A 125,594-nucleotide genomic window follows, 5' to 3' on the forward strand; every position below is an offset into this window, starting at 1 on the left:
TTATGAAAATATACTCAATTCTCAACTAGAACATATCACATTTTTAATAATTGATATTTTTCAAGCGTTTTGATGACTAAATATAACTCTAAATTATGTAATTTGAGAGTCTACTATTTCTTTAAAATTATAGAGGATGATCGGGATCCTTTACAAAAAATTATAGATTCTCAAATTACATATGTTAGGCCATTTTTAAACATCAAAATGCTTGAAAAATGCTACCTATTAAAAATGTGGCATGTCCTCTTCACTATTGTAGAAACCTTTCTTCTTCATAAAATTAAAAGACAATTTTTGGGTCAAAACTTTTTTATAATGTAGAAATAAAGAATCTTACGAAAGTATACTCAATTTTCAATTGGAACATATCACATTTTTAATAATTGATCTTTTTCAAGCGTTTCGATGCTTAAAAACATCTAAAATTGCACAATTTGAGAATCTATTATTTCTTTAAAATTGTAGAGATTGATCAGGATTCCTTATAAAAAATTGTAGATTTTCAAATTACATAATTTATGCCATTTTTAAGCATCAAAATGCTACCTATTAAAAACGTGGCATGTTATTGAGGTTATAATAAAAAAATTTCCCCTCAAATGGGTTTGTCTTGAAAAATTGATTTCTTTCTTTCTTTTGTCTTGAATCAGAATGTATTGCAGACTGTGCAAAGGGGCATTGTGGAAGTTTCTATACTTTTGTAAAAGTTAGGGGAAACTTCAGTAAGGCCACCCGAACTTCCAGCCAATTTGACAAATACCCCCTAAACTACCAAAACTTTCACTTAGTCCCACAAACTTTGGTTTGCTCTCACTTTGGACAATTCTGTTAGTTTTCAACGTTAAAGTCAAATGGTTTGACTTGTTATGCCTATTATACCCTCACCCCAAAACTACATTGTTTTGTGCCCTAAAACTACAACACCCACCCAGTCCAAAACGACATCATTTTAGGCATTAAAATTATTATTATTATTTTTTTAAAAAAAAGTAAAATATTTAGAAAAAAAAAAAAAAAAGACCAAATCGAGGTGGCTCCAACCACCCCCTAGCTGGTCTGGGGGTCGTTCAACCACCCCCATGGCCAAGGGGGTGGTTTGGCCTGAGCCAAAAAAAAAAAAGATGGGGATTGTTTTGGGTGGCAGGGAATTGCTTGGGGGTAATGGGCGTTTCACACCAAGCCTCGGTGGTCCTTACCCCATCCCAGTCAAAAAAATCTTGCCCGGGAGAATGGGTTTGAGTTTTGAGGGGCTTGGGGTGGTTTTAAGCCACCCATTAGCTGGGTGGCTAAAACCACCCCTAACCCTGAGGTGGTCAACCACCCCAAAACACCGATCCCTTTTTTTTTTTTTTTTTTGGCCTTTTGGGGGTGGCCGGGCCACCCCCTTGGCCGTGAGGGTGGTTCGACCACCCCCAGATCGGCCAAGAGGTGGCTCTATTTTGGCCAGACACCCCGATTTGGTCCTTTTTTTTTTTTTTTAATATTTTGCTTATTTTATTTTATTTTTTTATCAATATAATGCTCAAAACGACGTCGTTTTGGGTTGGCTGGTGATGTAGTTTTGAAGCCCGACACGGTGTAATTTTGGAGCTCAAAACGACGTAGTTTTGGTTGAGGGTATAATGGGCACAAAATGTCAGTTTAACGGTGAAAACTAACAGAGGAGGAAAAATGATAGAAATTGAAAGTTCAGGGGGTAAAGTGAGAGAGTTTGAAGTTCATGGGATGTTTGTCAAATCAACTAGAAGTTCAGGGGAGCTTACTAAAGTTTCCCCTAAAAGTAAGTTAGTTACTCCTTTTTGTAGTTATAGTGAGCTGTCTGCCTTGCATTTACATTTTTGGATAAACTTGGTATTGGTTCTCCAAGTTTAAGAAATATTGTCTTCTTCACTTTTGTATAAACGTTTAGTCTTCATAAAATTAAAAGACAGTTTTTGGGTCAAAACTTTTTTACAACGTAGATAGTAAGAATCTTATGAAAATATACTCAATTTTCAACTAGAGCATATCACATTCTTAATAATTGATATTTTTCAAGCATTTCGATTCCTAAAAACAATTAAAATTGCGCAATTTGAGAGTCTACTATTTCTTTAAAATTGTAGAGGATGATCAGGATCCCTTACAACAAATTATAGATTCTCAAATTATGTAAGTTAGACCATTTTTAAGCATTAAAACTCTTGAAAAAATGCTACCTATTAAAAACGTGGCATATTATTGAGGTAACCAAAAAAAAATTCCTCTCAAAAGGGTTCCTCTTCACTTTTGTAAAAAAGTTTATTCTTTATAAAATTGACAATTTTTTGGTCAAAACTTTTTTAATACGTAGAGAGCAATAATCTTATGAAAATATACTCAATTCTCAACTGGAATATATCATATTTTTAATAATTGATACTTTTCAAGCATTTCGATTCCTAAAAACAACTAAAATTGCGCAATTTGAGAATCTACTATTTCTCTAAAATTGTAGAAGATGATTATGATCCCTTACAAAAATTGTAGATTTTCAAATTATGAAATTTAGGCCATTTTTAAGCATCAAAACGTTTGAAAAGTATTATTTATTAAAAACGTGGCATGTTATTAAGGTAACCAAAAAAAATTTCCTCCCAAAATGGTTCTTATTTACTTTTGTAGAAATGCTTCTTTTTTATAAAATGAATATTATGAAGAAAACATGTAGGTCACGACTTTGAAAGTGAAAAGAAAAGATGAATTGATATTAGCTCTCTAGGTTTTCAATTTTATCAAGTAGATTCAACTGCGTAGATCGCCCAACCCAAAAACACATTGTTTAGATGTAACTAATTAATTAGCACGCTTTGGTATCATAGTGAACGATGCATAGAAATGTGGTAGTGAACCATTGGAACTAATTAAGGAACTAAGGAAAGAAACTGATATCATTATCAAACATTTCCATAGTTTGAAACTACATTTTTGAATCGGTACCATGTCCATCCATCCATCCAACAAGCCTCAGACCAGACGAGCATACCAGTATGCATATATACACAACACTTCATATTTAAACGACCTCCCATTGGCTTCATATGGTCTTCTCGTTAAAACTTGGAACATCAGCAAATGGATAAACATCCAATACACCAAGCTTTGACAATCCATGATTGCTGCCTGTTTCACAGTAATTGCCATTTAAACAGAGGAAAAATAAAAGAATTAATAGAGATAAGTATTCAACAAAATATAGCACTTACAACCAACAATGCACGCCAATATTAATAATATATGCTTAAACTTTTATCAAAATTGAAGTACACGAGAAAAAACTTTTCACTTTTACAATTTCTTATATATTTTTTTTCTTAACCAATGAAATATGGATTAAGAAAATGAGCCTATGGGCCTAGGGAAAGACCTTTATAGCAAAGGAAGCATGACCGAGGGGCTTATAATCCATTGAAGGTATTGTATTACTTGATAGGGCAAGGAGCTATACATTGTAACACATGTTTCCATTAGATTGATAGAGACCGTAATTCCTTTTTGATGTTGGTACACGCTTTAAATCCTCATTGAACAAAACAAATACATAAACTTCAAGCCTCATATTATGCCTCAAAGGTGTCCCTTCATTTTCCAATTGCCGTCTCACTAAGTTCCTATTGTAAGTGGCAGCATTTTCTAAGGTTGCATCAATTTCATCGAGGTCCCTTTTTGATGGCCAATCGGTCTCAAAAACCTAAAACTCTATTCCACCAAAGCCCATTCTAGCAATAACATATATGACTGCATCAACTTGAGCATACAACATGTTATCATATTGTAGCTTGTTGTACGGGTCTATTATTCTTACTGTAGGATGAAACAAAACATAATCCAAAGAAATCTTAGTTGGACCGCCCTTATACACAAAAATTGAAATGCATAAATCCAAAAGGGAGATTTGATGTCCGATAAGAACTTTAAAAGTTCTATCATAGTGCTATAAATGTTGGTTGTGAAACTTCCAACTGAAGGTGGATATGTATGACGTCCCACATCACCTGGGTATGAAGATGAGAGATGTGCTTATATGTACACATTTACCCTTCATGACAACAACGCGTTTTAAAGCCATGATGGTCATGATCCCATCAGAACTCTGCAGTTAAGTGGGCTTATGCGAGAGTAGTACCAAGATGTGTGACCTCCTATGAAGTCTGATTTAAGAAAGCGAAAAACGGACAATATTGTGTGTCAATGGTGTGGAGTGTTACAAATGGGAAGTTTGGTTTGAGAGAGCCAAAATTAGACAATATTATGTGTCAGTGGGGGTGAGGTGTTACAAAGGTTATATGGCATATGCTTAATTAAATACATCTATGAATAACAACATTATTCAATATAAACTACAATGTCGTACAAAAATATTTTAGTTTATTACACTATTCCCAGCATGTTAGGGTTTATACTTTAAAGTCCAATTCAATTTGCATGACATTTTAGTTTATTTAATAAAGTTGTTTATTTGCTTAATTATTTCAAGAACATTGGGCATATTACTATTTACATGTATGCATTAATTGAATATATATATATATATATAAGTCATTGAGTTGTATTGAATACCACTTGAGGTGTGTCAATGACAAGGAGATTATCACACATACAATTTTAGACCATCAACCATGTAACTTATAGGCTATTGTTTGTAGTCAATAATGAAATTGAGCATTCAATTTGATAAAACTAAAACATATCAATCATGATGAACTATCTTGATCTTGTGAAGTTGAGACTTCCAATTGATATGTTGGTGACTAAACGGAATAAGTGAGTTATTATTCTATCACAATGATTGTTGATATGAATAATTTGAACTCACTACTATTTCTAACATTGGCACTTAATCCTGAGAGGATTGTGCACTCAAATGTGAAGTATATGTTACTTTGATATATTTTGGAGTAAGATCTTCATAGTCAAAATCTTAGTGTTTTGGGGTGATCATATGCAGCACTGTGAGAACGCTACTCCTTAATAAGGAGTCCATAATCTTTGATTTATCCATGCGACATGAAATATTTCCTTGAAAGGAATTGATTATTCTAAATATCTGGTCAAAGTATTTTACTAGTTACTAAAATTAGATGTACACGTTGAAATATTATTTAAAGAGTACAAAAATAATCAAGATATTAAATTTGGTACTCAATGATCAAGTGATAGTTAATTTATGATTTTGATTTGAATACCGATTATTTCATAAATGATTCAGATACAATTATAAGAAGTCATTGGGAGTTTGATTAAATAAAAATAAAAGTTATAGTTTAATTACAATTATTTAGTGAAATTAATTGTAATTAATAATAACCTAAGACAAGTCATGAGATGACAAGTGTCCTAAGCCTATTGGAGCTAGTTTTATTTTCTAGGGAAAAATATAAAAAAGCCCCCCAAACTACCAGCCGTTTTCGATTTAGCCCCCTAATGTTCCAAAAGTGATAAAGTAGCCCCCTAAACTACCAAACTATTGCATTTTGGCCACTCCGTTAGTCAAAACCGTCAGTTTGGACGGAAACTGCAAAACGACGTCGTTTGTTACAGGTAAGTTACTACAATGCCCTTTTGGGAAAAATATAAAAAAGCCCCCAAACTACCAGCCGTTTTCATTTTAGCCCCCTAATATTCAGAAAGTGATAAAGTAGCCCCCAAACTACCAAACAATTGCAATTTGGCCACTCCGTTATTCATTACCGTCAAATATGATGAAAAATTTAAAACTACATCGTTTTGGCAATGGTAAGTTACCAAAATGCCATTTTTGGAAAAAAAAATATCATATTAAAACAAGCAAGCAAAACGGCGCCATTTTGCTTGAAATTAGGGTTTCCTTACACTTACCAAAATGATGCCACTTTGGTAAGTGTTAGGAATTAAAAGAAAAAACCCTAGACCCCACGCAGGTGACCCACGAAAAAACCCCCAACCCCAGTTTATCTTTCTCCCCAAAACCGCCGGCCACCACGTCGTCTATCTCCGACAGCCTGTAAATCTTACCCATAACTCAATCTTTTTATTGTATTTCATGGTATAGCTGTCGGATCGGTGTTGTTTATCTACGAACGTGATTTTTTTGTTTGATTTCTACAATGGGTAAGAATTTTTCGGTGGCGCTTCGTAGCTAGTGGATGGTGTGGCCGGCGGTGATGGATGGTGGTGGCAGGGGCAGTCGTTTTGAGAGAAAGAGAGAGAGGGGCGTTGCGTTTTTTTCACTTGAGGGAGAAGGTTGCCGGAGATAGAACGATGTGGTGGTCGGCGGTTTGGGGGAGAGAGATAAACTGGGGTTGGGGGTTTTTTCTGCGTGGTGTCTAAGGTTTTTTCTTTTTATTTCTAACACTTATCAAAACGGCGTCGTTTTGGTAAGTGTAAGGAAACCCTAATTTCAAGCAAAACGGCGCCATTTAGCGTGCTTGTTTTAATATGATTTTTTTTTTCTAAAAGGGCATTTTAGTAACTTACCATTGTCAAAACGACGTAGTTTTGAATTTTCCATCATATTTGACAGTAATGACTAACGGAGTAGCCAAATTGCAACTGTTTGGTAGTTAGGGGGCTACTTTATCACTTTCTGAACATTAGGGGGCTAAAATGAAAACGGCTGGTAGTTTGGGGGGCTTTTTTATATTTTTCTCAAAAGGGCATTGTAGTAACTTACCCGTAACAAACGACGTCGTTTTGCAGTTTCCGTCCAAACTGACGGTTTTGACTAACGGAGTGGCCAAAATGCAATAATTTGGTAGTTTGGGGGGCTACTTTATCACTTTTGGAACATTAGGGGGCTAAATCGAAAACGGCTGGTAGTTTGTGGGGCTTTTTTATATTTTTCCCTATTTTCTATTTATGTCCTTCCTCAAGCTAATTATTACCCTTATTGGGCTTGGCCTAATTTCACACGCATTCTCACCCTAATGGTTCTATATGTCCTACTTTAACTTGGAAATCTAATACTACTTTTACTAGGAGATATAGTTATTTAAATGAAGGTTGTGTAGGCACTAGAGCACACACTTTTGGTCTCTTAATCAAAATTGAGGAGAAGGTTTAGAGATCTCGAGAGTGATTTGTAATTTAAGCCAACAACAATGACTAATTTTACATTTATCCCTTCAAATTAATCATATTCAAATTATTTGGTCCTTTCATAACATCTTCAGTTAATGGGTTAGAATTCAAAGGCCCACAGCCCGTGGGCCCACGATTTCAGGATGGACAGATGACTAATTCCATTCGGCCGCCCGTTTGATCTGCAGAATAGATCCCTGGAATAGAATGATTATTCTTATGGAATAATCATTTTTTTTGTTTGGTAAGGTCCTATTCTTAGGAATAATTATTTTCATAGGAATAACTAATCCCTTACACAGAGGAATAATTATTCCTCTAAAAAAATGAGAGGAATAACTATTCCTTAGGGAATGGACAAACTTTCCTAAAAAACCTTTTTTTTTTTTTTTTTTTTTAAATTTTTTAAATTTTTTAAATCATGTCGTTGGCTGCACCAACCCCAGTGCCATTAGAGGTGGTCAAGACCACCCCCGATGAGAGTCTAGGCTGGCCTAGCTACCCCCGATGGCACTTGGGAGTGGCCGTGACCACCCTCGAAACCCTCCGAGGGTGGTTGCGGCCACCCCTGATGGCATCGAGGGTGGCCACACCACCCTAGAGGGCCACATCGAGGTCGTTTGGTGCTACCCTCGGTGCCTACTCTTGGTGGCCGACCACCGCACCTTCAACCAATTTTTGTTTTTGTTTTTTTTTTATTATTATTATTATTATTATTTTTTGTGTTTTTTGTTTTTATTTAAGTTTTGAAAAAATTAGAAATTATTTTTAGTAAATTTGATTCAACTCCAATTATAAAATATGTGTTACAAAGTAAAAAATTGGAATAATTATTCTCACTAATACCTATTCAATTACCCGTTCGCAAACTAATGGCGACTAATCTCCGCCCGTAGCTTCTGCAGTGTTTCTCTCGGCCTTGCGTATTCGAAGCCGTCAGCCGTCACACTGCAATTATCAGCGATATTCGTATCGGCGGGGAGGACAAGCCCCTGCGAATCCAGAGAGAGATCCTTCGGCGAAGCAGCTCTCTCCAGAGAAGGATCCTTGGGCCAAATGACCTCCGCCGCCAATGAGAGGGATTGAATCGCCGAACCGTGGCCGCTCGTTTCTGCTTTACTGAGAATCACCGAAATCTTCTTTCCGGCGGTCCGTCCCAACAGCCACAGGGGCACCTTTGCAATAGGCTCCACAAGAGGCTTAAAAGGATCCTCTGGCGCTCTCACCGTGGTTCGTAGCACCTCCGTGAAGCTCCTTCTGTTTTTTACAGCTACGTACTCTGAATCAGATAACAAAGGCTTTTTCGATTCCTGCCTTCCGGTACCAGAACTGACCCACACTTGTCTCTTCCATTATACTCTTCAGTCACCAAAAATTGCCCATGCCTGTTAGAACCTTTCTGGGCTAACACGCGGAGATAAGCCGGCGTAGTATGGTCCCAGAATACCCTAGAATCCTCCGCTGCCACCAGCTCAGCGAAGCAGATTCTTTGCATCCCAGCCTAACAAGTGACAATAGTTGATACGTAGAGTAGAAAGGGAAGCAGGTACCCTGTCTTCTGGCATGCACTCGAGCTTAGGGCAGTTATCGATCTGCAATTTTTGAAGAGAGGTGAGGTGTTGAAGCCCCTTGTTGTCCAATGGGGGTTTACTGGTGTAATCTTTATACTGATGTTATTAATATTAGTTGTGTTATTTGATACATGATGGTCTCCTTTCTCCATTTTCTTTTTGGTTGGCCTGTTTGCTGCACTCTGCATAGTATCTGAGTGAAATAAATTGAATTGGTTTATATGCTTACACATTTGATTCATTTATCAGGTACTGATTTCAAGGATTGCTTTTCTTCTCAATTTGATCCGAATAAGAGATGGAAGAAAAGCCAGAGGAAGTGGAAGATGCTGAGAGCACTTCTGGTGAATCTTTTATTGATGGCTCAGAAGACGAGGGACCATCAACATCGGGACAAGATGATGAAGAATTGCATCTTGAGGTAAGTGAATTTGTAGAAGATAATTTGCTTCACACCTTGCAAGAGTTTGTCTTTCATAGTAATTGTTCTTGTTTCCAAGTTTTTAAGTGAAAGTTACACTTCTAATGCTCCAACTTTTATTATTCTTTTTGTTTAGCCCCTAGTCTTCTAATTGCAGCAATGTTGTCCCCCAATTTTCAGAATTATTCATTTAATTCTTTCGTCCAACATTGGTTTAAATTAAGCCTTTTTTCATGGAAGAGTATTTGTAGAGCTAAATCTCCTCTGAGATTACCGTTCTTTGTGTGGACGTCGGCATTAGGGAAAATCTTGATTTTGGATAATTTGAGGAAGAGGAATGTAATAGTGGTGGTTTGTGTTGTATGTGCAAGAAGAGTAGTTCATTGATCACATTCTTCTTCATTGTGAAGTGGCTCGAGAATTATGGAGTTCGCTTTTCCATCTTTTTGGTTTTAATTGGGTTATGCCTAATATGTTTCAAAGCTCCCTTGCCAAATGTTCCTATTACCTCCTTAGAGCACCATCCCCCATACTATCATAATTGGTCCCTATCACCACTCTCCATAATGCCTCTCTTTCCATAGCATATTGCCACAACCACTTCCACAAAAGAGCTCGATTGTATTGAATCAAATTTCTAACTCCTAACACACCTGATTTTATCAGAGTGCAAATCCGTGCCCAATTCACTAATTGAAATTTGAACTCACCCCCAATACCACCCCATAAAAAATCCATCTGTAGTCTCTCAAGCCTATTGGCCACTCCCACTAGAATAGGAAAAAGAGACAAAATACGTAGGTAGATTGGATAGAGTACTCTTAGCTAGAGTCAATCTACCAGCCTTAGATAAATAAAGTTTCTTCCATCTCCAACCAACCAACCTTCCATTTTTTCATGAATGCCATTCCAAATAGAAGTGCCCTTATAAGAAGCACCCAACGGCAAACCCAAAATTTTCATTGGGAACAAAGAGACTCTACACCCAAGAATGCTGGCCTATAGGAACAATTTCTGATTTTTTTAAATTGAGTCTTAACCTTGAAACAGCTTCAAAACATAAGAAAATACACTGCAAATGTTGAATTTGTTCGGAGTTTGCATCACAAAAAATTAGTGTATCATCAGCAAACAGTAAATGAAACACTACCAACTCTTCATTATTCCTTGACCCCATTGAGAAACCCGTCGGAAGACCCCCTATCCATTGTCGCAATCATCATTTGACTGAATGCCTCCATAACAACCACGAACAATAATGGCAATAATGGGTTCCCCTATCTTAACCTGTGTGAGCTAGTGAAAAATTTGGACGGTGTTCCATTCACAAGGATGGGAAATCTCGCCATGGATATACAATGCGCTATCCAATCCCTCTAGTGCTCCCCAAATCCGCATCTCTTTAACAAATACAGGAAGAAATCCCAATTTAAATTATTGCACGCCTTCTCCAAATCCAACTTGCACAACACCCTAGATTCCCCTAGTGATTTTTTATTTTTTATTTATTTATAAGTAATGTGGATTAAAAAACGTGCCGAGGGGCATAACCCATGTACACAGGAGGTATACAAAAGAACCCCTTCTAAGTAGAGAAAGAAGCACATAACACTAAAAATTCAAAAAAAGTAGAAACAAAAGAACTATGCCATGTCACTCTCCATGAAAATAGAGTGTGTAATACCAACTTCTTCAAATTGAGCAAGCCATTCTCACGATCATTAAAGCTTCGCGTATTCTGCTCTCGCCCAAGACACCACTTCACACTGAATCACACACAATGGAATCATCCTCCATATGTGCAAAGCAAGATGATTACCCAATTGTCCCCTCCCAACTTCCCAAGCAGTCATTCGGCATAAGTGCATAACCCAATCAACACCAAAGAGCTGAAGAAACACGCTCCATATCTCGGTTGCAACCTCACAATGCAGGAATAAATGGTCGATTGATTCTCCACAATGCTTACACATGCAACACCAGTCCATCACCATAATATTCATTTTTCGTAAATTGTCCAAGGTCATGATTTTTCCTAGAGCTGCTGTCCACACTAAGAAAGCCACTCTCGGAGGAGTCTTGTCTTTCTAAATACTCTTCCAATGACACATTTCCTAGTGATTAACACTAAGTCCAATATTTGTCTACCTCCAATGAAAGCATTATGTGAATTAGAGGTAATCTTTCCCAAAACTGACTTTAGTCGGTTTGCTAAGACCTGGGAAAGAATCTTATACACCCCACCTACTAAGCTAATTGGCCGGAAATCCTTAACATCCACTGCTCCTACCTTCTTTGGAATAAGAGAAACAAAAGTTGCATTATAACTCTTATCAAACTTCCGTTGACTATGAAAATCCATAAAAACTGCCATTATATCCTCTAAAAAAAGCCACTGTGAAACCATCCGGCCCCGATGCCTTATCTCCATTCAAATCCCTCACCACCTCACACACTTCTTGCTCCTCAAAATCTCTTTCCAACCAATTACTCTCATCCGCATCAATGGATAGGAATGAAAGACCATCCACCTTTGGTCGCCAAGTAATCTGCTGAGTGTACAAATTTTTATCCCCCTTCCTCAACCACAAAGCGCTAGATTTCTATCTCCAACTCACTTCCTCTTGAAGAATAGTTTTATCCAATTCCTTAGACATATCTTCCTTCCTCATCCTTTCCTCCGCCGCTAAACTACGACCTTCTGCAATTACATCCAAATCCCGAATACCTTGCAACAGCTCCTTCCAGTCATACCTCCTTATAAAAAATCTCTCTGAAGTTTCCCAATGCTAACTATGTCATATTAGTTTAAAGGATTTAGAGGGAATGGTCAAATTGAATCAATGTTAGAAATTAGGAGACAACATCGAGACAATTTGAAGAACATGGATCAAATAGAAACATTAATAATAGTTAGTGGACCGAAAATGTATTTTACCCAAATTTTCATTTCAATGTCTAACTGCTATTGTTTATACTCTCTCATTTCATTTCAGCTTTCATTGTACTTAGATTAGGTTTCATCTTCATTGTGCAGGAACCTTTGAATGAGAAAGAAATAGAAGAGTTAATTGCTGAGTTTTTGGAAGTTGAGAGTAAGGTATGCATTTCCTTGAATGAGTTTAACCTTTCAGTTATCTTTGTGTCTTTGTGTGTGTGTGTGTGTCTTGTGTCTGCATGTATACATGTGATTGAATGCACACAAACACAAAGACACAAAGATATGTTTTTGGAAGTTGAGTAAGGAATGCATTTCCTTGATTGAGTTTAACCTTTCAGTTATCTTTGTGTCTTTGTGTGTGTGTGTGTGTGTGTCTTGTGTCTGCATGTATACATGTGATTGAATGCACACACACACACACACACACACACACATGTATTGTATGCTCGAAGCCCATCTCCTCAGGAGGGGCCCAACTTTCTCAAGAGCTAAATCCAGCAGTCTTGGGCCAAGTGAAGAAGGTTATAAAAGGAAAATATCCATTTTTCATGATTGGCCACGAATTTTCGGCCTAGCTTAAATCCCAAGCTTCAGTGGTTGGCAAAAACATGAAACGGGCCTCCATTTGTCTTCTGTAATGGTTAGGGTGCAAGTTAGGCCTTTGCGGGAGTTTGCATGTGTTCGGGTGAAGCAACTCCTTTGGTAGCCTCGCCGCAAAGCCATGTCGACAAGGACACCTTTCAGAGAGGGAGTCGAGATGCTGCGAGCAGTGGAGTAGTTGTGACCTTTCCCCGCCGGTGTCTCTTTGTCATTGTTGCCTTATTGGGTCTTCCAATTGTGGCGCATGCCTCAACCTTTTGGCCAGATTTTCACGGGCGACGAGGTCTAGAGGGTTGTCCTTAAGCCTGGTCCCCTTTTCTAGAGGGAGAAATGCCCAGTTTCATACAAGTGCAGTTCGTCTCAAGTAAAGAGGTCCCCATTGCAGACATTGAGCTCTTGGGTCAGGGGGTTTGGTGGCTGAAGCAAACATCTTTGTTCTGGGTGTGAGGGATTCCAAGCTCTCGGGTGTGGGTCAACCTATAGGTAATGGAATTTTTTCTTTTTTGGATTCTCGGGTGGGTGGTGCAAGTGATGGGGCTCTTACTAAGAACATGGGTTGGTCTATTGTTTTGAAGGAAGGGAAGAGGGTTTTCGTCCTTTAGAACCTGAGGCCTTTGTCCCCCTATTGCATGGAGAAAAGGGTGAGGGGTCTATAGTGTGGGCCAGAAGCAAGTGGAGGAGGGATTTGCCCAGCTGAAGGTTGGTGAGGCTAATTCAGGTCCAATCTTGGGCACGACCAAGGCTACTCCAACCAAGACTCTTTTGTTGGGAAAGGAGCAACAAGGTGGAGAACTTGGGTTTTGTTGTGATTCCTTCTTTGGTTGAGCAACTAAGAGAGATTAGCAGTCCTAGAAAGGAACAACCTCCTGCAATGCTTTTCAGGGTTACAAATGGTTGTGGGCTTGATTGTGAGAAGGAATTACCGATCTTGGATATCTCTCTTTGGGGTGAGCTTATTTTTTCTGAGCCAATTAATGTATGTCCCCCTGCAGTTTCAGAGGAGATGAGCTTTTTTGAAAAAGAAACGTCAGGGTGGGTAAGAAAGAAGATCAAAGGTTTTTAGAAATATTTGGGCATGCCATGTGATAAATTTGAAAAGGATCATGGCCCTTTTCCTTTCACTTGATGCCAACCACAACAAGGATGTTCTAAGATAGGAATCTTCTTCTAGATCTTATCAGTTGACTCCTAAAGGCAGCAGAGAGTTGAGAATTTCACCTAGTAAACCAGGATTCTCCTGCATGGTCTAGAATCAATAGGTTCCTCATCTCTCCCAAGTGGGAGGAACATTTCTCAATTGTTTTCTAGAGCAAATTACTCAAAGTTCTCTTAGATCACTTTTCTATTCTCATTGATTGTGGCGTTCTTCGGAGGGGCAAGAGTTATTTCAAATTTGAAAACGTGTGGTTGAAAACAAATGGCTTTGTTGAGAAGATGAGGCACTGGTGGTCTTCTTATTGCTTTCATGGCTGTTCTAGCTTCGTTTTGGCTCAGAAATTGAAAGCCTTGAAAGTTGACCTAAAGTTGTGGAATGATTCGGAGCTTGGTAATGTGGAGAAGAAAAAAGGGCTCTTCTTGATGATCCAAAAGGGCTGGATAGAATCTAAGAATAGAGACCACTTTCTAGCGAGGAGGTATTGAGGAAGGAAGTGGCTACAGTTGAACTAGAGAAGATTGTTCTCTTGGAGGAGGTGAGTTAGAGGCAAAAGTCAAGGGCATTGTGGTTAAAGGAGGGCGATAATAATACCTAGTTCTTTCATCGATTGGCTAATTCTAATAGAAAGTGCAACACTATAGAGAATTTGGTTATCAATGCTGAAATCTCTCTAATCCCATAAAGTCAAGAATCATATAGTCCAATTTTTCATTTAGCTATACACCGAGAACAAAAATTGGCGGCCAGACTTAAATGGTATTCCGTTCCACTCTATTAGTGAGGAAGAGGTAGTTTGGGTGGAACGAGGCTTCGTGGAAAGGGAGGTTTTCAAAGTGGTGAAAGAGTTGAACAGGGATAAGGCTCCAGGTTTAGATGGTTTCTCTATGGCTTTTTTCTAGTCTTGTTGGGAAGTTATCAAAGAAGTTATGAAGCTCTTTCTTGAGTTCTATTTGCATGGCAAGAAAGTTAAAAGTTTGAATGTGACCTTCATTTACCATATTCATAAGAAAGTGGGGGTAGTTGGGTTAAATATTTTCATCCTATCGGTCTAGTAAGTGGCGTTTATAAGCTTATTGTGAAGGTTTTGGCTAATAGATTGAAAATTGTCTTGGAGAATATCATTTCAAAGACTCAAAACGCTTTTTTGAGAGGTCATCAGATTTTAGACTAAAAAATGCTTTTATGAGAATATCACTAATGAATGCTTAGATAACTGTCTCAAATCAGGTGAGCCGAGACTACTTAGTTGGGATTTCTGGTTATTTTGATATGTGGCTTTGGGGAGAGATGGCAAAGTTGGATTGTCCACTGCATATCCACTGTTCATTCTCTATTCTTTTTAATGGTACTCCTAGTGGTTTCCTTAGTAGCTCTCGTGGTTTGAGACAGAGTGATGCTCTTCCCCCTCCTTTTTGTGATTGTTACCTAATGATATCTGCCATAGTGACCTAGGGCTTTATCTTTGGCTTTTTCGTGGGGGCAAGGAATGATGATACTCTTTCTATCTCTCATCATCTTTTCGCAGATGATACCCGTATTTTTTGTGGGATTGCTCCTGATAATCCTCGGCATTTCCATATGTTCTTCTTTGTTTTGAGGCTGTTTTAGGGTTGAAGATTAATTTGGCCAAATCTGACTTGGTTCCGGTGGGTGATGTGCCGAATGTGAATGCTTCAGTTCGTATTCTAGGTTGTACGGTTTCATTCCTACCTTTGAAATATTTGTTGCGTCTCCTTTCAAGGCAAATTTATTTGGGATACAATTATTGAGAAAATGGAAAAAAGGTTAGTGGGGTGGTAAAGCCTATCTATCCAAGGGTGGTTGCGGAACGTTGATCAAGAGCACGCTTTCCAACTTGCCTATTTATTACCTTTCTCTCTTCCCTATCCTAGTCAGTGTTGCTAAGCAGCTAAAAAAGCTGCAAAGGGATTTCTTATGGAGTGGTTTGGATAACAAGTCTAAGTTTCATCTTGTTAATTGGATGAAGGTTTGTTCTCTCCTTAGTCTTCGAGGTTTGGGGATTAGGAGTTGGCTCACCTTCAATCAGGCTTTGTTGGGAAAGTGGTTATGGAGGTATGCCGTGAAAAGAGAGGCTTTTTGGTGACATGCTGTGAATAAAGAATATTGGTGGCCAAATGGTGCTCTAAAGTTGTCGCATGGCCTTATGGGTGAGTCTATGGAAATATATTAGGAGGGGCTAATATGCCTTCTTTTTGTTTCGTTTCTATCGAGGTGGGTGATGGCTCTCGAACCAGGTTTTGACATAGCATTTGGTGTGAGGATCGTCCTTCAAAGGACTCCTTTCCGAAGTTATTTTGCATTTGCAAGGAACATGGATGCTTTGATTTGCTGAGCATATGTTTGCTCACAATGATGAGATGCATTGGCATATGAATTTTATCTTATTGGTTCATGATTAAGAGGTGGATTTTGTTTCGTCTTTTTTCAATGTCCTATATTCTGTTAGGAGGAGTTAGGGAGTTGAAGCTGCGTTGTTTGGTTCCCTTCAAAAGATGATTTTTTGAGGTCAAAACTTTTTACAAAGCTCTCCTTTTCAATGTTGTTAACTATTTTCCTTGGAAGAACATTTGGAGGTCTAAGGCTCCCTTGAGGGTGGCATTTTTCATATGGACAATTTCGTAAGGAAAAAAATCTTACTATGGATAATCTTCGCAAGCATCACATCATAGTGATAGATTGGTGTTGTATGTGCAAAAAGACTGGATAAACTCTTGATCACCTCCTTCTTCACTATGACATCATGAGAGGCTTGTGGGTTTTGGTTTTAAGATATTTGGTGTGGAGTGGGTTATGCCTAGTCGGGTGGTGGAGGTCGTAGCATTTTGGAAAGGAAGGTTTAGTCGAAAGGAGTTGGATTTTATTTGGAATGTAATCCCTTCTTGTCTAATGTAGTGCATTGGGTGAGAAATAATTGCTCGAAGTTTCAATGATTGTGAGAAGATGAGCTCAGATCTATAGCTTGGTCTCCTTAAATCCCTTTATGAGTAGATCTCTATTAACACCTTTATTGATGTCTCTAGCTTTGTATATTTTTGTGCTCTCTTTCCTTGTGCTTGAACTTGTTGGATGTTTTTCTCTTGTACACGTCCTGCGTACTTGAGTTACACCCCTTGCAGTTTTTAATAGATTGCTTTACTTATCAATATATAGATTTAGTGAGTTTCTATGCATTTATTTATTTGTGCGTATGTATGGATGGTGCACTTGTAATGTATCCATAGTATAAATGTCATGTGTTATTTAATTTGTTTTAGGAAGGTTCTCTAATCCTCATATTAGGCTGCAGAGGCTCAAGAAGCACTTGAGAAGGAATCTCTTGCCAAACTGGAGAGTGAAGTTAGAGAGGAGTTGACACAGACTCTCCTTGGGGAAGAGGTTAGTTTCTCTTATTCTCCCCCTCTTTTTCGATTTTGTTGTTTTTATGTAACTTATGTGTTTGTACTTGTCAATAGTTGGAAACAGCTGTTGCAGATGAAATGGCTACGTTTACGGAAGAGTGGGAAGTTGTGCTTGATGAGCTTGAGACTGAGAGTGCTCATTTGCTGGTTTGCTTCTTTCTATGACTTCCAATAAATCTTTTTATTTTGGATTATATATTTTGATGCTTGCATGTATCTTGAGGGTGACTCTTCCTATTCATATTTTGAAAGAAATAGTTTGCCTCTTCTTGTTACACAAATTGAAGATTATCTTGGCTAGCCTTTGACCTATTTTTCATCCCATTGCTTACTGAGTTTTACATTGTTCGTATTTTATTTTATTTTTATAAATTATCATGCATTTTTCTTGTTCAATATCTAACTTTAGGCAACTTGTCCTCTGGACATTGGAAGTCGTTGCAAATGGGTAGTGGCTGCATAAGACTATGGTTCAATCTGCAATTTTACCTTGTTGGCATGGCTGTTAAACTTACGGAAGTTCCAAGTTTGTGGAATATATGCTATACAATCCTTATCTAAACCTTGATGCGATGCATAGCCCCATACCCTTTTTGTTTCAATTTTTTTGATGCATTTGAGGCCCATACAGCCTTCCCTCTCCCATCCCCGGTGACTGTAGAATTTAATTGTAGTCCTCTAGGGTATCGGCCTAGGGAAAAGCGCTAGCCATATCTGCACTATCATCCCAAAAAAGACTAGTCAATTTGGAGCTTCCCAAGAATTCATTATAAAGCTCAGTTTCACCTAGTAACTAGACAATGTGGGATATAACATTTATGACTATCTTTATAAACCACTTACTCTATGTGGGCTATTATTCATCTTCCTAATATGGGATCGAGGTGTTACAAACTCCCCTTAAACTCCTGGTGTCCTTGTTAGGGTAACGTCATGCAATGCTCTAGTACAACATTGTCTAACGTTACTAGGTGACTCTGATATCATTTGTAACGACCCAGAAAAAACGCTAGCTACACATCTGTACTATCACCCCAAAAGGACCGGTCAATTTGAAGCTTCTTTAGAATTCCTTATAAAGTCTAGTTTTACCTAGTAACTAGACAATGTGAGACTTAGCACTCATAATTATCTTTAAAAACCACCCCTCTATGTGGGCTATACCTCATCTTCTCATTATGAGACTAGGGTGGTACATCTAGTACTATGCTAAAAGATTTTGCCAAGCTGGTTTCATCTTATGCATATATGTGTATACTTTCATAAATTTTTCTTTCCTCAACGTTAACATGTCAACTCATTAATCTTAATATAGATTGCTAAGAAATGCCATAAACTCTTTTTGAATATGTGGAGCAGTTAATTATTTGTTATCTCTTTTTCTCATTCCCTCGAGTGTGGCAAAGAGGTTAGAGAAGTTGCAAAGGAATTTTTTATGGGGCGGTACCAATGAGGAGACTAAGTTTCATTTAGTTAAATGGTCTTTAGTTTGCTATCCTGTGAAGGATGGTGGCTTGGGGATTAGAAATTTGCGTCGTTTCAATCAAGCTTTATTGGGAAAATGGTTATGGCGTTATGCTACGGAGAGGGAAGCTTATTGGAGGAAGGTCGTAGAGGTAATATATGGAAGCATGGAGGGAGATTGGTGTGCCAAACAGGTTGAGAGGCCATTTGGTGTAGGGGTTTGGAAGCATATAAGAAGAGGGTGGGAGTTTTTTTCGAAGTTCATCAGATTTGAAGTTGGTGATGGCACCCAAATTAGGTTTTGGCATGATATATGGTGTGGTAATCAACCTTTGAAGGAGTCTTTCCCTGAATTGTTTCGTATTGCAAGAAACAAAGAGGCTTGGGTGAGTGATAATCTGCAGATTATGAATGAGGAAGCACATTGGAATGTTCTTTTTTGTTGAGCGGCTTAGGATTGGGAAGTGGAGGTGGTGGTGACTTTCTATGCGAAATTGTATGAGACTCGGTGTCATGATTGGGTGGGTGGATCACATTTGGTGGACCCCTTCAAAGAGGAAGCTTTTTGAGGTACGTTCTTTCTTCGGTGTGCTTCCTTCTTTTGAGGAGAGGCACGAGGTGGGGAGCTATTCTTTCCCGTGGAAGAGTATTTGGAAGGTTAAAGTCCCGCTCAAAGTTAGTTTCTTTGTGTGGAAGGCTGCCCTTGGAAGGATTCTCACATTGGATAATCTTCGGAAGAGAGGTTTGACCGTGGTGGATTAGTATAGTATGTGTAAGAGGAGTGGTGAGTCCATTGATCATCTCCTCCTCCACTATGACGTGGCTCGTGCTCTCTGGAGTGTTCTCTTTTCCATTTTTGATGTGAAGTGGGTAATGAATGGCAATGTTATTGATCTCCTAGCTTGCTAGAAAGGCCAAAGAGGTAATAAAATGGTGATGGAGGTTTGGAGAATGGCCCCTTTGTGCCTTATGTGGACTATTTGGAGGGAGAGGAATGCTCGATGTTATGAAGATAAGGAATTGACAATGGCGGAGCTCAGCAATAGGTTTCTCAATTTGTTTTTCCATTTGGCGGGTGTTTTGAACATTCCTCAAGCTTCTTTGATGCATCAATTTGTAGATTTATGCTCTTCATTTTTTCTTTAAAGGGGTGTCTTTATATACTTCCTGTGTACTTGGGTTGCACCCCTCTGCGTTTTGCAATGATATTCTTACTTATTTATCAAAAAAAAAAAAATTATCAAATGCATTAAGCTTATAAGAATTATGTTAAATGGCCATAAATTAGACTCAATTGTCACCATAGGAACAATGACGTTGATAGATGGTTGCTATTCTTTGGTCACATGGGATCTTTGCTTTTTATTGTTTGTCATTGTTAACTCCCCCTCCTCCTTTTTCTTTTTGGTTTTGTTTTAGAATAGAGGTGCTATTTGAGAACTCATTGGCTAAAGTATCATATATTAAACTTGACGTAGAGATTCCGATCTAATCATTCATAATTTAGGGATGGTATTAGGACTTAGTCGGATTTCCATACATGGGTTTCATTTAAACCGGAATCAGCCTCTCAATTTTGATTTTGAACATGCTGTATTTACTTTGAGGTTAGCGTTTGTACAACCTCCATCTTTTACAAAATAGTTTTTTGACATGAAATATGGCTTATTGCTTTCTGCTATATTATCATTATTCTTTATGTAGTTATATGACCATGTTGTTGCAAATATTACTTGGTCTATTTTTTAGCTTGTTGTCTGTCGAATGACGGTTCTTCCCCCTCTCTGCGCATTTGTTTTATATCAACATTACTTATCAAAAAAAAAAAAAAAAGTGTAGTTATATCATTCTTCTTCTGTCTACTTTGAGCAGGAACAACTTGATGGGGCTGGCATTGAGCTACCAAGCCTTTATAAGTGGATTGAAAGTCAGGCTCCTAATGGTTGCTGCACTGAAGCTTGGAAAAAGAGGGTACACTGGGTAGGATCTCAGATGACTAGTGAAATTACTGAGTCAATAGCTGATACTGAGAAGTTTCTTAAAATCCACCAACCTGTAAGAAGGTATTGTTTTGCCCTTTTGGCATTATAAATTCTGCAAGGTTTATCGTTTAACTTATATGGATATTTTTTGTGGGATCAGACGACATGGTAAATTATTGGAGGAGGGTGCAAGCGGATTTCTGCAGAAAAAACTTACTGGTGATAGAAGCAAGGATGCTGTAACTGAAGATCCAGCGGTTGATTGGTGCTCTCTCAACAAAATATTTTCTGATGGCATATCTGATGATGATTCTTCATTTGGCAGTAAGCATTGGGCCTCTGTTTACTTGGCCAGCACTCCACAGCAAGCTGCAGTGATGGGACTTAAATTTCCTGGAGTCAATGAGGTGACAGATTGAGTTCCACTTTTTATTTTATTTTTGATAAGTAAACGGATTTCACTAAAACACAATTGGGTGCGACTCAAGTGCAGTAGAAGTATAGAGAGACACTTATCAAGAAAAAGTTGATAAAAAAAATCATGAACACTAGAAATATGAAAACAATCATATGCAGCCATTAGTGGTAAAGGGTTTTGAAGAAAAAAGGCATTTAATTCCGCCACCGTCCACTCATGATCTTCAAAATTTTGATCATTGCCTTCTCTCTAAATACAGCACATTAAGCAAGACAAAATCATATCTCACATTGCTATGCTATGATGTCTACCAAACTGCCCTCTCCAACAAGCAAAGAGATCCACCAATTGTTGAGGCATTACCTACTCTATTCTGAAAAAAGAAGCAAAAATAGAGTTCCATACGACACTATCTATTACACAATGGAGCAATAGATGAGCAACGGTTTCCCCGTTCTTTTGTTTTTTTTGATAAATAATGTTGCATATCAAAAGCGCAAAGGGGTGCAACCCTAGTATACAAGAAGTATACAGGAGAACGCTGGAAAAAAGAGACCCCCAAGAAAGAACCCTAAAACCGCAGAACAAGCCCTACACTCCAAAGAAGCCTAAGCCCGCAAAGCAGTCTTGCCTTTACGCTGATTAGAGCTACTGCTTCAAGCATCAAAATTAAAGGAGCATTCCAAAACCCTTATCTTAGAACCATCAACGAACTCAAATCTAGTAAATCTAGAAAATGATCCCTCTTTGTCTTTTGTGGTTTATATGGATTGAAAGAAATGCTAGATGTTTTGAGAATTCCACTAGGACTGTAGAGGAACTTACTCATCTTTTCTTCTTTACTCTTTACTCTTGGACGGCCGTTTGGCTTGCTCTTTTAGTGATTAGTTTTTCTGATTTCCTCTTTCATTTCTCTCCCTCTTAGGCGCTCTCTTTTTATACTTCCTGTATATGTGGGTTGCGCCCCTCTGCGCTTTTGCTTTATATCATTATTACTTATCAAAAAAAAAGAAAAAGAAAACTCCCCACAACCTCTCCTAATATTTTTTAAAAGACAAACCCAACATGACCTGTTAACCTCTCATCCGACGAACCCAGTGATAGTATCAAGACTTCGGTGTGTATGGACCTTGAGGAAGCTGCACCGATGGAGGCTTTTGTAGCTCCAGCGGTGGAGGAAGCTCCCGTTAAGGTTGATCGGAAATCATCTCTGGTGAAGGGTTTGCTCCGGCGTGGATTTTTGAGGTCGAGCACCGGTTTTGCTTCTTCTCTTTCTTCGTTGACCCTGGCCGTGAAGGAAGACTCTACATTAAGGAACCCTCCGTCAATAGTTACTGTCTTTCAGCTCTTGTCTACTAAGGGATCTTGTAATGGTAGTTTACAGTTCACTCACACCGCCTCGACGGCAGGTTCAAAGTTTGTTAGTGGTTCTTGTTCAGGGGCGGCTGAGTTGGGTGTAAGACTTCATCTCTCTCGTCTAGTAATGTCGGAGGGGGGAGCACCTATTTACCCTTCTGATTCCACGTCTCAGCAGAAGTATTATCGGAGAGTGAAGCAAAATATAGGAGCGCAACTGAAAAATAAGATGAATAAGAAGTTGTTGGCTAAGGATGTGGCGGCCACTCTGTTGGTGGGGAGGGAGGGCTATTTCAAGGTGGTGCTTAATGCGATGGGAGACGCTTCCACTTTGGGGTTGTCATTTGAGGGTGATGAGAAAAGACTTAAGGATCTTTTTTCAGCTATTGAAGATGATTGATTCTGTGAAGATGGGATTCCTGCTTCAAATTGTAAGGGGAAGATGGAGCTTAAAAATTTGGAATGCTCCATTAACTTTGAGGCTTTAGGAAGTGGCTCTAGTCGGGGCAAAGGCAGGACAGCTTTGCAAGTGTAGGAATGCCTTGTTTTTAGGGATTAGTTGGGGTTATAGTGGTTGGTATTGCGGGATTAGGTTTTTGTGGGTGTTTAGGCTTTTTGTATGGGGGTCTTTTGTGGGCTTGTGTTGGTTTTCCTGTGTATATGTCCTGTGTACTTTGGGGTGCTTTTACGCTTTTTGATATATACAACATTACTTATATAAAAAAAAAATCATTAAAACATCACCCACCCCACGAACTGACATATTTATTATCCACTACCAATCTCCTAAGAGTATCTCTCTCACAAGCGTAGTGCCATACACCCCCCCCGAGATATTGGAGTATATACCTTAAATCAATTTGGTGAAATTTGACCTCTTCACCAATTCCACCCCCACAAGAAAGCCTGCTGTAACTTCTCTATATGATTAGCAAGGCCAGTAGGGAAGGGAAAAAGGGACATGGAATATGTAGGTAAATTAGGCAAGGTGCTCTTAATCAAAGTAATTCTACCACCCTTAGACAAGTACAACCACTTCCAACCAGCCAAATGACACTTTATCTTCTCAATAATGCCATCCCAATTAGATTTGGCCTTAAAAAGAAGTTTTAGTGGACCCAAATACTTTATAGGCAAAGAAGATACTTTGCATCCAAGAATAGGAGCCAGACTTTCCATATTATCGACATTGCCTACATGGACCAATTCTTATTTAGCCAAATTAATCTTCGACAACTTTGCTTTGGATTGTCTTGGGTTATGCTTAGATGAGTAGTTGACTTGTACGCGTGTTGGTGGACTGCTGGTTGCGTTTAGAGTGTTGTTGTGTGGAAGATGGTGCCTTCGTATCTGTTGTGGTGTTTATAGAAGGAAATAAATTATAGAAGTTTAGAAGACCGTGACAACACTTTAGAGGAGATTAAGGCTTTATTTTTCTTTACTTTGTATCTTTGGAAAGCTACTTTTGTTTCAACTATGGTGATTACTTCTGTCATCATGGTGGCTGTGATAAGTGCTCCGCCAGTCAATTATTTGGGCTTAGTGTCAGGCAATCTACCTAAGATCTGCTTTGATACCATATCAAACAATATGTTAAAAAAATCTGGAAAAGAAGGCTCAAAAAACAAGAAAGAATAAATTAATTGAAAGGCAATCTACCGAAGATCTGCTTTGATACCATATCAAACTACAGTTAGCAATAAAGGGGGAGGCTCAGAATGTAATGTGACGCTCTCATTATTTTATTTTATATATAAGGGAAAATATAATAAATTGACTGAATTGCCCTTTTTTCCTTTATTAAAATAATACTCTTTCTAACAATATGTTACTATTGCTCGATCTTTTTTGTTTTTGTTTGCATTTGTTTATGTATGTCTTCTACTTCTGGTATGATTGGTGATGATTTGGATTGATTATTCTGTGCAACCTTATATTAGAATGAATTTATTTAGATGAGGTGGGTGAGTAAAAAGCATCCATTGAAGGACTAAGTTTGAAGAATAGCATAGAAGGAAAATCCCTTTTTAATAATTTGAATGAAGATTAATGACAGCTATGATGTATGAGTTTCTCTATCTAATTGAAAAGGGCTTCTCTGGCAATGTTTTTCCCTTTTCTGCCCCCTATTTTGTGTTAATTTGCTGTCTTTGTTTGCCTTGTATAGCAGTTTAATTTATTGTATTCCCTTATTTTAGAAACTAGATGGAAGTTATCCTCATTTTCTATTTTAACTCTGTTTCTCTTTTAACAAGTTATTTAAAAAATCTTTCAGGTGGAAGAGATTGATGACATTGATGGCAATTCTAATGATCCATTTGTTGCAGCTGCTATTGCAAATGAAAAAGAACTAGATCTTTCTGAAGAACAAAAGAAAAATTTTAGAAAGGTCTGCCAACATTGTTCTGCTCCTTTATATATCACTGTTTCTTTCCCTCCCCTACCAGCCTTCTTTCTGTTGGTTCACTAACTTTATGCTGGATATTTCTGTTTAATAAAAATTGGTTTTTAACCCAATTATGAAAAACAAAGTGGAAAAGCACTGTTTCTTTACCTTCTCTGGGAGTCTTTTCATGGTTGCAGAAATAAATCATTTGGCAATGGATATGTCTTCTCAATTGGATTGTTTTTTTTTTCAGCGTATGGTCGAGAACAGAAGTGGAAAATAAGGAAATGAGTTTCTTAATGTAATCAATTTAAAACAACTTATCATGAATGTGTACTCATTTTAAAATTATTCTAAGCTCTGTGTTGGAGGGTGCTACCATTCAGTTGATTATCCTGAATTAATATATTGAGTTTCCTGAAAAAGTTCTTGATTTTACTTTTTCTCAATTTATAGGCCCATATTATTAGGCGTTGCCTACACTTTCAGACAGTTGATACTGTTTGATTAAATCACAAATATATATATTTTTTTGATGTCGGGGAATCTCTCCAAGGTAGGGCCCGTCGGACCCATTCCTGCAAAGTAAACCCCGGTCCTGTGCAACGTACCCTCGGAAGTTTCTCTACACGGAACTGGTTAAATTGTTGGCTTTTCACTAGGGGGTGTTGCCCCAAGAGCACCCATGAAGTGTTGAACTTTGGACCTTGAAGGGAGCAAACCTTAAGACCAAAGCCTCCGCCACTTGGGCCAACCCCTTGAGGTTAAATCACAAATATTATGGAACAGATAAAAATTACTCTGATTATTCAAGTGGAATGGTTAGACCTTGTACAGAGAAGGGACACAAGCAATTTTAAGTGTAGACTAGTACTCTGGCAATTGGCATGTGTTGCCTAGACCTCTTTACCTAAAGACTATTGATGTGTTTTGCATACATGCTTTGCAGATGCATATCTTTAGTGTTTTTAGTTTTCTGTCAAGTTTTTTGACGAGACTAATATTATTACTGAAATGAGAAACTCATAAATTGTTGGGGTCATTTCTCTTGGTGGATGCAGTTTATAGTTATAGAATATTTATATGCGCTAGGCATATTTTCCATTTTGCATGTTTTTTTTTTTTGATAAGTAATAATGATATAAAAAGCGCAGAGGGGTGCAACCCACATACACGAGAAGTATAAAAGAGCGCCTAAGAGGGAGAAAAATGAAAAAGGAAATCAGAGAAACTGATCCCTATAGGAGCAAGCCAAGCGGCTGTCCAAGAATACAAAGTAAAGAAGAAGAAATGGGTCAATTCCTCTATGGTCCTAGTGGAGTTCTCAAAGCATCTAGCATTCCTTTCATTCCAAATACACCACATAAGACATAGAGGGATCATCTTCCACACTACCGCACTTCGGGAACGCCCTCCCGACCACCAGCAATCGAACAAGCCCCTCACCTTGCAAGGCATGACCCAATGCAACCCAAAACGATTAAAAATAGTATGCCAAAGAATGCTCGCAGTCTCGCAATGGAGAAGAAGATGATCGACTGACTCTCCATTCTTCTTGCACATACAACACCACTCCACTATCATTAGGTTCCTCTTCCGTAGGGTGTCGTGAGTCAAAATCTTGCCTAAGGCCGCGGTCCACCCGAAAAAAGCCACTCGCATAGGCACCTTAGTTCGCCAAATGCTCTTCCAAGGAAACACCTCATGATCTAAATTAGACAAGGCCTTGAAAAGTGACTTAACCTCGAACTTGCCTTTCTTAGATGAAGACCATCGAATACGATCCTCAGAACCTATGGATATCTTGCAAGAGTACAACCGGTCCAAGAAAGCAGAAATCAAATCCATCTCCCAGTCCTGTACGAGCCGCACAAAAATGACATTCTACTCGACCACCCCACTCCTCCACATGAAGTTATCCTTCGCCCAAGCTTCTTTATGTCTGGCAATGTTGAACAAGGACGGGAAAGCATGCTTCAAAGCGGAATCCCCACACCAAATATCATGCCAAAAACGAACTTTCGAATCCACCCCCATTTTGCATGTTCGCTAGTGGAAACAGCAAACATTCACAGTTATTCTGTGATGCAAAATAGAATGAACCTGTTTAGTTTTTTTGAACTTTTTTATTGATATCTATTTAGACTAAATTTAAATTGTGGTTTATTGGTGTACATTTACAGGTTAAAGAAGAAGAAGATGCACAAATAGATCTGAAGCTGCAAATTCATCTGAAACGGAGGAAACACAAGAAGAGATGTAAACAGGTCTCTTCTTTGTGCTGTCTTTATTCTATTTTGTTGCGTTGGTCTAGAAACTGTTTAAAGTTTTCTTCAGTTATCATTGTTGATGATTGAGTTGACATGATGATGTTCCTTTTTTTTTTTTTGAAATCCTTCTGTTTTTGTGTTCGACTCTGGAGGTCAATCAGAAAAATGTTTCCCCAGTTGATCGTATGATAGAAAGCGATGTAGACAAGTCCACCTCTTGCCTTGACAATTCTAATCCTGTTTCAAATAATGAAACTTGTGAAGATGGGAAACTTGTGCCTAATAATCAAAATGAGGCTGCATGCCAGAGTGTGAAGACTGATGTTCTTGAAGGTTCTGAAAGTTCTATTGATCTTGGTGAGAAAAGACCAATAAGTAATGGTGATTCATTGCTTTCTGAGTTTGCTTTGCCTGATTATACTGAACCCAGAGGCTCCAAGCGCCCAAATGAGAGTGAGGAGCTAAAAGATGATAACAAGAAGAGTCGGACTATTGTCATAGATAGTGATGATGAAACTCATTCTTTGAAGGATAATTCAATTTGCAATGTGGCGAATGTGGACCCTCAATCTGATTCTAAAGAAAAAATCGGAGACTCTGGTGCTGGTTCTCTTACTTCCCTGAGTCCAAATGAGAAGTTTGACTGTACTGCTTGTAGTAAAATATCTGTTGAAGTGCACCAACATCCGCTTCTGAAAGTAATCATTTGCCGGGATTGCAAATGCTTAATGGAAGAAAAGATGCAGGTGAAGGTATGGACTTAAAGTAACTTTTGTTGGGTGTGTTGAGAATTTACAAATGATATAAATATTGACTTTTGTTTCCTTCTCTGTCTCTTTGGATGAGCTTTCGATTATTTGTTGGAAGGATCCTTTTTTTTAGTGTATTACTATGTTCTTTGCTTGAAATAAATAGTTTGCCATCCAGGAAGTGTCGAAGTTTGCAAGACTTTGAGGTGCGTATAGAGTTATTATTGGAATTTTTACCACTACTTTTCCTTTGCATCCAGCTAGCAAGAAGGAGGTTCTAAAATTTGTTGTGGTATAGTATAGACCATAATATTATATGATAAAGGACGAATTGAAATTTCATAGCTGCAATCATGAGAGATAGACCTTATAAGGAGACTTTGAATTTCTCAAAACTCTTACGAAAATAGAAAGACGTTCTTATAACTTTGTCATAACTCTTCTTAAAATTCCCCAACTAATTGGGGAATTTTAAGAAGAGTTATGAACATTTTATCCTAATCTTTAGAGAAAATCATCTGAACTTGGGAGTTGGTAAAGAACTGTGATAGAATTAATTTTAGGAATTAAGCATTCTTTCAAGGCCTTTTATGCTCATGACGTGGCAGAAAATAGCAGCCCATATTCTGTGTTATATATGAGGTAAAATGGGTTTAAAAGGTCTCTTAGTAACGTCAGTACTGTATTTTTTTCTATAAATCTCATCCAAAATCGGTCACTCTCTTCCTTGTCGAATTGGGATGTTAAAATGGGATTTCAACTCGGTTTTCACTTGTTTTAAGTCAGCAAATCTTGTTCCCAGGTTTTCTGAACAATACTTATTAGTGGTGTTATTGTTGCTGTTGAACTGCTGGCTGGATCCATCCTGTTTAGATTTATATATGATTAATGATTTTGTCTCCAACGTTAACGGTGTTGAACTGCTGGCTGGATCCAACCTGTTTGGGGTTATACTGAACAGTGATCAATGGTTGTGTAGGCATCATTTTTCATATTGTAATGTTGCCCAGCAACGAGGGTTGTATGGCAGGTTCTAATGGTGGTGGTGGCAATGGCAATTGAAAATAGTGGTGAATGTTTGGTGATGGTGATGGTATCAGTGTATAGGAAGAATGGTTGTGAGTTGGTATATTGGAGATAATTCTGATTAAAGAAATGCTTCGATTTCTTCAGGAAGCAGATCAATAATGTGTGATTGTGGCCCCTGGCTGCCAGGTCTGCAGCTATGGCTCGTCACATAGATTAGTTGGATCTGAGATGTCTTTGTTTAGTCAAGTAAAAGCTTAGGTTGGGAGAAAATTTAGAGTTTTTTTTTTTTTTTTTCCTAATAAATGTGGTGGACAAGATGGCTTGGATTTGATTGCAAGCTGATTTATTGAGTTTTTAAATGTCTCTTTGCAATTAAATATTTGTCCCATTTCATGTTGGAATTTGCACTGAGTTAATTAGTTGTGGCAGGATCCTGATTGCTCTGAGTGTTATTGTGGTTGGTGTGGAGGAAGTGATGACTTGGTAAGTTGCAAATCATGCAAGACATTGTTCTGTACCACTTGTATAAAGAGAAATATCGATGGAGAATGCTTGTCTGAGATTCAGACATCAGGCTGGAAATGTTGTTGCTGCCAACCAAGTCTACTGCAAGGATTGTCATTACAGTTAGAGAAAGCTATGGGATCTGGAGATTTGATGGTTTCTAGCACTGATAGTGATTCTGATAATTCAGATGCAGGTGTAAATATTGCATTCAGGTAAATTATCCCGTAATTTGAATGAGGATTTGTTGTGTATTTTACAGATATTTTTTTTTATTTTTTTTCTTCCTATTTTGGACGAGTATTATGTTTATAAAGAAGTGCCAAAGGGCCTCAACCCAAGTACACTGCGAATACTGAAAGGGGCACCTCGGTAAAAATGAAAGAGGAAAAGAGAAATTACAGATTAAATCCTAATATTAAGACTAAGAGTACTGTTCTCTCATTCTTTAATAATGTAAGCTTAATGTTAAATGTTAAAAGAGTTTGTTGTAATGACTTGCGAATTTTTGGTTTAACCAAGAGGGTATTTTCTTTAGATATTTATTAGGGTTTTTTTTTTTTTTTTTTTTTTTAATTTGTAGTAATTTAAATACGCACCCAGTAGGTGTTCGACCCATGATTTTACTGTTCATCTGTTCTTACGAGGGATGGAATCCCCATTTGAGCTAGAGCTCATTGGTTATTTTAACAAATCAAAGAATGAGGTTGAGCCATATTTCATGATGATTAAACGAATTTGTATGTTTTCCTTGCCTTGGTTCTTGCATTTGTTTTTTTATTTTGTTGCTAATGAGCTTTGCAGGTCAGTCTTTGTGACTTGGATGATAGGGTTTAATTTTGAGCTATGAAATTTTTCGTCTATCATAAATTTTAGTAGGTTTGTTTCTTGTTTCTAGTTGTCATATACTCTGCTTTTGTATCAGCTCCAAGAGAAGGCAGAAAAAGAAAATTCGGAGGATCCTTGACGATGCCGAATTAGGAGAAGAGACCAGAAGGAAAATTGCAATCGAAAAGGTACCTATTTTTTGGTTGATTTGTTCAGCCATATTTTTGGGGTTAACAAACTATTTGTCATGTTTTGAATTTTTGTAGGAACGTCAAGAACGTTTGAAATCTTTACAAGTTCAGTTTTCTACCAAAGCTAAGACGATGAGCTCTGCGGGCTGTATGGGGAATTTATCTGAAGGTGCTAATGTTGAAGTGCTTGGTGACACTTCAACAGGTTATATAGTGAATGTTGTGAGAGAGAAAGGGGAAGAAGCTGTCAGAATTCCTCCAAGCATCTCTGCTAAATTGAAAGCCCATCAGGTTTCCTCCCTTTTTCTTGCACATTTTTCTTTTCACATGGATTCCTTTTGCTGGTGTTTCTGTTTGGCTGTATCTCACGTTCTTTGCCTTGAATTTATTAACCAGCCTCGTCTAATGTCTGCCTGTGATTAGATTGCTTGATCTTTGTATGCCTGATCCTCCCTAAAATGTGGTCCCTATTACTTGATTTTTATATATTCTGGTGAAGTATACCTTGTCTGACCAATTTAAAGGAAACTTAATTCGGAGGAAATTCTTGTCCAAACTGTTCCAGATTGGCCTATAATATTCTTGTGGCTCTATATTCCCTCTGCCTGTCTGATCTTTGATACTATTTTTGCACACCAATTTGAGTCTTGGCATTATATTTCTGCTGGTTTGAGTTTGTGTAATTGGATTGGGTACTTTTGGGGTGGGGTTTGAAAATTCCTAATGAGGTTTCCGGTTTGAATTATTTGTTACCACTCTGATAGCTCTCTTGGATGATTTTCTGTTGGGAGTTGTCTTTCTTACAATTTCTTACGATGTAATGTGATCTGTTATTGCAGGTTGCAGGGATAAGATTTATGTGGGAAAATGTCATAGAGTCCATCAGAAAAGTGAAGTCTGGGGATAAAGGTCTTGGTTGCATTCTAGCTCATACCATGGGGCTTGGTAAAACTTTTCAGGTATATATGTTGTCTGTTTGGCTCATGTGCAGTGTATGCTCAAGTGTGTGCATGCATGGTTTTATGATGTGCTTTTCCCTATTGGAAGAATGTGTGAGCACGAGAGTATTGGTGGAGTGATGAAGACCTCTGAATGCGCTGCAAAAGAATGATGTGATTGAGTTGGAGCAAAAAGGGTTAACAAGAGACCTTGCATGACATGAGTAGAAGTTTGAGAGTCACATTGATGATGCCAATTACTTGGAATTATTTCTTAAATTTACATATATGTTCTTACCAAGGCCTGCACGCAGTTGCCTTGTCTTTTCTTTTGTAAATCTAAGAATCAGAGAGTTTGAACCTTTGTTGATTGGTAAGTACAACTCACAACCTCACCCCTCCGCCCTTTGTTTATGTGGGAGGAAATGTCATTTCGCCCAAAGACCATGAATGAGTTGCTAATTTGCATTTTTTCTAAGCAGATCAAAGATTTTCTTGTTTTAGTTACTTTCCCTAATGGTATATGTTTTTAATCTGGAGATACTCTTTGCTTTGCTTGTATGCTCTTTGGTTACTTTATGGAATTGGTTTGTGTGTTTGTTGAATTGTATTTTCAGGTCATAGCTTTCTTGTATACTGCTTTGAGAAGTATTGACCTTGGATTAAGAACTGCACTCATTGTTACTCCTGTGAACGTGCTGCATAATTGGCGGAAAGAGTTCATGAAGTGGAGGCCTTCAGAGTTAAAGCCTCTTCGTGTTTTCATGCTGGAAGATGTATCAAGGTTTAATATTCTTTCTTAGTGTCAATTATAAAACCATACACATACACATACACACGGATTTTTCTCTATGGTGAGTGTTGATGTTCTTGAACAATATGGATATCTTCATACTTCTTAATGTACTCCATACATGCCTCAAAATATATCTTTCCATACAAGTTTCATGATTTGGACTTGTTAGACATGCCCTTTCTTGATGGACCTATTAGGAAGTGTTATGATCGAGGAGTGTTTTGATGCATGCATTTGCTGGACTTAGTTGAGCGACAGTTATTTCTATTGATATGCCTTTTCTTATGTTTAAAGTGGTGCCGGGTTTGAAGATAAACTTGTCTAAGTCAGAGATGGTTCCCGTTGGTGATGTGGAGGGTTTGACTAGCATTATTGGGTGTAAAGTGGCTTCAATGCCGATGAAGTATTTGAGTCTTTTTTGGGAGTTCCTTAGAAGGCTTCTTCCATTTGGAATGGCATTATTGAGAGGATGGAACTTAGGTTGGTGGGTTGGAAGAGGCTTTATTTATCAAAGGGAGGCAAAACTGATATAAAAGGTACTCTCTCTCTCCCTCCCTCCCCCCTCTCTCTCTCTTAGCAGAGGCACGTGCAAGCGCGTCCCACTAGGGTTCTCCTTCGGTTAGTTGCTTTTTAGCGCGACAGGCTCCACTATTCCAGGTTGTAGTCATCGCAATCGTTTTGGAGTGGTTCTTGGTTCTTGGCTGGTGGGGGGTGCAGTGTTCTCTTTCATTGGAGCGCCAAGAAGCGTAAAGTTCCTCGTGTCCTTCAATCTTGCCGGTAAGTCACAGTTTGTGACATTGGCCTTCGTGGGTTGTAGGCATGTGGGGGTCTCTTATTTAGAAGACCCACCTTTCTCGATTTTGATGTGAGCAGCGTCTGGAGGTACAGTTCACTCGAGGTGGAGATGGAGAGGCGCTTTTTTGTGGAGGTCAAACATTTTGTCTTCTCTGTGTTAGAAGGGAGTTGGTGGCTCAATTGGAGGAAAGGAGGAGGAATTATGCCTGTTCAATGATGCTGGGTGCCCAATGTATCAACTGGGTGGTTTCGACGATGGAGGCAATGCTGCGAAACTCGGAAGTCAAAGATTTTGTTAAATCATTCCGGGAGGATTTGAAGGTTCTTATGGTTAGGAGAGGTGGAAATTAGAATGGATGGTTCTTGGAGTTGTCGGTTTATGCAGAAGGAGACCGGAAAGGGCTTATTTTGCTCCAGAGGGGTGTGAAAGCTGGGAATGCAATCGCGTTGCTAGCGAGTTGAGTAAGGTGCTGACTTTTATTAAAGCCAAGATTGACTCCCTGTGCTTCTCCACTGATGGTGTTGCCAGCGCAGGTGTGCACTTCAGCGATGGAAGAGGCTCTGGTTAGGCGCTATGAAGAACCATTGGGTATAGATGCGCTCTTAGCTGGGAATCCGTTGGGCAAGTCTTCTGACACTCAACAAGGGTCCTCTATGCAAGGTAACGTGGAGTGTACTGATGGTTTTGTGCTCTTTGCTGTAGACGATTGTGACGTTATAGATGATGGGGTTGTGCGTGTAGAGGGGAAGAACATGGCATGGAAGGCTCATCTCCATGAAGTGTAGACTGAGATGTATAGAGCTTTTCGGATGCCTCTGGAAGGGTTGGAGTTGTTGGGCTGCATCGATTTTAGGTTGACCCGTAAGCCCATCTTTGTTGGGTGGCATATAGGGAGAAGAACTTGGGCCTGTAAATGTAAGCTTAGGCCCAAGTCTCTTTTTAAACCTAATCCCAAACCCTCTTCGGGTTTGGGTTTTGTGGCAAAGCCTGCACCCATTCTAGGTATGGGCATGGGTTGTGGTCTTTTAGGTTCTACGGTTTTTGGTCACAAGTCGGGTTTGGGTGCGGGTTCGATATCGTGCCCTCCTATTCCGTGTTTTAATCCATCAGTGAAATTGATGGAGGTGGTCCAGGTTGCGGAGATCACGTTTGACTTTTTTCGGCGTGTTGGGTCTCATTCGGTGAGGCCTGCTTTCGTTCAACTCGTTTCACTGTAGGAGGTCTTGGGTATAGTGATCGCGACTGAAGATAAGCTAGTAGTGGTCCTGCATGCCTAGTGGTAGCCGACAACTCCTTTTTGCCCATTCCAGGGCTAGGTGCGATGAGTTCTGCTGTCAGTGAGGAGATTTCGACGACCTCTGCCAGATTCATTGGATGTTAAGGTTAGCTCTCAGATTCCTCTGCATTCTCTTTAGTTGGCTCGGCCCTATGTTTCAGCGAAGAGTCTTCTTCGGCGTGGATTCCTCAACTGTTAGCCCTCGTTGGTAGTTTTGGATCCCATTTCTTCCCTTGAGAAGACTATTGTGGTTCTTGGTTCTTCAGGTGGGTCTACTAGCATGACTAGTGTGCCCGAGTTTGGTGTAGACCATTCTATTGGGTCTACGAGACTGGTGCCGGTAGGCACTAGTGGGGCTTCAACTTCGAGTGTCGTGACTAAATAGTTTAGAGTTACTTTTTCCGACCCCTAAACCTGTGATGCGTTATAACTGCAAATTGAGGGATAACAGATTTTTGAATATGAAGAATGCCTAATTATCGAGTCATTGTCAAATTTCAGTGCCCCATCTATAGCGAGGGAGCAGGGGCTAGGTTTGGGTCAACCTCTAAAAGGTCGTTTGGTTTTGATCCACCTTCGGAGTTGGTGGTAAGTGATTGGGAGGATGAAGACTTTCCGTACCCATTGGATGATTTTCCCCCTACCACTTTCTTGGATTGAGCTTTGCTGGGGGATGAGGGGAACTCAATAGAGGACACCCCTCATAAAGTCAAGGGTAGAATGGACCTTCTGAATTTGGAATGCTCCATTAACTATGATGCGAAAGGAGCATCATCTAAGTGTGGAAAGGGTTAGCTCATGCTTGTTAGTGTTGGAGGGTTTTGTGCTTTGATGCCTTGTGGGTGTTGGGTTGGTGGGGTTTTTTGAGTTGGGTTGGGTTGTGGGTGCTCTTGCTGTTTTTTTGGGTTTTGGGCTTGTGAGACCTCCTGTGTATATAGCCTGTGTACTTATGTAATACTCTGACCCCATATTGGGAAGATGAGAAGTAGCCAACATAAACTAGGTGGTTTATAAAGATAGTTATGGATGTTAAGTCCCATATTGCCTAGTTACTAGGTGAAACTGAGCTTTATAATGAATTCTAGAGAAACTTCAAAGTGACTAGTCATTTTGGGGTAATAGCGCAGATGTGGCTAACGCTTTTCCTTGAGTCGTTATAAATTGTATCAAAGCCACCTAATAACACCAGATCATGTAGTACTAGAGCACTGCATGACGTGGCTCTGACGAGGACGTTAGGAATTTAAGAGGGCGAGTTTGTAACACCCTGGTCTTATATTGGGAAGATGAGAAGTAGCCTACATAGAGGGTAGTTTATAAGATAGTAATGGGTGCTAAGTCCCACATTACTTAGTTATTAGGTGAAACTAAGCTTTATAATGAATTATAGGGAAGCTCCACGTTTGGGGCAATAGCGCAGATGTGACTAGTGCTTTTACCTGGGTCGTTACAACCTAAGGGCGCCTTCGCTTTTTCAAGAAAGTCTTACATTATTATTTTTTTAAAAAAAGGTACTTTTTCTAATTTACCTACATATTATTTGCCCATTTTCCCTATTCCGGTGGGGGGGAGGGGTGTATTGGTGATGAGTTTAATTTTCACTAGTAAAGTGGTCGAAAATATGTATTCCAATAATTTTAGGGGGTTTGGGGGTGAAAAGCCTGATTTAGTTTAATTGAGCCCTTTTGGGTAAGTGGTTGTGGAGGTATGCTAGAGAGAGGGAGGCTTTGTGGAGATTGATGGTTGACATTAAATATGGTAGTTTGAGGGAAGGTTGGTGTTCTAAGGAGGTTGGGGGGCCTATGCTGTGGAGTGTGGAAATGTATAAGGGAGGGAGTGGGAAGGTTTTTCTAAAAATGTGAGCTATGAGAGGTAGGAGATGGATCTAAAGTGTGGTTTTGGCGTGATGATTGGTATGGGGAGCAGCCTTTGAAGTTCTCGTTTCTGGATAAAGAGCCTTGATCTTTATGGCACTCCATCTTTGATAAGAGAATTTGATTGTATAGGTCAAAAGCATGGAAAAAGTGAATAGTTTTTCCCCCATCTCTTTGTTGTATCCTTTTTATTGAAAGATCAAAGAAGATCAGGTTTTTATGATTTATGAACGTCATTATATCTTCCTGCATTGGTCACCTGTGACTACATATTGACTTGATAATGTGGTTTCACAGGGAAAGAAGAGCAGAATTGTTTGCAAAGTGGAGGGCTAAGGGTGGTGTCTTCTTGATTGGCTATGCAAATTTTAGGAACTTATCCCTTGCAAAGAATATGAAGGATCGGCACATGGCTAGAGAAATTTGTTATGCCTTGCAGGTGAAATCTTAAATTCTCTTCAGTAACATCCCTTAAAAATTTCTAATTATTTTCCATACTTCAAGTGGATTATGGGGTATTCTAGCTTACTGGACTTCAGTATTACTTGTGTTGATCAAATTGTAAAATTAGTTTGTATACAGTGTTTGGTAGGATTGTCATTTATCATCTTGTTTTCTTAGTAGTTAGAATTACATTAATTGTTTATAAATTAATTAAGCACTTCAATTTTTGGGGGAAGAAAAGATACTGAACTTGGAGGCATGTCAATGGTTTGAAGAACTTTGCTACCTGAACATAAGATCATCAGATGCTATAAACAAATTTTGTTTATACCACTACTTGTTAGAAAACCAATTATTTAATGAATTTGGGAGGGACAACACATACGTTCCATCCTGCTAATTTTTTATATTATGTATCATCTGCTTGCTTTCAATATGAAAGTTCTAAAAATTGAAATCAGCTAAGTTTGGCATGGGGCGTTGTGAATTCTTTTCTGCCTTTCTGCTATTGCTGGGGTTCCATTTCCCATGATATGGTAGGCTGTGAGGCCTTCTGTTTTCTTTCCTGTGGTTGCTACTTTTGTCATTTCTTTTTGACCATACATCTTCTAGGGCTATTGACTTCATGCACTGCTCTCCATAGTTTTGCTGTCACTCATTTGTTCTACGTCATTGACCATACTGTGGCTATTGTTGTTCATTTGACATGACTAAAATATTTCTTTCTTATGACGTGATGTTAAAAAAAATTGGTGTACAGTTCGCTCCTTTATGTAGTCCCTGAATACTGAGACTCTGCCTCGTATAAGTAAACTTTATATATGAAAAAAGGCATCTCGTCACACAGGTCTTTTTTCTATAGGTCCTTTGTTACGTTAGATATAACTTGCTTATCAATAGCATCAATGCAAGATGCACTATGAGCCACTTGCTTTATGTGCCCCATCGACTTTTCTTGTCTTTCCCAAATGGAAAAAGTGGACTTGGTGTAGGGCTTTCTTGTTCAGACCAGTCTCTGGAATGGTCCTCATGTTGGTCATTGCCTGCTTTTCTTGGTGATTTATATGATATTCATTTATACTCTAAAACCAAAAAAAATTTACTTATCAAAAAAATTTATACTCTAAAACCACCTCATTATTTTCTGACGTTCTTTACATAATGCTTTTCTTGCATTAAAGATCATTTCAGGTAATTATTTATTGCCTTTTGATAATAGTCTGATGGAGAATATGGTGTTAGGCAGCACTAAATAGCAAAACAGATACATGTGGCCAACCCCAATTGGTTGGGACTTAAGCTTGCTTTATTTGAGTTAAGATAACCACTCCTTTGTTGCCTGTAGAAGTCATTGCCTGATCTTCTTTGAGCCGAGCAAAATGGGGATTTTGATGCTCTTGCATTATGCCTTTGGCTTATTCAATCACTCTATCCAATTTTTGAGTTATTGTTGTACGACACCTAAACTTTATAGTATGAGAACAGGTTCAGATCATGATAGATTTTCATTTAAGTTGTCTCCACTATTTTGCATATGGTTCTTTTTGTCGTACAAATTTTTTCTTCTTTCCAGTACAACAGTGTCATTGCATGTTTTTGGCCAAGTTAAAAATAAATAATTGTTCATCCCTATTGCATCAGTTAAGTAATCAGCTCTTATAAATAATCTCCAAGTTTCTTCAAAGGCATTATGTGTTTGCCTAGATTTACAATAGAGAATGTTTCTTCTGGTTCAATTTGCATGTTCTAAATGTATCGTTACTATCTTGTTTCCAATTCTTTAGCGGTTCAGTAGAGCCACTGCTATTCATTCAAATCTTGTTTCCACCTTGTTCTTTTATTTATTGCATTTATGTGACAAAATTTACTTCTCAATCTTTAGGATGGACCGGATATACTTATTTGTGATGAGGCCCATTTGATTAAGAATATTAGGGCTGATAGGACGCAAGCCTTGAAACAAGTGAAATGCCAGAGAAGGATTGCATTAACTGGATCACCTCTTCAAAACAACCTCATGGAATATTATTGCGTATGTTAACAGAAAGACCATAATTTTTTTTGAATTTTTATGTAGTGTGTATTGTTTCACTGTTCTGAAACTTTTTGGAATTTCATTTGTAACAGATGGTTGATTTTGTAAGAGAGGGTTTTCTTGGAAGCAGCCATGAGTTTAGGAACCGGCAAGACTTCTTTACCTTAATTATTCTGATTGCTGTCAATTTTTGTTATTACCATGTATCTTAATTATGCTTTCCTTATGTGCAGCTTCCAAAATCCTATAGAGAACGGTCAGCATACCAATTCAACTCTTGATGATGTTAAAATTATGAACCAAAGGTCTCATATCCTTTATGAACAGTTAAAAGGATTTGTCCAGAGAATGGACATGAATGTGGTGAAGAAGGATTTGCCACCTAAAACTGTCTTTGTGATAGCTGTAAAGCTTTCTCCCATACAAAGGAAACTATACAAGAGATTCCTTGATGTGCATGGATTCACCACCAAGGACAAGGTCTCCATAAGCTTTTTTGCTGGGTACCAGTCCTTAGCTCAGGTATATTTCTTGTTTGCTTGCTTGTGAAGTTCTCAAAGCTGCATTATTACACCTAGGCACATTGTATGGACATTGCCACTATGTCATGGTCCTAGTTAGAGGTTTCCCAACTGCGTGGCCTTCTTGTGCCCAAGCACGTAGCAAGTAATCCAATGATTATCTCAGAAGGCACACACACCGACATTACAGTTTAATGTCTAGCAAGTTTTGTCGGAAGAGTAAAGCAATGCAGAGGCAAAATAGTTTAGCTGGCACAACAAACGAATTTAGGTGAAAAGGGGGTAGTTCTTCTATTAATATAATTGAGAGAGTTACAATGATGAGAGCCGCCAGCTGAAAGGAAAGTTTAAGAAAGAGACTCATACTAGTGGCTAGTCCAATATTTCGCCAACTAGGCACTCCCCCCTAAAGAGTATTCTGAGCTATTACTCACCTAGCATGAGTAAATATCTGTCTTTGTGAACACGAAGCCCTTTTTTTGATTTGAATCTCAGTTTTTTCTTTGGAAAGTTGCCTGACTGTAGATTCTAACCATTGCTTCAGCTTCTCTCAGCCTTGGGCTTATGACATATTTCCTAGAGTGTCCATTTAGTCTACATAATTATAGAAATGAGACAAAGGCTCCTACTCTCCAGACTACGTACTATACAATCTTCATAATTATAGAAATGTCACTTAAGGCTCCTACACTCCAGACTTGAGGACATGAATGTTACAAAAGCCTTGAACTAAGACTCGGAGAGTTTAGGCAAGTGGCCATGCGTAGGCACAAAGGCCCTTGAGAGGGTTGGCTTGTGATGCACTGTTGGGTGCTTTTATGCATATGGGCATGCATATGTTCAAGCATATCAACATAAAAATATAGAATAATTAATTTGCTCTTTTATATTTGTAACCTTTTACTTATTTTATCACCTTACTTGAAGATTAAAAGGATTTTATGAGGGGTACTTTGAAGTAAGAGAAAAGAGAGTATTTAGAGAGCTTTTAGGCACTATCTCCTTCAGAGGGAAAGCACTTTCATACCTAAATACAAGAATGAAGGAGATACCCAAATTTGCTCGAATTAATTCAACTTATGATGGAACTTTGGGAGAGCGATTTATCATTAGCTAAGACACAGAACAACATGAGATAATCGATTGTTATTATGCCAGGATAGTCAACATAAATATAGCAATAAGTAAAGATCTCCATATGGCATTTATCGACATAGAGAAAGCTAAAGATGTTTTACCTAGATAGGTAATGCGGCAGATTTTGGACAAGAAAATAATTCCCTTGAAGTATGTTGATGTGATTGAAAGCATATATGATAAAGCTATAACTAGTGTGAGAACTAGTGAAGGTATGCAATTGAGTTCTTATCACTATAGGTTTATGTTGAGAGTTAACATCAAGTCTTTATCTCTTTGCATTGGATTTGGATAAGCTTACAAGATCAATTAAAGATGGGGTTGTCAAAACATAGACACAAAAGTTTCTGGAAACTCTAGATGCCAAATTGTTAGAGCTAATCTCTTTAAATATAATTTAACATTATTAGACATATTGGAACTTTTAAATAATTCTTGAAATTATTGGATGCTGCCAAAATCATTTGCCATTTGCTGACTTAAAAATAAAATAAAATAAATTCACTACTGCTGTTTGAGCAGAAGGTCGTTAGTCATATAAAATCATATTTTTTCATTTGATCTTACTACTTTGTCTATGTATTTTGTTGTAATGGAGAAAGTTTATTGTTTTTAGTAGATATGCAACCATCCTGGGATCTTGCAATTGACAAAAGAAGACAAAGACTATGTGGATGACAGCTCTAGTGATGAAAACATAGATTATAATATGGTTATTGGAGGTATTTTTGCCCCTCTTGATTTTTGTAATTGCAAGCCTTGTCTATGGGTATCTATGCATTGACCATGATAGTTATTGGCTTACTATCTCATGTTTTTCCTGTGAATGCCGTAAATTATTATGAGTTACTCCTGGACTTGTAATTGTTTTTGGTTGATCCTAATTACTCTGTTGCAGTATATGGAAATTAGGGGCACATGCTATACATGTAAATCCTATCACTTGCTTGTCATGTATTGTTATATCTCAAATTTAAAAAAAAAAAAAGAATTTTTTTTTTTTTAACGGCTTGATGGAACTCATCTTCTTGCATTATGTCAAAAGATACTTTTGGTGTCCTCTTCTACATTTCTTTTCCTTTTTATTGATTGACAAATACTTTTCCTAAGCTTTTTATAGACTGATAAAATTAGATGAAATATACAATATGGGCCTATAGGAGGCATGGGGAGACTTCTTTTGAGAGGCTGTCTCAAGAAGCAATTGTGGCTTTGCTTCTTCGCTTGTTTTGGTTTGTGTTGGGTGATGCCTGGTAGCGTCAGAGGGTTGTATGCTTCTTGGTGGGCGGGAGGCAATTCTCGTAGCGCCGTTGTGTGGAAGATGGTTCCTCTTTGCCTTATGTGGTGCTTTTGGATTGAGAGGAATGCTAGATGCTTCGAGGACTCGTCTAGGAACATTGACAACCTTAGACACTTTTTCTTGTACACCCTTTTCACTTGGACTATTGGTTGGCTAGCGCCCTTAGTGTTTAGCTTCCCTGACTTCCTTTTTATGTTTTCTTCTTCTTTTTCTCCTTCTTAGTCGCTCCTTTGTATACTCCCTGTGTACTAGGGTTGCGCCCCTCTGCGCTTTGTTTAATACATCTTTTTTACTTATCAAAAAAAGAAGTAATTGTGGCTTTGAAATACCTAGACATGCTTCCAGCTGATGTCCGTTAGGCTTCAGTTGTATCCTGAATATTAACTTTTTTCAATTTGTGAGATGTAGCCTGCATGGTCAACCTTTAAATGGACACTGCTACTTGCACCCGATGTTTATAATCTATGAGGTGAACAACTGGAAAAAGTTTCTACAGAGCTATATAGAACTTGGGCTTTTTCTATAAAAAATAAATTAAATGAAATAGTATGAAGATCCGGTAACGAGTAAAAGGCAGATATGTGTGTGAGTGTGTCCCTTTCTTTCATTTTCATTGTAAATATCTATTCTAGGGTATCCAATTTGTGTATTTCTGTGTTATATTGTATACTTGGTTTCCATGAGAAGGTTAAGAAATCTTCCTATAGGCTATGGGGTTATTCGACAAATGAAAGGCAGCTTGTCTTGGCATTTTATATAATTTGTCCGGCATTATTGGACTGATTCTCTTGTCATCAGTGTGAGTTTTTTTCACTATCAAAATGGATATAAAATCATGCTAGGCCAACCTTGAATTTTCGGTGTTGGGATTTCCCTTGCTTACACATTAAATAGGACAGTTAGTTTGGTATCATCCATATTTCCGCAATTTTGGTGAGATTGTCTTCTTGGTTGTGATTGTGCTTTATGTTGAAATCCATTGAATAATTTCTAAATGACCTTTCAAAGAAACATCATTATCGCCTGGTAATGGCTGTTCTTAGTAAAGATTAGCCAATAGACATTTGCGTGTCAAAGATGTGTCAAAGATATCAATGCTTCTGCTGCAACTATTACAAGTTGGCATTGAAAATTTGGCAGTCTGTTCTGTGATATTTGGTTTACATTGTGTTTGGAATGAATGGAATTCCTTTTTCTTTTTGTTTTCTACCAATTTCTTCTTTGAGCTTCAATTATATTAGTGAATATGTTACTAACTATCATGTTTCATTTTAAACAGAGAAGCCAAAGGGTACAAATGATTATCTGCAGGGGAAGAATGGTGACAGCCTTTTTCAAGAGGTGAGAATTTGAAGAAATTGTGCCATTGATGTATGCAATGGTGTTTTCAAAAATTTCCTTCATTGCAAGCAATCACTAGTTCATTGGTAATTTTAAAATTTTAGTTACGAGATATACAAAAGTGAATGTGTTTTTAAATATTTTTTCTTAAAAAAAAAAAAAAAAAAAAAAAAAAAGAAAAGAAAAGAAAAGAAAGACTGCAAGTATTTGTGAATATGCTTGGTATGCTGAATAGAAACTTAATTGGTTATTCCTGTGTACTAGTTATCCCACTGAGAAGAGCTATTTTTGTGATTTGGGCAGTATGTATTCCCCACATAGGAGGTGAGAATAGTTATTTCTAACCCCCGTCAATGGCTTATATTCTTGAAATAGAATTTTTTTTATATATTCTATTAATTAATATAAATAAATTTTGAGGAATAACAAAAATTTAAATAGAGGCGAGATTGAAGTAAGAATAAAAGATTTGTTATTATTGCACATGTGATTTAAATATTGTATTGCAGATTGTATCATATTCAATACTTATTAATATTTAATCACACAATTATATACTACATTGATTAATATGATTTTGTAATAAAAAGTTTTTATTTAGATAGTCATAGCTATTACTTAATTGTTTATAAGATATAGATTGATATTTTTTAATGTTGGAGAAGATTATTTCTAGTTTTCATAATGTATTTATGAGGGGAAGACAAATTCTGGATAGTTGAATTAGATCAGGGGAACTTGGTGTGTTGTGTTAATTGGTTTGGAGAAGGCCTATCGTTATGTAAATTTGGAGTTTTTGCTATATTTTTTTGAAGAGTTGTGCTTCGGGGGAAATGGAGAGCTTGGATAGCGCATTGTATTTCTATGGTGCATTCCTCTATTCTTATTAACGGTTCTTGTGAATTAAGACAGGGATACATCGTTTACTTCCTCTATTGTTTGTGGTTGTTATGGAGGCTGAGTAGGATGATGTTTGCCACAATGGATAAGAGGCTTTTATCAGGTTTTTTGGTGGGGTCGAGGATAATGATAAGCTTCTAGTATCTCATCTATTGTTTGTGGATGATACATTGATTTTTTGTGAGCAAATTGTGATCAACTTCATCATCAGAGATGTCTACTCATGTTTTGAAGCGGTTTTGGGGTTGAAGATAATTTTGGCTAAATTAGAGCTAGTTCCCGCTGTTGGAGATGTGGGTGATGTAGAAGGTTTGATTTGTATTCTTGGTTGTAGAGTGGCATTTTTGCTGATGAAGTATTTGTCTTCCTTCAGGAGCTTCATGTAAGGCTACATTTATTTTGAATGGCTTTGTAGAAAAAATGGAACATCATTTGGCTGGTTGGAAGAGGCTTTATCTGTCTAAGGGAGGTAGGTTGACTTTGATAAAAAAAATTCTTTCCAATTTGCCTACTTATTATTGGTCAATTTTCCCTCATTCTGGTAGTTGTGGCTAATCGGATTGAAAAACTTAAGAGGAACTTTTTATCGGGTAGAATTAGTGATGAGTTTAGTTTCATTTAGTCAATTGGTCGAAGGTTTGTTAATTCGATGTCATCCAATAGTTTGATGGTAAGAAATTTGGTTGGGTTTATCCAGGCTCTCCTAGAAAAATAGTGTTATGGTGTTATGCTACGAAGAGGGAGGCTTTGTGTATATTTGTGGTGGAAACTGAATTTGATGGCATGAGCAGAGGTTGGTATTTCAAGGAGGTAGATGGAGTTGGAGTGTAGAAATATACAAGGGGGTGGGGAGTTTTCTCGAGTTTTGTTAGATATGGAGTGGGAGATTGGTCTAAGATCAAGTTTTGACATGGTTTGTCATGTGGCAAACAACCACTGAAGACATCTTTTTTCAAATTTGTTTAGTATTGTGCATTGTAAAGACACGTGGGTGGCGGATCATATGCAGTTCCTTAATGAAAATATTCAGTGGAACATATCTTTTACCAGACCAAGGCATGATTGGGAGGTGGATTTGGTCTCTTCTTTCTTTGAGCTTTTGTATTTTGTCATATTGCGGCAATGGAGGATAAAATATGTTGGATCCAAACGTAAAGGCAGAAGTTTGAAGCCAAGTCATTTTACCATGTGATGTCCATTCCTGTTGATTACCCATGTCCTTGGAAAAGTATTTAGAGAGTTGAGGCTCCTTTGTAAGAGACATTCTTTGTGTGGACAGCATTTGGAAAAATCTTGACTTTGGACAACTTGGGAAGAGGAATGTTATAGTAGTTGATTGGCGTTGTAAGTGAAAGAGGAGTGGGGAATCGATTGATCAGTTTTTTCTTCACTGTGAAGTGATGAGAATTATGGGGTTCACTTTTCTGTCTTTTTGGTGTTGAATGGGTCATGCCTAAAAGGGCTAATAGAGTTGTTGGCTAGTTGGAGAGGTCAATTGGAAAGCCATAACATTTTGGAAGTTCAAAGGATGACACCTTTATGCTTAATGTGATGTATTTGGAAATAGCAGAATGCAAGGAACTTTAAAGATTGTGAGATTTCGGTAGTAGAGCTAAAGAACGTTATGTTTAAATCCCTTTGTGCATGGATAGCAGTCTATAAAAGAATGCATTTTTCTAGTTTTTCTGATTTTTTGGACTTTTGTTCTTCTTTTTCTCTCTCATAAGAGTTTTATTTTGTATACTTTATGTATACCAGGGTTGCGCCCCTCTGTCTTTTCTAATGTGATTGAATTACTTGTTAAAAAAATTTATTAAATTAAAAGAATAATAAAATAACTGTTAAAAATTGAATATGAATCCTACAAAACAATATGCTAATTCTGAATTTTATTGCATAGTTGCAACTAGCTATATTATGATTATTATTCCCAGTAACACTGAGTTCTAGTAATACAATTCACATTCCTATCTATTTGATTTGGAATATCAAATGTGCCCGAAGTGTAGATATTGAAAATAATTTTTCTATTTGGAAACCCATTGATTACCATTACTGTTTTTTAAAGTGTGAAACCTATATATTGAGTGGTGAAACAGAACAAAATACCCTATATATCAGCTCAAAGGGAAAACATAAGAACATAACATATAATAACAAAACATATCAAAAAAGACAAGGATGGGTCTTCTACAAAAGTGGCATCAAAATCTGCTCCTTGACTTATTAGTCATTGTTTACTCTTTGTCCTTGCTTCTAAGGTTTTCATTGATAAACTTTCTGATGAATCTTTTTGTGAGGGTACTTTTTATTAGGAAGAGGTATGCTGGATGGTGCCTCCTTTAGCATCATCCCATTGTACAGTTTCCTTTGCCCTTATACTTTTTCATATTAACATTGTTATGATTACTTATCAAAAGAACATTGTTATGATTTTCTGCTCCTTGCGTTAAGTTTTGTGCTTGATATTTATCTTTTTCCAGGATTGGTGGAATGATCTTCTTCATGAAAAAAATTTTAAAGAGCTTGATTACAGTGGCAAGATGGTTTTGCTGGTTGACATCCTAACCATGTCTTCTGATGTGGGGGATAAGGTATTGGTTTTTAGCCAGAGCATACCGACCCTCGATCTAATTGAACTGTATCTTTCAAGATTACCTCGAAGTGTCAAAAGAGGGAAGTTTTGGAAGAAGGGAAAAGACTGGTATAGGTGGGTACATATCTCCCTAAACAGTTTTGGTTTAACGGACATGTTTATCCGAGAAGCCTCTTGAATTTGTGTATTTCCTTGACTCGTGGAAGGGCAAACATGACTAATGCAGTTAGTGTGGTTGTTATAACAATAGCAAATGAATGTTTAAAAAAAAAAAAATCATAAATTAAATGCTTCTTTTTATCTAGAAATTAACATTCTCTGTTGGCACATCCATATAACATTAATCACCACTCAAATATGAATAACAATAAAAATTATTTTACATCACTGTTTTAAAACTTGGAAGCTAATCATCTATATGATTTGTAGATTTATTCGAATGATTTTAATCTGTTAAATATCTCACCATCGAATGTGAAAATGGTTTAGGCCCTGTCAAACTTTATGTGGTGCCACCCTGCCATATTTGTGTATCAAACATACATGCCTGAGCACATTTTGGTTTGTAATTTTTAGCAAAGGAAATTGCTGCTTATTAAGTCGATCACTTTTCCTCACCAGCTGCTCATTCTGATTCTGACTTATCACTTTATAGGTGATAATGATAAAATGATGTTGTTATGGATGCGAGATGCCCAGTGTATGTAAATTTATTTATGCGGTTGCTCATTTGTTTGATCTCTGTACAGACTAGATGGAAGAACTGAGAGCTCTGAGAGGCAAAAGCTGGTTGAGAGGTTTAATGAGCCCACAAATAAGAGGGTGAAGTGCACTCTGATTTCAACAAGAGCTGGATCTTTGGGGATTAATCTTCATGCTGCTAATCGTGTAGTTATAGTTGATGGTTCTTGGAATCCAACATATGATCTACAGGCTATATATCGGGCTTGGAGGTGGGGTTTTGACTCATGTTTTCATTGTACTTATAACAAACTTACTGTTATCATCCGTGTTGGAACCACTGAAGTATTAGAAATAGATTGGGTTGTTAAAATTAAGTAAAGTAGATAAACAGAATGTACAACACCAATGATTATACAAGGATCATGTGGTTCACCCTTGAAAAGGACTGCTTCCACAGGCAAATACAACACACCAGACTCACTAGAAAGAGAGATCGAAATAATAATCCTACCAAAAAATTACCTAAACTGAAGTGCCATATTGTCAAATTCTTAAACTCCCAACACAAATGCTTGTGCTTTCATAGTTAGAGCTGTGGTACTTTCAAAATCTCGTAATGAAAGATCACCATGTGTATTCCACGAGGGAGCCCTTGAGTACCCCAAATCATTACAATCAAACCATTTTTGCAGTCAAATCAAAGTTCTTGTTTGACGAGTAGTAGCAAGTTTTGCAACTTTTATGTTTAAGAATAAATTTTTTGTTGCTCATCAAAATGTTTCCCATATATTCAGGTATGGCCAAACAAAGCCTGTGTTTGCTTACCGACTGATGGCCCATGGAACTATGGAAGAAAAGATTTATAAGCGTCAGGTAGTAGACATCTAAATGCACTTAATGGTTTCAGAATCAGTGGATCTTTAATGAAATGAATGGTTTTAATAGGTGACAAAGGAGGGCATGGCTGCAAGGGTGGTAGATAGACAACAGGTAGGTAGGACTATTTCTAAAGAAGAGGAGATGCATCTCTTTGAATTTGGTGATGATGAGAACCTGGACAGTTTGACCGAGCTGGGTAAAGAGAATGGACATACAAGGAACGATAATATGTCTGGCCAAGTTGGAAATTCTCTTACGCAGACAATGCCTCTTTCTCATGGAAGCTGCTCTTCTGACAATATAATGGAAAGTTTACTTGCAAAGCATTATCCTAGGTAGATTCTCTCAACTCTTTAAGCTTTATTGATATAAATCTATTCAATGACTTGTCCTGGTTCCTCGTTATTTTCTATATCTCTATTTTCTGATGATGTTGCCTCAAGCCATAGAATGTTGGAAAGAAACTTGTGACTCATTTAGATATGTAGTTGTTGCTTGGTAACAATGTGCAGGATAGACCAAATCACAGCAATCTCTGTAAAAGTAATTTAATATGTCATGATTGCATAATTTTTGCTATATCGCTGCTCTTTGTATGTGATGCCTTTGGCTTTTGGTTTTCTTTTCTTTATTTCTTGGTGAATTTTGACTTTCTTTCTGCTAACTACTTATCCTTAAAGTTTAAGCTGATAGAAAATGGTAAACTTAATTATTTTATTAAAATCCCCGCACTTCCTCTCATGCATTGAAACATTCTAGTCCTATATTGGGAAGATGAAAAGTAGCCCATATAGAGTGGGTGATTTATAAAGATAGTCATGAGTGCTGAGTCTTACATTGCCTAGTTATTAGATGAAATTGAGCTTTATAAGAAACTCTAGGGAAGCTCCAAATTAACTAGTCATTTTAGAGTGATAGCGTAAATGTGGCGAGTGTTTTTTCTTGAGTCGTTACAAGTAGTATTAGAGCAACCTAATAACATCAGGCCATGTGGTACTAGAGCACTGCATGACGTGGCCCTGACGAGATCGTCAGGGTTTTATAACGGCCCGGTCCTATATTGGGAAGATGAAGAGTAGCCCACATAGAGTGGGTAATTTATAAAATATTCATGAGTATTAAGTCCTGCATTGCCTAGTTATTAAGTGAAACTGGGCTTTATAAGGAATTCTAGTCTTTTTGGGTCGATAGCGCAGATATGGCTAATGCTTTTTCCTAGGTCGTTACATGCATGAGTTCAAACTTTCCCTCAACAAATAAGGCTCAACTCGTGAAAGATTTAATTGAAATTGGAAATTAATTATAGGGTTAGAGTTCAAACTTAGAGCACTCCTAATAACTTAGCCATTTCCCCTTTTTAGCTAAAATGGCTAATGAAAAGGCCAAAAAATGCATCCATCAGCATATGTAAACCCAAAATGCAAAACCCATTGAACTACAGTATCATGCCACGTGGCTTGAACTGTAGCTCAATGCATAATTTTTTTTTTTTTTTCCGCTTTCCTTTCTCTTGTTTTTTTAAACATTTCTCTCACCCCTCTTTCCTTGCACCTTTACCATGGACGAAACGGAAGGTTTGCTTCTCTTCCTTCAACCCTCCATGACTAGCATTGTGCTTCGTCCACCCATCTGATTTGCTGATTTGCTTTGGCAGACACCCATCATTGTTACACCGCCCTCCTTCCCTCCCTTATCATACCAAAACCCAAAGCCGAGGAGAGAAAAAAGGGGAAAATAATTTTTTTTTTCTTCTCTTTTCTCTCTCCCTTTCAGTATCTGCCCGTTCCCTTCGATATCTAAATTGTTTGGGGTAAGATTTTGTGCAGGAAATGTGGATAGGTTCGTCTTAGATTTTTCTTTGCTTGTATATAAATCTTTAGCATCAGAAAGAACAAAGAAGACCCACTTTGCATCTGTCTTGTTGTCTTACTTGGAGAAGGTTTATGATTTCTGAGATGGGTTTCTTGGTTGATTCACAAGAGGGTTGTGGAAAGGGAGGTTTGTGGGGTTCCAATACTATATTAAATCACTACGTATCCTAAGTTTAAGGTGATAGGAAAGAGTAAATTCTAATCATATAATTATATTCTCACACTTTATGTACCAAACACATTTTGGTGAATGTAAACAAGTGCATAGTGTGTTGGAAATCTATATACTGCACTACATTAATGTGTTTAATTTCAGCATTTTGCTCTCTGGACTACAAAAGCTATTTATATAGTTAGCCATATTGCCCCGACGAGTTGTTCATTTAGTTCAGTATAAACAATCAATTGGACTTGGTTAAAACAGTGGGGATACTGACCATTTCAAATAGTAGATAATGAATATTTTCTTTTATGTATTAATATATTACTCTTATCTGTTAGTAATCATGAGAAGTATAAAATCTTAGATTGTTTATCTACTTATTTGCATATGGTATTCCTTTACTTGTTTTTTTGGGTAAAGTATATGCATGCAAATATGTGTGAGTCACGTCGTCCATAGCAGAAGCTGATATATGTGAAGAATGATCTCTCTGTAGTTCAGCATACTCAGATTGAGATTTATCTCTGTACTGCCTCAATGATTTTAAAATAAAATGAGAGAATACCTGGAATAACTTGACTGGCTTTCTGAGCCAATCAGGTGCATGGAACACACCCAGTTTGGAAGGTTCTTTCTTTGGTATTTTTGGTGTGCCTTAAATGATTCGATTATAGACCTGAACTTGGTTTAATTAGTGTTCTCTGTTTGGTCCAGTCAGAATGTGATAGTTATGATAGTATGACTACACCTAATAATAGTGTACATCTCAACACACCTAAATTGGCTGGGCCATTTTTTTGTAGGGCTTAATGTCTTTCTTCACTGCTGTGATCCTCATATTTATCTTTCCCTTTTTGGTTGCAATGCCTTCATTCATAAAACAGTCTCCAATGCTGTAACTGTTTCTTTGTTGCTAATGCCAAACCATCTCAACCCAAGTAAATCATAATCTCAACTAATTGGGATCAGATAAGGACCCTTTTGTGCCACTCGGCTGTATTTTGGGTCATATCCCCAGTTATCTTTCTAATAATGTTGGTCATTTTTAGTAAACTCTACCATATTATCTCTACTATTCTTTTTGTCATTTCCCCTTTTTTCATATTAATATAACTAGCTCATAACCTGCGCTATGCGCAAGATTCTCCATTATAATTAAATTTTAAAATTTAAACGCATCATCATCGTACTTTTTATTATAGATTAAAAAGACGTATAAAAATATATCTCACATCTATAAATAAAAAAACATTTAAAGTTGTACACCAGCACATTACTCAACATAGTGACACAAAGTTACACAAAACATTACATGAAATTATAAATCACCAAAAAAAAAAAAAAAATTATCATAAGACACTTAATTTTATTTTAATCCATAAAAATTTAAACATGTTAAAATATTTGTTCCCATATGTGTATTTTATAATGAAAAGAAGTATATAGAAAAAAAAAATAGCAAGAGGAAAATCTGAATTCTGATTATTAAAGCATTAATAGAAAATTAGAAAAAATTGTGATGATATTTGTGTGATACCTATTATATTTTAATACAAATAAAACTCATATAATTCTGAACATTTAAAAAATAATATAGAGCAAAATAACAAATCTTTTGTTTTTTTATTGATACAAAATAATACAAAATCTTTCGCTCAATATTTAATGCAATCAAATAAATCATTTTACGTCATATTCAATGCTTGATTATTTCTTTGGTATTTTGAAAGTGTTTCTATTCCTTTTCTGAACAATAATCAAATAAATTTGTGTCTTATTTTGCTTTCAAAAGCAAAAGAATCCAAAAAATATTTGAGTAAATCATTATAATTTAATTTCAAAATTTAAACACATTTTTCTTTCAACCACCTTAATTTGCATATAGACGTAAAAGAAACTACTGTTAGAGTGATGTAAAATATAATATATGTAAATTAGAACAAAAAATTGGAAACAGAAGAACAAAACCATAAGAAATAAAGACAAACAAACGAAAAATGAAAATTGCTCATATAATATAAAATAACTTTCTTTTTGCATACTTTCTTTCGTTCTAATGAAATTCATAGATAATTATCGTTGGATTATGTGAATTTGTAGTATTTGCAGGGTGTATGGAGAGTTTTAGAGAGAGATAATATATGATATGAAAAACAATAAATAAGAAAATAAGAGATTGAGTAGAAAAAAATTTAAATTTAAAACCTACTCAAAAAAAAAATATATATATATATATTAGATCGAAAATAGTATGCCTTTCCAAGCACCAAATCCACCACTTTGGTAAGAATTGAACCACAACAATTATCACATAAATGATTTTTTCTTTTTTTGTTTTAAAAAGCATCTCATATATGGTTTTTTCTATATGTATAGCTCTTGATTCTATATATATATATATATATATATACTACAAATGGTTATGGTTTCTTTATTCTTTTTTTTTTTTTTTTTTAAATCGTATATATTGGTTTTTTTTTTTCAATATATGGGATTCTATTTATAGTTTTTTAAGTAAGGTATTTTTTTCTTCTGTTTTTCTGTTTTTTATAAGATTTTTTTTTTTCTTTTTTTTTTTTAAGTAAGTAAGGTATTAATACGTACAAGTCTTGATTCTATGTATGGGTTTTTAATATTAATATATATTAAAGGTCCGGTTCAATTTTAGTTGAAGGGCCGGTTCACTCACTAAAAAAATAGGTTCATGCCACATGTCGCAATTTTAAGGCACTTTTAAGGAGGTTTCGGCTATTTTATATATATATATATATATATATATATATATATATATGATGATGATGATGGGGAAAATATATTTACCACCCCCAAACTACCACTCATTTTTCTGATAACGACCCCCAAACTACCACTCTTTTTTTTTTTTGTTGATAATGACCCCAAAACTACCACTCCTATGGCATCTAAACCATCAAACTCTCAAATGTGACACTTGCTCTCTTTCAACTGCCACCTTGTTACAAATCACACCCTCCATTAGCATTTGGTGTTAAAATGGAAGGAAAATTTCTCATTTGCATCGCACGTGACTCTTTTTTACTTTAACTTCCCAAAATGTCCTTAAAATGTTTTTTTTTTAAATTAAAATTAAAAAATAAAAATAAAAAAAAAATAAAAAAATTGTAAAGAAAAAAAAAATAAAAAAATAAACTGATGGGGTCGCCAAACCACCACTCATCCATGAGAGCCACCCTATAGGCTGTGGGTGGTTAGGCCACCCCTTCAGTTTTATATATATATGTATATAATTTTTAAGGGCATTTTGGGAAAAGGCAAAAAATGTCATGTGTAGGGCAGTTGAGGAATTTTTCATCCATTTTAACGCCAAATACTCACGGATAGTTGATTTTTAATGGAGTGGTAGTTAGAGAGGGGTAAGTGTCACATTTTAAAGGTGGGTGTTCTAAGTGCCAGAGGGGTTGGTAGTTTGGTCCTTGGGGGTGGGAAGTGTATTTCCCCTTAATATAATTTAGATTTTTGTATTGGTGCATCTGTAGACCTCTGTTTCACAAGTTCCTTGTCTCTGCTAGACTTATTTCATAGAATTCTTTGCAATACTTTTTAGTACTAGTGCATTTGTACTAGTTCAAATTATCTGAGAGGGTTTCCTACACTTACCTCCTCAAACTTACACCCAAATCGCAATGTCTCTCTCAAAATTTATAAAGTTGCAACCCACCAAACTACCTAGCCCTTTCACTTAGCCCCCTCTGTTAAATCCGATGGAAATTTTAAAAGATGACAATAATGCCACTGCAATTACATTATTTAAAAAAAAAAAAAACTCTAGGAGAACCATGGCCAAGGAAGTTTTTAAAAATCTAAGGGCATTGTATTTTCACAAAAATGATAGGGGTATTTTACCCATTTTCCATTAGATTTAACGGAAAATTCTAATAGATGAAGGGTTAAATAAAAAAGTTAGGTAGATTTGGGGTTCAATTGCAACCTTTTAAAGTTTCGGGGACATTGTAACTTAGGTGTAAGTTTGAGGGGGGTAAGGGTAGTTTGACTCTTCCTCATTTTATCCTGAATTGGTGTCATCCTACCTTCTCAGGATTGATTTGTCCTATCTTCCTTAGTGGTTCCATACATCCCACCTGACCATTCTCATGTCTACTACCCTTATTTTATAGACATCTTGTTTCTTATTAACCAACATTTTGAACCAAAGCTTACTGATCTTACCTTAAATCTATTAAATTCTCTTTTTGTTAATTAACATTTTGAATCGTGTGATCTGATATGGTATCTCAGATGAACCGCTCTGCTTCATCTATCCTGCCCCTATATTATATGAGAAATGTTCTCCACAATCTCTGTATAATATAACCATGTTGGTATCTTTGGACCATCTAATTTTACCAATCTCTTCATTTTACTCATTTTAATAAGTTTGCATTCCTATGCTCAGTCTTTATCCTGCTTGACATAAATCTGTTAGATTTCAAAGGTCTCTCCAGCGTACAAACTTATATCTAACCCTTACTCCAGTTTCATAGATCAATACAATTAATCCACAAATAACATGACCAAGACACATCATCCATAATATATTAAGCAAGCTCTTCCATAACCAATCGGATACCATAGTCCTCATCCTTCGTCGAGGCTTGAAACTGGCTATGCAAAAAGATATGACAATGAAATATGACATGGGCAGAGTTCAAGCCAAACCATCTGAAGTTAAACTGGAGTTACTACTCAATATTGTTGGCTTCACTAGCCTTCTTATGTATTCTTATTAGTATTCAGCATCTCGAAAGAATTTTCAAGCATTTGATAGATTGTCCCAATGCATTCCCTTGATTCCAGATGGATTTCCAATTACCATGAACATGAGACCCTTTTGCAAGAGAATGAGGAAGAAAAGCTATCAAAAGAAGAGCAAGACATGGCTTGGGAAGTATATCAGAGAACAATGGAATGGGAGGAAGTGCAGCGAGTTCCCGTAAATGAATCTGCATGCGAGCAAAAGGCGGCAGTGTCAAGCATGCCCCCTCCTGCACCTGATGAGACCAGCAGCCTCTCACAATCCCAGATGAGGAATCGTATGGTACAGCGGAAATGCACTAACCTTTCCCACTTGCTAACTCTTAGAAGCCAGGGCACCAAAGTTGGTTGCAGTACGGTTTGTGGGGAATGTGCCCAGGAGATAAGCTGGGAGGACCTTAATCGGGACGGCAGAGTAGCAAGGTGAAGAGCATTCCCTCCATTTTGTTCATATGTGGTTGATATGATGTAATTAATTGTGATTATAAATGGCAAAAGCTACGAGTTCAATGCCCTTTTTGAACACAATAGTGACATCTTTTTTGTAGGTGTAGCCCCTAAATTCCTGCCTTTATTAATATTCAGAGGTTTTTCCCTTTTGTTTGGTTATGTATTCCTTATTTTTTTAGGTTGAGGAGCAAGGGTTTTTACTTTTGAAACGGTTGGGGTGTTATTTTTCTGGTGGGAATTTGGCCGTTGTAAATTTGAACTGTATAATAAATTCTCTAATGAAATTAGTAGTTTACGAAGAAGTTAAGTGTCCCGTTTGTGGCATTTGATGTTGTAATTTACGTACTGTAAACATCTTATCTTTTCTCTTTCTCTTTCTTTCTTTCTTTCTTTTTTCTTTTAAAAAAAGTTTAATAAAAATCTTTTTCTGATGAGTGATGACTATACAAAGTAGCAAATTTGTTTCTTCTTGCTGCAGGTGTCTTGACTTGCTCTTCCACATAAGCCCCGTTGTGCACGTGCTGCATGATGGGCATGCAGGGGAAACACTGCTTTAATTGATAACATGCCCCGATTCTAGTATTTGCAAGAGTTAATTCACCCTGCTTCGTCAAGTGATTTTGGTTTATTGAATAATTAAGGCTAAGTTATTATAGGATTTGCACTTGTATCAAACTGTTCCGTATGATAAGTATTTTAAAGATCCTCATGGTATGCTCTCATATGAAATTGATCATTTTGTACAAATTTTGTCAATTTTTCTGAAGGAGTTATTATGAGGAGATGGTTAGCCAATCACTCTCAAGTGCGCTGTAAGTGGTTCAGTCACTCTCAAAGGTGTTTTGAGAAGATGGTTGGGGTTGGTTGAGCCACCCTCTAAGGCCTTGGTTGTGATTTAGCAACCCTTAAACCAGTTTGGGGGTGGTTGCCTTCTCCCTCAAGCCACTGGTTGGGGGTGGTAGGATTATTTTTGGGTGGTTGAACAACTTCTCTCTTTTTGTTTTGTTATTTCTTAAAAATATATATATATATTATTTGAGGATAAAATTGCACTTTGGTAGATCAATTTGATACTGAAGCATTTTTACCTTAGAGATTGATTTAATACAAGTCTAACCCTAGGAAATTTAAATAATTAATTAAGAAAACTAATTGGATCAGAAATTCAATAGTTTTATATCTCATCTTATCTAACTTACCCATATATTAATTTGAGATAAAGAGTGGGATTTTTTTTTTTTTTTTTTGACATGTCCACACAAAATAAGGGGACGAGGGGATTCGAACTAGTGACCTCCACTTCATTAAACATGGTCCATAACCGATTGATGGATTTAATCACTAGTAAGAATTTAAGTTAGATATGTGTGTAAGATGAATATGCAAAGAGTAATGCTACATTTTACGAACCCATTCTACTTCCATTTATTTGGCCCCTTGTTAAAATATAAAATAAAATAAAAATTAAGAAATGATGAGCATTGTTACATGAACCTAATGGGATGAAAATGAAACGAAGATGTAGCCTTACTCATACCTAACCACCGCTTTAGGTGTGCATGTCCAATGTGTTTTGGAGCATGGGCAAAGCCTTCTTGTATTTTTGGTACCTATAGAATATACCAACTTAGAAAAGGCAATGAGGGACCCACTATGACAATTGATGACAAATTAAAGCATTTCAAAGAAGATACCCCCATAATCATACGACTGCTATACAATTATGATGATGTAACAGTAAAAATCAACCGTTGATTTTTTCTTGTTATAAGCCTCCATTGATTCAAAAATTAATTTTGACTGATGCATCATCATAGTTATATAAGATTAGTATGAGAGTTTACTTATTCAATACAATAGGATCATCTTGTTATCAAACAAAAAACAAGAATAATAAACTCAACATCACAACACTTGATAGCTCTGGCCGACCAAATACAATACTAATTTTTTCAATAATTTTACAAGCAAGCAATCCACTGTTCAAGCAGCATTCTGGCTGAAAACTCAGGAAGCTTTCCAAGTTACCATTCCTTCATGTAATCTGGCAATCTTGTAACAACAGAGTTTTCAGCCACAACCCATCAATCAATGCTAAAAAAAGCTTCATAAATAAACTATATCGTCAGGAATTTTGCAGTGTTATCCTCTTCGATCCCTGCAAGCACTGAAAGCATTTGTTCACTGCACCTCCACAAATGGATGAACCAACAAGAATGACACGTCATATTTTACACTAATATATCTACCACCACACATCCCTCTTGCTCCAAGCTTTGTGCGGCACTGATTTGGCAGCAAGCTGGTGACTGCATTAACTAATCCAATCCCTTCTTACACATCTGAAGTGGGGAAGAAAATGGCTTTTGAATGGAAAAGCTAGCATATTTCGTCTCCTGCCCAATTATCCTTCTCCTTTGGTCCAGTTGGCCCTTCTTCACCATACAGCTCTGTTGGGAACAACTCAAATATATTCTCCACTGAAAACCTAACAAATAGTGGAAGAAGATCAATTAACTTGTCGAGTTCTGACCGCGAATCATACACAATAGTTGGACCCCATTCTCTCATATATTCCAACCAGCATGGTTCCTGAATTATTCCATCACCAAGATACCCAGCTGCAATAATCTGATACTTGATGCTAGAATCAACAATAAATTTGCTTCTGGCAGCATCATTTCTCACTCCTATTCCCAGCTTCGATGACCCCTGAAGGTATGTCCCTGGATGTGGGAAGCTAGCATGACCGTTTTTTGACGAATATACAGTAGGCTTATTCCCTTCAATGAACTCCAAGTTAAAAGGATCCACCCATTCACCGCCGCTATGCTGCGAGAAGAACATACTCCAAAGTTCTCCAGTGAAGTTGCTCACACGGAGGGTGAAGTGCTCCCAGTCACCGACATGTTCCCCTATCTTGCTCATAGCAATGCTCATTAACCCAACTTTAAGGGTGGCAGGTCCATTGAAAGGGCAAAAAACCCACATCATTATATCCGTAAAAGTTCCTCCCATGGCTGGTTTTACATGAACATAGAGCTCTGCGCTCTCTAAGTTTCCGTTCTTGAGATTGCCTCTAGCTTCATCATCATTTGGCAAATCTATCCAAAATGCACCATCGTTTTTCCCTCCACTAGGCAAGTTCGAGCCCCTGTAATCAATGGGTTCACCCTTCTGATTGCCATCTTGGTATAGAAGTGCCCCATTCTTGAAAAACCATTGCACTGATGAAGGCAAATAAACCTCGTCAGGATGGAAGAAAACGGTTGGCCCATAGTGCTTAATTAGTGCATGAATCTGGTTCAGATTTGGCATAGCATGTAGAGTTATATCAAGATTCTTCAAGCATGCGATGTCCAGATTTTCTTCAGGATCCAAGTAGGTGGTGCAGTAGAATGTCCCAACAGAAACACCTCTACACAACACGCCCCTTTCACAGGGTCTTGTGTTCCAAACCTGAAATGGGTACTTGGAAGACTTTGAATCTGTGGCAAGTAAAATATCACATGTTTCACAACTTTCTGTGAGATCCGCTCGGACGCATCTAACTTCTTCAAGTTTGGGCTGCTCTGGCCTGTCACTAACCACAAACCCCATCGCTTTATAACCCACTGGAGGGTTTGGAAACCAAAAGTAACCACAACCATTGTGCTGTGTTTCTCCACTCCAGATTAGTGTGTAGTTAAGGGGCTTTCTTAGAGCTGGCAAGTCTAATAGTGGCTCATGGATAGAACCAACTTCCTTCTCAGGAGAAGCGGCAATACAAGCCACAAGAACATGCCCTCTCAATGGCTGGTCATTGGGCTGGCAATAGTAACCAAGGCAGAAAAAGCCATCTGGGATCCCCACAGGTTTGTAGAATGTGAGACCTTTTGTTTTTCCATGCAACAGATTGCAGTTCCAAATGCTCTCAAACTCTGTGATTTTGAGAACTTCTATTTCACCTAAGCTTATTCTTCCAGTAGCAAAACCTTGGCCTGAGTAGTTGACACTACACAATTTAGAACAGAGAGTTGATACAAACATGATACTTTTGCAGGGAACAGTGAAAAGTTAACTTCAAGTGAACAATAATATAATTGAAGTAATACTTTATACATTGTGGCAAATAAGATACTTGATCCTGTATCATTACACAAGATATCTACTCTCAATATACTAACTGACTTGGATTTACCCAACAAAAGACCAATGCCTCCATAAAAACTTGAGATTTTTTCAAAAAAGAAGGGAAAAAGATGGTGAATAATCAAGAGATTTGTGGTCTCCTGTTTGTTTTTATTTTTCTTCATATCAGATTCACCCCAGCCATTTCAGAGATACATCGGATGACGCATGCAAATATGAAGTGCAATTGAAAAGATGGTGTCCATATCATGAATCAGAATGTGAAGAAGAAAAAAAAACATTTTATAATAAAAACTTAAAGCAGGCATAAGGGTGCAGCATTGATGGAGCAAAATTTTTCTAAAATATCCATCAAACATGGACTACAGCATTAAGGAGTTCCATGGCAGTCTTTGATGAGGTCAACGTACTTCAGCTCATAGAAATCTATCAAAGTTTCTTGACAGAAAGCACAAAAAACACAAGGAAATTCCAAGAATTTAATACGACAATGTTAAAATGAGAAATAATTATTGAGTAAGAAAAATGCTACTCAGCATTCTCAAGTAACATTCTCTTTGTCTTTTTGTTTTATGTTTTTGTTTTTTTTAAAAAAAATAATAATAAAAATAAAAATAAGCGGATGGGAATGTGCTACATAGACAAGAATTCAACTTTCAAGGCAACCAAGATTCTCTACATATCAAAATTTTGACCAAATTCATTAATGTGTTGAACAAGGTTTATCAGCTAATGCAACAAGACAAAACTGCATTAGCATTTATAAATGAAAAATTATATAAAGAGCAGCATTTATAAGTAAAACCAATGGACTAAATGGCATACCATATTGTGGTTTAATGGAGTAATTTACACAGAAAGCACTAATATTAATGAAGTAAAACCTGAGCAGAGATATAGTGATGGCATGAATAATGTTACAAAAAAGAAAAACAGTTTTTAAGCTTTTTTTTTTTTTTTTGAAAATGGCCAATTTTATTAATAAAATAATAATGTTACTGAAATATAAAAATCAGTTTTAACTGAAGTTGATTTATGTAATATTCATATATTTTACTAAGGTTTTTTTTTAAAAAAAAAAATAATAATAATCTGAAGGCACTAGATCCGTGAACCATAATATCAGCATAATCTGCAGACAGGGCAGGTACCTCACAACCACCAAAACGAGAGAGAGAGAAAGAGAATATTCCTACAATCAACACCAGATACCCATAAAAATATTTCTAAAAGCATAAACAACCACGGAAATTAACTCACGAACAAATTTATCAAGATCATAATCATCATAACTCAACAAAAAAGAAGGAAAAAAAAAAGTACAAGTAAATCGGGAAAATAATCAAACCCAATATCCCAGCTTGGCATCCAAGCTACTCCCAAAACAAATCACTCATTCATCACAAAAGAACAAACCCCACAAATCATTTTCCAAAAAGAAAGTCTTGGGAGTCATGAAAAATTAACTAAACTTGGTTTAGGGAGGCATACCTTCTGGCCAGTCTGGGAGAGGTACAGGCAGAGAGAAAGGCTCAGGCTCAGGTGAATAGAACTCGGGCTCAGTTTCCCAGCACAAACACTCACACCCAAACATCTTGATGATGCAAATTCACTCACTCAAACACAAGCTAAAGAATTTTCAACAAAACCCAGAAGCTATTTTCCAAAGTCTTTGATCCTGATCAGTCAATCTCTTCCACTTTTCTATGTATTTCAAAAAATATACGCAGAGAGTGATAGTAAAGTATGACAGCCCCCTCTCCCTCTCCCTCTCCCTCTATAACTCTAAGAAAAGACACAGGCACAGGAGAGAGAGATGGAGAGACCCCCTAACACTTGGAACCTTTTTCTTCCGTGTCAGAGAGAGAGAGAGAGGAGGAACGCGCGTGAAAAATGGAGGAGCCGATGTGGTTTCTTTCCTTTTTGGAGTTTATGATTTGTCCACTCACGAGGAAGCCACCGTTACCTCACTTATGCTTTTTGTAAGAAAAGAATTGGTATCGTACTTGAAACGTGGGTACCTACTTTTATCTTTCTTTTTTTTTTTTAATATATATTATTTTTTAAGAAAATACAACTATATATATATATATATATAAAACCAATTAATGTGTCGTGTTTTAAAAGACATCATGTACCCTACCTATTCTTGTTCCGTGTCGACTACCAAGTTCTTGTTTGAAGTAATCTCTCGTATTAGTTACTTAAAAATAAAAATAAAAAATAAAAAATAAAAACTAAAGTCACTAAAAATGCTTAAATACAATTGGTGTAAAAAGGATTCTTACTCTTTTCTATAACCCTCCTTTAGAGCATTTTCAATAGAAGTAGGCAAAATATCTATTGAAAAAGTATAAATTTTTAATTTAACTAACTAATTTTGTTATACACACTCTAACACATTATTTATTCTACTCTTTATTTTCTTTAAATACTATTTTGTGGGAAAGTGTGTGAAAGAAAGAGGAGGAAAAAGAGTAAAACAAAGAAAGGGAGAGAAAAATAATAATAAACAAAGTTTATAGTGTGAATAGTAAATAGGCTAATCATGCTATTTACTATTTATACTAGAAGGAAAAACTACAAAATGACTATTATGCTAAAGAGGATAAAATGTTAATAACAGTTAAATCTAACTATTATGAAGGATTTGCCTATTTTTTCTAGAGATGCTCTAAGGCTCCTATAATATCATATTTGAGTTACTATACAACTAAATCTATGTACTTTACCTAGAAAATAGAAAATTCAAAAGAGAATTTGTCATAAAACTCATGGTTGCATCTAAGAATACTTAATCCAGCTCAACAAAATAGTTAAAAAGTTATTTTTGTTAACCTTGTAGCAAAAATTTGTTAAAACACTCGACATCCGACTCAACTAAATAGTTAAAGATTTATCGAACTACTATAATGCTCAGTAACTTTGTTGAGCTATGACAATTTCTTAGCTATATTAATAAATAAATAAAAATCTCTCTTCTTTGGGAGTAGGAAAAGTGAAAAAGTCTACTTAAATGTAAATGTTTTACAAAAGTAAATAATTAAAATATAAATCTTTAACTAAAAATTTAGTTAAATATTTACCTAACTGGGGGGGTGGGGGAGGAGGAAAAGAGATGCAAATCATTTGAAAGCAACAATTATTGCTTTTAAGTCATCACAATTATTGATTAAAGGCTTAAAGCAACAATTATTGCAAATCATATGAGCTTATCTATCCATCTTAATATCTTATGCCCCCAAAAGGTAAAATGATCATCCTTTCTGTGATGTACACGCGCTCAGAGAAGCACGTATTTATATGTATATATGTATATTGGACATGCATGATATCCCTAGCTTGAAATTGAATGAACACGTACAATGGGAAAAAAATAAAAAAAATTGTACTATATATATATTCGATGAATTCCCATTTCTCTACGTATATTGATTTCTCATGCGTCTCAAAACCGCAACAAACTTGGATGCGTAATTGAAAAGAAAAAGAAAAACCGAAAAATACACCATGTTTTCTTCTCAATCACTATATTTTGTCACTTCTCTTGCAAATGATTGTGAGAATTAAGCCACATATATTTTCTTTTCCCAAAAAAAAAAAAAGAAATTAGGTGATAAATATGCTCTTTAGGTCTTTGGTTCAAGGGTATTAATAAATAAAAAAGATAACTTTACTGAAGATTCTTGAACCTCTATTCGAGTTGATAAATCTTTCATAAATTTCAAAATCTCTCAATTTAGTCTCTTGAACTTTTAATTGCTTTCAATTTGAACTTCTTCATCAAATTTAGCCATTAAAAATACCAAAAAAGATCAAAATATTCTTGATTTTCATTTTTTAAAAAATTAAAAAAACAAAAAAAAAAAATTAGAATTAAGGGTAAAGTTAGAATTTTATAAAAAAATCATGGGTATAAACGTCATTTAATGTTTAAAATCTGCTGCAGGGGTCCAAATTGATTGCAATTAAAAGTTCAGGGAACTAAATTGAGAGATTTTGAAATTTATGAGAGTTTGTCAAATCGGGTAGAAATTCAGGGGTCTTTACTCTTTAGTGAAGTTACCCCTAAATAAAAAATTCTTTTGGAAAAAACGATGTTAGGAATAATTTTACTCTATTAGTCTATCAGATGCATAATGAGCCTCAAGACCAATACCAGACCACTAGAAGAATAATGGGTCATAACTCTCAACTGAAAGACTGTGCATTAGGCATCGAAATGAGATCCGCCGGCACTCTACCGGCAAGTTGTTTTAATTGGTTATTGTCTTGTAGGAGTGCAAATTTTGAAAAGCAAGGACACCTCAAAGAACACGCTGTTCACACCAATTGAAAACTGTTGCGCCGAAAAATGTCTTAACAAACTATATAATTTTTTATTGAGATTAAGTATATTTTTTAATATTTGTTGGGTTGAAAATATAGTTAATATTTCAATTAAATATTAATTAATAGAATATTAATTAAGTAATTAATTTCATATAAAATTTAACAATCAATAATTTAACACGGCTATACAAAAAGCAATGTCATTGTCAGAATGCTAGACTGCTAGTGATGATTTCTTTTATAAGTAATCCATGTAAAGTCTGTGTCTTAATGATTTAAAAGCAAAAACTATAATCGGTGTGGCAAAAGTTTTCAAGGCATGTAGTTTAGATGATAAGATTTGGATTTAACTTTAATCTCAATCCTACTTCATTCATATATCATATTAAAAAGGAAGCTTTGAGTTAGGGCTCACAATTTAACCCGTGATCTGTAAATTTCAATTCGTAATTTTAAGATAATGGTTTAGGTAAAATGGGTTCTAGTCACTCGTTTAATAAAAAATGTTGAATTCGGGTTGACAAAATCAAATTAACGGATCAACCGAATTGATATGAAACCGACAACTTTTGCCCGCTTAACGTTAACGTTATTTATAACATGTTTGGATATGTCTCACGTCCATCTCAGATATTTTAGATGTAAAGAAAAAAAGAAGAAGCAAAATGATTGAAGTTGGTAATCGACGGTCCAGGATAGTTTGTCATGTTCCAATCCCACCAAATTGTCTCTGTCGGATGAATGTGTTTAGGTGTACCAAATTGTCGTTGTCAAGAGGAATGAATGCCTTTAGGTTTAATAATTTGTTCAAATAAATTTCAGAGCAGCCGCCCCATTGGACTTCAAACTTTTATCACTTCCGGTTTCAGCCGTCCCCCCATTTCTTTAGGCGTGAGGTTTGTTCCAACCCAACAATATTTTGATAATGAGATTTTTTTTTTTTTCCTAATTCTATTAAAAGACTCCAACAGTAAAGGTACTACTACCAATAGATCCCTTGCCCAATTTTGTAATAATCTTGGCTTTTTTTTATTTTTCTTTTTTTTTTTTCGGAGAAACCGACTGTAAAAATGTAACTATCTTGAACGTGATTATAGTAGCATCTGTTCGTTGTGAACCGCACAAAAAGAGTCTAAACAGTAAAAACTGCATATACTTCCTTAAATTCGACTTAGTCATAGCCTGACTTAACTCCATCTAAATATTAATAGAACTCAAGACGATTAATACTAATGAGATTAAAGATTTTCATTTTAAGAATCGAACTCTTACCGTAACACATGCTTATCTACTTTGAAGATTTCTTTAAGGCTAGTAAACCACCACCAACGATGATATCTTGGCAGCCTCTGTCAAAAGCATTTTTGTTGCCCAAGAGCCTATCAAACAAATATAATGTAGGATGCCCCGGAAGGCTGGAAGCAAAAGTAACCAAATTGTTGTATATTGGTCGGATTTGATACAAGGCTTACCATATATGCTCGAGCCTGGCTTGACAGCGGCGCTCTCTTTCAAGTTTAGGCCCGGTCTTGGTGTAAGGCTTACTGGGCCACAATATCTTCGGCCCACCTAGCCCTGCAAAAAGATGTTTAGTTAGGAGAAACTAGAAAGTGAAGGCTTTCCTTCATGTCCGGATTACCTTTCAAAAGGATTTTTTTAACCAGAGAAGAACTGGTCCTCATCGGCATTTTTGTCCAAAAAGTAAAATTACAAAAATGCCTTCATGTTATGAGGGACCGGTTGCTCTCCGGTTCAGAAGAATTAGAGAGGATCTTGGTACGTTTATCTTGGGTACAGGGGCGGAACTACATAGCCCCTTTTAGGGGGGCAGCCCTCCAAGGGGCCATGTAGTTCTCAAATTTTTTTTAAAAAGTCATTTTTATCCCTAAATTTTTTAATTTTGTCTCCTAAACTCCAAATGCTAGTTCTCCCTCTACTTGGGTGTTGTAATATTATCCATTCAAATCTCTATTCTGCATTATTAGAGTATGTTAAATGCTTTTAAAAGTGTTTTAAGGCCTGTTTGGAATTATATTTGAGGGGCCTGACTAAAAGTGCTTTGAACACTCAAAAAGTTTGTTTAAAAAAAAAAAAAAAGTACTAGTTTGGTTAAAAAAAATTAAAAGCGCTTTTAAGTGTTCAAGAAGCTTAAAAATGGCCAAAACCCATTTGACAAAAGCTTAAAAATGAAGTTTTTGCCCAAACGCACTTTTTGACTTAAAAGCTCTATTTCTCAAACGCAATCTCAAACATGCTTATAAATGCTAAAATGTTTTACAAATGAGTTTTTACTCACAAATTGGTACCTATCCTCAAGTATGAAGAAAAAAATAAATAAATAAACAAAGAAGGTTTCTATGTAAAGCAAGGGCTCATTTAAGGAAAGTTTCTACTTAAGGAAACTTCCCAATAAGGAAAGATTTTTGTTTTCGTTTTCATTAAGAAACTAACTTATTATTATTATTTTATAATTTTGTCTTTGCATTTCTGTAACTATATTTTCACCATACCGATTGTTTACAAGATGTTTGATATAAATACAGAAGATGATTTGGGTTGTTCAAATGAGAAAGGAATATGAAAATCTATTCTACGGTGGTGTATATATCCTTCTAGAGAAGCATGATCATTGGAGGTGTGGACTCGGGGGCGCATATATTATGCTAACGCTTGCGCTATATTCAAAATTATAAAAACTTTTGTAAACCTAACATTTCTCTTAACGGAATAAGGAAAAAAAAAATGTGGTTATAAATTGGAAGAAACACATGGAACAAATTGATAAAATTAGAAATCCAGTGAGTTACTTAATTAAAAACGGGTTAAAGTATCAAAATAGTATTGGTTTTTTGTTTTTTGGTTTTTAAAGGAACTATCTACGTACTTTTTCAAACTACTATCTAATTGACAATGTCTCTTTGAAATTATCAATTGGAGGATATACCCCTCAGATCTAGCTTGGGTGTTGTAATTCAAACTGGTTGCGTTATATTCAAAATTATAAAAACTTTTGTAAGCTTAACATTTCTCTTAACGGAATAAGGAAAAAAAAAGAAAAAAAAAAAAGTGGTTGTAAATCGGAAGAAACACATGGAACGAATTGATAAAATTGGAAATCGAGTGAGTTACTTAAAAACGAGTTAAAGAATCAAAATAGTATTAGACTATTAGTTTTTTGGTTTTTAAAGGAAATATTTACGTAATTTCTCAAACTACTACCTAATTGATAATGTCTCTTTGAAATTATCAATCGGAGAACATACCCCTCAATCTAGCTTGGGTGTTGTAATGAAAATAATAAAGGGCCCAGGTTTTGATCTCATCGTAGCAGGAAAAACTAATAAACAACTGTTGTGTAAGACAAGAAACGACAGAGTTTGGTAAAAATAAATCTAGGCCCTTTCTTTTTTTACAGCATATGTGCATGAAGCCAGATTCTCCTCCCTCTATTCAAAAATTGTCAATGTGTTTCTAGATAAAATAAATAAATAAATAAATAAATCGATCAAAATATTCTTATAAATTTGAAAAAAAAAAAAAAAAACCATTTGACAGTGGCCATGGCAGCGATCCAGGCCTGCATAGCCTCCCCATCCCTATGGGCCTATGGCAGAAGGTTGAAGCCCCCAAAGTGAGGCGTCCCCTTGAGCTCCACGCACCTCACCTCCGGGAGCCGTCAGATGACTATCCGAGGGCGGATGGCATAGCAATTTTGCACAAACACCATCCTTTTGCTCATTGTTGGCTTTTTTCAATTTTAGTTTTTCTAAGAATTTTAAGACTTTTATTTTTTATTGAAGGTTCGTTATTACGAGACAATAATTTTTTGCTAATTTGAGAGGATGTTGTCCCAATTGATAATTTGAGGACACATAGTTTGAAGGAACTCTAGCTAGAAGAAAGATTTTTGTCCCCTTATAATCCTTTCAAATGTGATGTGAATTTTTTTCCATTTTTTTAATTAATTTTATTTATTTATTTTTTTAAAAAAAGTTGCTTCTAAAGTTAGAACCAAGTGAGAGCTAGGAAATATATATATATATATATATTGAAAGGAGGACAGATATATCAAGAGTACAGTTAATTCTTAAATTAAATTAAGGGTAAAATGGGAAAAACAATTGTAGTAGTCAAACCAGATGGGGGGAAGACAGGTATGACAAACCTGAATAAATCAGGGTAGTTATGAAGGTAGTTAATTTCCTCTATTTTAGGTTATAGAAGGAGCTAGTAATACAAATCCAGATTATATATATGTATATATATATATATAATTCTATCATTTTTTCCCTTTCTATCCTCCTACATTATTACCTAAACCAAACAATGATTTATTTTTATCCATGGGCATTTTGGGGCATCGTGATTAAATTAAACGGTATAATTTATGTTTCTTCTGTTTTTGAGAAGAAATTACGATCACACAAACAAACCTGAAATAACGCAACGGCCTCCGATAAAAGGCTCCCTTGCGAGTCATCTCCTTTTCCTATTCTTCGTCTCCATCTGCAAGAAAATCCATCGGAAAAAAGAAAAAAATAAAAATAAAAAAAATCCGTAATTCTGTCACCACGGCGCATTTTAGCATCCCCACCGCCTCCGTCGTCGTTGCCGTTATTGTTGTTGTCTTCGGTGCGACAGCCGTCGACGTCATGTCGTTTCAACTTTTAGAGATTAATTTGGTGTCGGCGCGGGACCTGGAGGCGCTGTCCAAGTCAATGCAGACGTACGCCGTTGCTTGGCTCCACCCGGAGCGCAAATTGTTGACACGTATCGACAGAGACGGCCACACGAGCCCCATGTGGAACGAGAAATTCTTGTTCCGCGTCGACAACAAGTTCCTCAACGCCGACGACTCCGCCGTGATGATCGAGATATACGCTTCGTCGTGGATACGCGACACCCTCATCGGCGTCGTTCGTGTTCTGATTAGTAGTCTCCTCCCTCCCTCGTCTCTCACCGCCGAAGGGAGATCCAAAAAGCGGTTCGTGGCGCTTCAGGTAGCCCGCCCCTCCGGCCGGCCAAAAGGGATTCTCAACGTCGGCGTCGCGCTTATCGACAGCACCTTGGGGAGCATGTCGATGATATACAGCGAGCTCAGCGAATCGGCGGCTGAGAAAAACGAGCGACCCAAGCCCATCCAGCGCAAGCGCTCCTTAAGCGAAGGATCCGATATTTTCGGCGAAGGATTAGCTATGAAAATGAGCTCCATATACGACGACCATGGCGGGACGGTGCAGTCCTCCGATGTGGGACAACTGGTCACTGCGGCGGTGGGGAAGGAGTTGCGATTGAAATCTGTGGAGGATGATCAGCCGGGGAGCTCTCTGTGGGATGAATGGTCGGAGGATAGTAGCATGGAAGGACTGAAGACGAAGATCGCAAGGTGGCAGATGACGCTTCCGCCGATATACGACAACGAGTACAAAAAATTTGGGTCGTCGATCAAAAAGCGAAGCGGGCACCGGCGTAGCCGCTCCGCCGGCGGCGGGCTGTTTTCGTGCTTCGGAAATGCTTATGGGTTTGAGTTTTCGATTGCGTGTGGTGGCGGCATTAGAAAGAAGAAGATTGACGGCAGCAAGGTTCATCTGATTAGCGCATCGGAAATTACTTTTTGATGACATTTTATATATATTATAAATTTTATTTTATTTTATATATACATATATAATATAATGTAACAGTACTTTGACCGAAGGCTAATACAATTTGGTGCGAGTATTTATTTAATATATTTTAATCTCTATTTACATTTACATTTCTTTTTTCTTTCTTTTTTCACTGGGAGTTTTGTATGAATGTAAATAGACGTGCTGCGTCTTGTATGGCAATATATAAAGGTTTTGTATGATTCTTTCTTAATGAATCTATTTTCTTTTTCTTTTTTTAATTATGGGGAATATTTTTTCTAATTGCACAGTTTAATCTTCCGACATCCCGTTTGTTTGTTTTTTTTTTGACATGTCCATACAAGGAAAGAGGGAGGAAGAATTCGAACTAATAATCTCCACTTCATTAGGCGTGGTCTATAGCCAATTGAGTTACCTCTTAAAGACCATACTGTTTGTTCTTAAGATCCCATGAATGAAATTTTACCGTTGTAAACTAAAATTGTACGCATTTCTTAGTTCTATGTAGAAATTCCCGAACAAGTTCAATAGTTTTTTTAATGAATAAAAATTAGGATTAAATTCAAAGATGGTCCCTCTAGTTTTCATTTTTATCAAATAAAAATGCTATTTTTTCATCTTCTATCCCTATCCATCCATATGTTTTTCAAATTTACCGTCAAATCTATAACATCTACATGTGTAGATACTATATATTGAATGGCGAATTTAAAAATGAGATAGATGAGAGATTGATGGAAAATGAAAGAATATCACATTCTCTTTATTAAAATATTCCTTAAATTTTAAAAAAATGATAAAATTGGTCTTGAGACTTTTTGAATTTATAATATTAGTCCCTTGTTCCTTGGAGTGTATGGTCCAATTAGTGATTGGATTAGGTAATTGACATTTACACAAATATGTAGGAGAAAGGTCCTCAAGGAGTAGCTCAATCGGCTGGGAACTACGCCTAATAAAGTGGAGGTCACTAGTTCCAATTCTCTTTCCCCCTCCCCCTCTTGTGTGGATATGTCAAAAAAAAAAAAAAAAAAGTAAGAGAAAAAATTGTTGAGATGGGTTGAGACTCAAGCGATCAAGTTCAATTCTAGACGGACAAAAATTGTCTCCAAATCAGGTTAGATGAATTTCTTTCAACCAAGTCTCTAAAAGTGTAGTCTGTTCTTTAATATGTGAGACGCACATGTCTTTTTTTAGTAACATGTGCTCCTCTCATGTGTTTTTTTATTTCACTCTTTTAATAGCATTAATAAAAAATATAAAATATAAAATATAAAATAAAATAAAAACACGTGTTTCTTACATGTCCAAAAGATACATGGCACTTTTAGAAATTGAGTTAGAAGAAATTTCTCAAACCCAATTTGAAAAAAATAATAATAATAATAATAATAATAATAATAATAATCTATTCTAAATAATTAACAAATTTTAGCTCCAACAATTGTCTACCAAATTTGGCTTGACTCATTTAGATGGGTGTTGTATGTAGTTGACATTAGAAGTGGAGGCTTTTTCACCTTCCATTTGAAAGTCTTAGTGGCAAATTCTAGAAATTCATCCAGAGTTTGGTGCGGTAGGCAGGAAAAACCCAACTCCCCAACTCCATCTCTCTCCAAAATGATAATTATATATCCATTCATGCAACCAAACACATGTTTCTTTACAACCCAATGTAGCAGCAAATCCATCAAAAAAGAAAACCAAGAAAAATTCGTCTTATTAAGTTGAACAAGAAGCAGCTCCCAAATGAATTCAATTAATTTGATCATATCATTTATAGTTTATTTTTCTCTCTTCTTCCTGCCATCTCTCGAATCCTCTGCAGATTACACCACCTTAGTATACAAGGATTGCGCAAGCCAGACATTCACAGATCCAACAAAATCACAATCACAAGCTGCCCTTTCCTCTCTTTTCCAAGAGCTCGTAGCTCACTCCTCTCAATCCAAGTTTTTCAAAGCCGTCGGAGGTGGCAGCGAGGCGGCCGTTTCCGGCCTCTTTCAATGCAGGGGGGATATCAGTGAGGAAGAGTGTTACCGCTGTGTTAACACGGTTGCTCAAATGTCAAACAGCTTGTGCAGCCAAGCAATGGCAGCCCGGGTGCAGCTTTTTGGGTGCTATACACACTATGAAGCTGGTGGTTTTCATGAAACCAGCACTTCCAAAACAAACTTACGCCACAACACTTGTGGGGAATCGAAGGTGGCGGCCAACGGATTTGTAGAGCTCTGGGATGCAGCGTTTGCGGCTCTAATAGACGGCATCGTGCACGGTAACGGGTTTTATACAACTAATTATGAGTCAGTGCAGGTGATGGCACAATGTGAGGGCGATTTAGGAGGTTGTGAGTGTGGAGAATGTGTGAGCAACGCAGAGCAAATAGCCCATGAAGAATGTGGGGAATCAGTTTCGGGAGAAATCTACTTGGACAAGTGCTTTATCAGTTATACCTTCAACCCAGACGGGATACCAGCCAATCCACACCCAGGTAACGGGCTCGTTTGATCACGCTTTTTAGGACAATTTTTTTTTTGTTTTTTAGCAAAAAAGAAAAAGTATTAACAAAAATTACTCACAAAATACTCAAAACTACATTCACCTTTTTGTTCATTAAAATTATTCATTTTTAGTAACAAGTAACACCGGATATTTTCTTGACAGAGAATAATCAGAGAGGCAACAACAATAGCAATGGGAAGGTAGCAGCAATTGTTGTGGGAGGGGCAGCAGCTTTATTTTTGGGGTTTATGTTCTTGTTGCTTATCAAGTCGTGGGGGAAGAAAGAGGATGATTAAAGTAAACATATTTTGATCATCACAGATTTATAACATTGTTTAATCTTAGTTTTTTCTCCTTGTCTCTTTTATGTTATTTAGTAGTAAAATGCAGTAAATTATTCTGCAAGCTAGGGCTAATACTCCTATTTGGGAGCACGTATTATATTATATGATGCAGTTTGTGGGAAAGAAACCAACTTGGTGGGTTTCCTATCTGTTTCTGTGGTGGGTAGAGTTCCTCATCTTTTTTTGTTATTATTTTATTCTTAACTTCTACAATAAAAAAGATTTATAATGGGATGGCAATCTAGAGAGAGAGAGAGAGAGAGAGAGAGAGAGAGAGTCTGATTCTTGGAAGGTAAGGATTGATAGGAGTGGATGTGGCAGTTGGGATGAAAATGTAGCAGGTATTGTATTATCTTCTAATGTACGTGTAGCTTCTGAAATATAGTGGGCCTCTATTATGTAAATATTTATTTATATAAAAAAATCAAGTAAATAATTAGTTTCAAAGGATCAAAACATTAACAATTAATTAATTAAGGGTTTCATTCTTGAATTATATGTGTCAGATTTCACATCTGTCCTCTCCTCTTACGGATTCTCTTTCAAATAAATTAATAAATTATGGGTTTAACTAACGAAAGTCTTATGGTTGTTTGTTTTTGCTTGCATGTTATACAAGGCTTAAGCATTTTTGCTTGGTTTACAGGTTCTACTCTCTCGAGATGTGACGGTGTAATACGTCTTTAATTTTTTGAATTAATACAACTAATTACAAAAAACTCCATTAGAGGTTTTTTGCCTTCTCATCTAAAATACCGAGTTGTCACCCCTACAAACTCCATTAGATTACCTCCTCCCCTTTTAAATCACATTTGTGCCAGGGATATTTGAAGCAAGTTCAATAGAAAACTAAACATTGGTCCACAAATCATCAATATTCAAGATGATTAGGATACAATTCATTTCTCTAGAGATGTTTGTTATTGGGAACTAGGGAATTTTGTTTGTTTTGGGGTAAGGTGTGATTTGACTAATATGATTCTTAGCCATTGGTTAGTTTATTCTAAGGCTGATAATTTTTTACACAATTCGCGAACCTAATAAAAAATTAATAGGTTAGGATTGAATGAGATCTAGCCCGTTTAATTAAAATATAGTCTTATACACATACATTGACATGCAGACACAAATTGTTACCCCTAATTCTGTCATTCATTCAATAATAACATTTTAAAGGGTTTTATGTTATTAACTTGTGGATTCAAGATTTCAAAGTGGGTTATAGGGTCCTAATGGATTCCAAGGTTCTATTAAAATCTTCAACGTCAAGCAATTTTCATAGAGTCAGAGCAATGAGAGTACACTGAAATTTTCTAAAATTGATTTCATTTCTTTATTAAAAAAAAAGAAAAAAAAATAAAAAATTAGCATGTAAACAAGTCAATCAGCTGTAGGACGTACACCTATTATATTCCATGCAGTATGCAATGACAAGCTGTGCAAAGAAGTTGAGCCAAAAATACAAAATCTGCATTCTGTCAATAAAATAAAATGAGTCACTTTTTTCAATTAGCAGCCATGAATGATGGGGAACAAAGAGGAACACTCAAACGTGTTGGAAAATAATACTTACAAAATACTCCCCAACTGCCTCCTTGCCCTCTAAAACTGACAGGGACGGCTCAATTCAAAAACCCCGTGTATGATATACTGAAATACATCCTCGTTCAATTTCTCAAAATATCTCCATTCATCTCAAGTTTTTTCCTTTAGTATAATCTTTTTCCACAAAAGAATGTGTGCTTCTGTATCAATTGGTACAGAGTTGCAGCAAAAGTTAGGTAGATGATTTCAACCAGAATAGCAATTCTCATTAATCCACACGTCATTGGTCATCTAGGTGCTATAGCCATCTAGCTCCTGTACTAGAAAATATTAAAGTTATCAGGAAAAAAAATAAATTAATTAAAAAAAAATACCAAATTAAATTAGCTGTTCAATTTCAAATCTGGAGCAAAGCACAATTAATGAACCAAGTATTCCTTTTCTCCTATTAGATGGTTGGCTCTTGTTAGTTATTTTAGGTCCTTTTTCATGTGTGAGAGGCCTAATATTTCTGAGCTTTTGAATTTTTGTTCTTTTTCTATATTTTAAGGATTCTCTTGTATATTTCTTGTGCAATAGTGTTGCAACCCCTTGGAACTTTAAATGAATTGCATTACTTATAAAAAAAAAAAGAAAAAAGAAAAAAAAAAGAAAAAAAAAAAGGGGATATTCTTTTTTGCATTCTAGCAACCATCTACTCACCATCTCTTCTCTCTTTGCTTTTTTTTTTTTTTTTTTTTTTCTTTTGAAAAAATCAAAATGCAAGTGAAGAGATGGTGAGTAAATGGTTGCTAGAATGCATTGTAGCATTTCTCTAAAAAAAATAAAGTTGTAAAAAGATAATTGAAAGTGACATATTGAAATCTTGTTGTCAGAGGTTAGTGTGGAAATTGTTCACGCACACTTTCCATGTCTAAGATGTCCCACGTTAAATTCAATTGTTAATGCATTTTGGGACTATTATGTGATGATGACCAGAAGTCGCAAGAAAAACCCATGCCAAAAGGCCATGTGAAACTATTCCAGATGGAGAAAGGGGCAAGCTCTTCGATAAAGTTGTTAGACCTATTCCTTTGTCTATGTATACCACATATATATAGCCGTGTTCAGATTTGAAAACATTAAGTATATGATAATCATGCTTCACAAGATAGACATCCTATTGGGGTTTTGTATGGCTCGAGTATTTTGTATCTATACAACAAATGGTCATGAAAGTCTCGTAGAAAAGTACTTCTAGGGTGTATCAAGTGTGCACGAATTAAGTTTGGGAATTATATCTTCAGAATTTATGAAAGTTTGGTTGTTCGTTTGACAAAATTCCAAGAATCATAATTCCCACAAGTAGAATTCCAATTCTCATGAAACACGAGAATTCTAGCTCCTACTTCTTATTAGGGTGAAAGAGAGCCGTAGAGGAAAAGTGAAAAGAAAGGAACATTACCTTCCTAGTCTACCATGTAATTTAAAAACTAGGGGTAACTTCACTTTAGACCTCTGAATTACCACACGATTTGACAAGCTCTCTCTAAACTTTAAAACCTCTTACTTTGAACCTATTTGTCAGATTTTAAACGTTAAAAGTAAGACCATGATGTTTATACCCCTAACTTTGTTATAAAATTTTAAATTTACCCTTAATTCAAAATTAAAAAAATAAATAAATAAAAACTAAAATTAGGGATATTTTGGTCTTTTTAGGTATTTCGGTTAGAAGTTAGCGGCTAAATCTGACGAAAGGGTTCAAATTGACTGTAATTAAAAGTTCAAGGGTTCAAATTGAGAGGTTTTGAAGTTTGAGGGAACTTGTCAAATCTCGTGGTAATTCAGGGATTTAAAGTGAAGTTACCCCTAAAAAATATAATATACTCAAAACTTTAATGGTAAATCAAGCAGTCAAACGTGAAAGAAGAGATTTAAGGGAAACTAATGGGAAACTGTTTCCTGTGGGAAAACAGAATGGGGAGAGGCCCATGGCTTTGCCTAATACTGAATTATGCAAAAAAAGTGAGGGAAAAGCAATTTTGTCATTCTTTTTCTAGTCTTTCTTACTCGAAAAGAGCCACGATAAAATGATAAAACAATCACCTAATTTCCAAATAAAAGGATTGAGGGAGTTTTGCCAAAAACCATAAAGAACAAAAATAATCATATTAGCTTCACAGGAGAAACTGACCTTTTATGTTTCATCTCTCGGCAGAATGCACTTCCACAACAGCAGCGAAATGCCTTAATTGGATGATTCTGATCATTAAAGTCGATCCCATAATCCTGCCAACAATTTCATGCAGATAATCTAAGCAATTAGGAAATCCAGACCACCAATGATATTAAATTAGGAAGTCAGAATCAGCCATATAAATTACTAGACAATCTTAGCATGCATATGACCTTTAACTGCATAAAACTTGTAATAGTATAGAAAGCAGGGAGCCCAGACTGTTTGTGAGATGGTAAGAATTCTTCAAAATTGCTGTCAACTGTCACCATTTAAGATTGAATAAATCCAATTTTTTCTCCTGAAAAACCACTCTTCTCGTTTTCTTAAAAATGAAGTACTGTGCTGTCAGGTCATCTCAAACATTCAAAAAACCAATTCATATACTTCGGCTCTCCATGTAATATTCATTGACTTATTTTACTCCAGTCATAATTCAATTAGGAAAATAAATAAAACAATAGCAATAGGTCATAAATTCAAAATTAATAAATACAATTGTGGATAATCATATATCCACTTATGGGTGCAGTGGGGACACTATCGACAGTTTGTATTTCCCAATAAGAAAAAATTTTCTAAAGCCATTTTGGTTCCATAATGTTCAGCAGTTCCAAGTGCCTTTATTAATTTTTCCCTTCTGGGGTGTTATATTCAGGCAGAAAAACTTTAAAAAATCTGAGAGGAACAGTGAAGGGGACAATTTTTTGAGAAAATCTTAGACTTCAGATCACAGAAAAGCTTAATAGAAGCGACTAATACCTCAGCCCTTACAGATGACTTCAGAACCAAAATACAGTCTGACTTCCCAGAGACTCACCATCTTAGAGAGTGAAAACTGTTCTGAGGTCCTAACTCATATTTCCAAAGTGCAAATTGACCACGATGATGGCCATTAATTTCATTGACCAAGACCTAAATTTATATCTAGACTTTAGATATTCCATGCTTTGACTTATTTAATGCACCTTAAACAGCAAATTAAACGGTTATTCTTCCTTTTGAAGGACTCTTGGAGTAAACATCTGTCAAGCCGTTCTAATACCAGATTAGGGTTTAATATACAGCTAAAATCCCAAAAGGACAATATTCCAAAATAACCACCTCCATTCCTATATATATATGACGGAAAACCTCAACAAGGTAGGGCCTTTCGGACCCATCCCTGCAGAGTAAACTTCAGACTCATGCACCATACCGTCGGAAGTTTCCCTACACGGATTAGGGTAAATCGCTAGCATTTTACATCAAGGGGTGTGGCCCCAAGGGGGAATTTGCACCTCCATTTCTATATTCTTTATACAATTGTCATTATTATTGTGTAAAATTAAGGGTACGGGGCTAAATAGGCCGATATATTGTCAAAAGAGCCAAATATAAGAATTATATCAGATGGACAGCTTATTGGCTACAGCAGCCCTACGTGAATTATAAGGCTGAGAACAACCTGCCATGCAACTGAAAAGGCTCCTGTTCATGCCAAGTAACTCAAATGAAAAGATGTCAAGTAAGCCCCTTTAATGAATGCTTTTCTTTTTTGTTATATTATTAAAAAGAGAAAGATAAGGATCATAGCTTCACAAAGGGGAGGAAGTAACATTTATCTTTCCAAGGAAACGAAAGAGGAATATTGTTTGGCTCAACTCCACCAAAACAAGGCTCTTTTAAAAGAATAAATGTTTAATAATAGAAGCCACAAGAGATTAACTAGAATAAAGTAAAAAATAATCTAGATGAGTTTGGGACAGCCTTTTGAGAATAACAAGAACAAGTTGTGCAAGCTAAAAATATATATTACTACATTTAGTGCAGAGGAACAAAAAACATGAAAAAGGAATGAAAATCAAATCACTCCGGTAGACCTAACAGAGCAGGGTTCTGGGGCATGTTGACGTAAGAAATGCTTGATAATTTTAGAGTAATCATTGACTTCCTTGAGGAGACAGCATATGAAAGCTGAGTTGCCTAGCATATAAACATTGGATATTTCCTACACCTATGTTTGCTATCAAGTTTGTCACTGCACATCATAGTTTTTTTTTTTTTTTGATAAGTAAAAATACTTCATTAGTTTAAGCCCATACATTTTTCTTTTTCTTTAAGGAGGTTAAATCCAACAGTTTTCAATCACACAACCTTTTACAGTCCTTTTTTTCTTTAGATGAGCAACTCCAATAAAATTACTTACAGAAAATGATCTTACTTACCCATGACAACTCTTCAAAAGCGCTTACTTTCCTGGTAGTAAAAAAGGCAAGCTGCAAACAAGGAACACAAGCAAGCTCTTCAGATACACTTCTTTGTTGAAAGGTTACAACCCCCCATCAAATCCCTCCCAAAAGAAATGACAAAAAATCCTTTACTTGTAAATAAAGATAAATAATAAGGAAATAAGTGCCAAAAAAGTCAGCCAAATCCATACATGATAATAGTGGCGATCAGGAGTCTCCACTTCAACTGGAATATCGACCAAGTTCGCATCAAAACATCTGGAACAATAGAAACAGAATTTATATAAGTGAATCACACAAAAAATGAGAAATTGGAAATAAATAAAATAAAATAAAATAACGAAGTGCACTGAACCATATGGTGATATCATATTGATAATTGATTAGTGGATCGGCATAATAATTTTCTCTCAACACAAGTAATTATAAATTAAGCGGAGTAACCTAGTGCCAACAGTAATTACTACAAATAGGCCTAGCTGGCCATCCCATGGAGAACTGAGTTATCCATTAATTAAATACTTAAATTTGACATCTTGAATGGGACAGTGCTAAAATGACCATCACTGACACCTCGTAGTGGAAACTTGAAATTACAGGATTGAATGAAATCCCGTAACTGATCCCCATATCATTGATTTAAGCAATAGCACCAACTTTGATTCAATGGATTGATTCAAGTTGGTGGATCCAAACATTGATCCTAGTACATGTCAATGGATCATCCAATTTCATGGGAAAGGGAGATAGGCTCTTATTAGCTTTCTTTCTAGAGGATATCCGACAACCCTTATCACTAGTCTATGATGTTATCAGACATACATTTCTAACAAAGATGTCTATAAATATTAAAAACTTCAATTTCTGAGGACTTGAAATAGACTTCATATTGCATCATTATTACTCAATTATGAAACTTAGCAAGTTCTTGAAAAATAATCTACTGTCTTTCCTGTCTTTCACTAGCTAAAATAAAGTCTGTTTGTCTTCCTTTTAAATCAAAACAAGCTTGTCATCTCCATTCAATTTCTATATATTATTTAAGATTTATATCTTCTAAACATGAGATTTCTTAAAAATGTTCCTTTCACAGAAACTTACATGCTGCTTCACTTATTGCAACATAGAAGGAAAAGGAGCAAATTAACTAGGCAGTAGCAGGAAAACAATCCCTTACAAGTAGTCTTTTTACTCCTCTTTCTTCTTCTTCTATGGTGTTACTTCTTCAAATTGAGAGAGCATAAAACTACATTTGGCCATTCTTTGTTCAACAGCACTGATTGTAACTATAGCATCATCTCCTACTCACACTGCAACACATACATTCCTCTACTTTATTTGCTTTGGTGGGAACTAGTTTTTTTTTACAAGTAATTCATTCGCATAAAAAGGAGCAGATGAGCACAACTCAAGTACACGAAAAACACCAATCAAGATGCATAGGAAAAACACAAATCAAGAAACTCTAATAAATTACAAAAATGAGAATAGTTAGGCAACCTCCAGACATAGAGAATTTTGAACACAATGGCTTTTAACTCTATCACCATCTTCTCACAATCTTCGAAGTTTCGAGCATTGCGCTCTCTCCAAATGCACAACATTAGCACAGAAGAATCGCTTCTAAATTGACCTCTCCAACAAGCCAACAATTCCACCACCTGTCGAGGCATGATCCACTCAATCCCAAGAAGGCAGAAAACCGAAACCCACAAGTTCCTGACTACTTCACAATGGAGCAAAAGATGATCAATTGTTTCCCTGCTCCTCTTACACATACAACACCAATCCACCAAATGATGTGCATCTTTCTCAAGTTATCCACTGTTAAGATCTTCCCTAAAACTGTCATCCATACAAAGAAACCACTTCAAAGGAGCCTTTTTTCTTCAAATGCACTTACAAGAAAAGGGAGACAGTGGGAGGAATAAGCATATTGTAAAAAGATTTGACCTCAAACATCCGCCTTTTGGAGGGGATCAAATGAATTTTATCCTCACCACCCTGTCTCAACCAGAAAGAGTATAAAAGGTTAAAAAATGAGGTAATTTGCTCTATCTAAAGAGTGCAAAGAGAATCAACTCTACCTCCTACTCATGCATTGATCTAATGAAGGTAACATTCCACTATAAGGTGACCTTACAAAGCTGCAAGTGATCGCCTCCTTCAATTGAGATTTACTAAACAACTCCAGGAATGATGCCTTCAAGCTTTGATCCCCGCACCACATCATGCCAAAAGTTGATCTTCAATTCATCACCCACATTAAATCTAGCAAACCTATAGAATCCTCCTCCCCCTCCCAAAATCCCCTCTTGATATTTTTCTACACCCCGACCCCGAAAGACCCACTAATAGCATTAAAACACCACCCTCCCCACATGCTGCCATATTTAATATCCGCAATCAATCATCACAAAGCCTCCCTCTCTTGGCATAACGCCATAGCCGTTTCCTCAAAAGAGCCCAGTTAAACAAAAGCATATTTCTAACCCCCAACCCACATGAGGATATTGGAGTACAAATCTTAGGCCAGCTTACTAAATAGATTTAAATACATCACCCACACTAACACACAAAAATTCTCTCTGAAGTTTCTCAATACAATTAGCAACACCAATCAGGACGGGGAAGAGAGACATATAATAAGTTGGCAAGTTAGAGCGCTTTTAATCAAAGTGATCCTACCAACCTTACACAAATAAAGCCGCTTCCAACCAGCCAAACAACGTTCCATCTTCTCAATTATACAATACCAAATTGATTTAGTCTTTAAAAGAAGCCCCCAACAGAAAACCTAGGTTCTTCATAGGCAAAGAGTACACCCTACAGCCAAGGAGACAAGCCAAGCCTTCAACATCTTCCACGGCCCCAATTGAAACAAGCTCTGATTTAGCCAAATTAATTTTCAATCTAGAGACAGGTTCAAAGCATAGGAAAACGCACCTCATATTACAGAAATGATCAAGGATTGCCTTGCAAAAGATCAAGGTGTCATCCGCAAAGTGGAGATGAAACACTAAGAATTCATCATTGCTCCTAGAACCCACCAAAAATCTTGATAAAAGCCCCCTATTCACTGTAGCGAACAACATTCTACTCAAAGCCTCTATAACAATAACAAAGAGCAAAGGAGACAAAGGATCCCTTGTCTCAAGCCACAAGAACTCTTAAAGAAGCCAGTGGGAATACCATTAATCAAAACAAAGAAACGCACCATAGAGACGCACCATAGAGAAACAATGTGCTATCCACTCACACCATTTCTCCCCAAAATCACATCTCCCCAACATATACAGTACGAAAACCCAATTAACATGATCATAGGCTTTCCGTGTAGGAAAACTTCTGAGGGTGCAGTGCACGAGATCGGGGTTTACTCTGCAGGGATGGGTCCGAAGGGCCCTGCCTTAGAGAGGCTCCCCGACATCACAAAAAAAAAAAAAAAAATGATCATAGGCCTTTCCCATATCCAACTTACAGAGCACACCTAGTTCCTGTGATTTGATTTTACTATAAGACATTCATTGGCAATAAGGACTAAGTCCAAGACCAGTCTCCCCCTAATGAAGGCATTATGAGTCTTGGAGAAAACCTTCTCCAACACCATTCAACATGTTAGCTAGAACTTTCAAGAAAATTTTTTAGGCGTCACCCATTAAACTAATAGAATGAAAATCTTTAAACCATTGCCCCCATTTTCTTGGGAATAAGGGCAATGAATGTTGCATTGAGACTTCTTTCAAACTTACCTCGGACAAGGAACTCATGGTAAAAATTCATGATATCTTCTTTAAGAACCTCCCAACAAGTTTGAAAAAAGTCAAAGAAAAGCAGTCGAGGCCTGAGACCATATCTCCACGCGGATTTTTTACCACCTCTACTACCTTACTCTCCTCAAAGGGTCTTTCCATCAATGTAGCCTCCTCATCACCAATAGAATCAAACAGAAGACCATCCAATTTAGGTAGCCAAGTAAATTGTTCTAGAGTATAGACGAGTGTAAAATTGCACAATGTGCTCACTTATTTTTGTAGCATCTAAAGAAGCAGGACCATTAACCCCTAAAGAATCAACTATATTGTCTTTTCTAGTCAAATTAGCCATGCAGTGAAAAAATTTTGTGCTCTTATCTCCCGCTCTCAACCAAAGAGCCCTTGACTTTGGTATCCAGCCTACTTCATCCATTAGAGTTGTCCTCTTCAAACTGCTAATGATCTCGGCCTTTTATTGACTTTTCAATATCAGACAAAGTTCTTTCTTCTAGAATAACAACAAGATCACGAAGTTCATCCAAGAGAAGCTTTTTCTGCTTCTCAACATTTCCTAAAACCTCATCATTTCGTTTCTTCAAGTATGTTTCAAAACTTTCAATTTACATGGCAGTATGAAACTATGAGACTTGAACTCGAAATAATATTGTCCAATTTCTCATCTAAATGTGCCATCAATTCAAGATGATAGGCAACTCCAATAAACAGCCATAATCATGGAACAAATAACTTTTCTCGTGAAAAATCAAAAAATGAAATATAAAATAAAATAAAATAAAAATTAACATTAACTTTCTAGATTAATTTAAAAATAGAAAACCATAATCCACTAAGATGAAGACACAAAAATAAATAGCAACAAATAGATAGCTAAATTGCATAAAGTCATTTTAAAAAAAACAAAAACAAAAACAAAAATCCTACCTATGGTTGATGAACCTTGCGACATTACCATGACATGTCGCATCCAGACAAAGTGCCTCCTCATCCCTTAAAACTCCTTCTGAGCCCCAATCTGCATCAAGTGTTACAGGATATGTATGTCTCTCATTGCCACTGCTTTGTAGGACCCGCTCATACAACTCCATGTTGGTCAATACTTCCCCGATGTATTCACAAACAAAAGTTCCCTTAGGCAATTCCTCAAGTGTTCTAACTCCCCATCCTTTTCCTTCAGGAGTCAAGAACACCTGAAGCATAAGAGCAATGAAAATTTAAAAGTCATAAAGAATACACTGAGGAAGCTATCATATGAATAAATATCACCAATAAGAAATTGTAGTTATTGTTGTTACTACTGTTATCATAACATATATAATAGTACAACATAAGAAGCTTTGAAAAAATTAATTACTATTGGATTTATACAAATGAACCAGTTATCGTTGTGAACAATGAGAAAAACAACAGGTATTTTCAGCAGAAAAAGCTTTATTGGAGTCCAAAAGAACACATGCTGAAAAGCTAATCCTGGAATTGTTTCAGTAAACAATGATTATTAACTTCAGTGAAAATGATATCTTGATGTCATTCTAACTGCACTGGCTTCCACACATTAGCAGAAGTTATAATTGATTAGCTTAGTCATAGTGAATGATGGTAAGTCAAGATGTTTCCACTGTCAGAAATTCAAGGGAAATCTCACCTGCAACTTGCATGTTATACCTCGCTGTACTATTCGATTTCCACACAACATGTCACATCCACATTTTCTCCAGCATTCTTTAATAAACTTTCTGACCAAATGGCCCTTGCATCGTTCAGGCATGTACTCATCCTTAGACCTCTCTAATGGACAGTCCTGACAATAAACAAAATGGCGCTCTTGAGGTTCTAGCCTCATAGACATACAAGCACTTAAAAATTCTTCCTTCAGCAGACCATGTGGTGTGTAGGCAAACTCTCCACCAGTTTCACGAGCACATGCACATGGAATTGATGATGAAAGACAGTCTCCTGAACAACCTAAACAGCAATCCTCATCCGCAATCCGAGCCAGTGAAATATTTACATTAGCTTTCTCATAAATTATATTGTGTGGAATGTAATTGAATTTTGGAGGACATTCATTGCTATTTTCAGATACCAATGATATTTTTACTTTTTCTGCACCTTTTGCTATATCATGCCTCCTTTCATCATGAACCAAATTATGCGAATTTTTATGCCCATAACGGTCTGAGCCATTACGATTTGAACCTGTTTTGGAATTATGTGTCCCAAAAGCTCTCTTCTTTGGTCTTGTAATACACAAGGGATCACAGACGTCCATACCCATACTGGAAGAAGAGTTAACAGCAATAGATCTATCTTCAGTGACCACAAGAGATGAAATGGGGTCCTTCCCTTTGCCAATCAAAGGAGTGTTGGGCAGTTGGGAAGTACCTACAGTTCTGCTGTCTCTTAAACAAGGCTGAATTAGCTCCACGGTACCCCGTCCAGAAACTTTGAGAGGTATTTCATTCTTTTTCACAGCTACCGTTTGTCTGAAGTTATGTTGCATAGCATCTTTGCTATTTTCCTTTAGCTCAAAGTACGCATCTACAAGTGTCTGGAAATTGTCTTCTTCAATTAGTTCCCAATTATTATCATAGACTTTTAAGAGTTTCTTTAGCACTGGTTTTGCCTCTTCATCAGGAATTCCCAAGGCCCTCGTTGCACTGAAGGCCTTGAAAACTCTCGGATCAGCAGCCATGACCGAACTCCTAATGGAGAACTAAATCTTTACGAACTCACCGCCGTTTTCTTAAACCTCCATGCTCCTGTCTATTGAATAGTTGAATGTATCACTGGAAAAAACCAATACCTGCATATTCATTATCCAAGGCTTCTCAAATATAGTGCATAACTGAAGAAATGATTCCCTTGTTTCACATTGAAGTCAATGGCATCATCCACCCTTTGTAATTGACTCACTGCAAAAGATTCCATTGATTAGATTGCATACATATATATTGTGTATCATCTATTATAACCTATTGATAATTTAAATAATACAAAATCAAGTCTAAAGGGACTCATTTCAAGCACAACATGGACATAATAGAATACAATTGATTTCCATAAGTGGGTAGCTTTCAATATTGTTGGCTAAGATTTGAATCTCATGATTGAACTATTGCTTGGGTGAAAAACAGTTCAAGCGTTCAAAGTTTGCCCATGCATTAACATAGTATAATCCTCATGTGGTTAGCCATAAAATCCAATCGTTAATTCACTTTAGTCTCATTCAAATAATCAAACAACAACTAAGCATACAAATAAACTTCATTAGACTAACAATTGCAAGCAAGTGTCCAAACTTTCTGCTCTTTTTTTTTTTTTTTATGACAGGGAACTTCGACAAGGCAGGGCCTTTCGGACTCACCCCTGTAGAATAAACCTCAGACCCGTGTACCGCACCCTCGAAAGTTTTCCTACACGGATCAGGGTAAATTGCTGGCTTTTACACTAGGGGGTATGGCCCCAAGGAGGAGTTTGCATCTAGCAAGTCTCAAACTTGGTATCTATAGGATGATACTCCCTAAGATCACAAGCCTCAACCACTAGGCCAACTCCTTGGGGTTAACAAGTGTCCAAACTTTCTATCCCCTTCTCACACGCATTCTCACCAACCAAACAACAATTTTCCACAAATATTCTCACTAACCAGTAACCAAAGACTCAAAATACAGTGCGGTAACCAAAATAACTCTCTATTTGGTGTTAGACATAATGTAACAAAAAACAAGAGCAGAGAAAAGGAAAAAAAAAAACGAATTTGGAATTGAGAATCGTGTTCAAAGTAATAGCTTCCACACAATTTTCCTCCTTTTTTCCAACTTCCTTTCTCAGTAGCCAAACGACAGCACAAAAAGAGCGAAACTAAAATAATGTAATAGAAAGCCAAAGCCGAGAACGCAAAAAACGCAGATTGCATAAACAATGTAGTTAAAAATAATAACTTTCAGGCATTTTTCCACTTCTTCTCAAAAGATTTTTCTCAGTAACCAAACAAAAATATGAAAAAGAGAGAAACTGAAATCATGCAACAGAAAACAAGATCAAAGAAGAGAACAAATGCATTTAGAATAAATAATAGTTCAAGATAATCCTCGTTATCAAACGCGATTTAGAGAGCTTTTTGATTTTTTGCCAAAAAAATAAAAATTAATAGAATTATATCCGAACACACAACAGTCAAAATTACTTTCATTTTTACGTCACCTCACGATACTTTTTCAATCAAAGAGCAAAAAGCACCTCTACAAAGTTTTGGTCAAATGAACCTAACTTCCACGCATTTTCCTCTTCTTTTCGAAAGACTTTTCTCACTAACCAAATAACAGCATTAAAAAAGGTAGAAACTGAAATAATGCAACAGAAAACAAGAACAGAGAAAATAACATACGCCATGCGAATGTATAATAGTTCCAGGTAGTAACTTTCACGCAGTTTCCTCTTCTTTTCAGAGATTTTTCTCAGTAACCAAACAACAACATTACAAAATAATAAAAAAAAAAAGACTGAGATAATCGGAAGGTTTTCTCGAACATACAAATTCGGGAAACGAAGTCTCCGAAGAACTGAGAGCTAGCGAGAGAGAGAGAGAGAGAGCTCCCTCTATCTAAGAGAGTCCGATACGAAATGCAAAAGAGACTTGGCGTGAAATTCTGTAACTATTTCGGGGCCCAGAAATCGGAAATGGACTACCTGAGGGCCCAGGGTTTGGAACGCTTTTATTTCGTAGAGAAACGAAGAGACGCAGAATTTATATTATATATTTTTCCAATGAAACAGCGAGAGTGAGGCGATCGGATTCGGTGGGGTCGTGTTTTCATTTATCGGGCGCGGTGAAGTCCAGGATATTATTTTGTACTTGGTGACGTGTCTGGTAATTGTGGGCGAAGATACTTTATTAGTGTGACTGCATGGGAGAGTGAGAGAGTTGTGCGGACAAAAGGTTATCCTTTCCGAAAAACAAATAATAATATATATATATATATATATATATATATATATATATCTGTCGTTTTCAGTCTTTGATTTATTCTCCAAAATCCCATAAAAATTCTTTGTTTTTTTTCTTCCAAAATAGGCTTTTATACTCGGGCAATAAAATAGAGAGATAAAAAAGAGAAATGGTAAGAGTCGAATTTTTTTTTTTCATATTTGATCCATCTCATCTTATAAATTAATCATTAGATTTGTAAATTTATATAGAACTCACATAAGTTAATGGTAGACCTTACAAATTTAATGATTAATCTATTAAATTTGTAGGAAACTGTTATATCAGTATACTGTGAAATAATTTTAAAATAAAAAATAATTTATAGCATTACTTTTTCCTTATCTAATATAAGAAAAATGCTAGACATATGATTCTTTATGGGTAATTGTATAATAAGTCTATAAGTCAACCCTTCAAAATTTAAAAATCCTTAATTTTATTTTTTTTGACAAATTTACTCATTGAGTTAATCGAAATGACAATAAAATTCATACCGTCAAAGTTTTTTAATAGCCATTAGTCCAAATCAAAACGCATCGTTTCACCTCATTAAAATATTAACTTTTTATTAATTTAATTTTTTAAAATTTGGAAATCCCCAAAAGGGTAAAAATATAATAAAGAAGCAAAATTGAAATGGTGGCCAAGCAAACCCAGCTGCAGGGGTTGGCTTGCGGCCAAACCAGGGGTTGGGGTGGCTCAAAGCCACACCCCATGGGTGTTTAGGGGGCCACCTAAACCCTAGAGTGCTTGGCCCACCCCATGGGTGGTTGGGGAATTGGCCATGGCTTCACCCCCAAACCCCCATGCAGTGGCTGAGCCACTCGCTTGGGTGGTTTGGGGTGGCAGCATGCCTCACCCCAAACCCCAGGGTTGGCTGTGAGCCACCCGGTGGAGGCAAACAACCCCTGGGGTTGTCACCCTTGGCCACCTCTTCAATTTTTTTTTTTATATTTAAATTTTAAAATTAAATTAATAAAAAATTAATATTTTAATGAGGTGAAACGGTACGTTTTGTTAGGACTAACAGCTGTTAAAAAATTTTGACGATAGGGATTTTATTGTCATTTCAATTAACCCTGAGAGTAAATTTTCAAAAAAAAAAAAACTTAAAGATTTTTAAATTTTGGAATGTTGACTCAGGGACTTATTATACAATTACTCTTCTTTTATTACTTGTTAACATGTGTCAGCATGTGATTAAATTGTGTTCAAAAAAAAGTTAATGGTTGAGTTGGCTCCAATACACAAATTGTAAAAGAATTTAGATATAACATTATTCTTTTAGTACAGATAACTTGTGAGATCCAAAAAAATATTATTATTAAATGGGTTAATTACTTTTTTAGTATCTAGGTTTTTACGTTTTTATTTTTTTCCACCTAGGTTTCAATTCATCTCTCATTTACACAAAAATATAGTTCATATGATTCTAAAATGTATTCCATGTGAGTACTAAGCATGTACATTTGATACATAATATAATCATGCTATAAAAAAATATTAATAATGAGTATTCATGTGAGTTTTACTCACTTTGGTTGTTAAAGAGGTTATGGGTAAGCATGCATATTTGATACATAATATAGTTCAATTCATGTCTCATTTACACAAAAATATAGTTCATATGATTCTAAAATGTATTCCATGTGAGTACTAAGCATGCACATTTGGTACATAATATAATCAGTCTATAAAAAAATATTAATAATGAGTATTCATGTGAGTTTTACTCACTGACCTCAAAATATGTGAAAGGGTATGTTGTTAGTCTACTCTCTAAACTAAAATGCTCCCAAACCCTAAACTAGTTAAATTAGGCTTTATGCTTGACCATTGATCATTGGATGGAGCCATCAATCGATCGATACTCAGGTTAATCATTCAATAGCACCGGCAACCCCATTTTTAAATAAGTCATGTCTTCTCCTATTATAACACGATCTAAAGCTTTAATATAACCTCTAACATTGTCCTAAGCATAAGCATGACTTCCATCTTTATCATACATTTAACCCAACATAAATCTATTATAAAACAACATCATGACTTATGGGTCTACATGCATCTAATCTTTTAAACAATAAGTTCATCACGAAGAAATAACAATATATTATGAGCTTATCGAAAACAATAATCTACCCCTCTCTCTCTCTCTCTCTCTCTCTCTCTAGTGCCCTAGGTAATTTATATGTTGTGTTTAGTTTAATTGGAGGATTAGCAAGATTGCCTTGGTTCATTAAGGGTCGTTGGGAGTAAGATTTTGGGATTTTAGGGTTCTAGCCGAACGTTCACAGGGGGGCCATCAAACATTTGCTCTGCAACCCTAGAACCATTAGGTAATAGTACACTGAGCATTCGCTAGAAGACCACCGAACGTTTGTTGACCAAATTATGAACCATTGGGTAATGACCAAACATTCGATCGGCAACTCGACAACCACTGTGCAAACAATACACAAACGTTCGCCCATAAATACACTAAATGTTTGCAAACTTGAAGGCATGTCCCAGCAGTGCCCTTAGTTTTTTCAACCCTATAAATACCATTTCCCACTCCTTTATAAGCCTCATTATGCCCTTTGAGCCTTAGAGAAACTTTGCTTGAGTGTCTTGTGAGTTGTGAGAAGGAGAAGGAAGGATTTATTGGAGATTATGCTTTAAAGAGGTAACCTCCTTATCTTGGCTTATTCTTCACCTATTTGTTACTATGATTAAGTGTTTTCCATAACTTAGTTGCTAGTTTTGGACTTATGATGTTGCTTTAAGTTTTAAACATGGGTTAGCATTTCAATATTTATTTACGTGCTTTATTCTTCATAGAGATATTATTTTTGGGCTAAGAGTATGTTAGGAACCTTTTTTGTTGCTTTATAAATTGTTTATAAATATATAGAATGTTGTTTGGTTTGAGATGAGTTTTCTGCCCAGCATAAAATGTTTGCACCTTTCTGGCTGAACGTTTGGCTTCGAGCCTGAACGTTCGCGCTGTTTGATAGAACCTCTGTTTTGGGCATTTTTAGGACTATAATTTGTTTTAGCTCATAGTTAGAACTGATGTTAGGTCTATTCAGAGGTTTTAAGGGTGTGAAACATTTGAAGGAAATTGTGGATGAACTCTACCACCCGGGTGAGTACAAACTCACATGAATATTTGTCGTTATTTTTTCTGCATTGCATGACTATTTTATGTGTACTAAACATGCATCTTTACAACTCTTATGAAATATATTTTGATATATTATTAACTATATTTTGTGAAAACATGTGTTGTCTAAGCAAGATAATGAACATTGTGAAATTTGTAAAATCATGCATGTAAAAAAGGAATAACACTAATTGCATCGTATGACATAGTACACCGATACGTGTGAAATAACGGCTATGGACTTACTATACATATTAACTTTATGGTCAAATGTGTGTACGTTATATGAGTATTGAATCCAATTGTTGTTTTATGACCAGCATAATCATATTTGATTGGCATGTCACTATATGACGTACATTGTTAGTGACACCTAAGTAGGAATAACAAGGGTGGTTACCAATATAAATGTTGCTTTATCTATTTGTTATTCAAAATTCTAAATCTTTTGACATAAAAGAAGAAGAAGAAGAAGTCCTATATAGATTTTTTGAAGTCTCAATTTGTAACGACCCATGGAAAAGCGCTAGCTATATCTGCGCTATCACCCCAAAATGACTAGTCAATTTAGCTTCCCTAGAATTCATTATAAAGCTCAGTTTCACCTAGTAATTAGGCAATGTGGGACTTAGCACCCATGACTATCTCTATAAACTATCCACTCTATGTGGGTTTTTTCTCATATTCCTAATATGGGATCGGGTTGTTATACAATCAATAGTTTTTATATTGATAAGTTACACATGCACCCATTGTCACACAAATTCATCATCTCACTCTCTACTTTACTACAAAGGAAGAAAATACAATTTGAGCTAAAGTTCATATGTAAGCCATCTAGCCTAAGATGATAGATGACGAAACAGTGGTTAGCTATCGTTAGATGGTTCCTTATGAAGGAATTGTCAAGGTCAATTGGGATGTGCGGTACACATACATAATAAGAATATGGGCATAGAAGTGATTGTATGTGATTCTATGGGAGAGGTGCTGGCTACCTTGCAATCTCCAAATGTAATATTACTAAACCAATTGTAGTTGAATTTGTTGCTGCCTTATGGGCTTATTTTTGCTAAAGAGATGGGGTAGAATAAGGTGGAGCTGGAAGAAGATGCGTTATAGGTAGTGCAAACTTTATGGAAAGAGGGGCAAAATTGGGGTCGCTATGGCCAAGTAATTGATGATACTCGAACTGTGCTGCAATTTCTTATACAAAGTAGAGTCTCTCATATTCGATGAGAACGAAATAGTTCATAGGGTTACAAAGAGTTAACTCACTGTTATGAAAGAAGTGATTCGTATAAAAAAAACTCCTCAATGTGTTATTGATATTGTAATGGACGAACATATTGTACAAAGTATTCATTAATGATATATGAAATGATTGAATGGTTTTAATAAAAAAGTCTAATCAATATTTTTAAATTAAATATTTATTGTTTAAAAAACATAAATTGTTTTAAATGATAAATATAGATATTAAATTAAATAACGGTTAGAATTTAAAAGAAAAAATAAAGAATACGAAGAATTATGTTCATCCAAGGTTTTGCCCATCTGACAAAATACAGTGACCACAGTGCAAAGCGGTGCGTAAGATAGCTGACGAGAGGAGAGGCAGATAACCAACCCGTCCTCGGAGTTCGAAAAGGCTTCGAGAGGGACGACAATTTTGCTGAGCCTGGCTCCTTATCTTCTCTAAATCGGCGAAAATCTCTCTCGCTCTCTCAGAAACTGTGGACTGAATTGGATGGAGTTGGAGGTGAGGTTGGTGGGGGGAATTGAGAACTGCTTCGTGTCGCTTCCTCTTCCTCTGATCCAAACCCTTGAATCGACCCGCTCCGGTCTCGGCCATCTCCCTCAGGTTCTCGCTCTCGAGCTTCGCTCTCTCAAGGACCACCACCTCTGGAGCGTCGCTTGGTCCGGCGCCACCTCCAATTCTTCCGCCATTGAGGTACTCCTCTTCATCTCCTCTCCGACCCCGCCATGTTTGTGCTCAACAGTTTTCAATTATAGTGTATATTATTTGTTTTTTCAACAACTTGCATTTCTAGTCAAATTATGTGCTAAGGCCTCTTCTTTGTGTTATTTATATCTGTGTTCGATGGAAAACAAAGGTTTCCCAGCAATTCGCGGAATGCATTTCCTTGCCAGATCATGCTTCAGTTCAAGTTCGAGTTGTTTCCAATGTGCCAAAGGCTACTATGGTTACTATTGAACCCCACGGTGAGGATGATTGGGAAGTTTTGGAGCTTAACTCGGAGCACGCAGAGGCCGCTATATTGAACCAGGTACATTTCTTACATTATGTGAATCTTTCTTGGTGTCCGGTTAAACCCCAATAATCCTTTGCTGTGGTTAGTCTTTTATTTGGTTGTTTTTTTTGGTCTAAAAAAAAAAAAAATTTTCCATTCAAGAACTAGGTGCCGGTTTACTGTACAGAGTAATAATTAAAAGGAGATTCGTTGTGGAACTAATTTGTTGATATAAACAAAATGGGTTTTGGAACCTAAGAGGAAATCTTGATTCCTTTACTTGGGCTCAGCTGGATGATTATTGTATCCATTCTTGGATCGTAAATTGTGGGTGGTGTTCACTTCTACATGACTCAAGTTCTATTGTTATTTTTTTTGATAAGTAAAAATTTTATATATCAAAAGCGCAGAGGGGCGCAACCCATATACACGGGAAGTATAAATAGAGAGCGCCTAAGAGGGAGAGAAATGAAAGAGGAAGTCAAAAAAACTAATTACTAAGGGGGTGTTTGGCAAATGGGATGGCCTAAACACTGTAGTTGATGTAGATTGATGTGAAAAAAGTAAGAATGTTTGGTATAAAAAAAATGAAAAAGTGGTATGGAAAAGTGAAAAAGTTTTGTTTTATAGTGATTTTTTTATTTGAATAATAATAAAAAGTGAATGATTTGATATTAAAAATGAAAAAGTTATAATGTTTTGTTGATTTTTTTGGGAAATGGTGATGAACAGTATTTGGGCCAACCCCATCCCCATTACCAAACAAAGCTTAAAGGAGCTAGCCAAGTGGCCGTCCAAGAGTAAAGAATAAAGAAAAAAAGATGAGTTAGTTCCTCTATAGTCCTAGTAGAGTTCTCAAAACATCTAGCATTTCTTTCAATCCATATACACCACATAAAACATAGAGGAATCATCTTCCATACTACCGCGCTTCGAGCACGACCTCCCGACCACCAGCAATAGAACAAATCCCTCACTCTGGAAGGCATAACCCAATGCAACCCAAACCGACTAAAAATAGTGTGCCAAAGAGTTCAAGTTCTATTGTTATTAGACAAAGGTCAACCATAAGCAAAGAAAAGGGCTGAAAATGTCCAAACAGTAATACAATCTAGCATAAGAATTGAAATTCACATAAGTAAAGACATTCCTAGACCTGATATGGATCTTAATTTTCCCTGAAGGTTCTACTCACTGCTCGGTCATGACTTGATGAGTTAAAGCGAGGAAATAGATTCAAACACTAGACAATTTATAAGGATTTGAGCTGGAAGAAGTTGTTCTCTCCATAATTAACATGATCCAGGAGTTTTGTTTGAAAAGCATAGGTAGTTATGAGCTTGTAAATGTCCAAACTCTTATAAATTCTGGGAGTTCATTGGCTCTGTTTTGCATAGCTCTAGAGTTCTTTATGGATGCACTGGTTTCATTTGTTGGTCATGTAAAGAGTCTGCTTTTCCTCCTCTGTACATCAAATATTTTTTTTTTCCTTCATCCTAAATGTACTATTACTGTTTTTGAAGTGGATCTGATGTCCATATGGAATTTCTGGATGCCTTTAGAACAGTTTTAAAGTAGTGCCGCATGCTTCTTTATTTTCTGTTCCATAAAATGGATTTTCTAGTTATTTGCATTTTTGTAGCAAATTATAGCCTCTTCTTTGCACATTTTAGCATTAGTAAATGCCTTTTTTTTTTTTTTAATAAATATAGGTCAGAATTGTCCATGAAGCAATGAAATTTCCTTTGTGGTTGCATGGCCGCACTGTCATTACATTCCTTGTGGTTTCAGCCTTTCCCAAGAAAGCGGTGGGTAAGATATATCTAGTAATTCCTGTTTTCCTGTTCTCACTCAAATGGTAATGCTACTTGGGTCACCTGAAGTTTAAAGAACTTTACTGGTACTTCATTGGAGAATTGCTGCTATTCCTCACCCATGAATTAACTAACTTGTTTGTTACATTGTTTTCGGTTGTACTCATTCAGTTACTCTTGAAGTGGCTGAAAAACCTGAATTCTTGGTAGCTGAAATTGATGATCTTCTACATTTTTAGAGATTGATATTGTTTGAATCCCATGTTTGCACATATTAATTTTTGAGTTAAAAGCATTTATTTATCAGATTATGTAGTTGGGAGCTTATTGTTGCATGCATGATTTGTCAACATGGTTTTGGATCACATCTTTAATTGTCTTTTCTCTTTAATTTTTTTGGTATTTTTATAGTACATATTGTGTCGTCTTTTAAAATGTTAATGTTTTGTAGTGGAAGTTATGAATAAACAAATATAAGCACATATTGAGTGTTTGGTGAGAGTTAAGATGCACTTCTTTCATCCTTGAAATTTTTCAGGCAAGTAATATAGTGGTACTCTGTGAGCTATGAAGCACAAATACCTCAAAATACTTAACCTATCTATATTTGATAGATATCCAATGTAGATATGTATCTTATACGAATGAGTAAATAAAATGATAGATTTTTTTTTTAATTTATTTTTTTATTTTTTTAATAGATATTAGCCAATATAGCTGGCTAATGGCTATGTTAATTAGTCTACTATTTGATCGTATGTGGTAGAACGTCATCTTAATCAATACAACTATGTGGATATGATAAAACAAATGAAACGTAATTTGTTTAGAATATTTTCCCTTGCCTTGATTTATTTTCCTTGTCAGTTTGTAAACAAATCTCTAGGATTTGATTACATTTTCTACTCTACCTCACCTATTACAATTTCCTTAATTTTTTTTTTTTTTGGATAAGTAATGGCCGGCCTTATTAAAAGCGTAAGGTTCCCTAAAGTACACATGGAGTATATAAAAGGATCACCTAACTAGAAAAAGATAAACGAACAAGAAAATCATCATAACTAATCGACAACTGGGACACATACGCCACTGTCCAAAGATACAAAGTATGAAAACAAGAGGATAAAATGTCCTCCAAGGACTTCTTCAAGTCCTCAAAGCACCTATTATTTATTTATTGTCATAAACATCAAAAGAGGCAAGTAGGCACCATCTTCCAAACCGCTGCACTCCTCCGATTTCCTTATAAATAGAGCATGTAACTCAATTGTGTTATTCAAGTTAACTCAATAAAGATGTAGGTTTAGGGCACTGCCTAACGGTGGACGTAGGCAAGGTTGAACCACCCCAAAATTATTGTGTCCTTCTTTCTCTATTGCTTTGCTATTGTCTTCCATTCTATATTTTATCACAAATTTCTACATAATATTAGAGTTACTTGTGGACTTCATTTTTTCTCTTCCCTTTTTTCGGCGTTCTTTTGCGTAGTGCCTCCTTCCCAACATTTTTTCCGGTATCCCTCATAGTCATCCAATCACCATCTCATTCAAATCATTGCCTTCCAAGCATCCTATCAAGCCTGTGAGTACACCAATTGAAAGGTCAGAAGTTGATCTACACAACATTATCAGAATCAGCCCAAACAGTGGTTTCACATGCCCACACAGTGTTGCTAAGAGGCTCCACATGACGACCTCTCGTGTCTAAAATTTCTCATGCGCTACACGCGCGCATTGGATTCTTGGGTTACTTGATTTGATAATTGGCCCAAGTGGGCCTAGTATTTTGGCCTAAGTGGCCTAGCCTTTTGGGTCAAGTCGACCTAGTCTTGGACCCAAGTCGGCCTAATTTTGCCCATAGTTAGCCTAGTTATCTAGCCACTGTGCCAATGTCATTGCTAGCCACTATTTGGCTGCCACTGCCGATCACCTCTTAGCTCGTCACTGCCGGCAACCAACTGGCTCGCCACTGCTGGCCACTTGTCGTCCCAGCCAATTGCTGACATTGCTCGGCCACTGTCCAGTCTGTTGCCATCGCTAGCCCTTCACTAGGCATTGCTCGGCAACCGTCCGACCCATCCTTCTGTTGTCGTCATATCCGGCGGCTTGCCATCTTTGGCGACCGTTTTTCACCGTGTACGACATCTCTCGGCCTTCTCCTGCATGCATCACCAAATCTCCCCACTAGGTTCACTCCCAGATTTTGCTTCACGCTACACTTGATTTTGGCTCTATTTGAGCTCACGTACCAATTTTTGGTACTGCCACACACAATCCTCATTTGCTTTATCAACGCATCTAGAGGCCGAGCTCACACCCATATATTTGTCCTTGCCACACCATATCATACACAAAATGCAATTGTTTTTCTTTCGAAACTCAAGCTGTTTGAGGGGAGATGTTAGAATATTTAGAATATTTTCCTTGTTAAGCCATGATTTATTTTCCTTGCACTAGGATTTGATTACCTTTTCTAGTCTATTGTACCTACCACAATTTTCCTTTAAATAGAGCATGTAACTCAATTGTATTTATTTAAGTCTATACAATAAAGATGTAGCCCCAGGGCACTTCCCAGTGGTGGACATAGGCCTCTAAGGCTGAATCACCCCAAAATTATTTTGTCCTTTCTCTATTCTTATGCAATTGTCTTCCATTCTATATTTTATTACAAATTTTAGAGGAAAGGTGTAAATATTTATAATTAAAATGGAATTACCACCTCTATATGGTTTTTCTTGTGCAGTATTGGAAAGTATAGATGGATCTCTTTTGTTAAATTTCTTTAAAACATCTGTGCCGGAACACGAAATTTTTTGTTAGAAGAAGCATATGTTGGTTAGACCTATCAAACTCTATCCAAATAGGTCAGAACTTATTGTAACTTTTAAACTTCAGCATTTCTAGGAGATTTCAGTTTGATTTTTTTGGGAAGACAAAAAGGATTGGGCCTTGCCACGCTAAAGAAACAAAGTTTCGTTTTGTTTCCTGTTGCAAATTAAGTATTAAATTGTCTTCTGTGGCATAGTATGTTCCTTTCCGTTCACAAATAATTTTATTTTAGTTAGTGTGATTATAGAAGTTGGAGATATTTACTGACACTGGAAAGTTGGAGATAAAGCCTCATAATTTTTATTGATCATTATTTTCTGTGCCGTTTTAATAATATATGGGAACTGACACTGTTTCGGTTATGAGAATTACTTTCATTTTTAATTTTTTTGATAAGTAATGTTGTATATATCAAAAAGTGTAGAGAAGCGCAACCCTAGTACACATGAAGTATACAAGAGCTAAGTAGAATGAGAGAAAAGAACAAGAAAGTCAGAAAAGCTAATTACTAGGGGAGCTGAACAAGCTGCTGTCAAAGTAAAGAGCAAAAAAAAGAAAAAGGACTTGAGCTCCTCCAAAGTACTCTCTTGGTTTTCAAAACTTCTATTGTTTCTTTCCCTCCACAAGCTCCACATAAGACAAAGAGGAACCATCTTCCATTTTTAATTTAAGCTGCAGATTTAATGATTATTAGTTTTATAGCAAGCTGCTGGAAACCCGTGATTATGGCCATTAGTTTCATATAGTGCTTGAATCAATTTTCTTTCTCTTGTTTTCCCTTTCCTAGTATTGATAACATATTAACTGTATTAGTGAACCTTGTAGATCTTGTCATGCATGGTTTTGCAAGTCCATAAACTTTTGAATATTTTATTTCATATGGTTAATAAACCATGATAGTTGAGGTTATATATGTTAGCCTGCTGGAACTTTGTCTGACCTGTGAGATTTTCTCAGTGCAACTTGTGCCAGGAACTGAAGTTGCAGTTGCTCCAAAGAGACGCAAGAAAAATGTGAATTCACAGGAAGGTCGTTACATGCAATCTTCTACTAAAGAACATCAATTTGCAAGGGCACTATTGCGCGTTCAAGATCCAGACAGGAGATTTATTCACAGAAGTTATATTAATGGTGTTGAGCTTGGTGTGGCGCTCACGTCTGTTGCTTTTATTCACTCAGAAACAGCTAAAAGCTTCTCATTAGATTCTCTTCAGTTGCTTGTTATCATTCCAAGGTCATCACCAGAAGAAAGCTTAAAAAATTCTAATAATGATGCCTTGAGAACAAAAAGTAGTTCAACTCCAAAGGTTGCTGACATGGGAAATTTAACTGATGAGAAGAAAAATCGACAAGCAGTTGTTCACCTCTTAATTTCAGAATCGGTGGCTAAAGGACATGTAATGATTGCAAAGTCTCTTCGTCTTTATTTGGGAGTTGGCTTGCATTCATGTATGCTACTTTTTCCTGACATCCAATAAAGTCTTCTCGACCTTCATCCTTTTCTCTTCCTTTTCCAATTCCTTTGTAGTGGCTATCTGATCATTAGTGATAAACTTAAAAAGGAAAAAGTTATACAAAATGATCCCAAAAATTCCAGTCATATTTTGTGGTACCTTGTAAATGTGCCCATGCATATCACTGTAAAGGATCTTTGCCCATTTTTATAATGGAATTTCTTTTCCAGGTTTGTTCATATGCCAACTATCATACTATTGCATTGTTACTCTTTCTTTATTCTATTTAGCAATTTGACTTTTGGACACCTAATGTGGTTTGGCTGTTATTTCTGCCTAAATGCCAAACTTAGTGGTGCCCATCCTCTTTCCACTGCCATTGCAGTCTTCTGCCAAATTATTCTAGTCTCCTGAATTTAATTTTTTAATGCCTTTTTATCATATAGATTTATTAGAATTTCATATTACTTTCCTCTAGCTTTAAGTTCATGAGTTGGTATAATCTGTGGCCTGACCTTGTCTTCCTCTGAATGCCAATGAGTCGTAGTAATCTTGGTGCTTTTATTTTTTATTTTTTAAAATAGAAGCATTTTGTATAGAAGTTATCCTATTTAAGATTTTCTCCTAGTTCAACAATTCATTTATTAAACAGATTGTTTTAATGAAAATGCTCTCATGCTTTCAGGGGTTTGTCTAAAGGCATGCAATGTTAATTTGAAAAAGGATATCCCATTTCTCTCGCTTTCTCCTTGCCACTTTAAGAAGTTTGGGAAGAATAAAGGTCTTGAGAAAAATGGTCTAGAAGTGCTTGATTCCCGTAAAAGTCGCAAGGTGAAAAACATGCTTCTGAAAACTAGCTCGGGCTCCTATGTGGGTAATGTAGATTGGTCGATCCATGATGAAGTTGTTGCTGCTCTTTGTTATGAATCTCCTCGTAAGGAGGATGAGAGGGATGTTTGTCAGTCTGACAGTGGAAATGGATTACAGCGTCTTCTCCGGGCATGGTTTCTGGCGCAAGTTGATGCTTTTGCTTCAAATGGAGGAGTGGACATTAGTTCATTGCTTTTGGGAAATGAAACTTTGCTTCACTTTGAGGTGAAAGGTTGCAAGCGTGGGACTGATGGAAAGTTACAGGCTTCGTCCGATGGTTCTTTGGAAGAAAGGAGTAAGACTACGGAAATGCCAATCGAAATCTCATATTTATTGATTATTTTTGATGAATCTCTTCTTGGTGGAAAAGTTAATGCATATGAGATTGCTTTTGATCAAAAGAACAATAGTCTGGGTGGTGCACTTGAAAATCTGAATTTGGGGAACCCTGTCTCCTTCTATGCTGTCCAAGAGAGTGCCTCTGACAAAGACATTAGTTCAGATCTATCTTCCTTGAGCTGGGTGGGGACAACAGCATCTGATGTTCTTAATAGTAAGTGTTTTATTTTGAAATTCTTTACTCAATGCCTTTGATTAATTTTTACTCGTGTGAAGCTTCTGTTTTCGTTTGCGCAAAATATACAATAGATATTCTATTATGGCTGTGTAGACTCTGACACGTGCATGCGTGTGTGATGATGGAGATAACAAAAGGTTGGGTTGGAGATTTATGAAAAACGATATACATCTCCTTAGCTCTTAACGCATGGCAGAATCTAAAGGTGGTTTCTGTTGCAGATCTTATGGGCCAAAAATTAACCTGTGTGATTCTAGACATTGATTTTAGATTTTCTTAACCTGGCTGTTACAGATTAGTCATATAGAAGTTTTAGTTCAATTTTTAGGTGCTGGGAATCGTGTATTTTAAAAGGTAGTATCACTAAGGCATCTACGATTGTGTGACAGTGTAAAAATGTGTCTGACCAATCTTTTAGCCTCCTTCCTTGATCAGGGTAATGGGAGACATCTCTCATTAGTCTAGCTGAGTTTGTTATTGGAAAGTAAATGTTTGAAGGAATAAGCCTTTGTAGGATGCTTGTAATAGGGAGCAAGTAGGAAGCCTTATGTTCCAAACTGTGGCTAAAATTAATTTGGAATGAAGTTCCTCTATTTTACTTAGCCCAACTCTTCTATGAAGAGTACATATCGTTTTACTGTATGGTATCACTGCAGGAGATTTGTGTGCATAGATGGCTTTTTTTCAAGGGATAAATGCATTTTTGGTCCTTGTGGTTTGGAGTTTTGACAAATAGCCAAGTTATCACTCCTTGGGGTAAGCAAAAAAGAACAAACTAGTTTATATTGTTAAAAAAATTGACAAAATCCGTTAATGTGCTAAATGGTGGTAGCCAAACCACCCCTAATGGCCATGGGGGTGGTTCGGCCACCCCCAAATATGCTTAGAGGGGATAACTGAACCACCCCATGGCCATTGGGGATGTTTTGGTCTCCCCCTCAATTTTATTTTATTTTTACACCCGCGGCATGGACCACCCCATCCGGCAGGCTTGATTCATGCTGATTTAGCACATTAACGAATTCTGCAATTTTTCTAATGACAGGGACTAATTTGTTCTTTTTGTGCTTACCCCCATGGAGTGACTAATCATTTTTTTAAAATCAGGGAGCTATTTGTCAAAACCCCAAACCACAGGGACAAAACAAATGCATTTGTCCCTTCTTTTTAATGAATGTCTCTTCCTGCTTGTGACTTCACTAGATGCTTAGTGGTTAAAAGACTGTTTCTTCTTGTTCTCTACTTTTTTACTGTTTCCTTTAATCTGGCTTCACTATATATATATATATATATATTAAGTAATTGAAATATCATTGAAGGCGAAAAGCTCATCTCAGGTACACAAAAAGTATACAAGAGAAACACCTAACTAGAATGAGAAAAAGAAGAAGAGGAAATTGTGATAGTTAAGCCCCAAAAGAGATAAAAACACAGCTGTCCAAATATAAAGAGTATTGAAAAATAAATACATATGCTCCGCCAACGTTCTCTCACGATCGTCGTAACTTCAATCATTACGTTCCCTTCAACTTCCCCATATTTTAAAGCCTGACTTCTTTTATTTCTTTGATCACTCACCATACCTAAATTATTCTTCTATACTCATTTGGTTTTATTATGGCATTTATGTCACTCCAACAGCATTGCTTTATTCTAGTATCATAAGTGTTCTTTGCTGCACTACTGCTCATTATACTGGACATCATCCAAGGGGAGAAATAACTTTATTTTTACCTGTAGTTTTTTTGATTCATAAAAGTCAATTAATGTAAACCCTTCGAGGACTAGAAGAAGTCTGATGAGGTAGCTACACTGTTGCTATTGATGTGGTCTTTTATCAGTGAAAGCTGTTGAAGCAGTTGCCTTTGCCTTTGCAATATCCTGTATTATGAAGAAGAAGATTTAGAATAAGGAGAATAACTGAAATAGTTGATGCAAGAAGAAAAACATGCCAATACAGCAAGGGCCATGATAATAATAAATTTGTTTTTCTATGCCTTATTTAATTTTTTTGATAAGTAATAACCAGTTTTATTAAAAGCGTAAGGCGCCCCAGAGTACACAGGGAGTATACAATAAGGATCACCTAACTAGAAAGGGAAAAACGTACAAGGAAATTATCATAGCTAATCGACACGGAGAAAACATACGCTACAGTCAAAAGATACAAAATATGAAAACAAGAGGATAAAATGTCCTCCGAGGACCTCTCCAAGTCCTCAAAGCACCTATTATTTCTCTTCCTCCATAAGCACCAAAAAAGCAAGTAGGCACCATCTTCCAGACTGTAGCACTCCCCCTCCTTCTTGAAGACTACCAACAGGCAAGCAAATCGAAAACCCGTCTAGGCATCACCCAAGACAACCCAAAATGACCAAGAAAGGCACTCCACAAAGTAGAAGCTACCTCACAATGAAGAAGAAGATGATCCACCGTCTCCGCACTTTTCTTGCACATACAACATCTGTTTATCATAATCACATGTCGCTTCCTGAGGTTATCTAAGGTCATAATTTTGCCCAAAGCCACCGACCATGCAAAGAAGATCGCCCTTGGAGGAGCCTGCGTTTGCCACACACTCTTCCAAGGGAATCTCCTCCCTTCAGTACACGCTAAGGAGAAGAAGAGTGACTTGACCTTGAAAAGGCCTCTTTTTGAGGATATCTACCATAATCTATCTTCACACTTTCGTCTCACTCTGGCTGAATGCAACACCTGGAGAAAAGATACATCCACCTCCCAATGATGAGCCTCTCTAGAAAAACTCACATTCCACTGATTGGAACCACCCAGCACCTCTAAATTAGTCGCAACTGAGGTATCCTTCGCACAAGCAATACTAAATAAAACTGGAAAAGCTATCTTGAGAGCCGTATCTCCACACCACAAATCATGCCAAAAGCTAACCCTGGTCCCATCCCTCCCCCACAAATCTCGTAAAGCCTTTGAAAGTATCCCACCCTTTCCTAATATTCTTCCATAACCCCACCCCAAAAGCTCCTCCAGGCTCAAAAGAACACCACCCACCCCATAAACTTCCAAACTTCAAATCTACCACAACTCTCCACAAAGCATCTCTCTCCGACCCATAACGCTACAACCATTTCCCTAGAAGAGCGCGATTGAACACCATTAAGTTTCTAATACCCAACCCTCCCTCCTTAATCGGAGTGCAAACCTTCGTCCACTTTATCAAGTGGAACTTGAACTCTTCACCTATCTCACCCCATAAGAAATTGCGCTGTAATTTCTCAATGCGCTTAACAACACTCACGAGTATAGGGAATAGAGACAAGTAATAAGTGGGCAAGTTAGGAAGAGTGCTCTTGATAAGGGTGACCCTACCACCCTTCGACAAATACAACCTTTTCCAACTGGCCAACTGATGTTCTAGCTTCTCGATAATGCCATCCCAAATATGCTTGGCCTTATAGGAGGCCCCCAATGGAAGACCAAGTTACTTAAATGGCAAAGTGGCAACCCCACACCCTAAAATACCGGCTAACATTCCCACTTGCTCCACATTCCCCACTGGAATTAACACCGACTTAGCCAAGTTAACCTTCAAACCGGAGGCAGCTTCAAACAGCAAAAAGGAACTTTGCAAATAGCGTAACTGGGCGGGCATAGTTACGAAGAATCATGCATGTTAGTCATAGATGAAGAAGAATAACTCCAGCACTATGCAGCTTAGGTGTGTGTTGTGCAAAGGCTACTGTGAGCTCAATTGGCATCATATTCCAAATGTATGAACCATTCATTTTTTTTTGTAGCCTGGCTTTGCAAAGGACAAGGTCCTATTTAAAGCATGATATACTGCGGTGGTGTAATGAAAATATTGTGCTGGGTCCTATTCTGAGCATGTTCAGCACATGTTTATGTGACGTACTGCAACATATTGTAAATGTGACATACCATTTTCCTATTTGGTGGTCTGGTGGATTATGGTTCGGTAAGGCTGAGGCTTACTTCGTATGCATAAATTTGCTGCATTACATGCAGGTTGTGCTATAAACAGAGCAATCCCAACACCAAATATCCACTCACATACTTCTTATGCCCAACCTCAAGTTGTACTCTGCTGAAAGTTTGGAAAACATGATTATGTTTTCTACTCTTACCCTGTGCATCTCATTTCAGGACTTATTTTGTATGTTTACTTTCTATGGATGCTGGCAGTGCAACTTGCAATTAATCTTTGAATGAAACTCCAACATCTTTGCTAACATGCTGTCATTACTTCATTACATGGACTTTTTAATTAGGCCCTGGATTGAACTTTCACAATTTTTTCCTTCGAAAATTCTTTTTTCACTCATGGATGACTGGGAGGACAGTAAACCATTTTTCCTCCCCTAGTCAAAAGCCTGGTCTTGCCCTTATACAGTGTTCCAAATGCAGGGATGATGGTCTTGTTATCTCCTTCTTCTGGGATGTGGTTCAGTTCTTACAATCTTCCTCTCCCTGGGCATGTTCTAATATATGGACCTCCGGTGAGTCCATCTTTTAAATTTTGATTTTCTTCTTTTGGTGATATAATATTTGAAGGGCAAAGAATCTTGTCACTGCCTGCAGAAGAGATGTCATAGGAATTAGGAAAATGACTTGTGTGCTCCTGTTTATGGTACGCATTGCTTAGCTTCTATATTGCATGCTACCTCAAGTAATTCTCCTTTTTATTAGTTGTCTTCTGAACTCGGCTAATTAACTCAAATTTACAGAAGTTTGGAAAGTGAAATTTGAACACAAATTTCAGTCAATTTTGATTCCTATTATTCTGTTTTGGCCCCTCTGGATTTAAAAATTCTTTCAAGGCTTTCAAGCACATTCTTCGAAAATTGTAATAAAGTCTGGGTAATGCATAATTTTGAGCCTGTTGGTACTTAATTATAAAGAAAAAGCTCCGTCTAGGCTGTTATACAATTTTTCAAATTAGGTTCTGTATGCCCATGTAACAAGAAGCGGTTGATTATGATGTGCATAGATTTTGGATTAAGGTGTTTTTGTTCTCTTATACTAGTGATTCACCAAATATGTACATTTGTGGAGAGTATAAAGTTTGAATTACATGCTTGTTTTCTGAAACCATCTATTTATAAGTCTCAACTTAGCTTAACTTAACTCAACATAGTTAGTACCAACTAAATTGATGGCTACACCTAGAGTAATATGCCTGTATTTTTTGCATTTTCTTTTAAATTTCTGTGTTCAAATTTCTCTTAAATTTTGGAGTGTAAAATAATAAGATAGGTTTCTGTATTTACATTCTTAGTTTTATTTATTATATCTAACTATTTTGATATCAATATCGAAGTTAATAATTTAAATTGGCATACCTTTGACTACTAGGGTTCTGGAAAGACATTTTTAGCAAGAGCTGTTGCAAAATTCCTTGAAGATCATGAAGGCTTCTTAGCACACATGTATGGACTTATGTTTAATGCATTAAGGTTTTTTCCTCTTTAGTTGGTAATTGACATATTTGAAATGCTGGTTTTGAGAGCTTTCTCCTTGGATTGAACTTTTTGTACCTCCCAAAAACACTAAATCAAGACGGAGGCTCCTGGAATGAAATCTGTATAAACTATTCTAACATAGGTTTGTGTTAGCAGCATTTTTGTCTCTTGCTCCCGACTTGCTTCAGAAAAGGCCGTGATCATTCAACAAGAACTTTCCAGCTATATATCTGATGCTTTAGATCATGCACCTTCAATTGTCATCTTTGATGATCTCGACAGCATTATTTCATCCTCTTCTGACTTGGAAGGATCTCAACCTTCAACCTCTGTTGTTGCACTTACAGAATTTCTGACAGACCTTATGGATGAATATGGGGTAATGATTATGTATGGTTTATTAATTCCACATTTCCTGAAATGGTAGAACTGATGCTGATTATGTGAAATCATCATATTTATTGTCCTAATTGATGGATTCTCCCACGTGACAAGTATTTGTGTAAGAAGCACAAAAATTAGCCCTAAAAAAGGAGTAAGAACAGAGCTGTTCTGGTTCAGAATCCAAGAACATAGTTGCTGTGCTGACTCTTGATTTTTTTTTGATAACTAATGTATATATCAAAAAGCGTAGAGGTGGGCAACCCTAGTACACAGGAAATATACAAGAGAATGTTTATGTAGAAGAAGAAAAGAGAACAAGAAAAAAGAGTAGCGGTCCAAGTAAAAAGAGAAAAAGAAAAAGGACTTGAGCTCCTCCAAAGTCCTCTCTAGGTCCTTAAAAACATCTTGCATTTCTTTCCCCCCACAAACACCACATAAGGCAAAGGGGGACCATCTTCCAAATAATAGCACTCCAAGAACGACCTCCCGCCCACCAACAGGCAAACAAGTCCGCCACACTATTAGGCATAACCCAAGACAGCCTAAAGTGACTGAAAATGGCGTACCATAATGCATTGGCAACCTCACAATGGAGAAGAAGATGATCGTCGGTCTCCTCATCCGATTTGCACAAGTAGCATCTATTAACCACGATTAGGTGTCTCTTTCAAGATTGTCCAAGGTAAGAGCCTTCCCTAGCACCGCCGACCAAGCCAAAAAAGTCACTCTCGAAGGAGTCTTTGTCCGCCAAATACTCTTTGAAGGGAAAGAGATTGCCTCTTTACAGGCAAGGATCTTATATAAAGATCTAACGTCAAACTTCCCTTTGCGAGATGGAACCCACCAAATCTTATCTTCTCCTTCCCTTCTTGTTCTGTGGGAATACAACAGGAATAGAAGGGAGCTAGAACATCGACTTCCCAATCATGAACCAAGCGAATGAAGCTATCATTCCACTAAAGGGAACCACTTGATAATCCTTGTTAACATCAATAGGCGCATTCTTCACACTAGCCATATTATATAAACTTGGGAAAGCTTTCTTGAGGCTTGAGTTTCCACACCACACATCATCCTAGAATTTAATCTTGGACCCATCTCTCGGATCAAATATGGTATAGCTAGAAAACAGCCTCTACACCCTACTAATATACCTTCAAAGCCCCACCCCATGTGGCCCTGATGTGTCGATGGAGCGCCACCCACCCCACTCAACAATATTTGGCGTCCATAACAATTCTCCATCAGAACTCTCTCTCTTGCATATAACGCCACAACCACTTCTCTAACAAAACTCGATTGAATACTCGTTCTGAATCCCTAATCCACCCTTAGAGATAGAAGAGCAGACCTTGGACCAGCTGGCCGAATGATACTTGAGCTCTTTGCCTATCCTACCCCATAAAAAATCTCGTTGGAGCTTCTTTATATGATTGGCCACAGTAGCAGGAATGGGAAAGAGAGACATGAGATATGTAGGTAGATTGGTGAGTGTGCTCTTAATAAGGGTGGCCTTGGCACCCTTAGATAGGTACATCATTTTCTAACTAGCCAGCCTATGATCAATCCTTTCCACAATTCCATCCCAAATGGACTTAGCCTTAAAGCAAGCCCCCAAAGGGAGGCCAAGATATTTCAAAGGCAAAGAGCACATCCCACAACCCAAGATGCCAGCTTTTTCCTAAAGTGACATGTATGTGTCTCGTGAGGGATATGTCAATTAGAAAGAATGAAGATTTCATTTTACTCCACACTACAAGGGAGTTTAGTTATATTTTCCACAAGACAAGGAGATGGTCTGTAATTATCCCTAAAACAAGGAGTTTATTTGTGATTTAGCCATTTTAATGCAGAAAAGGAATTACAAGGATAAAATGTTCATTAAGCTAAACTATGGGAAGAAATAATAAGTAATGAAGGAAATAAAATGATCAATTTGTAGGGGAAGCTCCCTGAAAGGGACTCCTTTAAATGAGTTCTTGTATTCACTAGATGCTAGAAACCATCAATCCCAAAAACTAAGGTACTAAGGTTATTAGGAAGTGAGCCAATAATGTATATGGAATTGACATTCATATTAAAACTAACTCTCCTCCTATGTGTAGGCCTGCCAGATAAAATTCAATCATGAGGTTACCATGGCTTGAACAAAGACTTCACAAACAACTTGATTCCAATACCATTTTAGTAACTATAAGAAAGGACAAGCTTTAAGAAATGGGCCAACAATGTATCTCTAGTTGACAGACACACTAACACTAACACAAGATTTTTCTTTGTGATGCAACCAAGATTACTGAACCCTATAAATAAAACTGAGGCATGTTTTTACTATATATTTGAAAAAAATACATTTTATTTTTAATTTTTTATTTTTAATTATAGGTTAATTAAAAGATTAGAGATGCATGGAACTAGAAGCTCAGAATAACAGTCTTGTAGTTCTAAGATCAATATTTGATTATGATCCCCAGTTTCCTTATTTGCAAAAATCTATTTGGTGATCAATATTTAGGAAGAGATCAAGGATCCCAGAGAGAGAAAGAAGGTGAGAAAGATAGAGAGACGTGAGGGAGAGGTAAAGAACGAGAGAGGCTAACAGGGTTGGGGGAGGTGCCAATATGGCTGCGAGTTGGCGTCTCCATGAATTCTAGTATGAATTTGCTTTGAAGCAGACTAATACACCACTAACAAGTTATAATTGCACATTGCCAGCTTGCCAATGATATGCCCTATAGTTTACCGGAGTCGCACCTCTTTCACCCTCACCTCTGATGTTGTATTTTATGGTTTGCCTCTTGTTGCCCTTGCAATCAGCCTACTTAATGATGTGGACATAGGCGATAAGTAGTTACTTTTACACGCTTGACCAGGAAGAATAAATGCTTGTAGATAAAAACTTATCTAAGTTTTTATGGGTTAACAAGATGATAATCAGAAGTTCTTTTAAAAACAGTGGCTATGGCTAAATTTTGTTGTCTTTAGCCCTTTGTCAACTAATAGGATTTATTACACGAACAGGAAAAGAGGAAGAGCTTATGCGGAATCGGTCCTATTGCCTTTATAGCTTCTGTCAAGTCACTAGAGACTATACCACAATCATTGAGCTCTTCAGGTTTGTATCTTCTTACATGTATAAAATGGGTAACAACCTATATTTGAAGTTAGTAGTGCAAGGTTCATTTTACTCCTTTAAATTTCATATACTGAATTATTGCATTTGAGAATTTGGTCATTATCAGGAAGGTTTGACTTCCATGTTCAACTGCCTGCTCCTGCTGCCTTAGAACGTGGGGCTATATTGAAGCATGAAATTCAGAGGCGTTCCTTACAATGTTCTGATGAAATCTTGCTAGATATAGCTTCCAAATGTGATGGCTATGATGCATATGATCTGGTATTGAGCTTGATTCAAATTTAGTATCATTTTACATTTGCAAAAAGCATCTTCTATTACGAGCCTTAATGGTCATCATATTACCGCAGTTTTCAACCTTATCTGTTGCTCTTTGGCACTTTCTATTATGTGCTCTCTTTAAAGCTCCAGTTATATAGGTGAGAGCTTGGGAGCATGTTTACAGTCTTTTTCTTAACCTGAAAACATGAAACTATTTGCAGAAAGTACAACTAGAAATAGTGACTGAGGTCAATTTTGAAGTGAAAATGATGTCTTGCTAGCAACCAAGGAAGAAGAGCCTTATTACACCTTTATCTTAGAATCATGAATTTTCATTGTTTTCAAAATAGGGCCAGCTGCACTAAAATTTTCATTGTTTTATCAAGGAAGCACTTTAGATGTTTTTGGAACCATAAATATTAAACAACCTCATTCTTTCAGGAAATACTGGTTGATAGATCTGTTCATGCTGCCATTGGTCGTTTTTTGCCTTCTCATTCTGCATTTGACAAGGATGAAAAGCCCACATTACTCAAGGAAGATTTTTCCCTGGCAATGCATGAATTCCTTCCAGTTGCCATGCGTGACATCACTAAATCTTCTCCTGAAGTCGGTCGCTCTGGGTGGGATGATGTTGGAGGTCTTACTGACATTCGGAATGCTATTATAGAGGTAAAATATTTCTATTTGCTTCCTAATTTTCTAGTCATGAATGTACATTAGTATTTTCGATGTGTGTTGTGTTAAGTCGCTAACTTGCCACTTTTTTCTTTTTGATTTATAGCTTTTCAGTTTTGATTGTTTTATATTGCAAGTTTTTTGTGGTTTTCATTATAAATATATAAAAAATATTATTTTTTATTGATTTAAAAAAAAATACAATTTTTACATATTTAAGAGATATCAACCATCCTTTCTTCTATCCTCTCTCTTGTCGGTGCGTGTAGGCCCGTGCCAACGTCTTTCTTTTGCCGTGTCTGTGATGGGTTTTTGGACTTGGTTGTAGTCCACGGTTGCTGGTGTGGTTGTAGTCCACGGTTGTTGGTTGTCTGTGATGGGTTTTTGGACTTGGTTTTTGGTAGAGACCAAAGCTTTTGAGCTTTCGATTGTAGAAGGGTTATCTGTGCTGCGTTTGGTTGAAAGGAGCAGGGGGGGTTATCTCAAACAGTGTGCTTTGGGCCTGTTTGGAAACTGGTTTTCAAAGACCAAAAAACTGTTTTTGCTGGTGGTGGCAGCGTTTGGCTTCTTGTTTCTGAAAACAGAAAACACCACAGTAGCAAAAACCTACAACCTTTTTTATTTTTTATGTTTTCAGAAACTTAAAACGTAAAGGGCAGAAAACACGTGCACAACCACTATAAGTGTACAGTTCTTCATCCAAAAATTGCTCTGTTATTAGAATAGCTTGGTCTGTTTCTCTTTCTTTATTCCTCTCATTTTCACAAGTGCTCATCATATACTGCTTTATGGAACCAAATTGGTTTAGAATTTCTTATTAACCTTTCAATAGTATTTTCTTATTCTCTTCCTTTGTTGATTCATAATTTCAATGTCAGATCATTGAATTGCCTTCAAAGTTCCCAAACACCTTTTCACAAGCTCCATTAAGGTTGCGGTCAAACATTCTCTTATATGGGCCTCCTGGTTGTGGTAAGACGCATTTAGTGGGTGCTGCTGCTGCTGCTTGTTCCTTGCGATTTATATCAGTGAAAGGGCCCGAGCTTTTAAACAAATATATTGGTGCTTCTGAGCAAGCTGTAAGAGGCCAATTAAATCTTTCCTTACTACTATTTTCTGTATACCAATTTATAGTTTTTTTTTTTTTTTTTCTGAAGTTTCAAAATATATTTAGTAGCCCATGATTTTTCAAATTTATGTAATTTATCAGTCTTTATTTTCCGAGGGTTCTCGCATTTCTTGATTTATTGGCTGTATGCTTTTGTTTTCTGTGAAAATTATGTATGCCTCATGGTAGTAATCTTTTTTTGAGTTCTGTACATATGTAAACAAAGTGTGAAAAGTATTTTCGGGAGTAAGAATTTTTGTTGGTATTCTCTCAACAAAATTTTTTGATACAGGATTCTTACATGGAAGGTTAAGATGATTATGATGCCAACAATAAGAACAAGAAGGAGCTTAAGTCATTTTCTTTCTTCTCCTTGTTTACTTGGACAGCTGCTTATTTAGCTCCGTTAGTGATTAACTTTCACAAGTTTCTTGTACATTTTTCTTCTTCTACCTAAGCGTTCACATGTATACGCCCTGTGTACTAGAGTTGCGCCCCTCTACGCTTTTTATTATATACAACATTACTTATCACAAAAAAAGAACAAGAAAAACAATTATTGTAATTGTCTTCATCACCTTATATCATCGTCTTCTTCAACCCGGTTTTATTAGTTTCTCTATGTAGTGTTTGTCTTTCACTGAAATTTTGTGTAGTTGGTGCCAGTTGTTTGTTCTCAAGTCAAGCTTTGGGATCCTTCGCAAGTGTGCTTATGAGTTGGGGATAGCATCATTTTTTAAAAAAGTGCTTCTCGCTGAACGAGGCAGTAGGGATGGGGATAGCATCTATGAATGATGTGGAGGCCATGCATGTTTCTCACCTTCTCTTTGTGGATGACTGCCTTATTGTTTGTGATGCAGATGCAGATCAACCCAGAAATTTGTTCTATGTGTTTGAGTTGATTTTCAGGATTGAAGGTCAGCTTTTGGAAGATTGAATTAATGCCAGCTAGAAAAGTCTAAGGGTATGAGGAATTTGCTGGGTTAATAGGATGTAAGGTTGGATTACATCTGATGTCTCATTTAAGTTTACCTCTTGGCTCATCTTATAAGGAAATGGCCGTGTGGGATGCACTTGTGGAGTGGATGGAAAGGAGATTGACCGGGTTGAAGTTGTTGCATCTTTGTAAAGGTGGAAGATTACTTTAATCAAGAATACATTATCAAATCTGACCACGTATTTCTTATCTTTATTCCCAATGCCAATTTTTCTAAAGGCTTGAGAAGCTCCAAAGAGACTTTTGTGAGGTGGTATAGGCGAGGAAGTCAAATACCATCTTAAATTGGGATAAGGTTTATTCTCCTATTCAGTCTGGGGGTTTGGGCATAAGGAAGTTTAGTGAAGGTGAAGTATAAGGTGAACTGAAGTCATTGGTGCTCTGGCATTTTTAGGGGATCTTATGGGTTGGGAATGAGGAAGCACATTAGGAGCGTTTGAATGAAGTTCCACAAAATTCGTTGAAATTTGGGATATGGGATTGTATTAGGGTTTGATTTTCGCCTGACCTGTGGTGTGGTGAGATTTTCTCCAAAACTTGTTCCATCCTCTATATAATTTTGGGCCTGAGAAGGATGAATTGGTGATGGATTATGAGGTATGAAGTAATGACACTTACCATTAATGCCCAAGATGTGAGGCGTGTGCAATATGGTGAACTGAAGCTTTAATGTCCTTTTAAGATTTGCTGTATTCAGAGGAGGTAAGTAGAGATGCTTATGATAGACTTTAGTGAGTTCCTTCTAAATATAGAAATTTTTTGAGTTGAATCTTATTGTAAAGTGTTAAGAGGTGATGTGGACAACACTTCCTAGGGAAAAAGCATTTGGAAGGTCAAGGTGCAGAGGAGAGTGGTTTTCTTTGTCTAGGCAGCTTCTCTTGCGAAGATTATTACTGTTGATACCTTTATCAAAGAGGATGACGTATTGAAGAGAGAAATTCTAGAACCTTGAAAATATTGAGCTTTCCTTGCCAAAGCTGAAATTTCGCATTTGCACACGCTTTAGAAGTAGATGGGACTTCTGGTGGTTCTTCAGTCTGTTCTTTCGCAGATTTATTAGATGATTATAATTTTAGGTCTCAATTGTTTGGTGTTTCCCTGTATATGTCATGTTTACTAAGGCAGACACCCTTTTAATTGTTTGGTGGGTTCCTGTTTCTGGAAATATGTTGAATTGACTTTTTGCAAGTGAAGTGTAATGCATACTCCTGCTGCTGATGCCTATATATTGGTTTCAGGTTCGGGATATTTTCTCAAAAGCAGCTGCTGCTGCACCATGCCTTCTCTTTTTTGATGAATTTGATTCTATCGCCCCGAAAAGAGGGCATGATAATACTGGAGTAACTGATCGTGTTGTTAATCAAGTCAGTCTCTTGTGTGCCTGTACCACCTTCTGTTCGCTTTGAATTGATCTTCTAATGATTACATTTCCCTTCTTTGCAGTTTCTAACAGAATTAGATGGTGTTGAAGTTTTAACTGGTGTATTTGTGTTTGCTGCCACAAGGTTAGTCTCTCCTCACAATAATCACAACTTATGGAATATTTACGTTTTACCCCCATGTTGTTGGGCTGTAAAACAGGGAAACCCCCTGGAATTTAGTTTGTGACACTAAACCCCTGTTTCATCCGTTAATTGAAGAAACCTTAGACATGACCTAAACAAAACATATAGTGCTGCATCACCCATCACATTTACTACTTCATTGGAAGGGTTGTTGTTGTGGAAGTTACCATTGGAGATGAAAAATGAGATTCACCTACTTTTGGATATAAATACGAGTCTCAAAATCATCGGATATGGAGTCATTGTGATACACTTGTGGCTCTTGGCTTCTGATGAGAGATTCATGGCATCAACATGAGATGTGGTGGTGATTTAAATTTGTGAAGATGTGGGATGCCTGTGTGACTGCTGGTAGTTGTATCTGGTGGTTTTGCGTGAGTGACAGACCTGATGAATCCCACTAAGTTTAGTGTAAACGAAGATGAGTCCTCTGTTTCAACTTCCTGTGTATTTCTATATTATTACTGTTTGGATTTGGTGTCTTTGTTGCTTTGGACTGTATTTGATTTGGAATTGTTTTCAATGAAGTGACAAAGAGTAGGGCCTGTTTTGCTGTTAAGACAAGGAACTGTTAGTAGAGAAAAAGCAGGTAATTAGGTTTTGGCTGTGAAGTGTCCATAAGCTTGGTTAAAAATGTGCGACCTAATTAGCCTATATTGATGAAAAAAATTGCTCTTGATCGTTTTCTTCTCTTTTCTCTTAATCATTATGAAAAGTTTTTGCTTTTATGTTTTTTTTCTTAGTTTTTATCATGAAGAGAGGAGATTGGTTACGGGAGGGTGTTAAAATGATGGAAGGACAGGGTGTCGTATAATTGGCTATAGGGTTAGGCGCAAGTCTTTTACTTTAATATGGACCACTGGAACTTTTGGTGCCACAAAATAAATTTTGGGAGAGTTGCGTGTTTTATGGCCCAACCACATATGGGGTAAGTTGTATTTTCCCCTAGTACTTATTTTAGATTCCTCTTAGATAATAAAATTCTTGATATTAATCTGGTAAGCAGGTTAACTTTGTCTTTAATACTAGGGAAATTTTCTCCAATCACTAAGCTTTGCCTCAGTAACAGATAAGGACCCAAGTTTCTAATTCCGACAATTAAAATCCTATGTTTTGCTTGAGTGACAAATAGATATGTTCGATAGATTTTCGTCCAATCATTAATTGAATGCTTGGAATGCCTTCCACCGGTCATATTGTCCGTGTTAGACCAATGAAGACTTGACACATGTATCCAATATACACGTCAACTGGCCACACAAGAAATTATGTCAAAAAATTAAAAAAAAAAAACAAAAAAAAATAATAGGGGAAAAGAAAAAAGGATGGAGATCCACCCCACAACCACTCTCAACCCCACAGAGGGTGGCTTTGCCCCCACAGAAGAGTGGTGGGGTGGCTCCCCCCTTGCTCACCTTATAGGGGGGGTAGTGGGGGTGGAGATCTACCCAACAGAGGGGTGGAGGGGGTGGTTCTCCACCTCCGCAGAGGTGGCCAGGGGTGGAGCCACCCCATCGACCCCTTGTCGGGGTGGAGAGCACCCTTGCAGATGTGAGCTCCTCCCCTGCCCCTTTGTGGGGTGGATCTCCACCCCCACTGCCTCCTCTATGAGGTGGGCGGGGCCACCCTCCACTGCTTTCCTATATGGGGTGGAGGGTGGCAATGGGGTGGATCTCCATCTTTTTTATTTTTTATTAATTTTTTTAGGTGTGATTGCCTATGTGGTAGGCTAACGTGTATCTTGGAGCCCATGTCCAGGAGAGGAACACAGTAAAGTAAATGGAGAGCTCATTTCCTGGACATTAAGTGGCATTTTATACCTTCACTTCACTGGTGGAAAATATAAACTTAGAGGTGGAGTGCCAGCATGATTATGAATTTCAGGAGGCTTACTGCAGTTTAATGATAGGACTACAGGTAGTCTTCCATTGGGGCACTAATTTAAGTCAAACTGATTTTAATCAGCGACATACACCAGCAGTACCAATTGATTGGCAGCTACAAGTTAAAAAACTAGTGCATATTGCTTCCTTAGATTTACTTCATAGTTTCCTATACTTGTGTGCAAAACGGGGTCACCATTGTGGAATGTTTCTGTCATCTTTACCCTGTCTTGTTTCCAGAATTGCTTTTTTATTGATTACTGTTTGATTGAAAATTAACCTACATTTTTCATGTCAAGCAGTAGACCAGATTTACTCGATGCTGCACTGTTGAGACCTGGTAGGCTAGATCGCCTTCTATTCTGCGATTTTCCATCTCGGCGGGAGAGGTTGGATATTCTTACAGTTCTCTCTAGAAAGGTATGTAAGACTATCTAATTAAGGCATACTTCTTTTACTTTCTATTTAGTTCTTCACAGACTAATTAATGCATAGTTATTAATTCCCGTGTATGTGTTAACTTTTAATGGATTTTATTTGTTATTTATGAGTTTGAATGTGAGGAGGATAGTTCCCCCGTTTTTAAACCCCAAGGAGTGATTTGTCACAACCCCAAACCACATGAACCAAAAATGTATTTATCCTGACCTATGATCTGGATTTGGCCAAACTCCTATTTGGAGCCTTACATCCCAAGAATCTGTGTCTTGGCCCAATATTTTTCTCTTGATAAGCCATTAAGTCCCTTTCAGCAAAACCAGAATTTTGAGGAAATATTAAGATGACTAATGAAAAATATTATCATTAATTATTTATTGTATTTTCAGCGCCAAATTATGCCTCGTGAAGCTTTCTTTGTGTCTACTTGTTTTGTAAAGTTAAAATATGATATTGTAAAGCTTTTTTTATTTTTTTATTTTTATCAATGAATGCAGCTACCATTGGCCAAGGACGTTGATTTAGATGCCATAGCTCGTCTAACAGAAGGATTTAGTGGCGCTGACCTCCAAGCTCTGCTTTCAGATGCACAGCTTGCTGCAGTTCATGAGCTTTTGGGCAGTGCGGATGCCAATGAGCCAAATAGAAAGCCAGTAATAAATGATGCTCTCTTGAAGTCTACTGCTTCTAAGACAAGACCCTCTGTTTCAGAAATGGAGAAGCATAGACTCTATAGCATTTACAGAGAGTTTCTGGATGCAAAGAGATCTGTTGCTGCACAGGTCTCTCTCTCTCTCTCTCTCTCTCTCCACACATTTCTTTTTTATGTAAAAGCATATTTGTGACTAAGAGAATTTATTTGCAGTCAAGAGATGCCAAAGGCAAGAGGGCAACTCTAGCTTAACCAGATGAGTGGAATGTGCTACATGGTGTAACGTCTTACATATATATCTTGCGGTTCATTTCTTAAGGAGGAAGGGGTTTCAAAAATTTACTCAGCTTGACGCCATCTTTGTTCGAGAGACTATTATGGTATTATGACATTGATTTTCTACAACAAAAAAAATTGGATCAAATGAGGAATTCGGAAGCTGAAGATTTGCAAGAATTTGAAGCCCCAAAGAAGGCAATTACATCGAGTAATTCTATTCTTCCCCTATTTTCCTTTCATCTTCCCAGGGCTTATGTGGGTGGTCTCTCTCTAAACAAAAAACTAATTTTCATGCACGTCAAAAGCTATGGAGGACCAGGCTACATTAGCTATGGGGGATGGAAGGGGAATACGAGGGTGCTACATCTCTATTTATTTAAAGAAACTCAACCTTTCAACATACTCTTATACTGGCTTCAAATAGATATGCAATTACATTCTTTGGCTAGTGATATGTAGAACTCACCTTCGAAAATTGACTTGTAAGGGGTGGATGTTTAAAAACTTATTTACACATGATTAAGATTGTACTTAAGTTATATGGGACACTACGCTCTACAACTGATATTTACAGTGACTCATTTTATTAACATTGACCTGATGATAACCATTTCTCTTTTCACAGCTTTACTCACCTATTAGTATTCAACTTAATACTGAGTCCATTGATAACATTTTAATCCAAGCTATTACTCGTCCCTTCTGGAACTTGATTAGAAAGGCGCAACTTATTTGATCTTATACTCAACGAGCTATGTTTGATCTCAAACTCAACTTTGATATCAAATGATAGGAACATAAAGGTTTCTATCCATTGAAAATCATAAAATAAAAGGAAAAAAAAAATGATAAATGAATCGCTGAATTGCTTTTAGGGGATTGAATCTATGATTGATCACTTTGAAGGGATTAACCTCTAAATGTTGTATAGAGCAATTGATGCTTTCATTGATTGAATTGACATACGGCATCTACATTTCTTATGGAGAGAATTGCAACTTATTCTAAAAAAACAATTATTATGGAATCACATTCCTAATGAAAAGATTGCAATAATGCAATTATTACCGAATAAAGAGGAAGAGATTATTGTAATAATATGCAATTATTATGATTATAGAAATTATATTGAGATTATTTTGGGGATTTTATCAGCACAGGACTCCAACTTGTAGCTCCATCATTTTGCACCACCGCAATAGCAAGCCAAACGATCTCCTTCACGGATGGCTACCACTGCACACTGTCGGTGCACCATGTTCAATCACCACATACAATGACAACACACGAATGGATGCTTGGTAATGGAAAAAAAAAATGGGTTTAACAGGAAAAATATGGGTAGAAAGTAACCTACTTTGATACTAGATGATCTAAACTTGCAGTTTTATATCAAATAGAAATCTGAAAAAAAGAAGAAAGAAATATAAAAGGATGATTATTTTCGCTTCTTCACTTGGGGTGGGTGCTGTTGGAGGGTGGCGAATTTTAGGGAAAATGGTTTAGGCTTTTCGACAGATTAAAGCTTTTTAATTTTTTTTAAAAAAATATTTTTAAAGGATTTATGTTGATTAGAATATAATGTACATTGATCAATATTTTTTAGAAAAAAATACAAAATCAGTCCATGTGGTTGACCCGATTTACAATTTGCTCCTTGTTGTATCAAATTGTTAGTTTTTGACATACTTCAGAGGCCTCTGAATTCATTTGAATACTACAGGAAGCTAATTACAAAATCACATAGACTGATTTTGTATTTTTTTCATTCTCAATCACCTAAAAACGAGAAAAATGTTTTCCAAATATGTTTTGCATTGAAACAAATAAAACCGATTTTATAATCACAAATAAAAAAATAAAAAATAAAAAATAAAAACCCCGAATTTATTTTTCTCCAAACAAATGCCGACCCAAATGCCATATATTTAAGGCTTTAATGAATTTACAGGTTAATTAAAGAAAGAAGTAAAACCCAGAATCAGATAACTAGATAAGCCCCAAATCGAGTAAAGAAAGGCAGGCTTACCCGGCCCAAACTGAAAAGTGAAAAACCCTAACAAATTCATAGTGTTACACTATTGCTATAATATAAAACCTCTATTGAAGTCTTCTTCTCCGGATCTGAAGCCGCCCATTCTCCTCAGCCATGTCGAAGCGAGGTACCTCTCTCTCTCTCTTGATTAAGTTTTAGTGTTATTCTCTGTTTGGATGCTCAGAAAACTGTGGAAAGAAAAGTGTAGAAAAGAAATGGGATTGTCTCTCAGAATTTTGGTTCCAAAAAATTAGGCCATGTTTCGGAGCTGTATTTGGCGCTCTTCAGCAACAGTTTATTTTTTTCTTCTCAAAATTACTTTTGTCTGAAGCTAGTAGGTTTTTTTTTATTATTGTTTCCCTATTCCTAGCAACGAAATAGAGCATTTGGATTTCAGTTTGCTTGTGCCTTTTATTCTCTGTTTAGGTAATCATTTGGTTCTGGTTTCTTGCTTTCTCACTCTCTTTGGTTGCTGGAAGCGCACACAGTTTATACGTTTCGCCTCAAATTTTCCTCATGCTTTTTTACTTTCTGTTTCCCTACTTATATATATAAAAAAAATTGTTTCCCCAAATTTTGTCTGCAAAGCAACAGCGAATTAGTGGTATATTAGGAGAGACTTAAAAATTGTGGAAAGAGTCATTAGAATTAGCTGAGCGAGAGTATGAAACTCTTTTTGAGTTTTTTGAACTTTTCCCAAAGAAGAAATATGGGATATGGGTTTCATTCATTTTTTTTTCATGATTGTTTATATTTATTGATTTGCAGGACGTGGAGGAAGTGCTGGGAACAAGTTCCGAATGTCACTGGGTCTTCCAGTGGCAGCAACTGTGAATTGTGCAGACAACACTGGGGCCAAGAACCTTTACATTATCTCTGTGAAGGGGATCAAGGGTCGCCTCAACCGCCTGCCGTCAGCATGTGTTGGCGACATGGTGATGGCAACTGTCAAGAAAGGGAAGCCTGATCTCCGAAAGAAGGTCTTGCCCGCTGTTATTGTGAGGCAGCGCAAGCCGTGGCGCCGAAAGGATGGTGTTTTTATGTACTTCGAAGGTTGCTATTTTTCTGTATATGTTGATATGGGTTTATATCGTTTGTTTGGTTGTTAACAAGTCATAAGGAGTGTAGATAATAGGGCCTATTTTGCCTAACAACAGGTTAGAATGCTTTAAGCACAAACTTCTATTTTGGAAGGTTCTATATTATTGGTTTGTTCTTTGTTATAAAAATTGCACTTTATCTAAGTGTTCTATAACAGATTATTTACTTATTTTTGTTTAAAAAAAAAAAGGGATCCATAGGTAATTAGGCATTAGAAAGCACTAGGTAATTATGATGCTTTATCTCGTTCAATATCATAGTAATTGTTGTGGCATGGCAAGCATGAATATATTAGTGAAACTAATACATTTTCTTTGGGACTATGTAGAGGGCTTTTTGGAATTAACAACACACCTTAACTCAGTATTTATATTACCTACTATCTTTGCATGGTAGTTTTGTGTATCTAAACTAGTACCTATAGTTTAAATTTTATCGCATGCTTGTCATGAACATAACTTCTGGTGTATTATCTTCTTGCATCTGTTGTTAAAATTGTCTTATTTCTTTATCAGAATTTTCTTAGGAGAATCTCTTTCTGTTCCTCAAGTTTTCTGATCATGAGCTCTTTTTACGAATGCAGATAATGCTGGTGTTATCGTCAACCCCAAGGGCGAAATGAAAGGTACAGTCATCATGAAGTCAATTCTAGTTATTTTGATTTTGTACTGTCCAAGCGCAAATAATATAATAGTAGTAGTAATGATAATAGTTATTATACTTGCAACAATAATTATTATTATAACGAAAATACTAATAACAATTCAATTCTAGGATGCTTATAATAAAATTTACATGGCCTGTTGGTTAACATTACATAGCTTTGTTGGTAGCGTCTATATATATATTTTTTGGATAAGTAAAAGATTGGTGTCTATATATATATATATATATATATATATATATATACCCAAGCACCTATGGATTTAGATCGCATGCCCGCTCCATTCATCCTGTTCTTATAGGGTGAGAGAGGTACCATTATTTTAAACTGGCATATCAATGCTGCCAAGCCATTTTGAGCTGGCACATTTGGGAACAATATGGCGTATGGGAGATGTTGCTGATTTAGTACGAAGTTACTATTTGTTTCATCTTTTGTTATAATGTAATTCATTTTTTGTGGATTTTTTTTTGAATTGTCGTTGTAAGCCTCTTGTGCATGTTCTGTTCTGGTTGCAGGATCTGCTATTACTGGGCCAATTGGAAAGGAGTGTGCTGATCTATGGCCAAGGATTGCAAGTGCCGCCAATGCCATTGTTTAAATGTTTGGGTTTTTGTCATTAAACTCTTTAGAATGGTTTTTCTGAGGTTTCTGAACTCATCTGGCTTTAGGCTGTTGTAGCTTAACAGATTTAAGTTTTGCCATAGAGATTAAAGTCTTATCTTTTGACACCTGGATGGAGTTCTGTTGCCTTTCATCTCCTTGGTTTCTTTTAATTGGGAAGAATTTTCAAGTTATATTATGCCAAATAATGAAAATGACCCAAATTTCTTATAAAGCAAACTCTTACAACTCAGCATTTAAACATGTGTCCTATAAACATGTTAAAACATATAAAGGACACGCATCCTATAAATATGTTAGAATGCGTTTCCCATATGGTACGGGACAAATGTCAATTTTAGAAGTTGGGTTATAAAAGTTTACTAGAATTCAATTTGTATGAAATTTCTGTCAAATGGAAATAGCATCACTTTTATTTAAAATAATAATTATTACTACTATTTGTTGTTAGCTTGTTACATTATTATGTATGATTAAATTATTTTTTAGTTCAAAATATATATATATTGTCGGTTTTTTTTTTTTTTTTTTGTTAACTGTGGACCTAGTATTTGCTTTTGTGATGGCAATTTGTTAATGATTTTGTTTTGAAAAGCTGTAGTATCTATAAACTAGTATTTAACTTTAGTCTTCACTTCATAATTTCTCTTTCATCACAACATCATCAGCGTAGTCAATATTTTGAACATTGACAAACTAATCTTTCAATCATTAACCAAACTAAACCCGAGTATTATTGCATAGGTGAATCTTTGGCTCTTTCAATCCGCTTCTTATTTTTGTTTTGTTCACTGCTTTTCTCTCCCTGAAATTGTTTACAAAAGTAATTAAATTGATGCCCTCAATTTTCTCAACGTACACAAGTTTTCTTTAAATTGTCATAACCGTAGCTCTAGATCCTATCCCTGCTCTCCATCCCCTTCTAACGGCACCTTTTTAAAAACAAGATTATTAAAGTAGGGATTCTCAAGAAGTATTGACCAGATTTTGGCGGCCTCTATTTTGATTTGGTTATAACCAAACAAGCCATCCATGAAATAAATCTTTTCATATCCGCAGGTTTTGTCTATCATGATTTTTGTGATCAGCACAGGAGACTCATCCTTAGGGAATGCATTATTCAGGTCTATGAAGCTAATTCACATCCTATAATTTCTTTATTTATCCATTTTCTTTGTGAAGAGTGGATGAAAGTGTTGTTGCGCTTGCTTGATGGGCTTAGCATCTGGTTTGATATTAAGCCCCTGTGGACGGCGATCATCAAGGCACCCGGCCCAATCATCATCCAAATAAGCAAGAAGGCACACATTCGTGATTGGTTGAAAACGAATACCATACCCCAATGTTGATTTTAAGTAACGTAAGATGCGCTTGAAATGAATGTTTTTTCAACTTAGTCTATAAATTTGTCATGTGTTATTATTGCATGTATTCATATGATTTTTTTAGTTAGCCGGTAAAAGGCATATGATTTTTTAAATAAAATGTAGTTTTGCAATAAAATGATTTTAAAAAAATTTATTTCCCAATGTTTAAAAAGTATATGATATTGTTCTCAATGAGTTGATCAATTGGTTTGAGGTCACACCTCATGAAATGGTGGTATAAAGTGAATCGGAAGAAAATGTATGTTCTAGAGGATACAGAATATTATTATCTTTGCAATATCCCAACTATCTAAGAGCACTCCAGGCCGTGAAGCAAAGAAGACCACACATTTGGCTAGTTAAAGTGGTTAAGAGTTTGCTTAGCTTAAATATTAATGCAGCCGAGTGTGAATGGCTCTAGCACTGGTGAAAGTCATATATGGGGTCAGTTTGTGAAGTATCCCCGTGATTCATAGTGCAATGATGGTGTTTTGTATTCAGGGAATCGATCTTACGTGTCGGCAACATCGTCGACCCCAAAAAGAAAAAATAAAAGGATGGTGAGCACTATTCATCTTTACTTTTTGAAAACAATGTGGAAATGCCCAATCAACCGAAAATGATGGCTTCTCTGTAGACCTTTCAATGTCTTTCCAAGAACCAAATTGAGCAACCCTTTCTTCACATCTCTGAGCTAGGGTCTGTTTCCTGGATCCTTCCCTCTTATTACAGTGTTAAAATATTAATTTTTTTTCTTTACTGTTTAAATATTATTTTAACACCGATGTGCTTACTGTTCAAGTACGTCGGTGTGCCAAAAATCACTACTCATCTCCGTTATTCACGGTGCAATGATGGTGTTTTGTAATGAGGGAATTGATAATCACGTCGATATGCCAAAAATCACTACTCATCCGTGATTCTTGGTGCAATGATGATGTTTTGTAATCAGAGAATCAATCTTACGTGTCAGCAACAACGTCAACCCCAAAAAGGAAAGATAAAAGGATGGTGAGTGAAAATAGCACTACTCATCTTTACTTTTTGAAAACAACTTGGAAATGCCCAATCATGAATATTAGATATATTGCAAAACGCCTTGCCAACACACCAATCCTCTCTTCCTCGAAGCAGCATGAATTGGAAGAAACACTAGTAAATCCCATTGAGAAATATTGTTTTATTTCCACCTAACCACCTTGTAAGTTCGTACCGCGACAAGAAAGTTGAAAATAAAAGACTCCTATATAGAAGTTTGATCGGTTCTTGTATGAATCACTGGAAAATTTAAGTTGATTGTTTTAGTATTCGCATTAGTTTATTTAAAATTTTATGTAAAATAGCTAATTAAAACCTATTTTATATAATTTCACTAATAAGTTTTTTGAAAGGCATCATACGGTCTATACATCTATTTATCTATTCTTTTTCTATATATATATATATATATATATATATATATTTGCTCCTTTTCACTGTTGAATTAATATTTGCTTTTTTACGGCAATTTGTTAATGATTTTGTTTTAAAAAACTGCAGTATCTATAACTACTCCTTTATTTTAGTCTTCACTTCATAATTTCTCTATATCACAAGTCACAACTTCATCATAGTAGTCAAAAAGAAAAGAAAAAAAGGATGGTGAGCGGAAAAAGCACTATTTTTTTATTTTTTTAATTTATAGGGAATCCATCTTTGAAATGGCCAAGAAATTAAAAAAAAAAAAAAAAAAACAAGGATGTTGACTAGACAGAAAGCAACGACTTCTTATGTTAAGAGAAAAACAGAGGATCAACAACTTTTATTTATCCCGATCTGTTTGGTCTTCAGACTTTTTGTATGTGGAGTGGATCTTTTTTCCTTTTTTTTTTGGTTTCCTTTTGAAAATTCTTTTTCCATAGTTACTTATCATCTAAATCTCTATGGCTTTTTAGGAAGCCTGTTTAGATGTTTGATAAGGGTTTTCGAACTCCCGATGGTAGTATCCATCAACAGTATGCGCCGCGGCAAGGGTTTTCTCGGGCTGCATTCGCATCTTTCTTTTCCGTTTCTGATCTCATTCCTGTTTTTTAAGATCTGGCCGGTTGGAATTTTAGCTAGCTTGTTTGTGTTTTATCTTCTGTTTTCCCTGTTTTACTCTTTGTTTGAATGAATGTTGGTTGTTACAAAAAAAAAAAAAAAAAAAAAAAAAAACAACTTTTATTTATCTTCCTCGTTAAGGAGTGGGGTTCGAGCTGCTTTCCTATTCACCATCTTTTGAACTCTGCCTTCCTTCTTCTCTTTCCCTACCCACCAACCCCAGCTTTCCCCCAATCAACCGAAAATAGCTTCACTCTAGACTGTCAATGTCTTTCCAATAACCAAATTGAGCAACCCTTTCTTCACATCCCTGAGGGTCTCTTTCCTTCCCTCTTATTTCTTTTTCTCCTCACTACCATCTGCAACCAAGAAACAGTAAACACCAAATACAGTGAGAGGGAGAGAGAGAGAGAGAGAGAGAGAGACAAACAGTTTGTTAGCAGCTTTCCAACATTTCTAGCAGATTTAAGGGAGGGAGTATTATAAGGAAATATGGCCGACTATGTTGTTAATTTCCTCGTAGAGTACTTGTCCCAACAACTCGAAAAGGAAGCAAATTGCTTTGGTGGAGTGCAGGATCAAGTCAAGTCACTCCATAGGGAGCTTAGGCTGATAAATATCTTCCTGGAGAGCTCCGTGGGAAAACGGAATGATCATCCAATAGTGAAGGAGGTAGTCGGACAGATCAGGGAGGTGGCTTACGAGGCTGAGGATGTTATTGATATGTATATCCTCAAGGTTGCAGAGCACAGGAGGCGGAGCCTAGTGGAGAGGATATTTTATAGCCCCATGCACGCAATGATGCTTCGGGAAGTTCGAAATAAGATTGCAGGCATCGAGAATGAAATCAATAAAATCTACAACAACAGAGAAAAGTATGGCATTGAAAGAGCTACAGAGAGTGTAGATGCAGCGGCGGCAGCGGCGACGGAGGCACTACACAGGCGTAGGAGAGAAGTTGAGGAAGATGACGTGGTGGGCTTTGTTGATGACACATCGACACTGGTGGAGCAACTTATTGAAGGCGATCGTAAGTGTGATGTCATTTCGATCATTGGAATGGGAGGGCTGGGGAAGACAAC

General features: G+C 36.6%; 7 protein-coding genes and 1 pseudogene across 12 annotated transcripts; 5 read left to right on the forward strand and 3 right to left on the reverse strand.

The window, feature by feature from the left end:
• Positions 1-3,058: 3,058 nt before the first annotated feature.
• LOC132168992 (glucan endo-1,3-beta-glucosidase 14-like) lies at positions 3,059-4,066 on the reverse strand (annotated as a pseudogene).
• A 3,882-nt stretch (positions 4,067-7,948) lies between these two features.
• On the forward strand, positions 7,949-55,914 carry LOC132168668 (protein CHROMATIN REMODELING 20). 5 transcript variants are annotated; one of them, XM_059579677.1, is made up of 27 exons: positions 7,949-8,691; positions 8,901-9,072; positions 12,110-12,172; positions 17,070-17,165; positions 17,243-17,335; positions 20,525-20,715; positions 20,795-21,041; positions 24,684-24,797; positions 26,978-27,061; positions 27,217-27,810; positions 29,272-29,561; positions 30,272-30,362; positions 30,441-30,656; positions 31,205-31,324; positions 31,921-32,087; positions 36,343-36,484; positions 38,372-38,521; positions 38,617-38,672; positions 38,758-39,046; positions 40,802-40,904; positions 42,762-42,823; positions 46,207-46,433; positions 47,069-47,272; positions 47,798-47,876; positions 47,949-48,217; positions 54,750-55,130; positions 55,636-55,914. In XM_059579677.1, the coding sequence occupies exons 2-27, from the start codon at positions 8,950-8,952 to the stop codon at positions 55,712-55,714; spliced, it is 4,530 nt and encodes a 1,509-aa protein (XP_059435660.1). In that variant the 5' UTR covers positions 7,949-8,691; positions 8,901-8,949; the 3' UTR covers positions 55,715-55,914. The 5 variants fall into 5 exon arrangements, with proteins under 5 accessions (XP_059435660.1, XP_059435661.1, XP_059435659.1 ...); XM_059579678.1 differs by having other exon boundaries at positions 27,226-27,816; positions 55,636-55,913; XM_059579676.1 differs by having other exon boundaries at positions 27,217-27,816; positions 55,636-55,912.
• Positions 55,915-57,051: 1,137 nt separating this feature from the next.
• Positions 57,052-61,234, reverse strand: LOC132171063 (hypothetical protein At1g04090-like). The gene is made up of 2 exons (XM_059582273.1): positions 60,780-61,234; positions 57,052-59,137 (listed from the first exon to the last, which is right to left on the reverse strand). Exons 1-2 carry the CDS (start codon positions 60,880-60,882, stop codon positions 57,537-57,539), a joined length of 1,704 nt encoding a protein of 567 aa, XP_059438256.1. The 5' UTR covers positions 60,883-61,234; the 3' UTR covers positions 57,052-57,536.
• Positions 61,235-68,272: 7,038 nt separating this feature from the next.
• LOC132168993 (uncharacterized) lies at positions 68,273-69,238 on the forward strand. The gene has a single exon (XM_059580087.1). The coding sequence runs from the start codon at positions 68,273-68,275 to the stop codon at positions 69,236-69,238; it is 966 nt and encodes a 321-aa protein (XP_059436070.1).
• A 1,761-nt stretch (positions 69,239-70,999) lies between these two features.
• On the forward strand, positions 71,000-72,311 carry LOC132168994 (plasmodesmata-located protein 3-like). Its single transcript, XM_059580088.1, has 2 exons — positions 71,000-71,741; positions 71,915-72,311. The coding sequence occupies exons 1-2, from the start codon at positions 71,000-71,002 to the stop codon at positions 72,046-72,048; spliced, it is 876 nt and encodes a 291-aa protein (XP_059436071.1). The 3' UTR covers positions 72,049-72,311.
• A 1,279-nt stretch (positions 72,312-73,590) lies between these two features.
• On the reverse strand, positions 73,591-86,543 carry LOC132171994 (histone-lysine N-methyltransferase SUVR4-like). Its single transcript, XM_059583411.1, has 7 exons — positions 86,401-86,543; positions 83,509-84,778; positions 82,788-83,053; positions 78,282-78,348; positions 78,067-78,117; positions 75,818-75,912; positions 73,591-73,956 (listed from the first exon to the last, which is right to left on the reverse strand). Exons 2-7 carry the CDS (start codon positions 84,556-84,558, stop codon positions 73,950-73,952), a joined length of 1,536 nt encoding a protein of 511 aa, XP_059439394.1. The 5' UTR covers positions 84,559-84,778; positions 86,401-86,543; the 3' UTR covers positions 73,591-73,949.
• Positions 86,544-91,571: 5,028 nt separating this feature from the next.
• LOC132168835 (peroxisomal ATPase PEX1) lies at positions 91,572-117,234 on the forward strand. Of its 2 annotated transcripts, XM_059579889.1 has the most exons (17): positions 91,572-91,958; positions 92,122-92,295; positions 93,972-94,071; positions 97,862-98,353; positions 99,044-99,781; positions 104,207-104,298; positions 105,155-105,228; positions 105,418-105,640; positions 108,667-108,760; positions 108,888-109,042; positions 109,484-109,714; positions 110,599-110,799; positions 113,064-113,189; positions 113,269-113,330; positions 115,576-115,693; positions 116,209-116,493; positions 116,577-117,234. In XM_059579889.1, the coding sequence occupies exons 1-17, from the start codon at positions 91,755-91,757 to the stop codon at positions 116,613-116,615; spliced, it is 3,408 nt and encodes a 1,135-aa protein (XP_059435872.1). In that variant the 5' UTR covers positions 91,572-91,754; the 3' UTR covers positions 116,616-117,234. The 2 variants fall into 2 exon arrangements, with proteins under 2 accessions (XP_059435872.1, XP_059435873.1); XM_059579890.1 differs by lacking the exons at positions 91,572-91,958; positions 93,972-94,071 and having other exon boundaries at positions 92,206-92,295.
• A 1,461-nt stretch (positions 117,235-118,695) lies between these two features.
• Positions 118,696-121,175, forward strand: LOC132171032 (large ribosomal subunit protein uL14x/uL14z/uL14y). Its single transcript, XM_059582234.1, has 4 exons — positions 118,696-118,804; positions 119,446-119,730; positions 120,362-120,403; positions 120,961-121,175. Exons 1-4 carry the CDS (start codon positions 118,792-118,794, stop codon positions 121,041-121,043), a joined length of 423 nt encoding a protein of 140 aa, XP_059438217.1. The 5' UTR covers positions 118,696-118,791; the 3' UTR covers positions 121,044-121,175.
• Positions 121,176-125,594: the final 4,419 nt, after the last annotated feature.

Source organism: Corylus avellana, chromosome ca2, assembly GCF_901000735.1.
Source record: "Corylus avellana chromosome ca2, CavTom2PMs-1.0".
NCBI classification, from domain to species: domain Eukaryota; kingdom Viridiplantae; phylum Streptophyta; class Magnoliopsida; order Fagales; family Betulaceae; genus Corylus; species Corylus avellana.

Excerpts from the sequence above, each read along its gene's own strand:
- LOC132168994 (XM_059580088.1), top strand. The coding sequence starts at position 71,000 with ATGAATTCAATTAATTTGATCATATCATTTATAGTTTATTTTTCTCTC. Across the intron at positions 71,742-71,914 it reads ACCAGCCAATCCACACCCAG|AGAATAATCAGAGAGGCAAC; the intron begins GTAACGGGCTCG and ends TTTTCTTGACAG.
- LOC132168835 (XM_059579889.1), top strand. The coding sequence starts at position 91,755 with ATGGAGTTGGAGGTGAGGTTGGTGGGGGGAATTGAGAACTGCTTCGTG. Across the intron at positions 108,761-108,887 it reads ACAATCATTGAGCTCTTCAG|GAAGGTTTGACTTCCATGTT; the intron begins GTTTGTATCTTC and ends GGTCATTATCAG. Across the intron at positions 109,715-110,598 it reads TTCGGAATGCTATTATAGAG|ATCATTGAATTGCCTTCAAA; the intron begins GTAAAATATTTC and ends TTTCAATGTCAG.
- LOC132171032 (XM_059582234.1), top strand. Across the intron at positions 119,731-120,361 it reads TGTTTTTATGTACTTCGAAG|ATAATGCTGGTGTTATCGTC; the intron begins GTTGCTATTTTT and ends TTACGAATGCAG. Across the intron at positions 120,404-120,960 it reads CCCCAAGGGCGAAATGAAAG|GATCTGCTATTACTGGGCCA; the intron begins GTACAGTCATCA and ends TTCTGGTTGCAG.
- LOC132168668 (XM_059579676.1), top strand. The coding sequence starts at position 8,950 with ATGGAAGAAAAGCCAGAGGAAGTGGAAGATGCTGAGAGCACTTCTGGT. Across the intron at positions 29,562-30,271 it reads GGTGTAAATATTGCATTCAG|CTCCAAGAGAAGGCAGAAAA; the intron begins GTAAATTATCCC and ends CTTTTGTATCAG. Across the intron at positions 47,877-47,948 it reads AAAAGATTTATAAGCGTCAG|GTGACAAAGGAGGGCATGGC; the intron begins GTAGTAGACATC and ends TGGTTTTAATAG.
- LOC132171063 (XM_059582273.1), bottom strand. The coding sequence starts at position 60,882 with ATGTTTGGGTGTGAGTGTTTGTGCTGGGAAACTGAGCCCGAGTTCTAT. Across the intron at positions 59,138-60,779 it reads TCTCCCAGACTGGCCAGAAG|GCCAAGGTTTTGCTACTGGA; the intron begins GTATGCCTCCCT and ends TCAACTACTCAG.
- LOC132168993 (XM_059580087.1), top strand. The coding sequence starts at position 68,273 with ATGTCGTTTCAACTTTTAGAGATTAATTTGGTGTCGGCGCGGGACCTG.
- LOC132171994 (XM_059583411.1), bottom strand. The coding sequence starts at position 84,558 with ATGGCTGCTGATCCGAGAGTTTTCAAGGCCTTCAGTGCAACGAGGGCC. Across the intron at positions 78,349-82,787 it reads GCAAGGTTCATCAACCATAG|ATGTTTTGATGCGAACTTGG; the intron begins GTAGGATTTTTG and ends CTATTGTTCCAG. Across the intron at positions 78,118-78,281 it reads CTGATCGCCACTATTATCAT|CTTGCCTTTTTTACTACCAG; the intron begins GTATGGATTTGG and ends CCTTGTTTGCAG.